Below are 107494 nucleotides of genomic sequence, written 5' to 3'. Positions count from 1 at the left end.
TGCGATTTAAGAGTGCACCTTAACTCCCATATATGCTGAAAGCACCACTACCCTGACACTTTTACTATGGCGAGTAGCATTAATTTCCCACTAAGACATGACATTGCTTTCTAGTGAGGTCTATGACTCTTCTTTCTTCTTATTTTTTTTTGCTTAAATGCACTTCAGTACACTGGCCAAGCACTCAGCTCATATCAGACAACTCAGATTTCTCTTCTTGCTTTTTGCATCAGAACTCAAAAGTGATTTTTACCCACTATTAACCATTACCAGTTAGTGGATCAATTCAAATAGACATTATGACAATGCAGCTTTACAGACAGTAGCCTTATACCTGTATTTAGCAAGTCTGTGGTGGCAAAGAAAATCTCCCTCAGCAGAACCCTTAAGAGGATCCAGAGTCATAATTAAAGTAACACATTATAAATAAGATTACTTTTCTGACAGTGTACACTACAAAGTCAAAACTGCTACATTTGTTTAAAAAGTATTCTGTTTGAGGATATTGTGAACTGGAGTCCTAGAATAGGCTCAGAAGAGTTTCTATGAAAATTTCTTGGATACATATTTATAGTATTTTGGTAAGATTAGTCCCCGAAGCAAGGTGCAGGCGTTTTAGACATAATTTGTTCTGGAAAATGCAAATCATAAAATATCCATATAAAACCATCCCTAGTAGGAATAAGGTTGAGATAAAAGTGCAGAATTCACAAGCACATGTACAGCCTCCAGATCAACACAATGATATCACTGTGTACATTACCTCAGACTGATTTGATGTCTATTTTAAACAATTGAGATTTGCATGCTATAAAATGAACACAGTTTGGGTTCAACTAAATCATTTTAATAATATTTGACAAGAACTACACAATTTCCTAAATGAGTTCCTCCATATCTTGGTCAATCTCTCCAGTTTCTCTCAAATATCAATTATCTGTTTATCTAAAAAGGGCAGAAAAAAGGTTTTGCCATCTAAATTCCCAGTTGGCACAGAAAATATTTCAGCCTATTAATTGGTAGATAAATACATTTAAATACAAGCAATGGCACAGACATCCGTGGCTGGAGGCTAATAGAGAAAAGTTAGCTAGGCTCCCAGGGAAGGAGGAATGGCATACTTGTACTCCCTTGTCAATCACAGAGACTTGTTGGGTATCTGTGAGCTCTTGCATGAGAAAGATGTAGTGTTGGAAAAGATGATTTGACTTTAGCTTTATGTCTTAAAGAAAGATTATATTAGCCTTTACACTTTCAGGTGATACTTTCCTATGACAAAATTAAGCTGGATGATGAGTATGATTTGGCAGATGATCCAATTTGGAAGAAAATGGGGAGAAATGTTGGTCATTCTAGGAAGTGTATGTTGGACCAATTATCAGTTTAAAGTCTGGTATCTTGCTTTTTAAAATTTTTCATTCCACAAAAAATTACTTATACTAGATACTATTTGACACAGATTTGTGACTTGGCACATGTTTTCTTAGACACTAGGTTTCTGAAAAAGGTCCTGCAGTAGAAATGTGCCTTTGCATAAATCACCCTGACTAGATGTCTGCTAACCATTCCACTGGGATTCAGTTCATCCATCCATGGCAGGGAACCCATAAAAAGAGACATGCCACATAAACACTAAAAAAATAGGTGTGTGTGTGTGTGTGTGTGTGTGTGTGTGTGTGTGTGTGTGTGTGAGAGAGAGAGAGAGAGAGAGAGAGAGAGAGAGAGAGAGAGAGAGAGAGAGAGAGAGAGAGAGAGAGAGAGCACATGCAATCTAAATTCCCGATTGGTGCAACAGAAAATATTTCAGCCTATTAATTGGTAGATAAATACATTTAAATCCAAGCAATGGCACAAAGCAATTGGAGGAAAATGGGGAGAAATGTTGGTCATTCTAGGAAGTGAATATTGGTTAAATGCAATATCTCACAGGTAAATACACAGAATTAATACTGGGAGCTTGCATTTTGGAACACTGATTTTGCTCATCATGTGGAGAAATCTGACAATTGCTAGTCAATACATATTACAAGAATATTCAGGTATTCAAGTTATGATTACCAATATGTAATTGTCTACTGCCATCACTGTGCTATTTATAGTGGGGGAGAGCAGTGTGAAATGAAAAGAACCGTTAGCTTGTCTGTCACAGTTGCTGAGTGCCAGACAAAAGCTTTAAACTTGTGCTATTACATTTTACTCTAATTACATGCTTGTAAAGTACAGTGACTTTTTACGAATCGAACATTTTAACATATGACAGCAAGAATGATATGAGAGTAATACTTGCAATAACTGCAATCATGCAAGCTAACATTCAAGAGTTAGAGTTTATTAATGAAGATATAATTTATTAGCTTTAACTAATATTTTCCACACATCACTTGGTGAAAAAGACAATAATATAAACCAGAAGTGAATACAATTATTATATTCTTGTAAATGTATACTTTTCTAAATCGTGAAAAGCACTCAAGGTAATAAAAATGTTTAACTGTAATCTAATTCTCAACATTTCCCTTTGGCTTGGAAGGTGGCTTTGGACCATGAGAATTCAATGGTCTAATCCAGCCATGAGAATTCCATGTTTCTTTATTTCAAACAATTTCCAAATTATTGGATTATTACTTTATAGTTTAAAAATTACATCCTAAAAATACAAATTGCAACAGACAAATTCAAGATAAAATTCTACTGCAGTTTAAGGGTGCTTTACTCTCAGTATTATCAAAAAAGGGTTCTTAATAAGAAGGAAGACGGGTGCAAATGCAGATATTTATTCTTCAGTGCAAATGTAAAAACATGAACACAAGAAGCAAAGCACAAAAATAAAAGTATATAAATTAAAAAAAAATCTGATTGTGAACATGGTTAAGACAAAAGACAAAGACAAAATCATGAAAGATGAACTCGAACCGAAGAGTGACGTGAAAGGAGAGGCTATATACAAGTGATAATTAAGAGTGAATGTGAATCAGGCGCAAGAGTGGCAGCTTGGCAATACCAGGCTTAAACACCTGTCCTTCCAATCAGTAACCCAGCACCTTAACCACTGAGCTGCACTCCCCCAACAATATAGAACAAAGACATAACTACCAACACAAATAAAACAATAAACTATTAATTTAAGCACTGATTTGGTTATTATTTAAATATTTAGGGAGTTATCATTCTTAATTCATCCAGTCAATACAAAATTAGTTTGTGTGTGGTTTAAATTACGTAAAATATAAGGACACCAAACCAAACACCTTGTCTATGTTTCCACATGGAAATGGCAGAGACAGAAACAGCAGAGAGCGCAGCCTGTATGTTTTCTTTATTTGACAAAAGCACAGCGTTTTGTTGTTATTATGAGTGTATGCAAATAAAAGATTTTGCTCTTGTCTGTACAATCAAAAAACACAGAGTAGTTTACATTTTGGTGTTGCCACAAAACGTGCTGGCGCGTTTGCCGACCCCAGGGGGTTAATTGTGGGCATCATGGTGGGTTTTGGTGCTGATTTGAGATTTGTCTTGTAACAGAAAATGACTTGGAACAACAAGCAGTCAGAAATCAATGAGTGGAATAAGGAATAATTCAACTCATTATAATAAATAATATAATAATAATAATAATAATAATAATAATAATAATAATAATAATAATAATAATAATAATAATACAATAATACAGAATAATAGAATGATTTTAACATAGGATGGTCAGTTGGGGCAGAAACAGATAGATAATCGAAAAAGCATCTGTGCAGAGATAAAGATGAAGAACCATGGACTCGGAGGGTCTGCCCTATTTTGTTTTTGGCTTGCTCTAGAACTGCACAAATGCAAGTTGAGAAGGCTTATTTAGATGCTAATGTAGAGCATTACCAGATGTAGAGCTCTGTTGAAAATGTAGAGCTTATACACTTAGACTGGAGAAGATGAAATACAGACAAGTCTGAGAACAAAGAGTGGTGTTTCACCAAAGAACATTGTCCTTCAAAGCACTTTTATATGACACCAGAGAGGACTTCTTTTGATAGATGATCTTTTTTCTTCCCAGAAACCATCCAAGTTTAGGTTGATTCATATATCCATACCTGTACTTGAGAGGAGTTTGTTTGGAGTGGAATGACGGCATATATTTACTCCAGTTCAATTTTCAAATATTTTTTCAGTAGTTCAGTTCGGAGGTCTGTAATCAATGCCTAACATGCTAAATCTAGCACATAAAGAAGAATAAAAATGTTAATACTTCATAACATTGCCAGTGTGGAATGTTAAATGAATATAATAATGCTAATGCACTCAAATTGTTAGTTTATTTTAAATACATTTGAAAGCTTAGTTAGCCTGAACACTAATAAGCTATATTTAATAGCTTTTAGCTAACTTATAAAATTATAAAATACTATATTTAAACATTAACAGTTTAAGCAATATCACTGTCCCATTAACACCACATATGTAGTGATGAATGGTGAATACATACAATAACACAGCACCTACGATTCTTTCCACTCAGTTTTATTTGAAATGTAAAGTGCATTCAACATTTATATGTAAACTGTAAATGTAAAATGAATAATTCTATAATTAATAATCAATGGTCTTAATACACTACAAATAATAATACATAAAACATACTCAACATGCATCAGAGCCATAGCCGGGTTATGGACAAGACTTGAACAACACAATGCTATTTGGAGTGTACATTATATACAAATAAATCATATTACAAAATGCTAAATGCATTATATGCATTAATATAATATGCATATAATATGCATTTTGTTATCATATATATATATATATATATATATATATATATATATATATATATATATATATATATATATATATATATATAAAATTCATAAACGGTTTTTAACACACGGAGCACTAGTTCCATCTAGTGGTCTAAAAAAGAATTGTAGCTAATAACCTGGTCTACTTCTAGTGAGTGCTGCAGCATGGTTGTGAGTTCTAGCAGAGCCTAAAAACAGACTATAACATGAAATAATATGTAATACCAGGTTTTAGTTTGTGGCCACAGTTCTTCAAACTGTGTAACATGAAGTAAGTTATGTGATGATAAAGCCCACCTCCTTGTTTTTCACTGACCATTCATTGAAGTAACAGCTCATCAAATAAGTCACACAATGGGTCAGAAATCAATTACTATTTACTTTGGTTATTTTTGAGATTTTAATGATTGGTGGATCGAATCACTAGGTTAATGTGCATGGGACACAAACAAACATGCTCCATGATTTATAAATAAGTGGGGATTTTTGTCATTGTTATGTAACCAGATGGGTTATTTACCACAACCTAAATTGCAACTAACTCTCTGGGCTACTTAGGAGAGATCAAATAAACGTATTCATATATCCATAGAAAATTTTTTTGCTCGATATGATGCTCTAAGTTAAATTACCTGCTATATTGTGTCAATTATTTTCTTATCTTGTACATACAAATTTGTTAGGCCATAAGATTATCTGACAAAATTAATTAATATTCACCAAAACATAAGATTTAATTATTTTACCACACACATACACACACCTGATGATTTACAATGGTTTTGAATGATCCTTTATACATTATAACACATAAACACTGCAGGAATGAGAACAAGCCACATATGTTTTTTATATAATTGCAATAATATTTCATTTATAAAGACTTTTGTATTCTGAATACATTGCCATGTCTTATCTATATAAACTTTCCCAACATGCTTTGGCCAGTTTTGCATTTGATTAATTGGGACATTAAACTGATGTAAAAATGGCCAAACAGAATAATTGGCCTTAATTGATCTAAACAAACGTGCAACATTTACTAAAGTGTACTTATAATCAGTGAAGTGTGTATTACAGGCACTCATTGGGGATAGATTTCTCAGTGCAGAAAACAGGATTTGACAGTAAGTCTTAAACATGGTAGCGATTTAATAGTTTGAAGTTGCACTGTGAAAAATAATTGACAAATTTTAAGCCAATGATCTCAGACTTCAGTCTATAATGGTTACAACCTTGTAGAGGTGTGATTTAACTCATTAGCTGTTAATTAAACCCTCTGAGCTCACTATACTCTTTCATGCTCTGGCCTAACAAGACTAGACTGTGTTCTTAGACTCCAGTGTATTTGTTGAGCCTTTGGAGTGCATCTCCTACAATGTCCAGTTCGTGCCGGAGCTCCTCGACCACATTATTAATGCTGGGCATGTCCCTCAGCACACACACACTCTGTGTGTAAGGGTTGTAGCGGACAGTAAATGGGCGTCTGGTTGTCTTTGCAAATTCCCTGTGGAGGGAAAAGATGAGATACAAAAGTAAAATAAATAGGTAAATTATCAACAGAAATTCTTTCTTTCTTTTCTCTATTAAATGCATGTAATTTAAGATTCACCAGGTATGGAATATCTAGGATGCTTTCGTAAAACAAGATGCATAATTCATATTTAAATGATGTAATGTTTAATTTCTTAAATAATTCATTAGTTGCCTTGGAATTTCTTGGTTACAAAGGTTTTTATTTTATCATTTTTTTTTCTCAAAATTACCTTAGCTGAGATATTTTACTCAGTTCCATAGCTGTTTTACACAGCCAGGCTTTATGGGGTTTAGATATCTGTGACATACATAAAACTATGCAAATATGCACAAACATGATATTTTTAAAAGCCACCATGTTCGAATCTGATTGATGAGTGTATTAGCAAAAACAATGCTTGGGAAATTGTAATGTATTTATCTAGAAATAAACTATCCTAATGTTATAACCAGTATAATACAGTATTATTATTACAGGTAGTCATCGACTTACGACCACAATTGGGACCGACAAATCGATCGTAACACGATTTGGTCATAACTAGAGTAGGCTATATGTACAGTACTGTAAAATGATGCCGGAAGCTGGTAAAAATAACGTCGCTTGTGACTAGCGATTGTGGTCGTAAAGTCAAATGGTCGTAAGTTGCATAGGTTGTAAGTCGACGACTACCTGTATTATTATTATTATTATTATTATTATTATTATTATTAACAAAATACCTGATCTAAACCACATCATCCAAACCTTATATTTTATTCTCAGTTAAAAGGTAAATCCAGTTCTTTATCTTAGTTTTAAATGTCTAAAATAAGGTTTCATAAAGATCATTCAGAATGATGGCCATTAACACACCTCATTCTATCCTTAGCCTCTTCAAAGCTTTCAGACATGAAGTACACCTCCTGAAAGGTGGTAATGAGACACTCCTGTTTGCATGTCACTTTGGGATCGAATGGCAGGATTTTTGCCCTGCCTGAGAGTGCATGCTGTAAAAGAAAGCTCATTGTATGATTGTATTGTCACTGTATCCTTTTAGATAACTATTCAGAATATTTAAAATATTATTATCACTATCTTCATTGTTAACTATTCCGCTTTTTTATTTAATCAGCACATTTGCATTAGTTACCTGAAGTTCACTGATGGAAGAGAGAAGACCAGCACCATATGCCCGAAGCTGGTCCTCCTGCTTACACAAGCCAAACTCCACCGTGAAGAAGTAACACTGCAATGAAATACAAATTAAAAAATACAATACAAACATTTTATATACTATGTGTATAACTAGATTCTTAATTGACAATATTCAGATGTATTTCACAGAAACAATTTTCAGGCTTGGGCATTACTTTTGGTTATGCTAAATTGCCCCTTAGGGTGAGAGAGTGATTTTTGTGTAATAAATTAAGTTCTATTCAGGATGTAGTACTGCCTTGTGTCTAGTGTTCCAAGGATATCCTCTCAATCCACTGTAAACCGTAACAGGACAAAGGTCTAACTGAAGATGAAGCAATGTTGAAGAAAATTAGGTTTGTGTATTTAACAAAGATTAATATAAGGCTCTACATGTGTATTAAATGCTCTGAAACTTTGTGATAGGAACTTTTTGCATTCATTGATCTTCAGTAACCACTTCATCCTGATCAGGTTTGTGCTCCATACTCAACCAAACATACACCAATGAAAAAAAAAACAGAATGCCCCATCATTGCCTGCTAGACCACCATGCAATGGACTAATTGTTTATGTGCATGTTGATGTGATTATAATTCTGATTATCAGAAGACGTACAGTAGACAGTTTCTGTACAGCATCGTCAGAGGCCCCCAATGAAGCCAGTCCTAACTCCTGAGAAAACTGAGCGAAACTTGGTTCTGCCAGCAAGGGCACATGACCAAGCAACTCATGGCATGTGTCCCTGTAACACATAATACCAAAAACACAAAAATAATCAAAAGATAATAATCAGTGCTGGTTTTAAGGTCAAAACTAGTATAGATGAAGATTACACGAAAAAAATATAATTTGCAATGCAAGTCTTATTAACCATTAAAAAAAAAGCTTTATAAAATAAACAGGCACATATTGGCTGGATAAAAATAACATGCCATTAGCAACAGTGCATTTGCATGCACATACAAGACAAACAAGTCTGGCAGCTGTTTAATGTGCTGATGAGATGACATGATCAGAATGCTCTGGTGAGACACAATAGTAGGTGGAGGTGAGTTTGTTGTTTCAGACTGGAGCCAGACTGCCAGACCAGAGAGTTGACCTATGATGTATGATGCCATACTTACGGCTCAGGTGTGTATAGTGGATGAGAGCTGTGACGAATGTACTGGGTACAATGGAACACGCGAAATGCCAGACCTGCCAGGAAATCACGGGGTGACAAGTATCCAGCTACTGGGCGAATTGTGAAGCCTGTTTGCTCTAAAAACAATCCAACATGACATAGTATTGACATTTCCCTGGTCGGAAAAATTGATGATACATATAAGTTCTAGGTAATATTGTATGCATTTAATTCCTTGTAAAAAAAAAAAACAGTGCTCTTCACAATAGAGTCTATGCATAGCCACACTCCTGTTCCTTCCTTTCATCTGTTCTTCCTTCCTCCCTGCCTTATTTCTTTCCTTCCTTCCAACTCTCTTTTGCAGTCATTACATTTTCCCTTTAGGGTTATGTGTCATGTGTATTGCAAACCGGTGCTTTAAAATATAGCCTGAACTACTGTTTATTACTGTAAACAAGAAGTTTAGAAACACTAATAGAAGTATTATTTTACCTTTAAGAAAGCGGGATACATCCTCCAGCTGAGGGATGTTGTCTTCTCTGTAGCCACAGTGCTGTGTGAGGAGAGGTAGGTTATGCAGGTATTCTCTGCAGGCGTGTGTAGGGTAGAGCTTATTTAGCTCTCTGAACACAACACCCCATGTCATCACCTCTTCCTCTGTAAATTCCACATGTGGGATCGGATCTCCACTTCAGGTTGAGGTAGATGAAGCAAAAAAATGGATGCAAAACAAAGCAAATAAAAAAAAACTGAGTGATGCATAGTTTTTTACTTTGAAGATTATGGATTAAGCAATGTGACCTACTGTTTATAGTTCATCGCAAGGTCAGCAAAGTACTTCCTTCTCTTACGGTAGACACTGTCTTTAAATCCCTAACACAGATAAATAAGGCTCTACATGTGTATTAAATGCTCTGAAACTTTGTGATAGGAACTTTTTGCATTCATTGATCTTCAGTAACCACTTCATCCTGATCAGGTTTGTGCTCCATACTCAACCAAACATACACCAATGAAAAAAAAAACAGAATGCCCCATCATTGCCTGCTAGACCACCATGCAATGGACTAATTGTTTATGTGCATGTTGATGTGATTATAATTCTGATTATCAGAAGACGTACAGTAGACAGTTTCTGTACAGCATCGTCAGAGGCCCCCAATGAAGCCAGTCCTAACTCCTGAGAAAACTGAGCGAAACTTGGTTCTGCCAGCAAGGGCACATGACCAAGCAACTCATGGCATGTGTCCCTGTAACACATAATACCAAAAACACAAAAATAATCAAAAGATAATAATCAGTGCTGGTTTTAAGGTCAAAACTAGTATAGATGAAGATTACACGAAAAAAATATAATTTGCAATGCAAGTCTTATTAACCATTAAAAAAAAAGCTTTATAAAATAAACAGGCACATATTGGCTGGATAAAAATAACATGCCATTAGCAACAGTGCATTTGCATGCACATACAAGACAAACAAGTCTGGCAGCTGTTTAATGTGCTGATGAGATGACATGATCAGAATGCTCTGGTGAGACACAATAGTAGGTGGAGGTGAGTTTGTTGTTTCAGACTGGAGCCAGACTGCCAGACCAGAGAGTTGACCTATGATGTATGATGCCATACTTACGGCTCAGGTGTGTATAGTGGATGAGAGCTGTGACGAATGTACTGGGTACAATGGAACACGCGAAATGCCAGACCTGCCAGGAAATCACGGGGTGACAAGTATCCAGCTACTGGGCGAATTGTGAAGCCTGTTTGCTCTAAAAACAATCCAACATGACATAGTATTGACATTTCCCTGGTCGGAAAAATTGATGATACATATAAGTTCTAGGTAATATTGTATGCATTTAATTCCTTGTAAAAAAAAAAAACAGTGCTCTTCACAATAGAGTCTATGCATAGCCACACTCCTGTTCCTTCCTTTCATCTGTTCTTCCTTCCTCCCTGCCTTATTTCTTTCCTTCCTTCCAACTCTCTTTTGCAGTCATTACATTTTCCCTTTAGGGTTATGTGTCATGTGTATTGCAAACCGGTGCTTTAAAATATAGCCTGAACTACTGTTTATTACTGTAAACAAGAAGTTTAGAAACACTAATAGAAGTATTATTTTACCTTTAAGAAAGCGGGATACATCCTCCAGCTGAGGGATGTTGTCTTCTCTGTAGCCACAGTGCTGTGTGAGGAGAGGTAGGTTATGCAGGTATTCTCTGCAGGCGTGTGTAGGGTAGAGCTTATTTAGCTCTCTGAACACAACACCCCATGTCATCACCTCTTCCTCTGTAAATTCCACATGTGGGATCGGATCTCCACTTCAGGTTGAGGTAGATGAAGCAAAAAAATGGATGCAAAACAAAGCAAATAAAAAAAAACTGAGTGATGCATAGTTTTTTACTTTGAAGATTATGGATTAAGCAATGTGACCTACTGTTTATAGTTCATCGCAAGGTCAGCAAAGTACTTCCTTCTCTTACGGTAGACACTGTCTTTAAATCCCTAACACAGATAAATAAGGCTGTCAGATTGAAAGCTCACAGGTTTCCCTGATATAATTGAATTGATGCATTAAGTCTGGATTTTGCAAGAACATTTGAGGGGCACTCACAGGATGATCAGCATCCAAGTCAGAACCGTACATCAGAACACGATTGGCACATTTATCAAGATCTGAGATCTTCTTGGGAAACCAGCGTTCTTCTGAGATATCTACAAAAACCAGGTAAAACTGCATTAATGGAAGCTTTGATGTAATGTTTGTAAAAATAAAGGAGTTATACCTTCTTCAGGTGTGCTCTGTTTGTCTGGCAGGTCCATAGTGATGATGTTTGTTTGTTTTCTTAGCAGCTGAATGATTTGGTTCAGAGTCTCTCGTTCACTGTCACAGTCGACGAACACCTCCAGCTCAGAGTTACGCCTCCTGGACTTCCGCGACTCGATATGCAACAGGCTGATATGGTGTTCCTGGTTATAAATGTTGGATGAATGAGAAAATAAACAAATGAATGAGAAAAGGAACACATTTAACAATCAGAAGGTGTAGCCATGTAACAGGAAATTCTGTGCACTACAGATGCTCAGAATTTACCATTGCTATTTACTGAATTGATATGATCAAGAATACACTTTTTTTGTATATTTAATATGTATCATTAGCAAACTTGCTAAATGGTACACTATATCAATATTTCCAGGTGAAGGATACATGAGTAGCATCTCACTAACAATGTAAAGTATTAAGAGTAAATTCTGATAATTATTTTCAGAGAAAATGTGACCTCGCTAATAGCAGATCATACCCAAGAGTAAATAAAAAAATATATACCTGAAAAAGTTTTAATGCCTTCACAAGGTTACCAACTTCATTCTTCAGAGAGAAAACAATTGCTGCATGTTCTCTTTTGGAGGACACAGAATCATCTTGGTGCTCATTACTATGATTAAATGTGGATTTGTTCATCTTTAAACATAAGGCACAGCAGCAAAGTTTATTAGCAAAATACAAATACAGGTATCATTGACATTTCAATAATATTCAATATACCCAGCTCTCTCCTCAGTTGCAGTCTTTCATTAAATGCAATTCAATGTGAAACTCCAAACATAATGGTACCAATACATAAATAATTCAGCACATCACTGACCGGTGTTTATACTGGCACTATTCAGCACTGTAACATTTGCTTGTATTTCATCTGTCTAGATAAAATCACAGAGATTTGGTTAAGGCTGACAATAAAATGGGTGTGGCAATAATTAAAGTAGATTGGTGGGGATAATAAACTACAAGTACAACACAATTCTAAACACAACATTTCTCTATCTTAGTTTTGTTTTTCATTAATATGTACATTAAAATATACAAAATGTACTTAAAATAAAATAATATTCTGCTTTTATCAAAAACAATATTACATTGGTTAGATAGCTTCAGCTTAATTCTGAAGATAATTCTCAAATCTGGTAAAATATATTCAATTTAAGTCTGAAAAAGCAAAAATAATGAATGACTAAAATGAATAAATGAATGGACGAATATTTCACTTTATTTTTTGTGTAGATCAGAATTTTACTAGACTCATTATATGCATGCACATTCTTTATTAGTGTGTGACATAATTTCTCATTTATTCCCTAAAATTATTTTTTCAAATAGTAAAATATTATGCTTTTTTTGGTCTCAACCCACACACACAAAAAAAAACAACATAAAGGATGTAGCTTAGTATGGGGTAGCTTTTATTGTAAATAAAAAAGACGATTTCATGTTGTTCCATGCTGATGGCTTTAAATAATTAATAGAGTTTTCTAAAAAAAAAAACAACAACAAAAAAAACAAACAAACAAACAAAAACTACCTTTTTATGAACTCAGAAACGGTTTAATTTGATATCAAAAATTTAAATCATTATCACGATTTGATGTTTGTGTAAAAGAACACAGTATAAGTGAATTTCCTTGAGTTTTACTTTTCAAACAATACTTCACTACAACAAAAGATTATGAGTGAAGGTTGGCACTGAAGATCTCAGGAATGCTTTTGCATTTTCTGACCAAATATTTGATGACGTTTACAAGCTTTTGCCATTTGGCCCCCCTTATTGCCCAAAAGTGTACAGGGACTTCAGCACTGTGTTGTGGACAGCGGTCTCAATCTAATCACATTTGATTCTTTCCATGACCATTAATAACTTGTTTGTTTAATTTCACCAGTATGTAGTATATTAAAGAAAATGTGTGGTGATAATTGTTGCTACTTTTTTAATTTGTTGTATTTGGTCAATATTTCTTTTATAAAATATAATATAGGAAAGAAAACATAAAAAAGCGAAAAATCCACTGACCTCATAGTTGTGCTGATTCTCTATGTGATGTTTGTGAATGGAGTCAAAAGAGCGTCCCCGGCGTGGTCCATTAGTCGGAAACATGCCACCCAACCTTACACCGTGGACTTTTGGAGAACAGGCACGTGAACTCGTGACCGAGAAAGCGCGTGTCTTCCGGAGCAGAGCGCGAGGCGGTATTTATCCAGCGCGCAGGACTGGGGACAGGGGGCAATTGGGCGCAAGCGCGTGCACGCAGGTTTCGAGTGCTGATTAAAGAAGTGGGCATGGGCACGGAAAATAATGATCAAGAAGCGTCATGGCGTGGAGTGGTGCTGAGGCTAATGAATCCGACACAGCACTCATTACGATTATTAGGTAATAAAATGTTTCTTTGGAAAATGCTTTTTACAGAAAGCTTTATAGTTTCACACCTGAAGATGGTGGCTGTTTGATTTATTTTTGTACTATTCTGCAACGCCTGTTTAAATAATGAGTTAGAAGAAGAAAATGCAGCGGTTTCCTCTTTACTGAGCTACTCAGTGTCATTAGGTAGAACACATTTCCATTAGTTGGTAAAATACCTGGGGCAAATAACACAAACAGCACATGCTAATATAATTAATAAAATACTTGGCAAATTATAATTAGCTGATTGGCATTTCCCTTCAAGAAAAGTCCCTATATATTGCATGAAATTTGGCATTCTTTAGGCCCAACACATGATATACAATAAAAGCTGTATCAATTGTGAAAGACAAATGTCTATAACATTTTCTAAAAAAAACAACATAAAGGATGTAGCTTAGTATGGGGTAGCTTTTATTGTAAATAAAAAGACGATTTCATGTTGTTCCATGCTGATGGCTTTAAATAATTAATAGAGTTTTCTAAAAAAAACAACATAAAGGATGTAGCTTAGTATGGGGTAGCTTTTATTGTAAATAAAAAGACGATTTCATGTTGTTCCATGCTGATGGCTTTAAATAATTAATAGAGTTTTCTAAAAAAAACAACATAAAGGATGTAGCTTAGTATGGGGTAGCTTTTATTGTAAATAAAAAGACGATTTCATGTTGTTCCATGCTGATGGCTTTAAATAATTAATAGAGTTTTCTAAAAAAAACAACATAAAGGATGTAGCTTAGTATGGGGTAGCTTTTATTGTAAATAAAAAGACGATTTCATGTTGTTCCATGCTGATGGCTTTAAATAATTAATAGAGTTTTCTAAAAAAAACAACATAAAGGATGTAGCTTAGTATGGGGTAGCTTTTATTGTAAATAAAAAGACGATTTCATGTTGTTCCATGCTGATGGCTTTAAATAATTAATAGAGTTTTCTAAAAAAAACAACATAAAGGATGTAGCTTAGTATGGGGTAGCTTTTATTGTAAATAAAAAGACGATTTCATGTTGTTCCATGCTGATGGCTTTAAATAATTAATAGAGTTTTCTAAAAAAAACAACATAAAGGATGTAGCTTAGTATGGGGTAGCTTTTATTGTAAATAAAAAGACGATTTCATGTTGTTCCATGCTGATGGCTTTAAATAATTAATAGAGTTTTCTAAAAAAAACAACATAAAGGATGTAGCTTAGTATGGGGTAGCTTTTATTGTAAATAAAAAGACGATTTCATGTTGTTCCATGCTGATGGCTTTAAATAATTAATAGAGTTTTCTAAAAAAAACAACATAAAGGATGTAGCTTAGTATGGGGTAGCTTTTATTGTAAATAAAAAGACGATTTCATGTTGTTCCATGCTGATGGCTTTAAATAATTAATAGAGTTTTCTAAAAAAAAAAACAACAACAAAAAAAACAAACAAACAAACAAAAAACTACCTTTTTATGAACTCAGAAACGGTTTAATTTGATATCAAAAATTTAAATCATTATCACGATTTGATGTTTGTGTAAAAGAACACAGTATAAGTGAATTTCCTTGAGTTTTACTTTTCAAACAATACTTCACTACAACAAAAGATTATGAGTGAAGGTTGGCACTGAAGATCTCAGGAATGCTTTTGCATTTTCTGACCAAATATTTGATGACGTTTACAAGCTTTTGCCATTTGGCCCCCCTTATTGCCCAAAAGTGTACAGGGACTTCAGCACTGTGTTGTGGACAGCGGTCTCAATCTAATCACATTTGATTCTTTCCATGACCATTAATAACTTGTTTGTTTAATTTCACCAGTATGTAGTATATTAAAGAAAATGTGTGGTGATAATTGTTGCTACTTTTTTAATTTGTTGTATTTGGTCAATATTTCTTTTATAAAATATAATATAGGAAAGAAAACATAAAAAAGCGAAAAATCCACTGACCTCATAGTTGTGCTGATTCTCTATGTGATGTTTGTGAATGGAGTCAAAAGAGCGTCCCCGGCGTGGTCCATTAGTCGGAAACATGCCACCCAACCTTACACCGTGGACTTTTGGAGAACAGGCACGTGAACTCGTGACCGAGAAAGCGCGTGTCTTCCGGAGCAGAGCGCGAGGCGGTATTTATCCAGCGCGCAGGACTGGGGACAGGGGGCAATTGGGCGCAAGCGCGTGCACGCAGGTTTCGAGTGCTGATTAAAGAAGTGGGCATGGGCACGGAAAATAATGATCAAGAAGCGTCATGGCGTGGAGTGGTGCTGAGGCTAATGAATCCGACACAGCACTCATTACGATTATTAGGTAATAAAATGTTTCTTTGGAAAATGCTTTTTACAGAAAGCTTTATAGTTTCACACCTGAAGATGGTGGCTGTTTGATTTATTTTTGTACTATTCTGCAACGCCTGTTTAAATAATGAGTTAGAAGAAGAAAATGCAGCGGTTTCCTCTTTACTGAGCTACTCAGTGTCATTAGGTAGAACACATTTCCATTAGTTGGTAAAATACCTGGGGCAAATAACACAAACAGCACATGCTAATATAATTAATAAAATACTTGGCAAATTATAATTAGCTGATTGGCATTTCCCTTCAAGAAAAGTCCCTATATATTGCATGAAATTTGGCATTCTTTAGGCCCAACACATGATATACAATAAAAGCTGTATCAATTGTGAAAGACAAATGTCTATAACATTTACAAAAAACTAACACTGATAAAAAACTATTATAATGGCATGAGGTACACAGCTTAGTTAAAGATACACAGAATTAAAACTTTCTTTAGCACACCTAGTCATGGCATTAATAGTTAGATACAACCTTATCGTCATTGCATAGTGCAACCAAATGCAGTTAAGCATCTAAATGCAGTCAATATCATATATATATATATATATATATATATATATATATATATATATATATATATATATATATATATACTGTATATATAATTGTCCAGAGATGATACAGAATGTACAGGGTATAGCAGGATTGCATGATGATTACCATCAGTAATATCAATAATATACCATAAGTGTTCTGGATGGAAGGACTTTAAACGATGTTTAATGCATCAAATTTTAATAACAGAATTTGAAGAAATCCTGGTTATCATCATCATCATCATCATTATATTCATCATCATTTTCTTCAGCTCATTGTAACATTGTTTAAACACACTGGAGTAAATAAAACATTAAACATTCATTCAGTGAAATAACATGGAAAAGAATATGACACTACTTTGACATTGACAGACCTTGGCATTTGTTAGCTTGTATATTTATTCAATTTCAATCATTGTCTGCCCTCTGTTTTTCCATGGCGTGGTATGAATCAGTAAACTTCACCAGTGACCTTGCCAGACAGAATACCTGCTGACAGACTGATAGCAAAAAAGCACATCATCAAACAGGACCAGAAGCTGTAATGAGATTGTGGTGAAGGACAGGAACATGCTTGTCACTCTTTACAGGAAATCCCTGATCAAACCTCGCTAGGTGTAATTTCAGATTGAGTGCTGCTCAGCTAAGTTGTTCCAGTGGGCGATGGAAAGTAATTAAAGTATGTGTTAATGTATTAATAATAATAAACTGGTAGTTGTGAGCAATGGCATTTTATGAGCTCACCCCTGCAAAAGTCAAGCCAAAACTGTGCTATAATGAGTCGCTGTTGTAAACCCAAAGCCAACCTGTGGCTTATATTTTATTCCAACATTCCCACACTACCACTCCTTCCTAATGCTTTAATGTCTCTGCTTCATTGATGTGAAACACCTACAGGGCTGGAAATCAAACATCTTTGTACCTAAATTATTAGGGGAAAAAACAGCCAAATTAGAATGTTTTGCTCAGAATACGACAAAAAATCCCCTGATTTTATAATGTTAATAATTGAATGTATTGCAGAGCAATATGATGTAATATTATAGAGCTATATATGCTACAAAGAATACAATGTACACTTACTACATGTATCATAGTCATTATCAAAACATATACATTCATTCAGATACATCAGCTCTAATGTTTATATTTGGTTCTAAAATAAAAATGTCCTTGAAATCATCCATGATAAAAATCAGGTACACATATCTCACATTTAGCATATAATGTGTCCTGCCCAATTCTCAGTGTGAAAACAAGTCTCCAATAGGCACTATTATAAATAGAGTTATAAAACTGGTGACTCAAGGAAAACATAGTCATACATATATTACTGATATCAATAAGAAATGCAAATAGCAGCTTTAGATTATATTTTTTTTTTTTGCAATACTGTATATTGAAATATAAAGTAAACAAAATTTTACCATTTGTTACTTATGATGATAAATATATATCCCCCTATTTATTTTTTCTAAATCCATTCAGCTGTAAATCTATTCTATTCTAAATATATACACACCTTATTATATATTATTAAATGATAATATACATATACACCATAATTACAGTTATTTATTGTATATTTGTATATTGTAATAAAAATATTTCATATTACTATAACCATTAATACCAAACAAGTATTGAATATATTTAAATATTTTAAGCATGATACACACATACAAATACATACATAATACAACCTTGTTACATGATTTGTAATAATTTGTTTCATGTCAAACATATGTATAATTTGATAATTTCTCTGACTGTGGAGGCTGTCTTTTTCGCTATGTAAAGCTAATAAGATTTCAGTATAATGTACTGCTTCCTAAAGTAATTTTGTTCCGTTGTCAGAACCATTCACTTTAATGTAGTAATGTTAGACAAAATTTAGACTAACAGATGTACACTGCAGTAGAGTGGTCCAGTAAGTCACTTACTTTTATGTCATATCTTAGAAGGGTCATGCCTTAGTGTAACCCCTGGTCATTCCTACACGCATCACTGTCATCTGTCTTCTCAGGTAAGACAAAGAACCTCAGCAATGGAAAACAATGTCAGATTGAATTAAGTCTGTGTGTTTAATAGGCTTTGCTTGAGAGACTTGATTTGTTCCATTGTTTAAAGCATTCAGTCATTTACCAGTACCCACTGTGTCAAACTTACTATGAACAGTTCCCTTAGCAACTTCATAAAATGTCTTGGAAATGTAGAGGAAACACTAATTCAGTGAGTAGGGCTGAATCACATCTGAGTCAGTCTTTGGCATGGTAAGGACTAATAAACGTTTACATTATTTTCTTTTTCTTTTGACCTTTGGAAACCACATTATTATTTATTTTTTGGGGGGAAACATAAATGACACATCAATCATATCTTCTCAAATCTTCATACAATTTCTGCCCTACTAAACAGCCTTCAGGTGTGTGAATTTATGTGCCAGTATGCTGTATGCCTGTGCTTATACACTCATACGTCATCTGTCATTTCTATACTGCTATGCATGAATGCCATGAACCGGCCTGACTGAAACACACCATTATAATTAACCTGCAATCATTCCTTTTCCACAAAAAAAACTACTTTCTTTATATTTTTAGATAATTTATCCATATGAACATCCCTGCGTACTTAACATGATACAGAAGCAAGAATATTTACAGATGAACCTGGCATATCTTAATAGAATTTACATCTGCTCTGTGAAGCTCGGTATGACTGACAGCTGAAAGGATGCTCATGGCTCAAACGCTGTGCACGAACCATCAAATCTGATTAGATTCTGTGATGATCATGAACCTGCTCCTACACCGAGTCAGTCAAGCAGCAGAACTGTGTTCATTTTTGGAAGAAGGTTACTGGGCATTCCTCTGGGTATAGCTAACTTATGAGTTCTGATTGCTACAAATAATGGTTTTAAGAAGTCAACCAATTTAGATTCTATAAATTTTTATTTCACAATGCTGTGAAATTAGATCAGGCAGATCCATGTTGAAATCTGCAAATCACAGGTTTGTATAAATGTGTGTTGATATTACTATCAGAGTGCTCCTGGCCAGTGAACAGACAAAACAATTCATTTATATTCAATAATCCTATATTTTCATTATTATTCTTGAATACATGAATATATTTCTACTTTTACTTGCTCAACAGAATTTCTGCACATTTGCACGGCCCAAAGCCTTTATATTTATTTGTTGTATATGTTTATATGTACATATTTAACTGCACTTCTTAATTTGCACAATGCTACTATCTGGGCTTTCACTGTGTGAAACTCAGCTTTGAAGTCAGCATGAACACCAAACTCTTTACCAGCACGATTCATTCCAGTTACCGAATGACAAAAGTTAGTAAAAGGATTAAACACATACCTCATTTTTGACTTTCTATGCTTTGTAGTGTGAATAACAGTCATGGTCCTGTACAGTATATTTACGAGTTGTGTTACTTGTGATCGTGTACTTGAACTTGACTGCATGGTTGCTTATTCTCTAAGATGAAGTTCACTGTCTGATGTTAGTCAGCTGTGAACTGGATTTAGCAGTAATTTCCCAGATCATATTAAATCAATATAAAAAATATATACATTAATAAAATACATTAATAAAAGAGAAACCCTCCTTATATGCTTTGGTAGTAGGTGGACTCACATGTGTGTGTTTGTGTGTGCTTGTGATTTGTAATTCTGATGCCTCATCCATGCAGATTATAGTTGTGCAAATTAGCAATGGTGCACCTTAGACCACTATATGGGGAGTTCTATCACAGAGTTTTCTTGATATTCCATATCTTGCCTTAACTTTCATTTCTTAATGACATTTTGGGAATTATACATAGTAAGTCAGAAGCTTAGAGATTTGTGATTCTTAAAAGGTGATATAAATGTAAAATGTATAGAAGGAGCGTATTGTGATTGTCTGAAAGTTTTCTGTGAGATTCTTTAGAGAACATGAGCCCTTTGTCCTCCATAGGCACTGTATCATGGCTGATCCTGCTCTGAACCCAGTTTCCTAGCAAGCTGGGACATGCGAAGAAACAAATTCACTTTTCCACATCACATTTAATAATGCATTGTTGCAATTATATAATTTTAGTTACTGAAAAATGAAAAAATTTCAAATCAATGAAAAGCCCTAAACAATTTGATTTCTTGTTGCATTAACATGCTGTAAATCTATTTATAAATCTTATGAATGCTTGAATAGGAAATTAGACTGCATACTTTTATTGCTAAGTTAAAAAGCACAAAAAAAAAAAAACCCCCAAACAAAAAAATCCACAAATAGCAGCACCTAATTTGATACAATTTCCTTAATACTCTATTATAATTTGTCTCTTTAATATGTACTGAATTTATGCCATCTACTGGTCACACATGGATGCGAGTTATTGCTCATCCTCTTCACTGCTCTCTTCAGAAGAGATGCCAGCCCGATGTTTCCGGAAACTTTTCTTGAAGTCTTCGTCGAAATGCTCCAAATCGTCCTCCCTGAAAATTCCCTGAAAACAAAAAACAACAAAATCATTTATCACCGCAGCAGAAACTTAAAAATGTATAATAAAAAGAGATGGCATAGTCTCTTTACTTTGGGTAGGTAGCCCAACAGCTCTGTAGCATGGAGCTTGAGGAGCTTCAGTCTCTCCTCCTCAATGATCTTTCGACGCTGAGCTTCTCTCTCCTGTTCGATTGCTCGCTCCTCCGCCTCCCGCTCCTATACACAGATTAATCACTTGTAAACACATCCCTCCAAAACATTCCACCTTCCTAAATATATCTCAAGTAAACCAATAACCAAGTAGCACATCACACAAGCAATTAAATCTCTAAGTGTAGAAGCAAATCTTGTAGCCTTAAGTTTCACCTTATCAGCCAGGTACTTCTGTCTCCTCTCCTCGATAAGCTTCTGCACAGCACGTTTGTGCTCCTGCTGCTTCAAACGCCGCTTCTGAGCGTTCATCTGCTCGATGCGGTCGTCTTCAGCGAACTTGGCCAGCATCTGGAGCCTGAAAGCTTCCTCGTTCGCCTTCTCAGTCTGAAGTCGCAGCTGTTTGAAGGCCAGCTGTTCCTGACACGACTGCTGCAGCTCCAGTCTCTGGCGGATTCTTCGCTCCATCTCCTCCTATGGTAAAATAAAAAGGTACAATAAAGAGAAGATTAGGAGGAATAGTGGCTTTAGTGAAGGGTTTGCTCTTTAGGAGGTCTACTTAACATTCACCTCAAATACATTAAGCATTAATAATAATACATTAAGAGTTAAAATAAAGATTCTTACGATTTCTTTTTGTCTAGCAGCTTCTGCTTGCTCCTCAAGATAGAGCTCCTCACGGATACGCTCCATCTCTTCCTGCTCCCTCTGTTCTTTTTCAATCTTCTCAGTCAGCTAAAGAGAAAACAAAGATTTCTTCATCAATAATCCTAAAGCACTGTGTGTTTACTGATAAGCATGAAAGTTAAAATGTTGTGGTCTGTAAAATGTTGTGGTCGGTAATTAAGATGTAAGATTGGAACATTAATCTTTTATTAGAAGGGTCACCTACCAACTTGTGAAGCTCCTCCTTCGCTGTGTCTCTCTGTCTAACATTAGCCAGCCTGTCCTGTTCTCTCCTCTCCTTGTATTTGGTGTACTCCAAAATGCGCCTGTTCTCCTCCTCCATTTTCTCTCTTTCCATTCGCCTCCACTCGGCCTGCTGCTGTTTGAACTCCTGGATGTATCGCTTTGTGGCCGTGACCATTTCGAGCTGGAGCTCACGTTTCCTGGAAAACAAAAATGCTCCCTTTTCAAAGCTAAGCCAAATAAGTCCAAAATACACAACAAAAATGGTTGAAATTTCAATTAACCAGCCGGTGAAGAATTTTCCAAAATATTAATCAGTCGATCAAAATATGATAGTATTTAATTAAACCTAAAGCAAAAGAAACAAAAAATCATCATCTCACATGCGATCCTCCTCGTATATCTTCCGCACAATCTCATCCACCATGAGTTTCTCCTTGAGGAACTCTTCATACGACTCTTGTCTCTTCCGCTCCTTCTCCTCCAGCTGCTTCTCCAGTTCCTGCTGATAACGAACCAGTTCCTCGTAACGCCTCAGTTCCTGCTCCTCCTGCTTTATGGCTGCTTGCTCCTGCTCACTCTTTATCTGGTGCATAATATCAGCTTTCTCCTTCTGTTAAAAAAATTAAATAAAAGCCAGAAAATGGTCATGTCTGCTGGTTCACACACTTTTTTTTGTAGAAAGACTGCTGATGTAGTTGATGAAAGCTGATGAAAGTTCACACTTACTAGGGCTTCATATCTCATGGCCTTCTTCTCAGCAATCTGTGCTGCTCTTTCTCTGTTCATATAAGCAGACTTCAGCTTTGCCTCTAACTCCCGAATCTCCATACTACATATCAACAGAAAGTAAGTAAATGATACACAATATACACAAAACGACGTAACATTTATGCTGTGGTTATTGACCACTGTACACCTGTTTTCTTTGATGTACTGCCTCGTTTTTTCATCTCGAAGTTTCTCATAGTTTATGCGAGCCAGTTCTTTCGCCATTTTCTCCTCCTGCTTCAATAGATTTTCTCTGTACACTCTTTCCTGCTCTGCCTATGAAAACAAAGTAGAATAAATCCAAAACTCAGAAGAAAAAAAACAAACAAAAATAAAACAGTATATGCTGATCACTAATACATTGTGAAATGTATAAGCCTCCAAAATAAAGGTGACACCAAACCTTCATGTAAGCTTCCTCCATTTGTCTCTCGTACTCCTCGTCTAGCATCTGGCGCATGTACCTTCTCATCTCAATTTTCTCTTCATTCTTGAGATTGGACAGAATCTGCCTCTCTGTGGCCACATGTTTGTTGAGATCCTCACGTTTCTCCTCCTGTCGCCTGAATTCTGCATGCGCTCGCTCATGCAATCTTGATATCTTCTGTCGGTGGCTCATGGCTGCCTGGAAATCAAAAAGTAAATCAAAGCGAATCAACAAAAACTAAAAAAAAAACTGACAATGCGATGTTCAGATTTTCAGAAAAACAATAAGTGCACACAATGGCTTAAGTAGAAAAGCTGTAGCTTTTTATAGATTTCTTTTTAATGATCAAAGGATAATTAAAATGTATTGTACATTGATTGTGCATTTTCTTATTTATACAGGTTTTCCATCATGAACAGCAATGGTAAAGTTCCCTGAATTTCATAGATTGTACTTTGGTTTAAATGGAAGACATGTATATACAACTTTTGATATTGTACTCTATAAAAATATTTGTAAGTTTTAATAAGCAGGGAATTTCCAGACTGCAAAGTCCACAGATATTTCACCCAGTGTTTCTAGACTGTAGATCCTATAGCATAAGGCTTTAATCTCACTACTTGTCTTCTTTCTTGTGGTCTAGAAGTTAAGGACTTCAAAAATATCCTAAACCAGATTATATGCAATCCATTCCTACTGTAAAACATAAGATAAAGTAATTCTGTTGAGAAATGAGTTCTTTTATACTATACATTCTGTGTTTGGTTAATACATATACTTAATTTATGGAAAAAAAAATATTAATGACTTAATTTTGATGGGAAGACACTGATTAGGAAAACCAAAATAAAAAATGTTGAAATTTAGTCAGAGACAGAGAATAGACACTTTCCTGTATACATCAATGTAACTGAAGTAGAGCAGGTCTCCAGCATTAAGTTCCAGAGAGTCCACATCTCTAAATATCTATCTATCTATCTATCTATCTATCTATCTATCTATCTATCTATCTATCTATCTATCTATCTATCTATCTATCTAAACACACACACAAATACATATGTTTTATGTTATTAAAGTTAATTTGCAGTTGAAGAGTGTGTGTGTGTGTGTGTGTGTGTGTGTGTGTGTGTGTGTGTATATGCTACAAACAAAACTGCCAGAAAATTTAGTTTGTCTGCCCTCAAAAGCAAATGAACTTGAGTAACATGCGATTCTTAATACATAGGGTTTAATATAATTTTGGTCCTTTGTAGCTATTAGAGCTTCAACTCATCTCGGAAGGATTTCCACAAGGTTTAGGAGTGCGTTAATGGGAATTTTTGACCATTTTTCTAGGAGCGCATTTGTGAGGTCAGACACTGATGTTGGACGAGAAGGTCTGGATCCCAGTCTCTGCTCTAATTCATCCCAAAGGTGTTCTATTGAGTTGAGGTCAGGACTCTGTAGAGGCCAGTCAAGTTCTTCCAACCAAACTTACTCATCCATGTCTTTATGGACCTTGCTTTGTCATGTTGGAACAGGACTGAGCCGTCCTAAACTGTTCTCACAAAGTTGGGAGCATGAAACTGTCCAAAATGTCTTGCTACGCTGAAGCATTGAGTTCCTTTCGATGGAACTAAGGTGCTTAGCCCAACTGCTGAAAAACAACCCCACATCATAATCCCCCCTCCAAACTTTACACTTAGCATAAGTCAGACAAGTACCGTTCTCCTGGCATCCGCCAAACCCAGACTCGTCCATCGGATTGCAAGACAGTGAAGACTCTCTGAGAACACGTCTCCAGAGAACACGTCTCCACAGTCCAGTGGCAACGTGCTTTAAACCACTGCATCTGATGCTTTGCATTGCACTTGATAAAGTAAGTTTGACCATGGAAACCCATTCAATGAAACTCTCTACACACTGTTCTTGAGCTAACCCTGAAGGCCACATGAAGTTTGAGGGTCTGTAGTTATTAACTCTGCAGAAAGTTGGCTACCTCGGTGCACTATGATTTGATACACCTGTAACCATGGAAGTTAGTTAGTTATCTATCTATCTATCTATCTATCTATCTATCTATCTATCTATCTATCTATCTATCTATCTATCTATCTATCAAACGTTTTGCACACTTGACCATAGTAATCGTATGGTTAATAGATTAGTCAACATTTCTGAATGAACGCTAAGAAAAAAGCTACTGTTTGCGTTAGCTACCTAGCTGCAAGTAAGCCAACCCGCTACCATATCCGTTCAATGGGACAAGTACAAAATAATACACCAGTTAAAACGAGAAAAAAACTTTATCAGAAACATCCGATATTATTTACCGTGTTAGTTCGAAGATTTCGCAGCTCAGAATTGTACTGTCGCGTGTCCAGCTGAAACGCTTCGCTGGATTTACTAACAGACCCGCCGGAAATCTAGCGCCATTCACGCTACTGTTTGTAAGCCGTTGCCACGGAAACCAAATCCCTACATGCCAGCAAACCCGGCGGTGATTGGCCAGTGGAAAAGATGTGCAGGGTTTTCATTTGTCTGGATTAATGGAGTCATGTTTACAATTCTTTACCTCCAAAGTTTCTTTATAAGATGATTTGTAACCAGGGGCTCAATTTTATCACACAAATAACACACCCAGGACAAAGAAAGACCATGTGGAACACTCCTGGTCAGTGAAGTGATCTGTCTTGCAGGATTGAGTTGTTGAAATAATTGGTCGTTGTTGCTGGGAGATGTCTATTCTAGACCCATGTGGCTGGTTAATGGTACAATGGCTAATGAACATGCACACTTTTTGCTTAGTCACTGCTGCAATGACTAATGAGCATGCATAGCGTTTGGCTGGGAATAATACAGTGGATGTGGCGACCCGATCCATACCGCAAACACTGATTTTACTGTCTGAAGTATGTCGAAACAATTTACGACAATTTCGAGTATTTATAATACTGCAGACACTACCCGATCCGTAGTTTATCGTTCTTTACTAGTGATTTTTCTAGGTATAAATACACTGTTTTTGAATAAATATATAAACAAAAATGATTAAATTGTCAAATTTAATTTAATATTTCCATTAAATTAAAGTTCTACTTATTTCCACATACCTTAACAAACGTCTGCATAAAAAAGTAGTTATTTACTAATATATAAATTAATTCCTCAGAATCCATTTCCATATTAATTCCTTCATTCATTTAGATCAATGTCGCTGGACTGACGTAAAAACGTTGGCGAAAACAGGAAGTTGCAGCAATTTCACACATGCGCAGTAAAAATTGTGCTTACCGTATGGCCATAGTTTATTTTTGTTAGTCAATGGTACGATGGCTAATAAGCATGCAGTACTTGGCTTCTAGAATAGCTAATAAGAGTGCAGTTTTGTCTGGTCAATGGTTCAACAGCAAGTAAGAGTGCCCAGTTTTTGGTGGGGCTCAAACCAGGGTTAACTGCATGAGAGGCAGAAATATAGCATTCTGCCACAGGGTTGTGTGAACCCAATTGCAGAGACAAACCCAAAAACGTAGGAAAGTTCATTGTTTAATGTAAAAGTACAAAAAACTCAAGCCAGCCAAAAATATATAGCCACAGAAGCCAAAATAAAATCAAACCAAAACACACAACTTCAACAATAAAGCCAAAAGACTGCTACAAAAGGGGAACCTAAATAGACACAAGCTAATGAGGTACAGGTGGAAGCAATGAGGAACCAATAAGGGACATAGTAAGACAGCCTTCTAATGGGGAAAATAGGGAACCAGTCAAGAATATGAAAAGTCAGAAATCTAAACAAGAACCCCCAGATCCTGACAGTTTTTGGCTGGTCATTTGTACATTGGTTAATGAGCTTGCACATTTTATCTTTATTTATTTATCTATCGATTTATTGATTTATTTATAGCAGAGATTTTAATTATTGCTCGAAGTTAATGAAGAATTTAAAACAAGATAAACAAGATGTTATATATTTTTTCAATTGAATTTCTTTGTATGTTACTTCCATAATGCCAGCACCACTACTAACCAGAACTTGGAAACATGTAAATATGAAATATTCAAGTTATTTGTAACTGTTCACATTGTTCTTATGAATATATATAAGAACATTCTACAAAATGCTATGTTTTTTTTGTACTACTTATAAGGTGCTTGATAAAGTCAAACTTTTAGTATGAGGGTTGAACAAATTGATCAGGTAATTGATTCCCTCGTAAGAAAAATTATATCTATTCAAAAGTAAACTATCATGCTGAGCTGAAGGATCAGGTTTTATTCTTGCTTCTTCTGCAACATTTTGCTTGCATCAGAATAGAGAGAATGTGGCTGCAAGAGACCCCCACTTTGAACTATGCGTGCTCCCGAACAGGTTCCATCTTACAGGCCTGTTGTTAAAAGCAACTCCAGGATTAACTTTGCAGAACCGATCAATCCCAGGTCATGTCAAGTGCTCATTAATAAAATCCAGCTAAATAAGTCATTCAAATATGAAGTAAGGATCACTGGAATCTGTGATTATCCATGTTTATATTCTGAAGTGTATTTTTGCTTTTCTTCTCTCTACAACTAAGATACATTTATTCCACTTATATACAACCACATATGATGAAACCTACTGTATCAGAACCATTATTATAAAAACATAATGTAGCAAAACCATACTGAAATGAACCATGTGCAAAAGAGTTTCTAAACAAGAACCCCCAGATCCTGACAGTTTTGGCTGGTCATTTGTACATTGGTTAATGAGCTTGCACATTTTATCTTTATTTATTTATCTATCGATTTATTGATTTATTTATAGCAGAGATTTTAATTATTGCTCGAAGTTAATGAAGAATTTAAAACAAGATAAACAAGATGTTATATATTTTTTCAATTGAATTTCTTTGTATGTTACTTCCATAATGCCAGCACCACTGCTAACCAGAACTTGGAAACATGTAAATATGAAATATTCAAGTTATTTGTAACTGTTCACATTGTTCTTATGAATACATATAAGAACATTCTACAAAATGCTATGTTTTTTTTGTACTACTTATAAGGTGCTTGATAAAGTCAAACTTTTAGTATGAGGGTTGAACAAATTGATCAGGTAATTGATTCCCTCGTAAGAAAAATTATATCTATTCAAAAGTAAACTATCATGCTGAGCTGAAGGATCAGGTTTTATTCTTGCTTCTTCTGCAACATTTTGCTTGCATCAGAATAGAGAGAATGTGGCTGCAAGAGACCCCCACTTTGAACTATGCGTGCTCCCGAACAGGTTCCATCTTACAGGCCTGTTGTTAAAAGCAACTCCAGGATTAACTTTGCAGAACCGATCAATCCCAGGTCATGTCAAGTGCTCATTAATAAAATCCAGCTAAATAAGTCATTCAAATATGAAGTAAGGATCACTGGAATCTGTGATTATCCATGTTTATATTCTGAAGTGTATTTTTGCTTTTCTTCTCTCTACAACTAAGATACATTTATTCCACTTATATACAACCACATATGATGAAACCTACTGTATCAGAACCATTATTATAAAAAACATAATGTAGCAAAAACCATACTGAAATGAACCATGTGCAAAAGAGTTTCTTACCTTGAACCTTGATATTTAATTAAATTGAAATGGTGTGTACAACATAACTCTCATAATATGCTAAAAAGCGTACCATTTCATTATATATGCTTTATGGAGGTTAGTTAATTTAACTGTGTACATCTCATTCAGCTCCATAGTAATTAGTGCATTCAACGTTAGGGAGTCAGCCTTTTAAGGGCTGGAAAATTTCAATTGTTAAATTGTAATTGTTTAATAATCAAAAAAGCCCACTAGTTTAACTACAATACTGCTTAAGGTACCACAACAGAAACACAAGTAATTAAGCTAAGAATTTTTTTTAAGTATTTTGTATGTTTAAGTTTTTACAGTGTCTTATAGTGAATATGGGTCCATAGCCATGTTGCGTAAAAAAAACAAAAATTAAATGGAGAAAAAAGTTCCTACTGTTGATTTATCATTGAGCCAGTTTCATTCTGCTCTGAAACTCTCTTGGAACTGAATTGAGCACCCAGGTGATTGCTCTGTCACCTGCCTGAAGAATAGCACAGACACAGAAAACACACTGTCGTAGGGGACCTTGACCTATGATGACTGCAAGGTTAATGAAAGAAATCTGGCTGTAGCTTGTTAAGGCAGTGAAGAATAATTGAAGAATTGCACTGCTAATCTATTCTATGTGTAAAAAGACAATAGATAAAAGACATTTGCGCGGTAAATATTGAACAGATTTGTCTGCGAAATTGTTAAATAATATTGGAGGATGTTCATTGGTTCCCTGGTGGTCCATTAGGGTCACACAAGCCAGTGCACTCTAAGTGCCGGTCCCAAGCCCGGATAAATGAGGAGGGTTGCGTTAGGAAGGGCATCCAGCGTAAAAACGTGCCACATCGAACATGCTGATCATGAATACGGATGATCCGCTGTGGTGACCCCAAATGGGAGAAGCCGAAAGAAAGAAAGTTTATTGGAGGATGTTCATTGTACAGGTAGTCGCTGACTTACGGCCACGATACACAACCGACCGACAGACCGGTGGCAACACGGAAGCTGGTACGCACTGTCGTATACGCGGCATACGACACTCGTAACACGATTTGGTCATAAGTAGAGTAGGCTATATGTACAGTACTGTGAAATTATGCCGGAAGATTGTACGCTCTGTCATACGCCGCGGCTAGCGATTGTGGTCGTAAAGTCAAATGGTCGTAAGTTGCATAGGTCGTAGGTCGACGACTACCTGTATGCCAACAGATATTCCAAAGTCAGGGATGACACAAACACTCTGACAAAATGATATTCGTTTTTATTACTCCTTATTATTTCTTATTTCCTATTTATTTTGTCATATAGATACAAACGATAGTACACATTTAAAATTCTCTGACTTATAATACATGCTTCAGTTTTGACACTACAAACAATGACAATTGTAAGTATACCTAAACACATTTTGCAATGTCCTGGACATTTAAATTACACAATCCATAATACAGATAAAGAAACTGGGCCTGGATGGAAAAACTACTGATCAATAAGCCTACCTTTTCTCAAAGGCTATTTGTTGAGATGCTGGATGTGAAAGCAGAAAACAAAGACTACAGCTCATCCTAAAAGCCAAACTAGAGCTACAAGGTAATGCCACAGTCCTTATGAAAGCAATATTACACCATTTCTGACAGGTTATATATAAAAAAAAGATATTCATAACTTCATAACAAATTCAAGTTTGCATTTTTTTTATATCAATATCAAAAGTGCATCAAAGATTGGTCTAAAAAGGAAATCAGGAAATCAGGAAATCATCCTATCAAAGAGTAGAGAACCATTTTTTGAAGGACAAACATATCCCTGTTAAGGCAAAAAGTATATTGTTTCATAATACCACAATTAATGGAAAAAATCCAAAACACTGTTCATTTTCCTACCAATAAATTATAACCACTGAAAATAAAACAAGGAGCTAGTTTACACCAGTGCCTAATATTACATCTTAAATCTGTCGACATCACTACAAAAAGCAAGCCAGCTCTTGTGCGAACTTCTGCTCTCCAATTCACCACCTTCGTTGTTTTACAAGATTTTTTTTTTTTTAAGAAAAAAAGCACCAGGAAACATTACTGTCTTGGACAGCCACAGCCCTTTGAGGTTTCTCTTGTATATCTTTGCAAAAAAAGAAGTTTATTTTGGCATTATGTCAGATGTGATGAGTCAGTTTGCATGTAAAAGTTCATGTTCCCAGAAGCTGTTCTCTTAAAGTCTGTAAATGCAATTGAACCACTGGAAGTGACTGATGAACAGGCATGGACGCTTGTCTGCGATGCAAGGGCTCAGTAAGCAGTGCAGGCCAGGTGAAAGGTGGTGCAGTGTTTCTTTTTAATGAATGATCAACAATGTCCAGTGCACTGAGCAAATCCCTCATTTTCTTTCTGTCTATCTTTGCTCGTCTCATAATTCTTGTTTTTTTTATTTACGTACTTCCCGCTCTTTATATATCCTCTCTTTACTGCTTTTTCTTTCTCTTTCTCTGCTTCTTTTGCAGAGACATGTTGTGATGTAGTGGGATGCTCCCTGAGAGTTGGGGCTAGGCTAAGCCCTGTGGGCAGCTTGCGTTATCGCTCCTCTGCTACTTTCCCGTTGGCCTCGTTTTCTGCCTCCTCCCTGGGTTTCTGTCGCTGGAAAAAACCCAGCTGGGGAAACAGAAATAGCTGGGATTTACCATGACACATCCCACAGTCCAAACTCTTTCACCATACAAGTCAAAGTGAAAATTTTTTTATTTACTTTTAGTAAGTTGTTTCAGTAGTGTAGTGCATTAAAATTGTATATTATATTATATATAGGGTTACAGTATATCTGGGTTGGGAACAGAAAATAGGTATTTCATCAGGCCACAAAAGTCATACTGTATTTCCACACAAACAGAATATATATATATATATATATATATATATATATATATATATATATATATATATATATATATATATATATAAACCCACATTTGTGGATATAAAAATATTAATTTTTCATAAAACATAAGTTATTACCTTCCACAGAGCTAAAATGAGGAGGGAGAGTAGTAAAAGTCCTCCTAATGTACTCCCGATTATAATCCAGATAGGAACACGATAATCTTCCTCCTTCCTCACTTCCAGAATTATCTTTAGAAAAAATACAATTATAAATTATTCAGTTGTTGCATATTTTTGGACAAGTTGGAGAAATCACTTGATCTGAAAGACATCCAGATCAGGCTCCCAAAAATACATTCACATTCTTTCCTATAGGATTCACAGTAATTACTGAATTATGTGTAGTAGTATAGTAGTAATAAGATTTTTCAGGATTCAAAAATAACAGAGGGCTTTATCATGTAAGAAATGTCAATAATAAACTTTTTTCAGCCTGTTTAAAAAAAAAGTCTAACTTGCTGATTTTTGCATGTGCTGCATTCTGCTGGAGTGTCCATAGGTGGCAGAAGAGTTTAGTGTGAGGAATATGAACTGCAAGGAGGTCTGCTGGTCCTTTCGGTCCTTTGGCTCCAGGTTACTGGCGTTCACTAAAGCTTTTACCATCTGAGCTGTTAAAAGGACATCTGCTCCCCAGACTGATTAGTGTTATTACACTGTGTAAAAAGATCACTCAGGTCTTTGCTTTCATATCCCAAATGAGGTACTTTTTGGATTTATAAATACTTGTGAGTGATAAGTGAAGAACACAACAATCAATGGTTTTGCTGACCAAAAAACATTTAGTCACCACTGTTTAGTGTGTAGATCAGGAGTCATCAACTGGGTGGACTGCAGACCCAGCAAAAAATTTCAATGAATCAAACTAAGCACTTGAGTAATACAGGAGTTGTATTGGGGAAAATGTCTTGTCCAGAAACTGTAGTTTTCTATATATGAATCAAATCTTTTCTGTAGCCGCATTGTTATGGCTTATACAATACATGCATTTTAATATGTGTATCACTTCAGAGACAAGCTACAGCACTATAGACATTATTATCATAAAATGGATGAAACCAGGGAATTTAAACACAGTGAGTAGTATTAGCATGTATTTGTGCATTATGTTGAAAACTGTCATGTTTAATTTATTCAGAATCTGTGACTGGCAAAAGTGCAAATATATACAAATCATTAAAGGATTTCAGACATGATTAGCTGCATAGTTATAACTTTCAAATAAAGACATTTTATTGGACTTTCTAAGAAATGTTTTTGAAAACCTCTGGCCCAGATTTCACATTTACAATGCTATATATGTGCTACATAAAAAATGTGTAATCCATCCTTTTAGAGACAGGACAATACTTTTACAGCTGACCAAAGCCTGGTCTCATACGTATTAGTTTAGTAAAATATGAAACCTGAACAGTATTTCAGTGAGACAGCATTTATTAAACCAAAGCCTAATTTTGCAGAAAAGCTACTAAATCCCAAATACATTCCTTGATTTTTTCCCCCAGCATGTCCTACTTTGGTGTGTTTATGCATTCTCATGGCCCGAGTGTATGTGGGGTATTGTGCAGTTTCCTGTCCACGTGGACGTGAGGATGTGACTCACATGTCTGATGGGCCTCTCTTCTTTAAGGAACATGGGACTGGCCTGGCTCAGCTCCACCGAGGCTGTCGTCACCAGCTCCAGCGTTTTAAACTTCAGCTGGACATGTCAGGAAAAAACACAGTTATTTTTATGGTCCACACAAACACACAGAATGCAAAAGTGTATATTATGATGTACAGAGAAAAAAAGAGCAGGTACAGAGTTTTAATTATAGGCATGTCTATATGATGATGTTTGTTTCTCTTGTTTGTAGAAAAGTTTGGGTGCTGAAAAGTCCTACAGTGTTATTTTTCCCCTCAAAGTGCTTCTAGGTGTACAAACCTGGCTCGTATATAACTGAACTATAGGTTCTACTTACTTCATGGAGAGAGTCAACACGCAGAGATCCGCTGATTCTCACGTTGACTTCTCTATAGGAGCTTAAATTCACATTGCACTGAATTGGCACAGCCAGAGAGTTGGTATAATTCTACACAAACCCAAAAAAGTTGACAAAACACCTTTAGTTGCAAATACCCAAGATTGTGGTTGGTCAAAAAACAATTTCCCTGTCATGAAGAGACACACTTCATTACAAAACCATCCTAGGGCCATTAAGACTTTGTTAACACAATGAATCCTTTTAATAACACTGGTTAAAGGCTATTTGCAGTTGCACTCATGAAAATCCGATGACCACATTTTAAAGCATAAGCCGCTGCAGTGGAGACGTTCTGTCTTACATAAAGCAAGCAATTTGGCATGCTTGATGACCAAACGTTCAGTCTGCTTGCCACAAATGGTGATTAAATAGCTCTGACATCACAAAAAAGGTTTGTAAAATGAAACAAAGCACCAAAGTCAGCAACATAAAAAAAGATGGTGTGGTTTATGATACACTATGTGATATTAGTCACAGAATTGCAGCCAAAAAGATGCAATAAGATGAAATAGCGTTACCAGGCGAGCGACACGGGTCAGGTCCTCTGGTGATGCTCGACTGTGTGCTATGTGTTGAGGGGGAATGCAGTGAGTCCCATCTACCTGAAGGCAAAACACAGATCATCACTCCACAGAATATAGTTGTGATATTTTAGTTAGAATCATTTTAGTGCCAAATTGCAAATCAAATCAGTAGGAGCATAAATATGGTTGGAATATGTGGGGATATACAATATAGGTCAGTGGTGGATAGATCATACATTTATTAGCTCTATCTTTGTTTTGCATTTTATTTTGCTGGGTGTCCTCCTTTTTTTTTTCACCATTTTCACCATTTCAAGTCCTTTCACCATTTTTTCTAATTTGGTCACCACAGTTCCGATCTAACAGCTAGCTCTTCTGCATCACAACTTTTACAAGACTGTTTAAACATGTGGAGCCAATCACTACATCCACTGCTAATGCTCAGATGTCTCAGATCAGTGTGACACACTTGGACGAACATGCTATCTACCCTCTCCCATGTACATGCGTTCATAGTTGTCCACAATTGACTACTGTATTACTGTACTTGACAGGGGAGAGTGAGAATGTCATCTCTCTCACTCAGAAAATGGAAAATTTGGCGCCCTGATGTATGAGGCATAATCTGAAATTTGAAATAATGATTTCCCAACAATAGGGAAAACTAACTTGTTAATTCAGCAACTCTAAAATTAAAATTCTAAAACCCTGAACTTAAAATTCAAAAAGCTCATTCAGAACTTGTGCACTGCTGTTCTATCCACACGTATGGCCCATTACTTTGACCTTTTATGCATTTGGTAGAAAAATAAACACATTCTTAGAAGGGCTCAGTGGTGACTTTACACCTTCTTCAGTTCACATTTAAATTTATTTCTGGATCCTTTTGCATTCCTTAAGATTTATGGTCTGCTCATTTTTCAGAATGCTATATATTTCATACCTGATCCACGTGGAAGTCTTGAATCTGGAGGAAGCGATTCCCATTTTTTGTCACTTCTGGGATCATAATGTTGAGCTGTAGATTTCTCACTGGGAAATAGCCCAGGTTCTGAATCTAAACACCATCAAACACATGCTATTACTTTCAGATGATATTTGTTTTTTAAAGTCATTTGACCTAATTTCAGTTTGACTGTAGTAAACTGAAAAAGGAGGTGAGTTATGCTAACTTGGAAAGTAAAGTTGAATGGTGGACGCAGGCTTTCTGCCTTCTCCAAAGCAAGGTTGGCTTTCATCTCCCAGTGTGATGGATTGGAATCTCTATAGAGACAATCAAGACAAAATGTTATTTTAATTTTATTTGGGATTTAAGCTGTAATTCAGATTAATACATGATCACACTGATATATATTCATATATATACACATACTCTAACTGACCTTGTGAAGAGCAAGTCGGCCTCATATCTCAGCGTGTAGAAGATGTCGTTAATGTTGTCTTGTAAAGCCACTTCTTCTCCATCACTGTACAAAGACAAGGAAGAAGACATGCTTCAGTTACTGTACTCTATTTGTTAACATTAATATTCCTTATTGTCAAATTTCTTCAAAGTATGAATACACATTTATCTTATTGCTGACCAGTTTGGATATATTAGTTCACAGTTAAAGGACTGGGAAAGATGCCAGAAAAAAACAGATTTTGGGAACAGTCATGTGAAACATGTGGAAATTCATGAATGGATGGATGGATGGATAGATGGGTGGATGGATGAATGGATAGACAGACAGACAGACAGATGCATAGATAGATAGATAGATAGATAGATAGATAGATAGATAGATAGATAGATAGATAGATAGATAGATTGTCAGGGAGCACCTTGCGTCTTCGCCCGCACCAGCCCCACCCGCACGGAGCTGCTCGCCTGATTACTAACGCGGTGCACCTGATCTCCATCAACCACGCACATATAAGCAGCCTATCTTCACTTCCACTGCGTCCGTTATTGTTTTCCCACGTCACGCTGTCTGCATCGCCATTCTCCGGCTGCTGCCAGCGCCCCGTGGATTTACTATACACAGACTGCTATTATATTTACAGGACTGCACCGCTTCACTGTATGTGTGTGTTTTTCCCAAGATCTTCATTAAAGACTTGTAGTGCGTCTACTTCGGCTTCCGCCTCATTCTCCGCATCACATAGATAGATAGATAGATAGCTATGTTGCATACAAATACATTCACTCTGTAATGTAGTGGTGCAGAATAGTGCTTTGTGTAACTGTTTACAATGTGTATACAATTAGTATTATTCTTAACAATGTGATGCATTTGAAAATTGTGAACATATTTTTCAAAATCTTAGAAAATGGAGATAAATAGAATAACAAATCTACTATCCAGACATACTATTACAAAGTAAGGCTTTCTAGAGTTCTAATAAAATTATACTTGGAATTCTTCTGACAGCCATTATCAATATAATCTTCATAAAACAAATTTAAAAATATAAAATCATTAGATCACATCTGTCAAATTATGCCAGTAAACCTTTAGAAATAGAAGTCAGAAAACTAATACCTATCCATGTAAAACCCCCTTTATATCTAAGAATGTAGGGTAGAAACCCATGTGCTCAGTAGGTGTACACCAGTAATCTTTGTTAGTGGGCAATGCTTAATGTGCTTCTGTGATCTGTGATGCAAAATAGACACAACTGAATATGTAGGAAGTTGAAGGAGAAAGCTATGACAAATGCACAAAGTATTAGATAACAAAAATACTATAAATAGCCTCATTTTAGTGGAACTGATTGCATGCAAAAATCTTAGACTTGTTTTGGGGGGTCTTGGGCAAGTTTTGAACAGCATGATTCATAATGATGTCACATTTAATAAAACAGAAGGAGGTTTTGGTTTCCTGGCCAGAAAAACGATATGCTTCCGGGGGGTCAAAGAGTCAGAATAACCCAAGACCCATATAGCTAGCATTCTGAAAGAGCCAGTAACATAATTCAAAATCTGGCAGTGCCAAACCACCTATTTCCTTAAGTCTCTGTAATTTTCAGAAATGGATATCCTCATCCTTTCCAAAGTAGATTTTCTTTTAACGAAATAGCAGGAGATAATAGAGAAAGCCATTATCAACTATGGAGAAATATATAAAATGTTTGGAAAGAATAGTATTTTTTAGTCAATCATTTACAGTTTGAGATCTTTGTAGATCAATACAAATGATTAATTCAATGTTAGGCATGAATGGCATAGAATTACATATATTAAATAATACCAAATTATAAATGCTTTTAAATAAACAAAAAAAGTAAAGCACTACACGAGACAAAAAAAACACTAGCAAAAGAACCCAAGGACTTTTTACCTTCCAGCTGACAGAATGACCCGAACATGGTCCAGCAACACTGAGCTAATAAATTCAAACTCCAAACGGAAAGTGACCTGGAGAAAATACAACAGAGAGAAAGGGCTGTCATTTAAGTCATATATGCAGATAAAATATAATTTTAAACTGTCTAGATCTAATCATAAATATGATTTTATCACTGCTGCAGAAAGACTATCCAACACTGACTACACACATGTTTTTATGTCTCAAAAGGGGGGCAAAATGTTCCCTATTGTATGCAACAATGTCCAACAGCAACAGTGCAAGCAACAGTGCAGTTCACACAAGGTTTAGCTGTGAAATTTTCAGTAATCCGCTGTAAATCTTTGGCCTCAAAATAAAACAGCTTTGTAGCCGCTTCACTGATGACCAACAGACACACACTCATATTCAAAAAAATTTGTTTCAGTAAACTCTGGGTAAAATAGTAATCGAATAATAATAATTAAAACAGCCAAAATAAATAGCTAGTATTGTATAAAGTGAACATACTACAAAATTAGCCTAGTGTGTTTTTTGCTACACTGGATAATGGAATGAAACTCTTTTCGATTACATTAAAATGTTAGAAGGTAAATGTTTATACTTGTACAAATGCAATAAGCTTTAGAATGAATGCTACTGCACTTGAATTACTAACTATTTTGAATAGCTAACTAATTTATTTTTTGCAAATGTATACTGAGCAACATTAAGAAAGCAGAAAGGTAAAGTCATATAAAAACACCAAACCTTCACCCTATTCTTACATGTTATAACTTTTACCTGCATATTTGCAGGTAAAAGTCCACCTAATTGCCTTTTTTTAATCAAATAAGTGTTATTTGCTATTAGTTTTTTAACAAATGAAATGTGTGTGTAAGCAAATCTATGGAAGTAAATAACATACTTTCTATCTCTTTCCATGAATACCACACCAACTGAGCACAAAAAGGGAACGTTATACAAATGCTAAATCATTGCCTCATAAGTGTAATAGATCCCCAAAAAATTATCATAGTGCTTTGGTCTGGAATACCACATCAACCCAAGCACCATGCTGTCCATAACAATGTCTATGTGAAAAACTCCTGCTGTAAAACATTCTAGTCTTTATTGCTGCCTGCTCCAGTCTGAACACTGCTGATGCACTCAGCAAACCACCAAATGTTGCCCTAACGTTCAAATCCTCAAGTCACATACCTTACACTGATTGTCCTGACACAAAGCACACACAGACCCACCTGATAATAACAGCACTCATCTTTAACCACCAGACATCTCTTTAAACCCCACAGGCAATCTGTGCCTGCCAAGAACATGGCAGTTTCTTTTCCTTATAACTTTTTGCCTTTAAGAGTTGTAGGGATGGCTAAAATGAGATTCGGAATGATCTTCTTGGCCTGGCGCATTAAAAAAAGAGGATTTTGGGTAACTGTTTTGTCAGCATTTTGTTGGAAAAACATTGTGCCTGGAAAAAGTGGCAGAAGTGGTACATCTAAAAGGTTTCTTTCTGCCTCCCGGTGCTGCCCAAGAACAGCATGGAAACTATTGTTTTTATTGAGGTTGCCAGGTTTTTCTTGAGTAGAGATGTTAGGGTATGAGGGTTTTTTCATCTGAATCTAGATTAAAGGGGGAAAAAACCATTGCCTTTAAAAAAGATTCAGGTGGTGGAAAATAGACTGTCACTTGCAATATAAAATAGCCCAAATGCAAAACAAAATAAAATGAATAAAAATAATGATTTAATTCATTATTAAATGTAGGCAGCTGCATATAATATTTCACAAGTTATTATCTTTAAGATTGAATTTCCTGTAAAGAAATGGTTTGAAAGGGTACAATGTTGGCAACATTTCTACAAATACACCAATGTGACCTAAAAAGTCTACTGGGGACAACAGAGTGAATAATGTGTGACCACACCAGGTTTTTCTCATTAGAAATAAAATATAATGTCTGTCATACTGCCACCTCACTGCTTCTCTGCTTCTATCATGCATCGGGTTACTGTACATGCAGAGTTTCACATGGGTGAATGGGCTGGTTTCCTCTGGGTTCATCTAATAGGTGTACTGATTGGCCCTAGTTGTAAATGTGTGTGTATTTGTGTGTGTGTGTGTGTGTGTGTGTGTGTGTGTGTGTGTGTGTGTGTGTTTAAGTTCATGATTGATTAAGGTACCATCCTGCATTTTTGACTTCTTCGATTTTAAGTCAAAGAGTTAGACGTCTGAAAAATCTGTAGCGTCTCTGTCTGAAATAGTATTTGAGGTCTGAATACTGATGTGTGCAAATTTGGTATTCGTTCCTGATTAACTCCCAGTGTTGCCAAAGAGTTGTGGTGAGTTTTTGGTTGGGTTTCCTGTTCTGTGCAATATTTCAGCTAGGGAATTACTAAACAGAAAGAGAGAGAGAGAGAGAGAGAGAGAGAGAGAGAGAGAGAGAGAGAGAGAGAAAGAAAGAAAGAAAGATAGAATCACAGTAACAGACATTCCTCATTTTGCCAAAGTGATGTCAGGAACAGAGCAGAGATTTTGGCAGACATTTCTGATGGTTTGATGTTCTGGTGTAAAGTGAGTGCATGCAGGCCGGTCTTGTCTGAGGTCAATAAACCAGGGTGAATCTCTTCAGATTCACCTTTAAACATTAAACCCACATAGTAATAAATCATCCGTACATTACTGGTGTATATATTAACTGGCCACAGATTCACATCCAAGCACCTCCATGCTGGACTGGACCATTTCTGGCTTTACATAAAAGAGCCAGTAGTTAGATAAGAGAAAGATGTACCAAGTTTATTTGTGAAACATTCAGTATTCAGTTCACCAATGAAAAGCAAATAATTCTGAATAAATTGACCTACAAAGTTTATTGTTGTGTTTGTTTACTGATATTTCTGAGGGCTTGGAAGGATGGGAACTAACATATTCCCATGTGTGGTTTAGAATTAGGAAAATAATGCTAAAGTACCCCCTCTCTCTCTCTCTCTCTCTCTCTCTCTCTCTCTCTCTCTTTCTTTCTTTTCTCACTGTCATTTAGGAATTAGCAAGTTTGTCATTATGCATTAGTAATAAAGCATCAGTCTGCCACATTGTCCAGGTTTACTGCCAAATATATTCATGCTGTGGGAAACGTATGGAACATTTTGTCTATTTTCTCTCTCTCTCTCTCTCTCTCTCTCTCTCTCTCTCTCTCTCTCTCTCTCTCTCTCTCTCTCTCTCTCTCTCTCTCTCTCTCTCTCATACACACACACACACACACACACACAAACACACACACCCTTGCATCAGTTAACATTCTCATCTTACATTTTGTAACATCCCTTATCTACCCTTTCACCAGGGAGGCTTGTTTGTATGTTTGCATGCTGTTGTATTAAGCAAAGCCAAAGTGAGTATTTTCCTGAAGCATTAGAAGACTATAAAAACATGCAGGAATGTTAGAAGAGACTTACTAATGCGCAAGAAATTGTCACAGTATACAGTAAACAATAGAACCATGCACAAGAGTACCGAGCTTTGTTGTAAAGAATAAAGCTCAGTACTTTATTGTAAAGAATATTGCTGAATCGTTTGTGTAGAAAAACAACAATTAAACATCAACTAGGAAATTTGTGAAAATAATATTAATTATTCTAGTAGCACATCAATTTTCCAATGATTACAGTAATACATTTTTATTAGTTAATGACACTTCGTTATATTTTACAGATTTATAGCTGCATTTAATTCTATGGAATGTCCATTACTGCCATGGTGAAAGACTGACTTACAGACTCACTGACATTTAACAATTCCTCCATATATTCTAAATAAAGAATTATTTCTTTTTAATAATTCTAAATCTAATCTTATTGCAATTTTGAATTTTTTATATATTTAGATATATATTACATTAAATCTATTCATTTGAATTACAAACACATAAAAATATAGTGCCAGAGCTCCTATTATACAAAATAAACTGACACACCATCTGACCAAACAGAGTTAATAAATTAAATGTTTTAAGCTTTGTTAATGAATTCATTTATACCAGTACAGAAAAGATAAGTATGACTTGCTCAGATCTCTGCATTGAGAAATTGTAAGCAGTTTAAAACAAGATGTATTATATATTTTATTGAGGTGAAATGACTAGGATATACATTGACCCCTTACCTGTGATTTAGCTCTCATAAACGGAGCAGCAATATTACAGTATTTCTCATTTCTTTGCTTGTCTCCACTGTGACAGTTGATCTTTATGTCTGAATTATCCTGGAACAAGAAAGGACAAATGTTTTTCCAACAAAATATATTATATTAGTATGTGTAATATAATCAAGTGCATTCTTCATTCTCCTTTTCTCTGTAAATGATACAAATCAGAGAATTAATCCTAGAGTTAATCCTTTACTCTTTTTTATTAACACCCTTTAATGACATAAAGACAACAGTGGAGCCACAGATCTTCTCTCCCCAACCACACAATTTGCTTCATTAATATGACATGCTCTGAAAGAGCAAGGTGCTTTAATCGGGAACAGAATAAATAAATATATAATGGTAAAAATATATTGTTACTTTTACTTGTTAATCTTTGTAATTTATTCCATAACATTGACCCTTTGTTAAAGCTATGATTGTACCTTTATTACAATACAATAATTACAAATATGTTCAATAATTACACCTTCATTACATTCATTACTTCATTCACCTTTATTACAATGCTGGAGAACTGTAGGTTTCTGGACAATGAGATGTTGAGGTGAGCTCCATAAGCATTTTCTCCTCGGTTCTCCAAACGAACATCCAGAACCATTTTTTTCCTGGATGCCTCTATCACACGCTCAGTTTCTTCAGGTTCGGTTTGGCTAAGACACAGAGCACTGCTTACTCGAAATACCTGTCCACAAAACTGCCTAATATAGAAAAAAAGACGGAGTCTGAGTACATTTTTGGAAATGGTATGTTTTGTATTTCTGTGGTTATGTGGGAAGGGAGAATGTGTTCATACTTGCGGCTGACCAGGTCAGTCTGTGATTGTATCACCAAATCTGGAACACAGTGATCATCTTCATCACAACCGTTCCAAAAAGGAAGCTGTTTAGAAAAAAACACAAATGCAGTGGTTCATGGATCGCAATAATCATAGGACCAGGCAATGTGTCCAGACTTCTGCTTAAGGGTCTGAGTGAAGACTCTTATTTACTCATGCCAAAAATACTGTACATTTTCAACACACTCTGTACTTTAATTTTAAGTTTGCCCATTTTTAAATAAACTTTCTTTTGATTTTATATTACATCATGGTGCAGATGTTAGCAAAGAAGCAATGATCTTCAGTCGTTTAGTCTTCTTCAGTCTATACAAGAAATAAAGTAACAAAGGAAAATAAAGTCTTAATGTGAAAAGATCCACTAAGGTAAGGTAACTACTTTAAATACATGGAACCCATGACAAATACTGACATATTATTTAAAATTAGCTCACTAGTTTTGAATATGTAGGACAGACAGACAGACAGATTTGGGACAAACCTGGGTTTTGACAGTAGTTGGCCAGGTATCATCTAGCATGGGACCATTGTCTGGATCCTGTAGACCTGTTTCTACTGTGAATATAATGGGTCTGGCATAGTCTGTTGTTTCCTTTATTAGAAAAAAAAAAAAAATATGACTCAAAAACACAGCAGCTGTTTTTTCTTTTTTACAGACTTTTGGTCTCCACCAGTCTCCATGACACCATACCAAGTCTTGATTGTAAAGTGCACAGTGCATTAATATATGGTTGAACAGGAGAATGTACAGTTAAAGTACCGTAATTTCCGGACTATATAGTGCACCCATATATAAGCCGCACCCACTGAATTTGACAAAGATTTTTATTTTAAACATAAATAAGCCGCAGGTCTACACTGAAACTAATGAACTTTACGCAGGCTTTAACGAAAGACAGTGTCTGTTACATGGTGTAACGGGTGAAAACAGCAGAGCGGTATTTTGGGAACAGCCTGCTGCCATATGTTTCCGGTATTACTGCATGTGTGCAAGACCGAGGAATATGTCCTTATTCTTTTCTGATGCTCATTTCTAAGTTTCTTTGACTAACCTGTAACGCTTTTACCAAGAAAAATAAAAAAGCACGAGTTTTGGAAACCTGTCTGTGCTTATATGATTTCAGTTGCAACTGGAGTTAGTGAGCTCTCGAATCACCCAGACTCAACGTGCTACAACGGCTTGTATCTAAACAGTAGCCTACCAAGAAAGTCATTGTTCACTGTCTTCCTCCTTCCTTTCACAACTATTTCTCTCGAGAGTTTATCTTTCGGCAGCGTTGTACGTTTAGAACAACGCTGCCGATGCCGTGCAGCTCAGAACACAGGTGAGGTTCAAAACGTGGGAAAAAAATAGCGGCTTATAGTCCGAAAAATACAGTAAATACATGTGAAGCAGTTTTTAATTGATGGGCTTGAAGTGTCCAATTTATACAGTGTACAGTTCTTTAATGGTATTTGGAGTGTGTACTATGATGCAGGAGCTTACCATTACATAGAATGAGATATATTCACAGTTCTCTTGTCCAGGGTGCAGAGTAAAATTTTGTGGCTGTTGTCGGTCTGGATCGTCCATCACAGCACGAGGATTAAAACGCTTCTCTTCGATATAAGTACTGTACCAAAGACCTTTAGATAAGAAGAAGGTTTAATGAAATTGATCCTAATAATACATCAATAATCATCTAAAATCTGATTTGAGAACACAAATTATACCTACTGCATCTTACTCTAATCATTTGCTATGCATACTTTGTGTCTATTAGTGGAGTTTGTATTGTAACATCTGGTCTCTTTGTATTTTGTTATTATGCTTGCTAACATTGAAGAAATTAAGTATGTAGCTATTCTTTGTTAGCCTTAGCCTTTTCTCAAGTCGCTAATTAAATGCAGTGTGTCATGTGGTAAATTTGTGTTTGTTTTGTGAAACCTTTACTTTTGTAAGGTTTATACTTTGCTACTTGAACCTGAGAAAAGAATTTCAAGTTGTATTTCAGCCCTTGCCACAGTATTTATTAGTCAATTAAATAGACTGTGTTATTGCTAAATAATATAAATGCACATACCTAATCCACACACACAAACCCATTTTAAGTTTCCCATCATACCACATGCTCCATGACTTTTACAACTGGATCCATACTTAGATCCTTTCTCTGATCTTTGTGAAAACAATCTCCAGGCTACAATATCTGAATTATTTCCACATACTACAGTTTCAGACTCTCCTTCTACAAAGGGAGAAATCAAAACAATATTCTTCACTCAAACAACAATTTGTACCTTCCAGTTTTGCTTCTTCATAAGTAAATGCAATAGGTATATCTGTGGCTTAGTTGATGAACTCCACCAAACTCACAGAGCATGCCAATGTATTTTATGGCTATAATAAATTGTGATTTAAGGGCCACTAGAGATGGCATGAATAATACTCAGGAGACTTGAAACCTCTGAGTCTTAAATTCTCACATGCAGACATAAAAATGAACCTTCCACTGACACACAATGTAAAAACATTTACTGCATATGGAGTAAATACTATTTGTGCATTTGTTAAATTAAGCGTCGTTTTTTTGCCAACTTCAGTGACTAGATGGAAAAACTGTCTTCAGTTTATTGTGATTGGAGTAGAAAAGCGTCTGTGCGTTGTTTTTATTTTATCCATCACTTTGTTCTAGTCTGTTATTCTGTATATCTCTATAGCAGTCTGTCACAAAAATATTCCTAACACAAGGATTGCAATCAGATAAGGGAAGACATGTATTACTAGATAATACACTAAATTTAAAGTGATCAAAGTGATAAATCTTGAATCGTTTATCTCAACACAAAGCAGACTAGAAAGCCATACTCAAAATCACCCTAAACCCTTCTGGAAATTTAAAGAAAATTAGAATCAGACAAAATATCTGTGGAAAACCCAAACAAGATGTGCTGCCATGTTTACTGCCCTAGCTGTCCATTTCAGGCCAAATGCGACATCTCTCAGCGACCATTTCTTTGTCTTGTACTAATGACGAATGTGATGGGGATACTCAGAGGTCATAGTGGTTAACCCAAACCACATGTAGCTTTAGGAACTGAGGTCAAAATATGATTGGCCCTTCACATATTTTGCAAGAAATTTGTGATCAGACTGTCAGGGTCAGACCGCGGGTGGTCACAACAAGCCGCAATACTCTCAGCATTACGCTGAGGGAACAAGTGTGTTTTCACACTTTCCCATTGTGCTTCTCGCTCTTAGGAACTTACTGCGCTTAGACAAGATAATTGACTTCTTGGCTTTGGCACAGACAGGAGCACAGAGCACTGTGTCTGGAAAGCAAGATCTAAAAGACAAACATTTAAAAAATATCGCACAGTATGGGAGTGGGTCATATTCATAACCTTATTTTATAACCAGACAAGATATTTCATTTATAATAAATATGTAAGGCAGATAAAGCACTTAACCTAAATGATATGTTGCTCCAGATTTAATTTTATTGCTATTCCAAAGCAAATGTATTTCACACTTCAGCTATATCATCTACTTTTCCTAGTTTCACTCCAGTGTAACTAGTCTGTTTCCAGGTTTTTTTTATTTAAACACAAAGCCTGAGTCAACAAAGTGATCATTGATGATCAAAAGCCTACACTTTGATCAGCCGTTTATCTTCTGTTGTTATTCTTTGATCCATAAAATGTGGCAAACTCTTTCCAGTATCCCCAAGTGAACTGAGAAGATGTGAAGTTGTTTAGGTTACTGTCTCCACTAACAGATGAAAAAGGATTGCTCATAGATGTCAATAAAAAAGAGCTATTTAAGTAATTGAAGCTTTACAGTATGCAGACTGCATGGAAAAAGCTGCATGAGAAGAGCTTTTGTAAGAACACATCTGGGTGACTGTAATATAAGTCATACAATAAAATGTGACATTAAAAGAAAGACATTAAAAGGGAACAAAATGCATCAATAATTTTCAATAAGTGTATCTATTTTAGACCCTGAAAATCTAAAATAAACAATTTTGTTTTTCCTTCTCTCAGAAAGTGTTATATATTGCTCATATTTATGCAAATTTCAAGTCACTAAAATAACATTTTCCATTATTCCATTTGTTGTGAAGATCACCGACTGCCGCATGGATATATATTGTGCTCCTTTCACATGATTGGCTGATTGGATGATTGCATGAACAGGTTTATTAAATTTGCCAGAGTGTTGATATATAAAGTCAAATTAATTTTAAGTAAAATCTTGTTAGCCATTAAAATTCTATATGATTAATACATTATTTAAAATCTACTATAAATACATTTGTAATCCTTCTACAGTAATTAGTTTAGTGTCAGTCCGGATTTCCCAATGGGATTTATACTGTATATGTAATCGATAATATAATAATAAATAAAAGAATAAATAACTTTGAGGACTGACCTACTTCCTGTGTGGGTTTGATGACTGTCCTGGCAGTGACATTCAGACAAACAATAGCCGACATACAGGTAACTTCCTTTCCAGCGCGCCGACAGTCTTTGTTGAAGATGTTGACTTTGCTGGGTTCGAATCGGACAGCAGCATGGATGCGGATCACACTGCGAGACCTAGAAAATAAAGAGAGTAAAAAATAGGAAAATAGACTTGTCCTAGATCTAGGTCTCAGTTTATTCTGCCTAGGCTACTGTAACAAAATATGAAGGAATTTACTATACAGTAGCACCATATACCACTGTAAACAAAACATTCTGCAATGAACAAAATTGGAAAACATAAAACACAACACAAAAGTAATGTGAATTTTTTTTAAATCACAGCATTATCAGAAAAAGCAGATGCAAATCAAAGACTTTAGACATTTAGCCACTGTGTTTTACTTCACAGCAGCAGTAAGACCAAGACCTTCTATACTCATGAGAAAACAGAAAGTCTGTGATTTAATGAATGTTGTGGTGGTTTGTGAAATTCTCTTGCGATGTGGTCATTTTTGCAATGTTATGCATCAACTGTATCAGCCACAGTTACAATACAATGTGATGAATGAAAAATGTCCATGCATTGATTCACTGACCAGAGGAGAACAGCTGCACCAAGAGAACCAACAGCCAGATCCACCAGTCCATCACCATTCATGTCCATCTTCCCATGAATACTCCTGCCAAAATATTGCAAACCAGAGGCAAGCTCTGCTGCACTTATTCTCTGCAAGAGAGAACAAGAAATAAATATATACGGTTTAGAAATATACAGAGATTTCCTGACATTGCAGAGCAAAAATATTTAAACAATAAAGCTTAAGAAACATTATGGTAATGATCTGATATAAACCTATGCAAATGTTTCTATACCCTACCTGTTTATACTTTCTGATTATCCTGTTGCGTTGGCTGTTATAGATGTAAATGGCTCCTCTGTGCTCGTCCTCTAATGGAGCTCCTACGACAAGGTCATTAAAGGAGTCCCCATTTAGGTCAAAGACTGGCGCTAGGGCAGATCCAAACCTTGCGTTCTCACTCAGATCACTGAGCTCCAGCACCCCCTCCAGGATGAACCGGGGCTGGAAGCATACAGAAATTACTGAAAAGTCAAAACAGGTAAGTGCCAAAATATTTAAACTATTTTATTTCTACTTCTTCATAAAAAAAAAAAAATGCACATGTAAAATGTCATTTAGAGTAAAAACGATCTTGAAACCTTACCCTCTTGTATTTATCAATACTGCATGCAGAGATCTCTGAGTAAAAAAACTATTAATATACCAAGACTGACAAGGTCGAATTTATTAAATGCATCTGTATTATTACTTAAGTGTCTCTGTTTTAAGTGTGTGTCTACTGTATAGTGATGCCAGTGAGATGATATTCACAGTGCTTTTAAAAATCAATTAGTCATCTAAAAACTGGAAAAAGATTGAAAGAATGGTGCAATTCCTCAGAGCAAAAACACAATATGTCAGCCAAGTATTTGGGAGTGCAATTAGCCATATGCATCCCTTCTTTAGTGCTCTCATTTTATATACTACTCTACGACTATAAGCACATGAGGTAACTTGTTTTTTGAGGTAGAAGTTGAAAAGGATGGGGCGGTCGGGGGAAGGGAGTGTAAGCAAGATGAATAGTGTAGATGGGGAAAGAAACATAAGCCTCTGGGGGTTTAATTGATATATATTTAGGATGTAAAGCCTATGGAGAGTGCTATTTTTTGGTATGAAAACAGCAATAGATCTCAAACTAGTTACCTAAGGGCAAGTTCACTGATAAAGTACATATGCTTAAAATCTGTTGAAAGCAAATTTACCTGTAGTCTTCAACTGTGCATCTGTTCTGAAGCTTTAAAAGATATCCCACAGACAAGTGCATTAAATATGAACCATATCTTTTCCTAATCTTTCTTAGCTTCGTGCTCACTTCTCTGTCTTCGGAAATATACTTGAACTGAAGAGTAGCATGCGACTGTTACTTCCCAGCCTTTTCAAGCTATTAGTAAAGTTCTTTTGCTTGACAAGCTGCAGGTAATTATGCTTGAAAGAGCAAATGTTTTCCTACTGAGTTCAATGTGCACTTGTAGCCTAATGAAGACACGGTATGCTCCTGGCATGAGCCACAAGATGGCAGGTGCCAAAGGCCTGTCTCTGTGCTGGCTCATATATGAGAGGATATTAACGAGGGATTCTAATAAAGACACACTTTCAAGTTTTGACTCAGTTTGTTTTTGTTTTTCATCAATAAACAAATTCTATACTGAGTAATGACATGTTTACCATAATGACCCTACGTTTTCCATCCAGTTTTCCATCTCAGGCGCTCCTCACATGTACTCAGTGTGGAATCAATGTTCAGTGTTTACCTGTTCAGTAACGCGGTAGATGTACACCTTGCCCCTTTCCCAGCCTCCGCTGAAGAACATTGGTGCAGCAACAAGCAAGTTATCTGTGATTCCGTCTCCATCGAGGTCCAGAGCAGCAATCTCACTGCCATAATATGAGCCAATCTACAGACAGTCAAAGGATTAGAGCTAAAATGTGGGAAACCGCAGGAATGTTCATACACCAACTACAAACTTTATATTTATACATTTTGCTAATATTTGGAAAAGACAGACCTTGGAATGATTTGTACACATAAACATATTTGAAGTTTAAACACATTAAGAAAATGAATATGCCACATGATTTTTACACAATCTCAGAGTGGATTGCACAACAACATCTGATTCCTAAAGTGTTTGTGTGTGTGAATGGGCATGTATTTAGCATTTTATGGGGTTTCAGCGTATCCATAATGAGGTTTTCGATGGAAATAGCCCCTAAAAAAATTAAAAACAAGTGTGCATGTGCATGCGTGTGCGTATGTAGATGCATTATTTTTATATCTTTGTGTACCAAGACAAACGTCCCCATCATGAAAAGAATACCTGACAGTTTTAGCATTTGATGATTTTATTTATTTATTTATTTTTTAATATAAAAGAGCAAATGTTACTGAGGTTAATGTTAGGGTTAGATAGGTTAAGTCCTAGGATCACATTAATTAGCTTAATTAATTAATATAGAAGTGGAAAGTAATCACAAGAATAGTAAGACAAATGTGTGTATGTATTTTTGCTGCATGCACATTTGTATGTGTAACCTTGTCTATGTTTTATATTAGGCCCTGTGATTGAAAACATGTGGGATGTGTTCCGTAAATGTGTGGAGTCTAGACTGCATGAGATGAAGGGCGATTACAATATGACAGTGTGAGAGATTTTGGATTTGTACGCTAAACACAGCACATTATTCTTTGCTACTGCATCATCAATGTGTTTATCTATTATTTGATTCCATTAATCAGAATTAGAATTCTGCCAATTTTTATTGATTTATTAATTTGACAGTTTTTTTTTTTTTTTTCGGTTTAAAAGAATTGTTAATGCATCCACTCTTAAACTAAGGTTTAATTTTAATTGGGATACATCACTCCAATAGATGGTCTTTGCATAAAACTCACTGAAGCAAATAAATGCAAGAGAATGTGACAGTTCCATTGTGAGTATAGTTTTGGTAAAGTGAGTTTCATAATTCTTAATTTTTTTTTTTTTATTAATGCCAATGAACGATTTTCTGTATCTGGTATGAATAATAAAATGACCTGATATAAACATAAATTTTGTTTGATAGACAGTGTAGAAAAGTTAAATAGAAGTCAGTCAAATTTGATATAAAAATGTATATCAATTTAGCAATTGCTGCAAACTGCCACAGAACAGACACAAGAAACAGCATATAATAATAATAATAATAATACATAAAAAATTAGAATAATGAAGTATACTCTCCAAATATTTCAAATCTTCAGATAAATTTGTGCTTATTCATGTCCATGAGGTAAACTCCTACCTGATGTCCCTTGAGTGAATGCAGGATAGTGAGCTCTCCCGTGTTCTTTAGGCTGAAGACAATCACTTTGCCTGTGTGGTTAAAACGCGGGGCTCCAGCAACATACAGCTGTCCACTGCGTGCTGACACCACTGAGGTCACTGTGTAACCTAAAACAATCATGAATATAACTATCAATATAATCCAATAGGACAGATCCATAAAAAGAAAATGGTTCAGTGAGTACAGAAATGTTGGTTAATTTTTACTTTAATTAAATTTTTGGGGGAAATAATGTATGAAGCAAATATTTAAACTCAAATATATAAACTTTTGAGCTGAAAAGTGCTGCAGGAGAACATAGATCCAAGTCCCTGCAAACCCAATTAGAACTCTGTAATCATTTTCTCATCTGTGTCAGTCTGGCACACACATATCTGGGAAAGATTGGGCTTTTACACTTGCGATAATGACTGGGTACACTGGCCTGCATTGCAAAAAAAGATGAAGAGAGCTAGAGAGTGAGAGAGAGGTGATGATAGATGTTGTTCAAGTAAGATGGCAGAATTTGTATGCAGAGCTGGGGCTGTGATGAAATTCTATAACTTCTGCACATTTTAATGAGATTCTGTGACAAACAACGAGTAGTGTTCAAATGTATTGAAAGTAAAAACAATAGATAGATAGATAGATAGATAGATAGATAGATAGATAGATAGATAGATAGATAGATAGATAGATAGATAGACAGACAGACAGACAGACAGACAGACAGACAGACAGACAGACAGACAGATATACAAGTTATATAATACAAGGTTCCTTATAAAAAAACTAAATTTTAAAGCAGCTTAAAATTGAGGGGGAATATGATTTACGTACAGAGCTGAGTGGTTGAAACTTTGCCTCGGGGCCCAACAATGGTTCTTACTGACAGTCATGGAATATGAACTTTCCAATCACTAGCACTTTAACCACAAAGCACTTATAGCCCGCAATAGTAATTTATTCAGTCCATTGTATAGCTGAGTCAGTGATCTTATTAGGAAAAGGAAGAGAGAAGACCTTACCCAAGTAAGCTCCATGGTTTTTCAGCTCTTCAGGAAACTCCTGTGCATAGGAGGACTTTGATGGAACCACTTTACCATGCCGGGTCTCCTTTAACACAGCTCCATTCCAATCGTATGCTCCAACTGCCCCAACAAGAATCCCATCCTGCAAACACACCGTGACATCGACTTCAGAAAACCACCTACATGCATTCTATTTTCTCAACACTCAATAGAGCATTATTTCTAAAAGAAAAATAAGTAGAAGCATCCATCTGCATTTGTTTCTGAGGTTCTAAAGTCCTAAAGCAAATTTTAATGACTCATGAGTGCATATCTAATTGCTGTAATTAATTACTATAAAAGACCAATCATTAACCTTTGTCCAATTCTTATTTACAGTAATTCGAATCCAATAGCTATATGACTGCTTGCCACTATAAAGTCTTGTGAAGGTCATAAAACAATTTTTTCCTGACATATTTCACAGTGTTTGTGCTGCTCTATGCCATGCATGAATTCTCTGAAGCAGTAAAGCTGAACTGGCTGCACAGCCACTGCACTTTTTCCAGTGGTTTGTGAATAGCAAAGCACCACAAATACCCCGAAACCCACTGGAACAGTTTCTAAATCAATATTACAGTAATCCACTAACTTCGCTTCTTATTCCAGGACATAATTCCTGGAAAGGTCAGGCATGTGTGAGGAAAACTATTGCCATGGAAACTGTGCAAATTCAAAATAATTCAAATTTGTAGTGAAAAGTTTAGCCATTTTTATTTGATGGCTGAGAAGAATGCAAAGTCTAAATGCAAACCATACGCAACAGTGAACAGTAACATTGCTAGAGCTTCTACAATAACTATATAAGACTATAAAACCTGAACTGTTGAGTTCAGAGAAATAGAGCTGCTTATATTCAGTATATATATATATATATATATATATATATATATATATATATATATATATATATATATATATATATATATATATATATTCAGTATTCAGACTATATATATATATATATATATATAAAACTCACACTGACTAGCATTAGACGTTACTAAAATACGAAAATAAACACATTTCACTACAAATATTTGCTCTCACAAATTTATGAGAGCAGGTGGTATTTTTTATATAGATAAAGCTTGTGGGGGAAAAAGCAAAACCAGGTTAACTAGCGAGTCGCTAATTAATGTATTTAACATTCATTAATTCATCCTTAGTAACTCTCTGGTCAGTATTATAGAGGTTCTAAATATACTACCATTCAGTTTGTTAGTATTTTAAGAAATTTGATAAATAAATTTGTTTGGAAATGTAATGAATAGGTACAACTAAAAACTAACTGCATGAGCAGGAATAAAATTGTACTGTGCAAATCTTTTGAGTGATGTAAACGAGACTGAGGAACTGTCAGAGCCAGAATTTACATACTGCGTTGACAGTGCTGACATTTTTACCTCTCTGGTTTTTCCAATGTTTCCAGGTGCAAAAGGTTGTTAAAATTAGAAATAAACATGACCATGGCCACTTCAGATTTAAATCTAAAACCAGATGTAGATACAGAAAAACAAACAAACAAACAAACAAAACAGGCTAGTCAGATAAAAATGTTCTTACAAGTAATCACTTGAGAATGTAAACCATATGCAAGGTTCCATCCATTGGTAGGATATTGGCATGCAAAATTATTACCAAGTAAGATAAACAGAATTATGCTATGAATCAGCACTATTTGATTGATGTTTTTTATTTAATTGCTATGGAGTTAACAAACACCTGGCTGACTTTCTTACTCCATTATTTAGATGTTCATGCGTCATTAGTTATCGTATCTAACTAAATGTTTGGTGTGATTAGATTGTGATTAGAATAGTTAAATCCAGCTTTTTTATGAAGTTGGACTGTTTACAGCTCAAAGTGTGAGAACAGTTCAACTATTTCTAGTAATGGCATTTGGTACAAAGAATTTTCATAATTAATATAACTCTAACTGCCTGTTTGGTCCTGTATTGAGTTAAACCTTGCACATGTCACTGATGACTGAAGAACATAAATAAGCAATTAAGACCACATGGAACATTGGACTATGTGTGCCCAGAGCCATATTTTTATAAGCCAGATCCCAGTTCCAGTGAAACCATCTGAGCATTAGTGGGACAGTCCTACAGCTCGGAGATTCTTTCCAATATGTTATCCTTCTTGTCAACATTCAGGTGGCTTTTTATTAAGCAAGTGCTATTCCAGGCATTTGGTTTACTGATGGATGAGATTTTAGCCTTCTCAGCCTTACCAGATGCAGTTTTCCTATGAATTTTGTTCCCACAAAAATCAAACGATTATATATACAAATTATTCTGACAGCAGGTCGGGCCTCATTTGTGGTGATGAATTGGAAAAAGGGAGCAGTTGCATCAGCAGTGTGACTTAGATGCTAAAATGAAGATATGTAGTGTTCCAGCTAGCAATGAGACTTTGGAAAGAAAACAACAGGTACAGTCTGGAATGTGCTTTTGGTTTTTGGATGAATGGCTGCTGATGGTTACAGTAGGGAGTGTGGAATTCTCGAGGACAAGCCAGCCAGCTGTGTCAACTTGTGAGCCAAAGATTCTCACTGTAGTATCAGCTGCAGGCCGAAAAGAAAAATGCAGTGGGGAAAAAAATGACCGACTATGTCTCTCTTGTAAAACACTTCCTCTTCTACTCTCTACTATTCCTCCCCAGGGAACAAGAAGCAGGGTCATTTTATTCACGTCTTCTGGAACGGAAAATTGGAAAAAATCGTCTGTGCATCATAAGGGATAGACAGAGGGACTCATAGATCATGAGGATCTCAAATTCCTCAGAAAGGATGGTGAGTGAATTTAGAAAAGGATGGTAAATTACGAAAATTTGGAAAACCAGCTTATGTACTAAAGGAATGGAAAAGGTCATACAAACAATGGACAAACAAATAGAGATGCTTACCTCAACAACATGTGTGGAGAAACCAGCCTGAGACATCTGGAGACCAAATGCTGTCCCGTTCTTACTGGTACCTAGAATTTGAGCCAATAGAATGCTTAGAAGGAGGTGACGATCGCCTTTCCCGGCTTACAACTCCCTACACAGTATTTCAGCTTGTCCTAGAGCATCTTATGATGAGTTATTAGACAGAACATATTTCACAGTGAAAACAGAGTGCTTAAAAGTTGCTCCAAAGAGATTTACACTGTAGCCCACTGCAGAGTGCAAAAGTTCTACAGACTGCGGTGTTTCAATATAGTGTTGATATAAAGCATTGCACTGTGCTGTGCCCTTATCACTACCTTCCAAACTGAATATCCTCTCCCCCAAAGCATCCACGATATCTTTCAAGGCAGCTTCATCAGTCACATTGAAAAAATGCTTATCATCTGGATCAGTGGCAATGTCTTTGATTTCTTTGAGAAAAGCCTTGGCATCAATTCCTCTACGATTGTAGTAGCCAAGGACCTGGAAGGAGTGTAGAGATTTAGAGAGAACTGATAAAGAGAAAACAATGACCACAACAAGCAAACAGCTAAGCAAACATTGTCCAAACTCATTTTTGTTATCTATATAAATCATTTGAAGACATGCTAACTCAACATACTTTATTCCTTATTCTATTGTTATCTACCTTGGATTGAGACAGTGCCCTAAATTATAGCAAATAATTAGTTTATTGAGTTATTGAGAAGTTTATTAAGAAATTATCTAGTTTAATGAGTTAACTAGATAGATTTATATACTATATATAAAATGTGAGAGAAACATGAAGAAGACTCACAGCAATGGCATATCGAACAATGCCATCTTTCTCACAATCCTCTATGACCTGCTTCAGGTTGGGGCTGTCGTGTGATTCTCCGTCTGTTATGACAATCATGACCTTCTTGGCTCCTTTTCTTCCACCTTGTTTAAAAGCCTGAGATCTAGAAATAAGTGTGAATTTAGCAATCAGATCCCTGAAAGATTAGAAATCTAGCAGTTAAATTGCATGTACTGCAGTTTCACATGCTCACTATATATATATAAATGTAGGAGGTAATACCTCACAAATCCTGCAATGTACATTGAATACATTGAATACAACTTGCATAATACCTTACAATCTTTGGAACCAAGCCTGTATAAAGAATTTCATAATAAACATTTTATAAATACATTAACAATAACTGTTTACATAATGTATTATATTACCCTTAATGTAATCCTATTAAGTAAAACACTACTTGCTGATGAAATCCTAAATAAAAAGCACTTGTTGTACAGGTAACCTTAACCAGCCTGTCTTTTTACATATCAAAACATGAGAGTGGGCGCACACCTGGATGCATGGATCACGGACTACCTGACAGGCAGATGTGTGTTTGGGGGACTTTTAATATAACTCAGAGACCTGTCACATGCAAAAGATCCCGGCCTACACTGCTAGGAGGGGACAGGAGGACGCCTCACATCTGGACAACCTGATAAGTAAGGCGAGCTAAGTTGTGGGCTCAGAGGTGGATAGCCTGACATCAGTGGCAAAGAGATGGGCACTGAGCAATCATGACAATCCACTGCATCCACTGCACAACATAATCTCCAGGCACTAGATCAGCTCCAGTGACAGGTTGCTGTCACTGCCCTGCTCCACTGAAAGACTGAGGAGGTTGTTTTTCCTCGATGCCATGCAGAGCTCTTAATTCTACTCGGAGGGGAAAAAATGTCAGTGCTTACATTCCTCACTCTTCTGAACAAAGGACCTCCTAAAATATACTGACTTGCACAGGACCTGTTAAAAACACTTAGATTTGCACAGGACTTTGTAATTTTTTTAATTTAACTATTACTCTTTTTTCCTCTATTCTTTAGTATTTATTGCATGCCTTATTGCCAAAGTTTGCTGTAATTTGTAAATTTTCCATTTGGATGATTAAAGTATTTATATATCTATCTACTGTATCTAAAACACTATGTATTAGGGTATGCTGTAGTACCGTGCTACATTGATGCCTAATGCCGTGTTGGTCTCCTCGCCGCCCCTCTGATCTATTTTTCGAGCAGCCTTCACCACATCCTCTACTGAACGGTAATCATTTAGCTGGAACTCAGTCACCACCTTTTCTCCATACTGAACAACACCAACCTACCATGGGCACACACACACACACACACACACACACACACACACACACACACACACAGCAAATATTTCATGTATAATTGTTTGATATAGATATACAGTACACTGGTGCACTTGTGCTAATATTGTGGTTTTAGAGTTCACAGAGAGCTTAGAGTAAAGTTTTTTCAGTTGGATGACATAATTATTATTCATTTGTTTTTACAAAATATACCTGGATCTGCCCTGGTCCAATGTAAAATTTCTGCAGGATATTGATGAGAAAGTCTTGCACTTCATACCACGGATAAATAGAATTAGATCCATCCAGAACTATAACGATATCCATGTAAGTCTCACATCCTAACAAAGAAAACAAAAAAACATTTGCAATCAAGGGACAATTTGCTAATTAGAATGTTGTGACTCAAATTCGAGTTTTGTTTGGAAACCCAACAACTGCAAGCAGAGACTATTTCTAGGCTGTCAGTTTCCACAAACTCAAGTGTGTGATGACTTTCAAGCTTTTTAGCTTTTAAATGTTTCAGGAACGGAATCTTTTTGATTACTCTCATCTCGAAAATTGGCTTGCTCGAATGCTGGCCATGATCAAAAGTGGAATCTAGGAATACCAAACAAAAGAAGGTTGCCTAGTTAAATCAAGGTGCAGGGGGTGTGCAGGTGTGCTGAGCTTACTTTGGAAAGCTGGAGCGATGGTACGTGAAAATTTAAAGCTGGCATTGACTCTGGAGCAGATTCCTGTGCTATAGTAGGAGCTACCACATTCGTAGGACCAGAGAGGACCACACGCCTGCAAGTCAAAGAGTTCTTTCAGTTTTCCTGCACATTTCTATACTCAGATATACACTTTGCTATCTAACAAAAGACATGCCAACACATACCATGGCTGCATATACACATATATAAATAGAACCTCATCTCTATATAGAACATTAGTAATGAATGTAAAAATACAAAATATATATTTATATTTCCATTCTAATGAAGCACTTAACTCATAATCCAAACCAAAAGGGCAGTTGCTGTAATAAATCTCTTTATTAAAATACTGTGTGTACTGTGTCATGTGAACATATAGTATTTCTTATACTCATGTATTTAATTTTACAAAATGAGCAATATATATTATGCATTGTTGAAAGTTTAGTCATATCAATGCATAATCAAATGAAAAGTCTATGCACACTCTTGTTTACTTACAGTATGTGCGCTATATTGAATATTTTGGGCATTCTTAACCTCAAATTATTTTATCTGAGTAAGCAATTTGTTTCAGAATGGTGAAATTATACACATCATATTATACACATATAAAAATATAATCTGCACAAGCAGCTGCCCTTTTTCATTTATCAGGACAAAGAACGATGTCCAGGGAAATTACCTACAGTACATTTATTATTGATATATGACAAATGTGAACATTTTTACTCTTTAACTCACCACAAAGCTGTTGTCTTTGGGATTAGAAGTGAGCGTCATCCCTAGTCTCATTTTATCCTTACGTTCGGAGACATTTGTTAAAGATATCTTTCCTTAAACAAAAAACATAAATGCAGGATTAGACAAATTTCTAAAATACAAGGCAAAAAAAATATGAGAGCCTATGCACCCTAAATGCATGACCACATCAGATATGTACCATATATAATTTTCACAGTGTGTCTCGCCAGTGGCAGTTAAATCCACAGCATGCAGACTCTGTAAACTATATAACACCCACACAAACACACACAGTGTCATCCATATATACAAACCTATACAGCTGTGTGTCACACGCAGAAACAGATGTGCAAATGTATATATACAAAGGAAAATATAAATCATAGTGATGGTCCCCCCTATTGCTTTTTACACCAAAAGCTGGCTGCTAACTTTTTACCCAGGACCACAATCGTAAGATTCACCCAGTTATTAAAGGGTGTTTTGTGAAATATTAACTCTGGTACAGTAAAGACTTTTGATTCCTTAAAAGAGTATTTCCATAATTAACTAACAAGTTCAAACCAATATAATGTGTAGTGTGTAGTTGAGTACCTAAATTGAGCCTTGTGCAGCTGGGGCCTGGGTTTCTTCTGTTTAAGGAACATTTATACACATCACCTGTCTGATGCTGGCCATTCATTTCCAACGGAGCTCCAACCAACAACCTTAAGAAAGAATACAGAATTGGAATGTTTTACTGTTAGTTATAAAGATTTATATGTCTGTCATACTTGTTCAAGTTTGAATATGTTTGTATAACCCCAAAATTCCACTTAATGCTAATCAGGTTCATTGTTGTTTAAATGAGGCTATACAAGTTTGTGTATATTTGTAAAAGAACCAACTACATTTGCTTTCCGAGTTCTTGGGGACAAAACCACTTCAGTATTGGTACAGGTATAGGTAACACCTATTTCAGGTTTAACTCTGATTATGGACATTTGTCACACATAACATATTTTTGAATAGATAAGTGATTTTTACATTAAACTGCTTGGCCCTGATCAGGGTAATGGTGGATCCAGAATCTATAATTTCCACTTGGAAAATATGATCTCAGCCGATCCACCTACAAGCATGCTTACTGGGATGCGAGAAGAAACCAGAGAATTCTGAGGAAACTCATGCCAACTCAGGGAGAACTTGCCAAACTCTGCATAATTCCAGTAGCCTAAATTTAGGATCAAACCAGGGAACCTGAAGTGAGGCATTATAGCATTTTAGTCTTTCTATGCCATCATTCTGCTCACAATATACCCTGTCGCATATTGTTCCATACCTTCCTAGTTTTGTCCTAAAAACCTTTTGCACTTTAGACTATAATCTAAGAAAATAGGGTATTAGACATTAAGACAATGTCTGTTGTGAAAAGCGCTATAGAAATAAACTTGACTTGACTTGACTATTAGATTATGCTATTTTCCTGCCTGTTAAACTCACTATTTGGAAATCAACAAAAAGATCCAGGTCAGATATTATGTGGTTATCAGTAGACTGCTTGCTCTTTGCTCGGTAAATGTTACCAGGTATTTTTTTTTGCTAGAGTTAAAAAGAAGAAAGAAAACTATCTAATACCATCACTAAAAGATCTTAATTTCTCCCAACAAAAAATGGCTTAGTAGACTAATGTGTATGCAGATTGAGGTCCAATTTTATGTACTTTATCTGTATAAATGTGTGTGAAAGATTGTGTGATATGTAAGGCTTTGTATCTGTGTGTTATTATCCCCATTATTCCAGCTTGCAAAAATGTTAAAAGGAAAAGAAAAGACACACAAATAAGCCGCCATGGATCAGTGCCTAGACACACAATATTGGTAAAAAAAACTCTTTTGTGACAGGCACATATCAGGTCTCATGTTAAATTAAAAATCAAAAACAGGAATCATTTCACCTTTTATTGAGTGTGTCTCTATGCATTTCTATGTAGCAGATGCCAAATCTTTTAGGGTTCTTAAAGAATGAAGAAAATCCTTTTCCAGCTTAACATTACATGATTTGTTTAGGTCACTGTGCACCTATAAATGTCAGCAAATATCTTTATAAAGTACTAAGTTCAGAGGGAGTACCAAATGTTAGGCCTGAGAGTGCTGTCCCTTTCAGTAATGTATTTTCTCCACTGAGAAGAGAGACCTTGCACCTTTGGAGGATCTCAGAACCCAAAAGAAAAACAACTGAGACAGCAGCAAAGCAATGTTAGCTGAAAGTGTTTTGTAGAGCAGAAAGAGAACAAAAAGTTTCTTTCTTCTGGAAAAGCCTGAGGATCTTATAACTTTTGCCTGCATTTTATTTAGAAGGAAAAGCCCTGCCAGTAAATGTTTTTTTTTTTTATTTAAGGAAAAGCTTTTGTCCATTTCACACACCAATGACTATTTTCTCCCTGTTCAAAGTTGTCTAATCTTTCAAAGCTTTCTTACTCACTTAAATAAATTGTTGAAGTATATTTGGGCCAGACACCTAATAAAACCCGAGGTCTGGTGCTTAGCAAACCATGTGCCACTTAAATCTAGATCATTCATAATGATGACAAATGGTTTGGCATTTTAGCAGGCTCCAAACATGTTTAAACATGTCACGCACATGAACTGTTTGATGATGTTGAGGGGCCTCATATGAAAGACAGAAGGAATTAATGCTATACAATTGTCTCTTTAGTAGTGCAGATGCCAGTAGCTAAGTGGACTGATACTCGATACTTGTTCAGATACAGATTGTTAATACAGATACAGAAGTTGGCACACAAGCCAGGGGTCACATATCAGGCCCCTTAACCCAATAAAACAGTTCAGTACAATGTACTATAATCCTTTTCTGAAAAACTAGACAGACATTACTTAAACAATGTCCCCAGGTCTGTTAACAATCTTAACAAAATGGATTTAACTGGTGCTAAAATTTTGATGGCCATGAATATTGTGATTATTACTGACATTTTTGCTGTCTCTGGCACTTTTATTTTACCCAGGAAAGTTCAAGTCAGGATATCAATTCCTGAAACCTGAATTACTGAGAGAGAGAAGGCTGCTATTTTTTTGCATTGATGTATGGCTCCTTTGCAACATCCAGGCCAAAGAAATGGCAAGCTGTTAAACCATTTAGAGTGTAACTCATTAGGGTCAAGTGTTCTTCATGTACCGCTGCTACCGAGAGGCCAAAAGCACACCTTTGCTGTATGAGTAACAAAATCCATCCATGTTCTCAGAGAAAATCTTGGCTTAGAGAAGAATGCAATGAGGCAGAAAGAATTAATGCACTCTGAGTGTTATTCCCATTAGCACATAGAAGGATATGAAGCCTCACTTCTCAGGTATCAAAAATGCAAGTGTTGAGAGTGACAAGCTCTTAAACACACACACACACACACACACACACACACACACACACACACACACACACACTTACTCACTCACTTACACATACAGTACATCACAATAAAAAGACCCCACAATCTCCAAATTGTGGTCTGAAACTCTGCATGAGTTAAAGAAAAGAACTATTATAAGACATTATAGACATTTTCCACGGCTCAGAAACAAAAACTGGCCCCAAGAAAACTTTGGAAACCAGCTCCTTTTTATTTTCTGTTAGCTAACAAAACTAAAAGTTACTGCATAATTATATTAGTGTACAAAGATATTACTTCTACATTCTTTACTATCAATGCTGTAGTACCAAGTACTTGATTTAACATGATGTTTTTACTGAGATAACCAGTTCAAATGGATGCCAATTAATATACAGATAATAAAAGATAACTGTGGAACTTGATTATTTTAAACTAGATTTATTGGTGTGGATGATTTGGGCAGTGGATGCATCACAGCTATTGTATAATCCAGTTTATTTACCAAATAACTCTATGGTCTTCCTGCTGCTTCAGAATGTCAGTAAAGCCAAAATAAAGGTCAACATTCACATGGAGTTTTTTAGTGAAACTCAACCTCATTGTCAGAAAAGAAACTGGTGAAAGAGGTGGCAGAATAGACATCAATTACCTGAGGGATTTTCATATTTCTTGTACCATCTCCTTTCCAATGCTTCTGAAGGCACTAAATACTAAAAATAAAGTTATATTTAATCATGCTAAGCACATAGATTAAAGGTTATGCCTAGTACAAACCTAATTTGGTTTGACAATGTAGGCTTAGCATTTACTCATATCTAGATGCAGACAAAAGTAAATTGTCTGTGCAAAAAGCATTCGAACTTTGTTTAACAAGAGACAGATTAGAGTACTAAAGGCAATGGATTTCAATGGTCCATGCAGAAGAATGGAAAATGGCATATATTCATATCAGAAATACAGATAAAAAAAAATAAAATAAAATAATAAAAAAAAAAAAATATATATATATATATATATATATATATATATATATATATATATATATATATATATATATATATATTTCTGAAGTTCCTATATACTAAGCTCTAACCAAAGTCAGCTGTGTTTCCACTCCTGATCTGCTACTCACTCAAGAGTCCTTTACTGAGTAATTCCCTCCATTTTCCTTGGGATTCTGTTCCTATCTAAACAGACTGGGTAAATGGCAACAGTAGAAATACTGAAGGAGCCTTTTGGTTCTGTATAACCTGAACATTTTTTACATGATTTGCACTAGGGGATTAGAAACGCCAGTAAAGATCGTAATATTGAAACAACCAGTACAAAAACTGGAAAGTGCATGTACATGAACATGCACACAGCTGTAAATTATGGTTCTGGTAACTAATGCTATTTGCTGAATTAATTAACATTTAGATATCATGAACATCAGCATCAACAAAACAGCACCCACATTAAATTAATGGAATAAAATAAATAAAACGATTTACTAGACTATTTGGTGATCCTGAAAGAAAAATCACGGTCAAATTATTACAAGGAGATCTATGGGAGAAAAGCCTTTTTTTTTTAATCACTCAGATTATCTCTTATCTACACTTAAGGATTGTTTACATGGTTTTCTTTCTATATAAACGACATCTTTAATCATACACTAGCTTGCAGTGTCTTGATTATGTAGTCCTCTTACTTTCAGTGAAGCTGCTGTATTTTAAACCCAGAAAAGACTTACGACAGCTGTTGCACATAGTCAATACAACAACTGGAATGTCCTAAAAAAGAACAAAAACACTTGTGTACTAACAACCAAACATCAAACAAATCAGCCAAGGCACTTATGGCCTTAAATACAAATATAAAAAACCTTAATAAATCAAGAGTGAGTGACATCACCAACAACATCCACAGGGCAGGGGTGAAGTAAACTTTAAAAGCAGCAATTTACGTGATGCAAACCAATCATAAGCAGTAAGAATTAGAAAGCCAGATTGAAATTCACAAAGAAAAGTGATGGCCTGCAAAAGTTCTGAAATAAAGATTTACCTCTGCTATGGTGATGGAAACACCAAAAAAAAGGATCAGCTCATGAAATGTATGAGCTCACTGGTCAAGCACAGTGCAGATAGTATCATGGCTTGTGCTTATTTTGCTGCTTCTGGAACTTATCTTTATTGATGATATAACATCATGTTAGAAGCAGAATGAAATCAGCACCATCTTGAAGATGAATTTCACCATCTGAAGAGTAGACTGAAGGAAGACACCTGCAAAAATAACTACTAATAATATAATATAATTTAATAAAATGCCTAGAAAAACATCATTTCAAATGTTATTTTTATCAATTTACTTTTAGATGCCAATTCTTATTATATATTTTATTACAAATTTCATTTAAATTTAATGTATTTCTTCGCTTGCATTTAAATACAAGCCTTTATATAGTCTCTTCACTTGATTGATTGTCATTTAAACATTTACATTTTTGCCTACTGTTACTGATGCAAATTATTGTGCTTCTCTCTGTTTTGATGATTATAGAGAATGACGTGCAACTTTCCAAATAGTTAAACAAACCACATAGGTCAAAAGGTTTTAAATGTTTTGGTCAGATCGACTGCATATTCTTAAACTATATACTTACAAGAAATGGGCCAAAATGATGAGAAAAGTAAAATAAATAAATAAATAAAAAATAAGCCTAAAAATATCTTAACTGTTGTAGATGTTTTCAAGTAAAGATATCAAAATATTGTTTGCATCATTTGAAGGAGAATCTAAATTTTGAAGACATATTCTGCCAAACACCACCTGCTCAGTTGTTGGTCATCTACTTTATGATATATTAATACTCAAGTTCATTATTTGTTCAAGTGAGAAAACACATAAAATAATGCCAGTAAACTATTACCCAACACTTACTGCATGTCAGCAGGAACAAAGGTGCATGGCTTAAATGTACAGACATGTGGTGCTCCCCTACAGCGCACTTCCCACTTCAAAGATCCCAAACAACCTAGTGATTCCCCAGACTACTGAATTCCTGGAATAAGCAACACATTCATCATCCCAGAAAAAATATTCTGTGAACTAAAGCATCTGCACTAGAACCTGAGAACTGCATAAAGCAAGCTGTGTGGAGCAGTGCATGCTTTAAACATCAGAGAAACGAGAGGAGTTAGTCAGGTTTCACTGGAAGTGGAGTTGAATAGCTGGAGATGGATTAGGGGAAAGAGTACAGGATAAACTAAAGGTTTTAAACTAACAAAATTAACACTAGAATTTTTTTACAGTCAGTGAACTGCCACTTCTGTCCATTCAGACTTCACATAACTCTTAATTCGGTTGATTTGAGGTTCTCATTAGCATTTTCAAGCTACTTACTAGCTAGCTTGCTGAGTGCTCATTGGCAAAACAGTACTTTTTATAATGACACAAAGTGCTGACTTGAAAAAACAAATTCAGATCAGTAAACATTTATTTGTACCTACATTACATGTTAGTTAATAAGCACCAATTATAGGTTTGCAAAGTAGCTAACTTATTATCTAAAATGCAAGGCAGAAACGATTAGAAATAGTTTGGATAACACAGTAAATGAATGGTCAGCGCTATATTAACAATTAATATATCTTTATTTAAAATATTTTGAAAGTGGTGTTACCATAAATAATGGTAAATTATAAAATAATGCAATATATCAATTTATGTATTAAAATTTCCATCACATGACCTGCAGTTTCCCAAGCAAAGGTTTCCAGACTGCCCAGTTGTGCATTTTCACCCAGTATGACAACCATTTGCATTTTATTCATTAATAGAACTTAACATATGTTTTCTAATATATCACATGAATAATGCAAGGATCCATCTTTTTTTTTTAAGAAAATTACAGACTACATCTTGTAAATCATTGGTGATATCTTATAGATATAATGGCAAGTTCATGAAAGAAGTTCTGCTGTGTGATAGATCTCACTGAATAAAGTTAGCATGATGTTTTTGTGTAGCTAATTCCCCCTGAAAAGGAAAAAAATGTAATAAAATAAAATAGTAAACTCGGACATTGTTCATACACTGATAGGATTTTATATGGTCATAAAAGTTGAAACCACTTTGGCACCATAAGTTCCTTTTGGTCAAAAACAATGCTAGAGCCCTGTATTTAAAGTGCAATAACGTTTATCGGCAATGCAGCATATTACATCTGATTTGTAGCCATAGGGCAGAATTTGTTTGTTGGACTTTTTACAATTTCATACCTGTTAATTGGATTCACATGCTAATTTAGCTTTTTAATAACTTTTTGTAGATCTTAATAAGTCTATTAGAATGTACCTGCTTATAATTTATAATTAAAGATATTAGCCAGTTATTTGTGAAACAAATTTCATGCTTGTAAGATGATTGTATAGCTGTTAAACTGTAAATGCATGCTGAAGGTGCACAAATCTAGCTTGTGTGGTCGACAGTACATCTCTAAATTTTTTAGATTTATATTTTGTCAGGATTTTGAGAAGACCAGAACTGAACCTAAATGTACTGTCTGTTTCCATGTTTGCCAGAACATATGCGCAGAAGGACAAAAAACCGAGGTCCATGTAATTTTATTACTGACCACAGTCGACTGATATGTGTTGACCTTTCTCCAAACAGCAGTGCAGGGGGCCAAGAGAAAGAAAGGAATATCAAATCTCTGTATAAATCGACTGCTGACAGTAGGGAGGACTAGAAAGGAGGAGCCAGTTCCACTTACTCTGACTTTGGCATTACCTAATATTGGCATTATGAGTCATATTCAAGCTGCTAAATATGTTCTACAGCTGCGTTTCAGGGATCCAGTTTATTATAACAGCGTAGGAGGAAGGAAGAGGAAAAAAAAACCCTGGATTTTTTTTTCTTATGGACCTGACATGTTGCTTGAAAAAGCACTTATCAAGAGATCTCCTGAATGGACTGCATGTATGCACTGTTTTGCATTCACACGAAGCCAGCAGTGTCTCCTAGTGCCTGAAGCACTTCCTCTGTTCAAAGTAGCCTTACACCATGTTGACAATTAGCTAGTGTTTCTCCTATTCCCAATCACCTAGAGAGGCGCCAGTGCAAGCACTCAGGCTTCCTGATGCTTCAACACACACACACACACACACACACACACACACACACACACACACACACACACACACACACACACACACACACACACACACACACACACACACACACACACACACACACACACACATGAAGTAACCGCACAAACTTCCATTAATTCTATGGAGTCTGCATGCATTGTTGCAGACCTTTAACAATCCTTTATGGTGGTTTAAAAAAATACAACTTATTTCCATCAGTAAATGCATTTGACAATGTGGTTTCTCTGCAATGCATCACAGATTACTTAGGGGATGTGAATGGATGAAGTCTTTGGGTCAAAAAAGATTGGCTTTTGACAGCTTATATCAACAATGTAGGACTTGCTAAATAAAAAAAAAAAAAAAGAAAAGGAAAAGAAAAGAAAAGAATAAAGAAACAGCCAAATATCCACACAAAGTCAAACAGTAAGCTTTTGGGTCTTACCAAGATATAAAGACACATACAGAAGCCAGGCATACCAGGTATATATACACACACACACACACACACACACACACACACAAACTAAAAGTTCTTTAAGCCAGTAAATGATTTCCATATGTATTTTGACTGATGGGAAAAGGGGGTAGACTATTTGGCTGCAGCTCAAATGAGGAGATCTTTGTTGATATCTCTGAATATCAGCGCAGCTAAATTTATAACAAACTTTCTAGTTTCAGCTACAGGCTTGGCATTTACACTAAACTATTTGGAGAATGTAAACTAGAGAGAAGCATTTTCATCATGGTCTGGAGAGAAATAGGAATGCCACTGTGATTATTCAAGGTGGCAAATAAGTTTAACCCTAACCTTAACCCTTACCCTAACCCAAATTAGAAATGACCTTTAAAACAGATCTGTTCAAGCTACATTTTACATGTGGTATGTTTCTTCATAATGGAAAAAAGTACTGACTATGTATTTAATTGTATAATTGTAACAAAACTGATTTTGCACTGGAGCAAAAACATTCAGCAGCTCTCTTTAGCCATGTTCAAGTGATTTAATAAGTATTTAGAAGTTTCATGATTATAACCCAGTACAAATCAGCAAAGTCTGGAGATTGATGTTTCCAGAGCCAATTCAAGCAAATCGCCAATGTGAAACACATAAAATATGTTTATATTTAAATAATTACAACATGCTTAGGGATTCTGGTGCTAATTTGTTGGTTTTATTTTGTTATGTCTGCGAGAGTTTTGTGGTGGTCTGCTGCTCTAAAGTCACAGGGAAACATTGCAAGCGCATTTTCAGTGGCATTTAATAATAGTCTCAATTCTAAGGTCTAAGTCAGGTTTGATGTCAGCACCTATAAAATGAACAGAGGCTTCTTTTTTCACTCAACATTGTCCAGTGACATTTAAATATAAAATGAATCAATATTGAAAAGCCAACATGAAAGTGTTGAAAAGAACATTGCTGAATTCAAAGTTTTAAAAGTTGGGCTGTGTTATTAGAGAAACTCATAACGAGCTATTTGACGAAGACGGAAATGATTCTGAAGGCGGAATTAGCCTGAAAATTAAAAAGCTGATCTGTGTAAGTAGTGTGGACAGACAAGATGAGAAATGGATCAGCTAAAGCACCAAAGAAGTGCTAAATCATTGATTACTGTGGAGGTCATGCTTACATGTAAAGACAGAGACATGCAAATCCAGTCAAAAATACTTTAATCCCCTCTGAATAAACTGGAATAGTAATTTTAAATGACATTAATGAGCTCTGTTTAATAAAATCTTGTTTGAATTAAACCAATCATATTTGAAACAACATACGCCCAGTTTTATAGACATGCAGTGATAAAAAGATACAAAAGCAAACTAGGGGTAGCAACACTAACTTTATGCAAGATATAGCTAAATGTGCAGAATAGCTGTTCCAAGATGTAAAATGATTGGCCACATAATGAGCTTCCACATTCCTAATACTCGGAGGAATGTAATTATTTGATTTCGAGTGTGTTTTGATTTAATCACCATGAATTGACATACGGTTAATTAAGGCTACAGGAGATATAGACCTTAACAGACCTCTCATAGATGTGATCTGAGGTCAGAGATGGGGTCTAGTTGGAATGACAAGACTTATTCCAGAAGGAAAAATCTTCCCACAACACCCACGACCTTCTACCGCCAAAGTGAATACACAGAACTCCAAATGGGGGAGAAAGTCAGAAACCTGATGAAAGATGTTTTGGTTACAGGATACCATAGTTTGCAAACTGAACCTACAACTGATTTTGGGGATTTTAGTCAGCATGGAAGCTGATTGAGGCTGTGCAAGTCAATCCAGCAACCTATAATAATCAGATGAGTGTGTGATTCAGTGATTCAGAAGTAGCCGTGATGTAATGTATATACCTCAATATAACTCAATAATCAGCACACAGACAAACAGTTTCTGTGGTCAGAACATACAATACAGTTGCCAGTATCCTTACAGATGATGTCATATGGATAGATGACAAATGCCCTGCTCATTACATTCACAGAAAATCTATTAGTGGTTAACCAAAAAGCCATGATATTAGGAGTTTTTCTGTGGATTTTGGAAAAGTAACAATTGTGTGCAGCATGAATAATGTTTTCTTCTTTACATAATACATTTTTAAAAATGTGTTTCATTGACCTTACATGAACTCGTAAAAAAATCCACTTGAGAACATTTTTTTTTTGCCTGCTAGAAAAAAATATATATATTTCTCCATTTTCTGTTTTGTCAACATTGTCCATTTTGCAGCAGAGCAGCTTTCATTGTAGCTGTTACAATTTATACACTACCCACACTACAAGGTATCTGAAAACACAAGGGAAGTAAATGACAATGAGAATGAATATAAAAAGACAATCTTACCATTTCTGCCCACCAGCTACATGTTGCTGTACGGTGTAACCAAACTGCGCCTGCTTTGGTCCCTTAATGACTCTGTGGCTCTTGGTGTCTACATTGAAACAGTCATGGAGCCCTAAAAGAAAGCAGAAATGGGTCAAACACAAGTCATCCAAGACATTTTTATTTTTTGTATTAATTGGCAATGGGGATAATATCTGAAACATTTTACAGAAATTGAAACAGAAATCTGCTGCCAAGATATATAGTTTGTAAGTGTGAGAATGTGAAATGGTAATTTAAACTAAATCTCACAATGCCATACAAAACCTCAATAGATCACACAATTGAAATATTGCTAGAATCCTACTTGTAGCATAGTATTTTTTGTACTACATGAATACATTTTGTGCATTATATACTTTTTGTCCATTATATACATATTGTACATTATAGGAATATTCTATACTTAAACATATCAATTACACCACAAGCAATTATTATTGTGTAACCATGTTATAATCAGCTTTTAACACGATAAGCTTGGAAATATACTCAAATGTTTTTGGGCTGAATGCATGCCTCGTTAAGGAATCTGTTATCACTCAGTAGGAGTTCCTGCTGAAGCACAGCTACCCCATAGTGTGAGGAGCAACTGACCTCTTTGACACACTAAAACAACAAATACTCTCATGGAGGTCCATTGGAACATCTTGGTGAAGATCAGCCTTTTTCACTCACTTACAAAGAACAAATCTGTGTTTTCTTTCAGCTTTAACTGTTTTTCTGTCAGCCATTCAACAGGTCATTGTACAACTGGTTTGCCTCATCAGGGTAAAGTAATCAATCAGTCAATCAATAAGCCAGTCAATTACAGAAACTGAAAGGTGAACGTTAGTAAAGTGAAATAACAGACTGAGCACAACTAATGAACTTTTAGACTGTGTGTTCTTTTAATTGGAACTGTATGCAGAGCTGAATAACTTTTAATGTTTTTCAAGTTTTAAGGGTCATTAATTTAATCATAGACTACAACATAGACCTAAAAGAGTTCTCCCAGAGAGTCATATAAATGTAAATGTAAATATATATATATATATATATATATATATATATATATATATATATATATATATATATATATATATATATATATATATATATATATGTACATTCACACATACATAAATACATCAAATAAACAGAAAGGGTGGAAGATGTCATCAAACTTTTTCTAATGTCCAGTTTTGATGAACTTGCATCTAATATAGTCCCATTTTCTGATTCCTGAATGACAGGAGAGAAACCTTGTTTGTTGATTAGGTTTTGTGTAGAGGCTATCATGCATGAAATGCCCAGGAGATCTGCAATTACTGGAATACTTCAACCAGCCCATCTGTCCCCAACAAATATGTCAGGTCAAAATGACTGATATTATTTCCCCTAGTTCTAATGTTTGATGTGGAAACAGAATCTCTTGACCAGTATGTACATGATTTCATGACATCATCCAGCTCATTGCTTGAGGTTTTCCCAAGTAAATGATCCTAGTCAAGTAAATAACTGTCTGTTAAAAAGGATTAAGAAAACTCTTCGGTGCTGTTTAGTCTCCTCATCTACATCTCTGGATGATCTCAAACAAAGCAGTTCTGATTTCAAATTAAACCTTGTTAAGAAATACATTTTCTATTGGAAGATTAATTTTCTGTAATTTCCAAATGATTTATAGTACTTGCTGAATACATAATATGCTTTAGAATAAAAAACTGATTATTTATGCTCAGACTTTAAGTGGTTAAAACAATTTACTGGTGACAACGTTGTGAAACATGAGGCCTAAATCTTGCAAAGGATTTACTTTTCCACTTGCATAAGTCAGTAATTGAAGAAAATATGGAAAAAAGGAGTGATGGTCTTTTGGCAGACAGGAGAAGTTAAGTTAAGCCTTCTTAGCCTTGACCTGACATTATAAACCCGTCCTGTATTATGTCTTGTTCCTTCGTTTTACTGTCAGTTATTTAGAACTGCTTTCTCCTCTGGCATTGACGATATGCTACTGTGGTGATAAGGCTGATGTCATTGCACCTTGTTTTCCAACACGAACTAATGCTGACTTTTCTTTAATTGCCTTTTGGTTGTATTCCAAGGCATAAAAGCATCATGTCTGTAAGGAGAGAAGGTGAGAAATGTTAAATGTTATCCTTTTATATACTTTTAAAACTAACAACAAAAATGATATTAGTGAAAGGATATGGAAAAAGAAGAGAATGTTTTTTGTACAAAAAACTATCACAGATCGTAGTTTATTTTTCTGTGTAAGAGTTTATTCGTTTTTCGTTTTTCTTTACAGTAATATGTCTCATGGAATGTACACTCACAGCCAATAGAAGAAAACATGAATTTGACCTTGCAGGATATCCCCTCTGACATGTATGAATGATAGGTATATATTATATATTAATATAATATTATATCCAAGTTATATAAATATATAACTTGGATATGTTTTAGAGTAGTCAATGTGCATCTTGTATAGCAGTACATATTTATGTAATCTGAAAATAACTCAATATACAGCCTAAATAGCTAAATAGCCGGCAACAACAATTGAGTACACCACTCAATATTTTGTAAGCACCATTGTTATCCAACACTGCCTTAATGCTCCTGGGGATGGAATTCACAAGAGCTGCACAGGTTGTTGCTGAGATCCTTTTCCATTTCTCCATAATGATATCACAGAGCTGCTGGATGTTAGACACATGGTGCTTCTTCACTTGAGGATGCCCCGCAGGTGCTCAATAGGGTTCAGGTCTGAAGACATACTTAGCCACTCCATCACCTTTAGCAAGGCAGTTGTCATCTTGACGGTGTGTTTGGGGTCGTTATTATGTTGAAAAAGCTGCCGTTCGGTTTCTGAAGGGAGGGCATCATATTCTGCTTCAGAATGTCACAGTACATCTTGGAATCCATGTTTCCATCAATGAATTGCAGCTCCCAGTTCCAGCAGCACTCATGGAGCCTCAGACCATAACGCTACAAACCATCATGTTGACTGTAGGCAAGACACAATTTTCTTTGTACTCCTGACCAGGACTTTGCCACACATGCTGGACATCTGAGCCAAACAAGTTTATCTTTGTCTCTTTAGACCACAGGACACGGTTGAAGCAATTTATAATCAAACTGTTTGCGGACTTTCTTGTGAGCCAGCTTTATTAAAGGTTTACTTCTGGAACAATGGCTATGCAAAACGACTTTTTGCAGTGTGCGGTGTATGGTCTGAGCACTGATGAGCGGACCTTCCGCTTCTTTAACCTCTGAAGCAATGCTGGCAACACTCATGCATCTGTTTTTTGAGCCAGGGCTGCACCTGATGAGGTTTTGCATGGTTACATACAGCTGTTGGCAGTTATTTAGACAATTATAGCTGAATGTTGAGGTATTTTTTATTGGACAGCAATGCTGCACATTGACTACAATATATCCAAGTTTCATTTTTATAATATTGTCCCTTGAGAAGATATACTAATATGGTTGCAGAAATGTGAGGGGTGTACCCACTTTTTAAGTGAAAATATCATGTTAATGTGAAAATATTATGTTAATGTGAACCTTATTGAGTTCATTGAATGTTGGACTCATAGTAGTACTATATGCGATTAGAGACTAGCATGATGGTGTTAGCACCAGCATCAGCATTTAAACAGAGGGTACAGATGAGGGGGTAAGAGAGCTGGGCAGCTAAAGTTCTGCTGCATCAGTCTCATTAGGTGAAGCACAGACTAATTTTACTGGTTCCATTATGATCAGCAAGTCAGATGGCTTTGTGGATAGCATTTAACCTGTTGTCAGGCTTCCCTTTTGGGGACTCATAGCTGAAAATTACCTACCTAAATTAAACTATTCAATTATTTAGTGAGAAACCTCTTTTCAGATTTCAGACTCATGGAGGACACTACATTTATACAATCATTTTTTTACAACTTTAATATACAACTTATATTAAACAATGACTGGACTTAATATGGATCATTGGTGTAGCATAAAAAATATTGAAATCGTTTTCAAAATATTTAATGGCAATAACATGCACAAGAATGGTGACATAAACCAGTCAGACATGTCAAATATAAATGGTACATATGAACATGTAAGCAACAGAAGAAATGGCCTTTTCTGACTGGCTCATCCGTATCTCTATAAGAAGCCTAAGCAACTGTTATGACAGTCACACAAGGTATACAGGTAAACCCCGACTTACGACATAGATAGGGACCAAAAAAACGGTTGTTAATCCATCAGGTCGTAAGTCGAGAAGAGTGACTACTCTATGAAGCATTCCGATGCAGACATAAAGAGGCACTATAAACACATTTACATTTTTTTACATAGTACAAATAAAGCAAATACAAAATAAGATCAGGAGGCTTGCTTTTCTTATCAAAAAAACCTAACATTTTATAACCCACATGTGTGTGAATAATCAGTGAGTGGATTAAGTTAGAAAAGATGCAAAAGGAAAGCTAATAAGCATGTCATGATCCTGAATGCAGTGAGGTATTATGTTCCCTGATTTATTAAAATTCCCATTCCAAGCTTCAGTATATTTGCATGATTTCTTGAGCAATTAAAAAAAAAATAAATACGGGACTCAAAGGCAAGATTTTAGGAAAATGATCACGAAAACTATTCAAACTATCAAAAGTGTTTTGTATTTTCAATTTCATTCTTGCATCAAAAGCAATCAAAGAGGGGAATGAATGCAAGAGCACAGGGAAGCTGCAGTTTTTATTTCAAACCTTAATGTGGCCCGACAATTTAATACTCCCGCTAATATCGGCATCTCGCAAAGCAGTCTTTGCCTTGCTTTTTTTGTGTACAGATGCTCATGCCCAGATAAATAAACCTCAGTACCGTGGCTGCTGGCTCTGCATGTCCAGACTGAGATTGCATTGCCTTTGGCCAAGAAGCAAGCTGCAGGAGCTTTACCACAGCCATGCTGACACACAAGTACCCCCAGATCAACAGCACTGAGGATCCAAATTCAAGACAGATTCAAAGATTCAAGAACTTAAAGCACTGACTAATTACTGACACAGTCTAATTACCAAGAATCCCAATTAACAATGAAGATACTGATCACAAATTAGTGTCCCAGCATGGGCTGTTTGGTAGAATCCCCCATCTATAATAGACCCAACTACACTGGGTCAACAGAGAACCCTAAATTCATTAAAAAATCTATAATTGGAACAATTGAATCAAGCCTACTGACAATGCATTCTCTTGAGACATGAGACACGACTTTAAAACTCAATCAACTTAAGACATGGTGGTTCTCAAATCTGAAACAGATGACCCCAAGTCTTGGATAATCTCAAAAATAAAACCTGATGTGACCTAGTCCGAAACTTTTGATGCAAACTCAGAACAGCTCTCCATTATAAACACAGCTAAGGTAAAAAACAAAGCTGCCAGCTGTAAATGATTGCTGTCTGTGATAGACAGAACACCTCCACACATCTGCTTGTCTCTCACTCATCCCTTTTTTCCTTCACAAATATTTGCACATATTTACATGTGGAGCTGTTCTGATGCCCATCGGCTAGGATTATGAGCAAGTAGATTTGCTTCTAATACATTTTACATGCCTGAAATTCATCGTTCCGACCACTTATACGGTCTTGCACTTCACTGTACGTAGAGTCTATTCATATGTATGTGATTTTGCTTGGAACACAAAGGGAATGGTGAAACCAAACATCTTTCCATCCATGCCAACTTTCCTACTGTGTGTTCTTTAGTCTGGAAAACTAATCACAATTCTGATGGAGAGATGCTTTACAGGGGAGGGTCAGTGGCACGAGACAGAGTGTGAGCCCTTGCAAAGAAAATTAGCTGGAAGCAATAGCTGGGTGCTGTCCAAAATGCTCTTAACCACACTATATAATCACAATTACTCATGAGTGAAAGTACTCAAACTGCTCCACTGATATTCATAAAAATATAATGCTTACAATCTGAACATGTACTGTATATAAAAGAGGCAGGAAAACTGGAGAACTTGACAATTCATTTACCAAAGGGAAAGTGACACTAATACACCAAGGTGATAAATATTCCAAAAATGTTAAAGGTCTTTACTCAAATGAAAAACAAATATAAAAAGGTCTAATAATTTTCAAAGTAAATCTCCAACAAAACTTCACAAAAGAATCAATGTCTGGTACAGACCTCATTCTGGTTTCACTGATGATTAATTAATGCGCTTTTCACCAACAAACCGAAGTATCTGACTAAACATTAGATATAACTAACAAGGGTTTTACTCATTTACATTTTTTTTTACTCTTTATAAAAACTGCTCTGATAAACATTGTGTTTGTAGTCCCTTTTTATTTGTCACATCTGTAAATGTTTAGAGTTAGATTAACTCTTCCTGAAGCTAAAAGGTCAGTTTATGATTTGTAAAGAAATGTACAGATGTAGAAATTGGGAAAAGAAAGAGGAGTTTGGTTTGGAACGTAGTAAGCAAGCAGTCATATGTATTCACTGAATGAAAAACCCATGCCAAATACTTAAATGCATGAGTTAGATTCAGTAATGTAGTCTTTAATATGGACAGTATTGTTTGGTTGGATTTTTTTTTTTAATAAAAGTCACGAACAAACACACACACAAAATAAAAAATAAAAAAAGAAAAGAAAATACATATACATATTAAAAAATATATATATATATATATATATATATATATATATATATATATATATATATATATATATATATATATATATATATATAAAACCTAATCTCTAACCATATTCTCACATGGATAGTTAAACATTATTGGGTTCACCTAAAGAGGCTTTATTTGGCACCATCCCTTTTCCCAAAGGAACAATAAAAATAACCATTTTATGTTCAGGACTGAATTATTTACTTTTAACAGCTTTCATATGCATTAATTCATACAAATTGTTACACATCTTTAAGTATGACAAAGTGTTTTCCATGCATTTTTTTTTTTATCTGACCATAAAATAGTGGATTCTCTACCTACTCTACCCACAGTATACAATGCAGTTGTTAAGATTACCATGAGTAGCTGCTCAGCTGATAGATGTATTAAGGAAAAGGCAGGATTTAATGAGATTCTGCAACAGTACTGCAAAAACATTGCTTGACCAGTAGCAGTCTAGACCTCTTTCTGGATGACAAGCAGCTGAGGGGAAACCAAACACAGAGCAGGCTTTCCTTCACACACATCTCTCTATCTCTCTCTCTCTTTCTCCCTCCCTCCCTCTCTCTCTCTCTTTCTATCTTTTATTGATCTCATTTACACATGCATGTTAAATGTCCCCAGACCTGCACTAGTTCAATCACATTGTACATCATCCAATTTCAGACGGTGTCTAACATCATATATGACTTTTGGTCTGTGTCTTCCCAGCTCTTCTGTCTGTTTTACCAGTAGATAAATCAATTCCTACTGGACAGGAAGCCAGGATTTCCAGCCAGCGGCCCAATTTCTCCAGCAACACAAATATTTATACACTAGCTAAACTAATGTTTGAGCACAAATTTTGATTTAGAACAGCACTATGAAGGAGTCATAGTGTAACTCTTTCCCAGCATTGTCAAAAGATAAGGATGTAAAAAATTACTTCAGTTAATCATATTTCATTAAATAAATAAAATCTTGTCAAAACGCACTGTGTGAGTAAAATAAACAAAGAATCTCATTCATTAACCCGATGAGGTAACATCCAAATGAAACACTTTATATTTTGTAATGATATAACCTGTGCTCCTAATTACGCCTAGTTCGATGTCTTATCTTTTATAAGCACCAGCAGGACTCCACTCCACATGACAGAAGTGTCCATTTAAATAAGCCTGGGTGCACTAACTGCCTCAGGACAGCTCTCAGCTGCCAGGCTCTTGAACTCGATTTGTGAGCTGCTGTAAGTGTAATTTCACTGATAATTGAACAAGGCTGTAGCAGGAAATCAGCCTTTTTTTGTACAAATACATTTGTGCTAAAGGTCTGGTTATAGAACTTTCATTTCGAAGCACTCCTCAAGTATGGTAGGCAAAAGAATGGGTGCCTGAGTATTTAAGTTGTTCCAGTGCAAGCTCAGCATCTGTCAAAGCAGGAGGTTTCTGGACAGAGAATGTTTATTTTGGTCACACCATGACTTTTGTATTAACTCTTCTCTGAGAAAAGTCCTAAAGAAATCATAGCCGGAGTTGCCAAGCAATAAAAAGCAAACAGCTGTTTCTTTCTAAAGAATCTATCAAGGGCCATCTCTTTAAAGCCACAGGAAATACATCATGTGCACACACACACACACACACACACACACACACACACACACACACACACACACACACACACACTCACCTGGCCATAGGCAAAGGGTCCAAAGCAGCAAAGTGCAGTAGTACTCCATGTGTGTGTGTGTGTGTGGGTGCGTTTGTGTGTAAATGGGGGCAGAATGTCTGTCTGTGTGTTCTCCTTAAAGCTCCAGGCCTGACTGACTCCACTGCTGCTAAAAACCTTCACTATATCTAGGGGAAAGAGGAGGAGACTATGTCCAAAATGAAAAGGAGGTGCACATTCAGCTAGCAGGCAGATCATCCTGTACTCTTACTTATTTTTTTCCTCTTTCACTCATGCTCGCTCTCTCTCTCTCTCTTTCTCACTGACTTTCCATCATTCTATTAGTATCCATTCTGTTTTCTCAAAAGTGCCATTAATTATGCAGCCACTAAAATCTTTTGTATGTTTGTATCACATGTATGTGCAAGCTAGAAATTAGTATACAAATTGAATGTACTGGATAATCTACTGATGTACTGTAACTACAATTGTTTTTTATATATGAATCAATTCTGCTCCAACAATTTTCCAGTATTTAGTTAGACGTTTTAGCCTACTTAGTTAGAGTTAGATTTACCAATTTTAAATTCATTGAATTAGCATGATGGACGCTCTAATCTGTGGTTTGCATATCTCTGAGATAGCTAAAAAAAAAAAAACATGATGTGGAATTCCCAACTCATCTTTATCCAACATCCAACCCAGCCAAATAATTACATACTGCATAACATCTCTACTATTCAGACTACAAACCTCTTCTACAGTCTCTGCTATGTTGCATAAAATGTTAAGTAATCGATCAGCATCCACATAAGCCGATTCATGTCCCCTCTTTCAATTCATGTCTCACTCTGTTTCTAACACACACAAACACATTCACTTGGATGTCAAAGTGCACTATACTGGTATATCCCAGTGGGTTCTTGCTCACTGTGGCAAATACACACAATAAATCAACCCTTATAGGTCAGTATTTACTGCCCTGTAATCAGTCCTGTAACATTCACTCACTGCAACCAAACCTATACATTTACTTTCTCTGAACTATATATTTTAACTCAAATGTTGACAACTTTAGATTGTACAGTAATGAGAGTTTTGAAGCTTTTAAAATATTTTGACTTTCCATATTTCATATTTTTATTATTCAAAAAATTAGTAGATATTAAAAAGTGTGCACTTTGCCTTCTAACCCCATCACTACATGCTTTCAGACACCCAGAACATGAACTATGTACAAATAAAAAAATAAAAATAAATAAATACTATGTAATCCTTAAATGCCTAATATACATACTGTATGTATATATATATATATATATATATATATATATATATATATATATATATATATATATATATATATATATATATATATATAAAAAGCTTTGAGGAAGAACTGGACATGAAATTACAGGACCCTTGATGCTGATTGCATCTTGAACATTCGGGACAACTAAAGCTAAGACAACAGCTTTCATTTAGTGCACTTAAACAGTAATCTTCCCTTTACTTTCATCAAGCTTTTCTATCACACCCAAGTGACTCTACATTTACATTTACATTTGCAGCATTTAGCAGACGCCCTTATCCAGAGCGACATACAAAAGTGCTTTGAGTCTCTAGCAATGAATAAATCTACACTGGTACGCAGAATTACAAACTTAATATAAATATAACTCTTGAATTCTACAAAGCAAACCTGGAAAGTGCTAATTTAAGTATTTCAGGAAGAGGTAGGTCTTCAATCGTCGCTTGAAGATAGCCAGGGACTCCGCTGTACAGACATCTAGGGGAAGTTCATTCCACCACCTCGGTGCCAGAACAGAGAAGAGCCTTGAAGTATACTTACCTCTCATTTTGAGAGAAGGTGGTACCAGTCGAGCAGTGCTGGAGGATCCCAGACAGCATGGTGCAGTGTGAGATGTGATGAGGTCTCTGAGGTAAGATGGTGCTGGCATTTAAAATGGCTAAAATGGCAGATGTTTGTTTCTATTTCATTAAAGTGAAATGGTGGATTATAGCACCATAGAAATCACTTTTTATAAAAAAATGTTCTATTAATATTTAAAACATGATATACAAATTAAGCAATTAATAAAACTAACTTTAAATGTGGATATCTATTACACCACTGTGAAGTTTTTTATTCTGTATGTGCTTTTCAACCCCACAGTTTTTAATAACAGAAATTAAGGTGATTTTAGCAGACGCTCTGACCCAGAGTGGTGTACAAATGTGCTTTAATCCTCTATCAATAGTTTAAGTCTTTCACAAAGAGGTAAGTCTTCACCCATCATTCACAGATAGCCAGTAACTTAACTGTTTGGACATCTAGGGGAAGTTCCACATAATAGAAAAGAGTCTTGATGTTCCAAGCAAAAGTGTTATTATTGCATTTAATTAAAACCAAGCAAAACTTAACCATCTAGGGTCATCCACTATGATTCTTGTGGTAGGCCATATAAAAATAATTCACAATTTAGTTTTCATATACACAATTTACAAAGACAACAACTGAAACAGAATATAATAGAACTACAAACAGTTTTTATACATTAATCAATTCTGCTTTAACATTTTTCCAGTGATTGGTTTGACACTCTGTCCTAGTTGGATCTACCAAGTTCAAATGCATTTCCCTTAGCATGATGGATGCTCTAATCTGTGGTTTGCATAACTCTGAGAAAAACCCTGATGTTGAACTCCCAACTCATCTTTATACAGCATCCAACCCTACCAAATAATTACACACTGCATAACATCTTTACCATTCAAACCCACAAGCCTGGTCTATGTACATGTTGCATAGCAATGTTAAGTAATTGCATGAATTTCTCATTAAACCAGGATCAAGAAGGACCCACCAGGACCCAGTGATACTTGTGGTAGGTCATATGAATAGAGTTTAGTTTTTAAATACACAACTTAGATTACACTTTCAGAATATTAATTAAATATTGCTAAATATCGTATCTGTATTCAACCTTGTATGTTAATCTGGCTATGAAAACTTCTCAACCTCAGATAGATCACACAACTCTAAATTAAATTTTAAGTTGAAAATGAATTGCCTATTTTTTTTTTCTATCCCACTTGTATTATTTATAAAAACTGTAATCATTTTTATTGTTATTATTTTTCTATATTTTTTGTGATTAATTCAGTTGATTTTATTTTCCAAAATATGGTATAAACATGGAGCCAAGTAGCAGCTTTAAACCACCATGAGATGAACCAGACAGTTACTATGGAGCACCACATATTTAGGTTTTGGCTGAAATGTGAAAATAGTGGGATATTTGTGCTTCACATCTGCTTTCAGACAAGCTTTCTTAAAAAAGTGTCTCCCTCAATTTACGATATTGATTTGTATTTCATTACATCCCTTTAAATAAGCTGATCTTTGTACTGTAGTTGTTTTAGAGTTAAAATACAAAAGTTCAGTGTTTATATGTAAAGTAAACAATTACACCATACAATTACATTTTTACTTCTCAGAAAACTCTGAGCCTATGACTTAATCATAAATTAAAATATATTTATATAATGAATTTATCATTTACAAAATTACAATAATCCAAATGCAAAGTCCTGCAGAGGCAGATTAGGTAGTAGACTTTGTGAGCTATATAAACTAAACTAATTGGGTTTAGGGGAGACAGATGATCCGCTGTAGTGATCCCTAACGGGAACAGCCGAAAGAAGAAGAAGAAGAAGAAGAAGAAGAAGAAGAAGACGAAGACGAAGACGAAGAAAAAGAAGAAGAAGAAGAAGAAGAAGAAGAAGAAGAAGAAGAAGAAGAACAAAACTAATTGAAATCCTAAATCGTATTTAGTGAATAATTTTAACTGTGAATTAGTTTGTTCAGGGTATGTTATACTAAGGACTTGAATAAATATGATTCTCCAATAAAACTTTGAATGGGCAGTTTACATGAATTAAACTGTCCTAGATAAACACACAAAAACACTGGAATTACTGTAAATCAAGCACAAGTATTTTGAAATTTCAAACGTGGCCTTATGTAATGCATTATAAACAATCATAGAGTAAGAACACTTCCATTTCCGAGCTGAGTGGAAGGAATGTCTTAATCTGATTTGTTCCATCTGTGCCCAATACTGTTTTACAAGGCAATCTGGTCACAATGCACAATATCTTGGTTGATCTGTTCAGAAACATGGTTTTATTATTATGCTGATGGTAAAAATCAGCACTGCTGGAATGCTTTTGTTTGCAGTTTTATGTCGAAAAAATGGGCTTGTCTTTCTTTCCATATAGTTCAGTTTGAGTGACCAATTTCCCTTTCTAAAATGCTTTAATGGTACTGAAATTAGTTTTTCCTCCATTTGTCCTGCTGAATGGCTGTTCTATTTAGTTATATTGTGATTTAGTTCCATTTAGCATATAATGATTTTTCCATGGCATTTCCACAAGGAATAACTATTTTGTTCTTGTTTGTTTCTCTGGTAATATGGCATCTAGTGCTTAATTCATTAACAGGATTTTATACAACATTTATCTTCACTAAATGTGCTATCCTGTTTACCGGATGCACACATTTGGAACAGGGGAAATTTAGATTAGCTTTCCACCTACTGGACTGCTTTAGTGAGGTGGGAGGTTTTCATTTCTGGGCATTCTAGGAATGAAATAATCCCCTGCTCCTCCATTAAATACTGGACTAAAAAGGAGAGATATGGAGGAGTTGAGCTTAGATGGAGTGGAAGAAAGGGCTAATGTGGTGGTGGTGGTTTTCTGGTAACTGTCACAACAAGACATCAGGCAAGTTACACAACATCATTTGCAGACATAGCTCATGGTTCAAAAATCTCCCACTGTCTTCCTGCATAGTATCACAAAATCAGAAACAAACGATAAATTAGAGTCGAACCTACAATTAAAATTAGCCTCTTTTTTTTTTTTTTTTTTTTTTTTTTTTTTAAGGTTAAAGTGGAATACAATGTTTCCACAGAGTAGTCGATTTATGTTTTTAAGGACAGGAATCACGAAACATTGTGGTCACGTGTTGTGTCAACTTTTTAAATACCGGTAATGACTTTTATTTGGTTACCTTGTGTTACCAGCATTCAAAAGTCCAGCCAGGAACCCATTTAAAGAGGAGTAGCTAGAAATCAATCTCCATCTGCTGAAGGAGCAGAAATTACCCCTTGTGTCCACAGAGGTTCAAAATTCTGAACAGCAACTGCAAACAATTAAGCACATTGCCTCAGACTTACCTCCAGTGAGATGCTAATGAGAAGGACAGAATCTGAAGTCCTCTGCCAGACCCAGACCCTCAGAGATTAGACTAATACAAAAAAATATGAGTGGACCATGCAGAGAGAAATTCATTTGTCAACTTCATTAGGGAGTTTGAGACTGTAATCTTTCAATGCAAAGCCTATAATATATCACACACCAGGGCAAGGATCCAACTGGGGTGGAAACTTTTGTTGCTTGAAGTCTAGAATATATACCAGCAAGGGAGATGAAATCCCAGTGGACTTGAGTCACATGACACATGGTTCACATGGCTCATGATTTTCAACAAATACTTTTTAATGTTCAATCTTTAATGTTCATTGTGTGGTAGACCAGTTTTATAAAGTTATTTGTCTTAACTTTGGACTTGAATTGACTTGAATGCCGAAACTTCAGACTTACATATGACTTGCACAGCAGTGATTTATTCACACCTCTATAAATTCTTTTAAAACACGCTTTACCATCACTGTGGTCTTTCACACTATCCCTTGAGATACCATCTTAATCTCTGTAAAATGTGTGGAAAAAATACAGAACATTAATTATAATGTGATTTCACATATTTTCACAATAATTAATGTCGCTTCTAAAATGTATGTGAAATCGATGGGTGATAATGGGTAGAGATTAAACATTTTTGAAAGGTTCCAAGTGTCAGACAATAATGTCTCTTTAAGTGTCACAGAATTTAATGCAGTTGCTAAACCCCCTATAAAACTTATTCCTTGGCTGCAAGCCTCACCCAAGTCTTAGCCAGTCCACTCAAGCTACTAGTCACACTCACCTGCACCGCATTAACTAAATTACTGCTTCAACTGAAATACCTCTCAGTTTGATAAAATCAAATCATGTTTGTGTCTATGAGTCCATACTAGCAGCAAAATATTAGTAGCTTCTAGTTAAGAAAAATTTATTTTAAATGTCTTAGTCTAATCATTTATGCATGTTGCATATTCAGTTACATACTTTCCAAAGTCCTGCCTAGAAATTCTGCTTGTTGATTCAAGCCCTGTAAACTCCACACACAATGACTTATATTCAAACCGTTTATAATAATTTTGTAATTTTCACCATAACATATTATTACTATCATTCATTATGTGGTTTATTTATGATTCATTAGTGCATGTAACAAGAATCCAGGACACCTCCTTTCCCCACCTGTAGAGATCACAATCATTAGAGAATCAATGTCACCTTTTGTTACTTCCATTTTTTTAACACATAAGCACATCATAAACATTATCTTGAGAATTATTCAGTATTGCAATAATTAAGCATTCGTATCCACTGACTGTGTTTTTGAAAATTGCAGTGTCTGTCCTAGACTTTTTTTAGATAACCTTGCTAGACTTGCCTTCTTTATTGTGGACTGTCATGTTTATAAACTTTAACAGTGATAAGTATCTGATTACAATTTCAGTTTGTCTGTTAAAACTGTATAAAGACCTCATGGTTCCCTTTCAGAAACTCGAGCTGCGTCAAAATGCTTTGGGAATGTCCCTCAGGGAAATAGGGTTACATTCGTAACCTGGAGACGATCCTCATTCTACCTTTGAGTTAAATATCTTACAGTAGGCCAAAGAACTTAAAAAAAACGACCTAATTTTCCTACATGAATGTATCAAGATGATCTGTAAAATCTGGAGTAACTATAAACATGCGAATACAGGCTGACCTAGTGGTTGCTGTGCTCCTGAAAAGAATATTGTGTTCATTGTCTGGTTCTACTCAAGCCTGACAGCAAACTGAATATTTCAGATCAATGCTAGATCATAAAAACACACATTGTTGGCAACATTATCTTCAGTTCCCCTCTGCAGCTCTCCTGTGGTCAAAGTTTGGAAATCGCCATTGCACAGGGGCCGATCAGAAACCACACAGTCAAGTATCTCCAAACACCCCACTGAGTGCTTACTCAGATCAAGACCATTTCCTATTACATAGTCCAGAAAAATGGTAACTGAAATCAATCATCGGATTATATGTCATAGACTTTTTATAGTTATATGTACAGGCCAAGCTGGGTTGATTTTCTCAAATTTTCCTTACAGATCTGCAAAGTTTTTCCAAGTTGTTACATTGAAAATGATTTATATTGTGAGATATAAGTACCGGGGTCCATGTTATCAAAAGATACTGTTACCCTGCACGCTCCACAGTTGACGTTTGGTCCATAAACTTGAATAATTGGAAAAAAATGTCCATGTTTCAAGTAATTCACAAAGCAGAGTGTTATTTAAACCATGCTAGGGTTACATTTTAATTTGCTTTTACCCTTTAATGAAGCTTAATACCTAACAAACACCATTTTATATGACAGTAAGATAACTCAGCTGCTACATCGCTGTCAGAGAGAGCTTACTCTGTTTAACGGTGGAGGATCTCCTGAAAATGTGGATATATTTCTCAACAACTTTGATAAAGTCTCTTCAGGTTTTTGTGTGGACTGGCTGCCCTATTAAATGAGGGACGAAACTGAAATAAGGTCAGTTTATGGGATGATTTGTGGCTGAATAAACACACTCCTAGTGTTATCCCTCAAAGCATCATGCTCCAGCTTCACCCTAAGAAAAGACGTGCCAGAAAACCACAACAGAATGCAAAGTATGGAGGATGTTTATTTGGTGATGTGTTCATCCCATCCGAATTGCTGTGCACATCCAGTTGAAAAACCAAAAATCTTTGGGGGAAAAAAAACTAAAGTAGAAATGCGAAGTGGGTGTATACGTAAGTAACTTTTAGTAAGTTATTTTTTCTCCATCATAATTCTCTGAATGCTCCTCATAAGTCCATCATCAGTTAGCTTTTTTTGGTTGAGGTCCTCGCTTTACCACATTCATTTCATGCACGATCAGGACACAAAATCTTGCATCAGCTGATGAGACCTGTCAAGGTAGACTTGCTTGAGTGCTTTGGACCGCAAATTTGACTGGTCTTTTAAGAGGGAAGGAATTTAAGTGGTTTTCACTAAACTCCCAAGCTGTGATGAAGACTTTCAAGCTCTTTCAAGCTCTTCATATCCTTCATATTAAATTTCAGACTCAGTGTCTGGGAGTCTGGGAATGCTAATATAGAATCAACACCCTAAAAGTGAAAAACCTTACTGTTATTGGTATTGTTATTAGTATTAAACTGCTGAGCAGGGAAATAAATGATTTGTCAGTTATGTGGAGATTTGAATAAAATAGTATATGAATGAAATTTTTATGAAATTAATATAGCATAGAATAATGCCACAGCAGTGTTAAATTCTTAAATCTGATTGGTCAAAAAAAATTTGTATCTGAGTAGACTGTCAGGTGATATAGAGGGGATTTGCTTCACTGGCTCTCCACTGATGTCCCACATTGCTTATAGATGAGTCTTCTTTTGTTCTTTTTCAATACTTATACATTCCCACAGTTTTCATAATACTGTCCTGATGAAACTCAACTCATTATCTCCTTTCCCTGTTTTAGTTTCTGGTAGGCATCTCATCATAAATGGCATCTTAGTAGCTAAAACACTAAACTGCTGCTAATCCCTGGAGATGCATTTTCACAAAAAGATCTTGTAATATCCCTGAACAACTCTCAGATCTTACCATCTGTTGCTGCATACAGCCATGAATCACTATGGACAGCTTTACAATCGATAACTTACTATTGATAAATATTGACAGCTTTACCTGAAGTTTGCTAATCCAACATGTGCAAGCTGGTTTTCTTCTTTACATCATCAGGTGAATTTGTACTTTTCAATCCACACAAACACTCAGATGCTTGTTCGGTCCCTTGTAACTGGACTAACGCAAGTGGCTTCTGGCAAGTCTGCCTCTGCAAGCCATTTGACCTTTGCAAAAATAAGCCAGAATGCAGCTGCATGACTTGTTTTTAACTTGCCCAAGTTCTCCACTTAAACCCATTGCATTGCTCACTGCAACGGCTGGCCACATCAAATTTCCAAAACTGATGTTTGCTTACAAAACCAAAAACAAGAAGAACTCACCTGCCTCAGAAAACCCTGCTTTGCACTATCCATCCACCTGCCCAGGTTTCCAATCAATATAAACAATCCTGTTCTTTTTTTTAATAGAGGAAGCCTCCGCAAATTTATCAGTGCTTTGTAACAGGTAAAATTCGTAAAATGTTCTACTGTCTCCATGACAAGCTGATTTATTCTGTTGTCTTTATAGCTTCTATTAAGTAAATGATAACAGGACCTTCTTTTACAGATGTTTGCTAACAGTAAATATAACTACAACTATAAATATATACAGTAACTAAATGTTCCTTAATAAATTATCTGACATTTTTCTTTAAAATTTTCTTAATGTCAGTCCGCATCACACTACATTGTTGTTGACTATTTTTAATTAAAGCAAACTCTCAAATATTTTATCCCTTACTTGTTAAATTAGAATCTCTTGACACATCCAACATGTCAAGATTCTTTCACCTATTACTAGAAAATGCTCTGGTAAGTCCACTCCTTCTTGTTCCCACATAAATAAACTCCCACATGTTGCTGAATGCTCTAAATGAAAGAAAGTTTCCATAATAGGAAATGTGTATCTGCAATTTAACCTGATCTTGTCTGGAATTACTTTATATTTACATATCAGAAAAAGTACAAACACAAAGCTTGAGCCGAATTCCTAACCTTTGGATTTTTTTTTATACAAATGTATATGTGTCATTTAAATATTTACATTACTAATTAAAAAGAAAGTTGGGACACTGTGTAAAATGTTAATAAAAACAGAATTCAAAATCTGAAATTATAAAAACAAATTTTATTTACAATAAAACATAGAAAACATGAATTGATATTAAAAAAACCAAAGAAACAATAAGACAACAAAAGGCTGAAAAAGTAGGTGGCACTAAAAAGCTGGAGAAACACTTTGCATCAAATTAGGCTAATTACAACAGGTCAATAACATAATTGGGTAAAACAAAAAGAGCACCTTAAAAAGCCAGAGTCTCTCAAAGGTTCACCAATCTGTGGAAAACTGCAACTACAAATTGTCAGACAATTTCAGAATAATATTGCCCAATATAAATTGCAAAGACTTTAAATGTCTCATCTTCTACAGTTCTTAATATCATTAAAATATCTAAAAATCTAGGCAAATCTCTGTGCACAAGGGACAAGGCTGAAACTCATTATTGGATGTCTGGGATCTTTGGACCCTCAGATGGCACTGCATTAAAAACAGGCATGATTATATGATAGGCATCACTTCAAAAATGCAAGTTAAAGCTTAATCATGCAAATAAGAAGAAATGTATGAATATTATCTATAAATGCCACCATCTTTTCTGGGCCACAAAGGTTCATGTAAAATGGTGTGTGGTAAAATGGTGTGTTCCTGCTGTGCAGTAATTTATATGTACATGTTACACAATGTCACAACTTTGTTGGAATTGGAGTTGTAAATGTAAAATTCTGATCACATCTGAATCTGATCACAATTTCAGACTATCAAGCTAAAGTTGCACTGTGATCTACAGAACATTAAAACAAACACTGCATGGGTAAATACAGACACAGAGGGACCAACATTTTTCAACACACACCCAAACAAACACACACATACACACAGACTGCATTTTTCTATGGTCTAGGGTTTTCTTTTAGGACTCATATATCAGTTTTTATGGATTGTTTATATCAAGTTGATTGATTAATTAATTTCAGTTAAATTACTTAAGAATCTTCCATTTTCTGGAAACTCACACTTAACATCCTGTGACAAGTTCTAAACTCAGTAACACCTAATGCTTTTTGATAAATGAGATGGACAAATGGAAATATTGAGAAATTCTGTTTTGGCCTCCACAAGACTTTGCTATACAATATAATGTTCACAAGTATAACAATGATGAAAGTGTAGATATTTAAAGTTTGTCTTTTTTTACCCATTTTATTTGCTCACCACTGCAGAAACTGTATTGAGGAGGTTTACTTTATCCTGAAACATACTACAGTATGTCCAAATAAATATTATGATGACTTCCATGATTTTGTATCCAATGCACTTGGAAGCAACCTTAAATACTAAATTTTATTTGAGATAAACCTTTAAGTGTTGGGTTTTGACAGATTGTTTATCATGGAATTTCATGTGTTTACCTGATTGGATAGTAAACAAACAAAGGAAATGTACAGGATGTAGTCAGGCACAGACTGGGATGGATGTCAGTGCTGGAATTTATTGGAATTTTCAAGAAGTAGAAAATAAGCAGATGTTCATTTGTAATGTTTTTTTTTTTTGTAAGTCAAATGGGAAGTCAAATGGGAAGTCATAGGTCAAAATTATGCAGTGTCAAGACTAAGATTCCAGACTTAATATCAGGGACATGAAGTTATTGAGCAAGTCAGGAACTATGATAATTAATTTGGACTGTAATTAATATAAACAGTCTTCTACAATGGCTTAGAACTGAAATTTAAATAAACAGTTCTGCATTTAATAGCCCATCACTGAACAGTACACCTTAACAATTATGAAACTCTAATGAATAGACATTCGGTTCCACCCAGATGAGGATTTCTTTCTCATATAAGTACGTTTTTTATTTCCACATTTGCTCACTCAACAGGGGACAACTTACACTCACCGGCCACTTTATTAGGTACACCTTAATAGTACGGGGTTGGACCCCCTTTTGCCTTCATAACTGCCTTAATCCTTCATGGCATAGATTCAATAAGGTACTGGAAACATTCCTCCGAGATTTCGGTCCATATTGACATGATAGCAGCACACAGTTGCTGCAGATTTGTTAGCTGCACATCCCAAAGGTGCTCTATTGGATTGAGATCTGGTGACTGTGGAGGCAATTTGAGTACAGTGAACTCATTGTCATGTTCAAGAAACCAGTCTGAAATGATTCGCGCATTATGACATTTTGACAGCGTTATCCTGCTGGAAGTAGCCATCAGAAGATGGGTCCACTGTGGTCATAAAGGGATGGACATGGTCAGCAACAATACTCAGGTAGGCTGTGGCGTTGACACGATGCTCAATTGGTACTAATGGGCCCAAAGTGTGGCAAGAAAAATATCCCCCACACCATTACACCACAACCACCAGCCTGAACCGTTGATACAAGGCAGGATGGATCCATGCTTTCATGTTGTTGACGTCAAATTCTGACCCTACCATCCGAATGTCGCAGCAGAAATCGAGACTCATCAGACCAGGCAACGTTTTTCCAATCTTCTATTGTCCAATTTTGGTGAGCCTGTGCGAATTGTAGCCTCAGTTTCCTGTTCTTAGCTGTCAGGAGTGGAACCCGGTGTGGTCTTCTGCTGCTGTAGCCCATCCGCCTCAAAGTTCGACGTGTTGTGCGTTCAGAGATGCTCTTCTGAATACCTCGGGTGTAAAGAATGGTTATTTGAGTTACTGTTGCCTTCCTATCAGCTCGAACCAGTCTGGCCATTCTCCTCTGACCTCCGGCATCAACAAGGCATTTGCGCCCACAGAACTGCCACTCACTGGATATTTTCTCTTTTTCGGACCATTCTCTGTAAACCCTAGAGATGGTTGTGCGTGAAAATCCCAGTGGATCAGCAGTTTCTGAAATACTCAGACCAGCCCATCTGGCACCAACAACCATGCCACATTCAAAGCCACTTATATCACCTTTCTTCCCCATTCTGACGCTCGGTTTGAACTGCAGCAGATCATCTTGACCATGTCTACATGCCTAAATCCATTGAGTTGCTGCCATGTGATTGGCTGATTAGAAATTTGCGTTAACGAGCAGCTGGACAGGTGTACCTAATAAAGTGGCCGGTAAATGTATAGGAATTTACTTTATTGTCACTAACATATAAATTAAAATTTTATAACCTCTTTATCTCTGTAAAGTTGCTGTGAGACAATGCCCACTTAAAAAAAAAAGTGCAATACAAATAAAATTTGTATTGATTAAAATTAACTGTAATTAAATATCAGTCATATCAGTCATATAGCAAAATTGTGACTATTATATGGATCATGTGACATTTTACTTTCACTAAAGATCTTGTGTTTTTGGTAGATATAAATGGGAACATGACAAGAATAATAAACAATATTTTTATTCTTATTCTTTTTATTAAGACTTGTACTTTTCATAACTTTATTATGGTTTACTTTTATTATTTACAAATAAATGCTATTTCAGGAATTTTAAATAAATCCAATAAAGGAAATCCATAATATTTTTTTTAATTATGATTATTCCAGCAACAAGACAACAACAAAAAGTGAAAAATGACTTTTTCTATAAATCGTACATTTTCTCTGCATTTATTCTTATTAATACGGGAGGGTTGCGTTAGGAAGGGCATCCAGCGTAAAAACATGTGCCAAATCAAAACATGCGGAGGATCCGCTGTGGCGACCCCTAACGGGAGAAGCCGAAAGAAATACATACATACAATACTCTTTATCTATGCAATTTTAACAACCTAACCTTTTTTAACCCAAAAAATGATCTGTACTAATGTGACACTTTCTGCTTTTATGCTTTTTTCCCGAGAGAATAGGCATGTCATAGTTCTGAGGATGCTAAAAGTAATTGTAATGATGATGAACTTGTATTACCACAAACTGTATGTTTCATACTCCTTCCACATTAAACACAAGCATGTGGTGCTGTCTCATTGATATGCATTGAAAAACTTCAAAAAATAGCCACTTTCTGGGAAGGAACTGCAGCTGTGGTTGCATTTCTAAATTTGGCAAATTTGTTGGGGTGCTGAAACTTTTTTTTGGTTCATTGAAAGAGTTTAGCAAAGTGGTGATGTCGTGTTTGTTTATGCAATGAGGTCGGTCGTAATCTTTGTTGTTCATTTTAATAGCTGCTTATGAGAGCAACTTGGTTTTGTGCAAAAAATAGTGAAACGTACTTCTGCAATGATGACACATCTGTTCCTCACATATAAACATATAAAAGAAGAATACTTCTGAGATCCAAATAAAATTGCATACATGTTTTTGAGTTGTATACAAAAAAAAAAAAAAGCCTAGTAACAATACAAACAAAATAATATGCATAATATCTTTTAATAATGGTGGGTTGGATTTCCTGTAAAAAAACAGGAAAAAAAATATTAATCACTGATCACCTGGCTACATACACATAGTCGTTTTATGGCTCCACTATGAGAACATATGAAATTACCTCACTGCATCTTGCCTACTCTATATGGACTATGGGACACTTGATTTTTCCAGCCATATTTGTTTTTTCCCCAAACTTTTACCACTAAGTTGGAGGCACACAATTATAAAGGATGTCTTTGGATGCTGTAGTATAAAATTCTCCCTTCACTTGAATGCCAAAACCTGTTCCATCAAGACAACATTTGGCCTGTTATAATTGTGGAATGGGATGTTCATGTTCCAAAAATCTAAAATCACATGCGGATCTTATGGTCAGGTGTCCTCGAAAATGTGTGCTTTGTTCAGTGTAAGTTGAGCAGGGCAGCGCATTGAAGAGCACAATTACACATGCACACACTATGGACAATTTGGAAATACCAAATAGCCTGCAATGCATGTCTTTGGACTGTGGGAGAAACCCAGAGTACCCAGAAGAAACCCCTAAAGCACAGGGAGGACATGCAATCTCCACGCACACAGGGCAGAAATAGGATTCAAACCACCAACCGTGGAGATATGAGGTAAATGTGTGTAATATTGTAATTATGCAAAAGTTGGAAATGACTTTTCTTTGTCTCCCCGAAAGTAGGCATGCTAAACATTTTACACAGTTTAGGTACCATGAGGTTTGATGTTACAGACTGCTCTCCGATTGTGCTGCAAGACCTGGTTATCAGAGGAGCAATAAAGTCCAAGCTTAGGCAGCAAACATAAATAGTGCTGATGGAACGAGAGAATGAGACCAAGGCTGGTGTTTGCATATCTGTTGTACACATGTAGCCACTTTCTTTTGACTGAGAGTAAAGCACAAGTGTGCCATTAGAAAAGCTTATTATAATGGCAAAGCTGCCTAAAATAAATATTTCAAAAAAGGGGGAAAAAAAATTGTGAAGCCTGAAAAGTGAGTCATTGCTACTTTTCCAGATATCTGGCAGTGGAAGGGGCTGGCAGAGAGAACCAGTAGCAACACTGAGAGATTGGGTAATGTGGAAACTGAAACCACATAGACCGCAGAGAGACTACAGCACACATTTCACACTATGCAATACACACATAACGCACATGAACACAAACACAGAGGCATGCAATGCAAACACATGCATGAACCTGGGACTACATGGTTCCCTCAACACCCACTTCTCACGTCACTTCACCAATTTATTTCCAAAGGTAAACATGCTGGACGCATAAAGTCACCGGATACACGCTGAGAAAAAAACGATTTCGGAGAACACAGACCCCTGTTAGCATTGAAGGAAAAACAATGTGCTTGTGGTCGGAAACTGCTCTTCCTAACGTGCATAAAATCAATCAGAGCAGAGCTGCATGCTCAGCTTGTCCTTCCTGACCTCTTTACCAGCCAGATCTCATTGTCCTGTGAACTCCTAATACTGTCCAGAGTAAACGTCCAGAGAAGTGGGAACGCAAGGTCTTGTTTCACACAGCTTCCGGTTAAGATCATATGAAATGGAATGGAAAAATGTAAGAAAGAAGAGAAAAAAAACTTTTTTCAGTTTTGCAAGTTTGTCCTTTTTTTTTGCGTGGTGACCATGGAAAACCAGAATTCCGTCATTTCCAGCATGTAATTATTAGGTTTGGGGAGACGTGCATACAATTATTTATTTCGTGGTTGACCGCATAAACGCCAAGCTGAGCCCTTGTGTGCAGTGTCTGTACATGTTCTCCACATGACGGCTATCTGCGAGTTAAAGCTGCACTTCTTGAGGTTGAGAAAAAAAAAATATGCTGAGTGTTTTCAGGTGTTTCGTTTCTCGCCAGGGCCTTAAATGATCTAGTTATGGTTTTTGTTGGAGGTCTGAATCCTCATTTGTCTTCCCATAATTAGTCTAATCTTTGTAATAAATCATGGCTCTGACTGATTGACACATTAAGCAATGTTTAAACAATTAATCTAAAATGATTGGAGTCAAAAATCCAAATCACAATTTTAAGCATTGTAACAGAATGCTTTAGAATGTGGGTGTTATTTATTTTCTTGTTGCCTGTATTTTGCACAAATTCCCTATTTTGTGTTGGGCAATGTTTTCCTGGCATTACAACATCCAGAATGCAATGCACAAATACACAGACAATCAGCGGACAATGCTAATACAATAAACAATTCTCATGTATGGCAAATTAAATACGTGGTTTTTGTTTGGGAGTTTTTTGCATTATTTGTCCAGCGCTCAGGCTTTTACAACAAATACCTAAAAGTCTACAACGACTTGTTTCATGAACAGAACCTATAAATGGTGTTACTATAAATGCAGTTTGTTACTAAATGTAAAAACTGTAACCTGGCAAATTGCTGTTATATAGGAGGAATACAACACTTCAGGAAATGATGCTATTGGAAAAATAACCCCTGCCCCCATTAATATCACAATATTGAAATATTTTATACACAATCATTCCAAATATTTTAATATTTTATTTTTTGAGTTATTAAACTCTACACTGGCTTGTGGCTCAGAGCACTTCTAGTATGTCAGTATATTAATAATGCTGCGGTTGCTAATGATGATGATGCAAACTTCACGCTAATTTTGTATCATAAAAAGCTTCAATATGTGATCAAAATTATGTAGACAATCACACCCATACAAAAGTGCAGAATTGTATAGGATGTTTTAATATCCTGTAGCATTTAAGATTTTCCCAGCAATGTTTAGAGAGATCTCCCCACCAAACAGCAGTGCCTGACCTCATTAATAAAAAATCACTAATCCTAATAGCTACACTTCAAGAACTAATAGAAATCCTTCCAAGATGAATAGGGGTTATAACAATAAAGAAGACCAAATCTGGGGAATGGGATGTTCAGGTCATGGGTCCATATGCTTTTGGCTATGCAGTTGATATCACATTACTACCTTTAAGTGACAAAGCAAAGTTAGAAATCTAAGAAAGCATCACAACAGTGCAGTATGTTTGCCCCATTTGTTATTAAAAGCTTATAAAGCCATCATGTACAGTATCTCTATTAAAACTACATGACATTTTTTATCTGATTGACTTGGCACACTTTGAGTACACAATTTAATTCCTTCTCCAGTGCACATAAACTCGCATTTTGTTCAGAAATTTACAATGATTTTTGACATATACAAGACAATATTCAGGTCTTGGAAAACCCAAGGCATTATGTATCAGGGTATGATGCTTTACATGATACTGAATGTATAAGTATATAATATTCTAGGCAAAAAAATTATGTAATTAGAAGCTTTGAAAATAGCAGAAAGAAGAAGAAGATTTTTCTTCTTTCTGCTGCTCCCATTAGGGGTCACCACAGCGGACCATCTCCATACCCCCCTGTCTTCTACATCTGCCTCTTTCAAACCAACTACCTGTATGTCTTCCTTCACTACATCAATAAACCTTCTTGGCCTTCCTCTTTTCTTCCTTCCTGGTGGCTCCATCTTCAGCATTCTCCTACCGATACACCCCATGTCCCTCCTCTGCACATGTCCAAACCATCTCAATCTTGCCTCTCTCACTTTGTCCCCAAAATGTCCTACATGTCCCTCTAATAAATTAGTTTCTAATCTTGTCCATCCCCGTCACTCCCAATAAAAATCTCAGCTCTGCTAACTCCAGCTCCACATCCTGTCTTTTAGTCGATACCACTGTCTCAGCGCATGTAGGACGTTTTGGAGACAAGGTGAGGTAGGTGCGATTGGGATGGTTGGGACATGTGCAGAGCAAGGACATAGGGTATATCGGTAGGAGAATGCAGATGACATTCATCATCACCCCTTAAACTTCCAGATTCATGACCATCTCTCTCTCAGAAACTCTCTTCACCTCCACTACTCTCTTACTGTACTCTTCCTTCACCCCTGCACCATTTCTCTTTCCATCCACACCATGATAGAACAGTTTAAACCCCCCTTCAATGGTCCTGGCCTTTTTCCCTTTCCACTTGGTCTCCTTCACACACAACATATCCACCTTTCTCCTCTCCATCATATCAGCTAACTCTTTCCCTTTACCAGTCATAGTACCAACATCTAAAGTATCAACCCTAACCTCCACTCTCCTTTACTTCTCCTTTCCCTGCTGTCTCTGTAGACGTCTTTCTTCTCTTCTTCTCCTCCCTCCACCAACAGTATTCCAATTTCCACTGGTACCCTGTTGGCTAACAATACCTGTAGCGGTCATTGGTAACCCAGGGCTCAACCGATCCAGTATGAAATTATGGTTCATAATTCGCATATTTGATTTGGCACATGTTTTTACGCTGGATGCCCTTTATAACACAACCCTCCCCATTTATCCGGGCTTGGGACCGGCACTAAGAGTGCACTGGCTTGTGCAACCCTAATGGCTGGGTTTTTGCCCAATGAAAAATATCCAATCAATTATATTATAAATTCCAGACAGCCTGGCAAAATATTGTATTATTGTTTAACTAGTGTTAATTAAAGGGAAGGGATTTAGGTCATGAGCAATGATACTTGAAATCTTTGTCTTGTATAGGTTTTTATTTATGTCTGTACTTTTGAGAGTAACAAACAGCTGGAACCAAATTCCTTGTGTGTGTCAACACACTTGGTCAATAAACCTGATTCTGATTCTGATTCTGATTCTGATTCTGATCAATTTTTTGTTTCACTAACAGCACATATGAACTGTCTTCAGAGATAAGGCACTGCTAGGAAAATGAGGTTAAATGGGATTCAGAAATATATTAGACAGTAATGCTAATAAAACATGCATTAAAATTAAATATTGAAATTAACTACAGTAAGATGGATATCTTCAGACACTGTAACAAAGTAATGTATTTGTCCTACCTGCGTTATGATTAAGTTAATACAACCAGCACATATTTTTTTAAGTTATAAATCATAAAAAAATTTTAATATGAGAGTGAATGTTTCAAAATAGCTTCTAATTCACCCCCAGTTTGAATTTGATGAATTTCATTCATGATCCAAAATTATACTTCCCTATACCTATTAATATATAGCAGTTTTGAAATGGCATCAAAGCAATCCCAAATATCTGTTTTCCCACAAGATGAAAAAGTATGAGCTGTTTACCACGGGAGGATATGGGGTTTATAAACGAGACAGATTTCCATGTTTATGATATCATATCTCTGATATTGTGCCAGGTTGAAGGTTAGTTGGACTGACTTAAGACAGAGCTGGCCTTTTAATGTTGTGCTGTCATGCTATGTGTTGTTTTATCAGTTATAAAGAAATCATATTCCTGAGAAAGTTTATGCTTTTCAAATTTAGTTTCTACTCATGGCAGCATTAGATTGCATCATCTTTTTCCTAACCTGACACTTTCCCAAAAATAGATTTTCCCTACTGTCTGCTTCCATGGCTTTGCATAATGACCAGGGCAGCAGATCCCGGCAGCGAATCACGTGTTGCACATTGTTTGCCCAGAACGAAGGAGACACTCCACCAGGCAGATCAAGTGCGCTTCCTGGATTTGAGAAATGGACATCGCAGGCGTGGCAAAAATGCCCGGGACTGGAGCAAAAATAAACTTATAACATCACACGAGCCAAGGAAAAAAAAGAAATGACCTGTTTCCTGAGTGTGGAAAAAAATAATACATTCAGGCACCTTTACAAAGGCTGGCGGGCTGGGGATCACGTCTAGCCAAACAGCTGGAGTCCTAGAATGACAGGGTTCAGCTGGAAAGACTGAGTCAGTTTAATTTCTCCAATAGTTAGACAAATTTGATTTTTTGTATACCAGAAACACGGTCATTGGGGCCAAGGCCACACTGCATGCTAAGAAAATAGAAATGCTGAATCAGTATAAAAAAGACAGATAATAAAAAGCATATGCAGAATTGATGTGGATGGAAAAATGCAATACAAAAAAAATACTATTACAGAGAAGAAAGTGAGGATGTACTGCTATTAATTGAACTCTATCAAGTTTCATCTAGTTTGAGAGAGAGAAAGAGAGAGAGAAAGAGAGAGAGATTGTTAGATGTGTGGCAGACTGAGAAATCTTTCACACGGAGAATAGTTTCATATTTACATATATAGTTCTGAAAATGACAGGTTTTCCTGAAATAAGCAATGGTTTCAGTTGCAGAAACCCAAAACAAGTCGTATCAGGGTAAATATATTTTTCTTAAACTAGAATGATTAAAGTTTTTTATTTTTTTACAGACAGAAAAGCCTCATTTGGAAGAACCCTGTATACTGAGGATTCTTCCCAAGCCTATCCTGGGATTACACCCTGTGTGGGACATCGGCCCATTTCAGGACACAACATCCATATTCAGCGTAGCAAATTCACCCAGCAGCATGTTTTTGTAGCATGAAAGGAAAACTGAGAACTCAAAGGAATCCCATGTGGAGACAGGGGGAAAATGCAAAATTGCACAAAGACAGTAATCTGAGCTCAGGACTGAATCAGGGACTGGTTAATTAAATATAAGAATATAAGAACGATTTCCTTGATGCGTCTCAAAGGCTGAAAAAGACTGATTGAAAACAATTGGCAGAAAAATTTGAGAGAATTTGCACTAATAAAAAAAATGAATTCTGATTTTTTTTTTATCCTAAATAAACTCAATCTCAATATACCATGAGACTTTTTTTCAATTTACCAAGATTCTGCTTATTCATGGAAATGAATAACTTCACAGGTATTTTCATAAGTTAGGTTTTGTTTCATATGTAAGGCTCTGAGAATATTCACATTGTAATGGACAGCTGAATGATTTCCCCTGTCTCCTTTATTTGAAACACATTTTGAGGTTGCTGCCAGGTTTTATGTGTTTTGGCCTGCTTATTGTTAAATGAACACACACATGCATGCACACGCGTGTGTGTACTGACCTTTTGATCTGTGTCGACGGATTTCATGCTTAAATCGATGTATATTTATATATTCTGCTGACAAACCTGACCTCGTTGGCTCGTCTCCATCAGTGCTGTGACAGCTGGATTTGATACAATGCAGAAAAAGTCGATTTTAGTAGGAAGATCTACTCTGGGAAAAAGAGACTTTTGTAATTTTTTTTTTCCCCACAATGTATTCTAGCTCACTTTTAGATGGAATTTTGGCATACACTACAATAAAAATATTAGGGTGTATCTCTGTATCTGTGTCTGATTATAAAACTATATGAAACAATATTTTCAGAAATGCTTGATAATAATAAGATAGAAATGCTTGTACTGTCAGCATGATCATCTGTTTCAGCTTCATCACTCAAATGTTATCATTTCTAAGATGTGTACAGGACAATTAAATAAACATTTACGTGTGCAGTCATATATTTATTTTTTTTCTTTACCCGTACATGTTTTAAGGCCATTTCCAGGAATATACTAGTAATGAATTTAGATCACCATAATCCTGACCAGGATGTAACTATGGCTAAATGCTGAATGCTAAGTGACTTTAATGCAAGTTCCCAAATGATAAAACTATAGAATCCCTTTGCTTTTCTTTGGCATGGCATTTAGTCCACTTATAATGCATCAAGTGGATTTCAACAAGCATTTTATTTAAAAATAAGGCACAATTTACATTCATGTAATTTGGCCAACACCCTTACCCATAGCAGCTTACATTTACCTCATTCATACACCTGAGCAGATATGAGATTAAGGGCCTTGCTTAGGGGCCCAGGGGTAGCAGCTTGGTGTGGCTGGGATATGAATTCATGATCTTCAGATCCAGTCCAATGATTTAACCACTAAGCTATGTTAAGTAAAAAACAAACATGCATTATAGCTCTAAAGGGCTGTTTTTTATTCTGCCCCTATTGAGTCTACTGACTTTGACCACTTTGTCTTTGTTCAACCCAATTTTTTTATTTTTTATCACTGAGTCATGTGTATATGCTGATGTTTTTCCCTTGTCCTAGAACTGTGTTTTTATAATCGCAGCTGGCTGTAATCATGAAGTCTCACCCAACTCTGCATCCAATTATCATTTCAATCAAGCCTAATTAACATTGTAACCGCATTAAAGATCCGCTTGTGCAGATGGATCCCGAGTAGAGGAAACTATAAAACGCTGCACGACTGCGAATGCCAGAGATGCAGGTGGGTAGATGTAAAAACACAAACACATTTTGACATGTACACTTTTAGACTCACCTTCTTCTGTTTTCATGGATTACAAGCAAAATCCACCATGTTCATTGTGATCTATGACTGGCTAATCAAACGTTTTGGGTAAACCTGGTTCAAGGCTTTCAAAATAACTGCAGCAGCAGTGGACTTGCAGTCTGAAACCTGGCGAGCATCTGACAGGCCACACACACTCCTACAAAGAATACACTAAAGTAGTTATTATTTTTCTTGATGCAGGATAAACACAGATGAAAGGCCTGGTCAAAGGGAAAACTCTTACAGCCTGGAGGTGGACTCATGGGTCAGATCCAGTCAAGCATGTACATTTGAAAGAAAAATCTTCACTGAATAGCTTGATCTTTATAATTAACATATAACCTCTGATGTGAATTTGATGTGAAGTTTGTGTATTTAATGGTAAAGGTTTTCCCAGATTACCTCAATACTGTTTGTCTGTGTGTAGTAGTGATAGTGACACCAATGGAATAAATGCTGTACTCTAACAGTAGTCACAACTAATCATGTCTGACTTTCAACCAAAGGAAACCCAAGAAACTTGAAATGCTTGTCTCCACTAAACTGATTTCTTCAGAGATTAGCAAGTAATATGAAATCAACATGGCTGCACCCAGCATAAGCAGTAAACAAAATTGCATCTTACCTTTATTGTTGTATATACAACTAAGTAGACTGTTTTTCATGCCACAGTAATACCACCAGTACTGCATTTTCAGGATGACAAGAATGATGGTGTTGGTGGTATTAGCTTGAAAAATCTAGTTTTGAGTTGTGTTGTTTGAGCACAGTAAAAGTGGGAGACTGTTTAAGAACTTTGAGTTCAACACTTTTTTTTTTCACTACTTCTACTTAGTATCTTACTGACATAATGAATGCTGAAAATTGCTGGTAAAATATGACCATTCTCGCTTATGTTTGAGATTGCTGACTTTTTCCACCTATTAAACTCTCTTATGAAGGCATTAGTGATTTCCCCTTGTGAAGTTAGCGCAATAGACAGCCGATAACATCTCACACATCAACTAACAAACTGCTAAGCACATAATATATGCTTTACTTTAAACGTATTTCCATATGTTCAGGGCATAGTTTAACCCTTTAAGCATGTAAAACTTAACCTTAAGGGGTTTAAGTACTGTACATGGCCAACTCGCTCATCTTATATCTCAATATCTGCAGTCCTGCATTAAAAAAACAAAAAAAACAAAAAAAAATTTGGCCGAATGTTTTGTTTTGCAGACACTTTGATTGTAATAATGCGTCATCCAGCTGTTACAATCTGTTATGTCATTTCCCCAATTTTCCTCATGGGATATTACATGAGCTGAGTAAAAGGGATGATTTAACCCCCTTCAGCCAAATATTTCAGTATTTTTACTCAACAAATAATAGCAGCTTCCTCTCTGTGGACTTAAACCACAACCAGACAGACCACATTCATGACGTACTGTACAGACCATGAACAGTGGCATTTCTCCTTAAAGGTATTCCAGTGCAACATTGCAGCTAGTGCACTTATTCCACAATCATTTGCTTTACATCAGAGTATTGGGATTTAATAGTACACAATTTTATCAATGCCTAAAGGGTACTTGGCATGTATAATTTAGCTTGATGTAGCAGCCTAATGTAGTTTAAGTAATAATTCAGCTAATAAGAGAGACTTTTAAACCTTTCAAAATGTATGGCCTTATGCCATCATTACTAATACATTAGTATTATATTATAAGGTTCACAAATGTTTCCACATGTGTGTTTAAATATTTTTTTTTAATCTGTGAATTCCATCACTGGACAAGCAATATGCACACTCAAAGTTTTTATAAATTGTTTTCCTTTTACTTCTATTTTGCCCTCCTTTAAAAGTAAAACTTTGTTGATTCCCCTCCATCATCCGGCTGTAGTAACTCAATGGGACGGCCCTGAAAGTTGTGCTGGAGAATAATTTTTATTTTTTTTTCCCAGTAACAGTTTTATATGAGGAATGGTACTCTGCATGTCTTGCTCTGTGGAGAGCGAGTAGAGAAAATGAGCAAAAAAAGGCATGATATGTATATGGCTACATTCCTATTGGCATAAATCAGTCCAGTGTAGCAGGTGTAATAATAAAAAAGAAACAGAGACTGACACGAAAATGAGGAAAACCTGGAAAAATGAGCTACTTGTGAGAATCACGTGCGTAAAATTGACCTTCATAGCTTTTTTGTAAGGAATAAAGAATTTTCTTGTAGCATGGCATCAATCCAACATAATTTATAAAAAAATATATGTAATGACCTATCATTTGCTTATAGCAAATATGTCTGTAAGATGGTTTTCCAAACTTCAGCTGTCCAGGTTCAGCCCAGATACTTGGCTGACAGGTGAGGAACCAGATGTGGTCGTTCTGCGAGTGCTTTTGTATCTCTTTTACCTCAGAGATAATAGATACTGGTTGTTTTTTGTTTTTGTTTTTTCGTCACACCATGCACACCTTTCTCCGAAAGACAGATACAGTGTCCTCAATTGTCTCTTTAAGGTAAAAGTTTTTGAAAAAATAAAATAAAATAGCTGGAAACTTCAGGTGTTTCAATACTTTGTGCAAATGGTGTATCTAGCTATGCCTGTCTCTGTCTATCAGTTTGTCTGTCTGTCTCTTTGTCTGTCATTCTTTCTATCCATTTACAATCAACTAAATTAAAAAATAAACACAATTCCAAAAATTAAGACAAAATTTATCAACCTTCTTTCTCATACCCTTTTATACCAAGAGTACCAATATTTGTAAATTATGTAATAACAATGACCTTGTTATAAACAGGAGAGTAACAATAATAAGAAGAAACTATGAAAGATTAAAGATGAAGATCCAGCATCTATGCTGAATGAATCTGTCATTTTCTACTCAACCTCAATATCAATCTCTCTTTCTCTCCACCATGCACCTCACCTCATCTATTCATCTCTTCTGTAAAAGCTCTCAAAATCCACATCTTTTCCCCTAGCTGCTGAAGGAAGCGGTTTGTGTGCAGTCAGTGTTTGGCTGGAACAGTCTCTTGCACAGAAGAAACCAGAGACCAGTACATTAAAAGTTCCACCAGAGTAATGCTTTCCGTGAGGAGGGATTTAGTGGTCAGATGGAGCTTGAATAGGAGGATTGGAGTGCGTATTGATGAAAGATGCTGACGGAAAGTGGTCCAAGGCTTCACAGGATCTGTTTCATTTCTAATCGTGCTCTGACAGCCAGAGTTTACAACACTGATCCCTATTGGTGGAGGCCTATTAGTACAAGTCTTACCAGGACTGACCTTTAAAGTTCCTTGCTGCTTGTATCTGAATCTGGCCTCAAGCCATTTTGATAATCTTTGTTCATTTGTTTCAGACCTTTACCCAGACACAGCTGTTTAAATAAAAACTGTATAATTGGATTGACAAAATGCCGAATGCAGAACGGATTTGCTATCTATAATGATTTCTAAAAAAGTGCTTCTTCAGTAATGAGAACTTTTCAACTTTAAAAGATTTAATTTCACATTCCACTCACAAAATTGAGTTAAACACTTTGGCTTAAACTTTGAAAGGTCTAGTCACTAAAATATAAAATAAGTTTAGGTATCTCCTCAAATTCTGCACAAGAATTGTTATCAATAATTCAATGATTCTTAATATCATTAATTATATTTGCTTTTATTTTAAACTGTCAAGTCGCACAGCATTTTTAAGACTTGGGTAAATAATTGATTTATCAATAATATTTAATAAAGTGATGCCAGATTTCCAAATATATATGATTGTGGTTCATATGTTTACCCATTCCCATGCAATTATGTAATTATGTACCAAAATTTACAATAATTTACGGCTTTTAGTAGACGCCCTTATCCAGAGTGACTTACAAAAGTGCTTTAAAGTCTCTATCAATGAATAAATGGAAACTGGTTCACTAGGTTGCAGACAGAGCTTTTTGTTTAATTACATTAATACAGAAAACAAACAGGAAAATTATGTGATAGTTTAAGTGTTTCAGGAGGTGATAGGTCTACACCTGTAATTGGAAGATAGACAGTGACTCAGCTGTTTGGACATTTAGTGGAAGTTTATTCCACCACCTCGGTCTCAGAACAGAAAAGAGTCTTGATGTATATATTACCTCTTACCCTGAGAAAAAATGGGAGCAGTCAAGCAGAATTATTATTATTTATTATTATTTATTATTATTATTATTATTATTATTACTATTATTATTATTATTTATTATTATTATTATTATTATTATTATTATTATTATTATAATATTATTATTATTATAAAATACAGATACATAATATAAATGATATACACTTTATGGACAAAAGTAATGGGACACCTGACTTTTCCATACATATGTGGTTCTTCCTCAAAATGTTACCACAAAGTTGAAGGCACACAATTGTATAGGCTGTCTTAGGAAAAAATCATATTAAATTTCCCTTCACATCAGCTTGAAGACCCAAACCTGTTCCAGCATGACAATGCCTCTGTGCACAAAGCCAGCTCCATGAACATAGTTCACATTGGTTGAAGTGGAACATCTTGAGTGGCCTGTCCTCGAGTTCTGACCTCAACCCTATTAAACATCTTTGCGATGAACTGGAATGCTGACTTCAGCCCAGGCCTCCTCACCAAACATCAGTACCATCAGTACTTCACTGATTCCCTTGTGGCTGAATGAACCCAAATCTTTACAATCACATTCCAAAATCTAGTGAAACATCTTCCCAGAAGAGTGTAGGTTGTTATAACAGTAAATGGCAACAAAATGTGCAATGGGATGTTCAGAAGTAGGGCATAACTCATTGGGTGAATGCATCATGTTCTGTAAGTGTAAGTGTAGTATTGAATTCAGTTGAAAGTATTGGGCATATAGAGTTTCATTGTTTTTGTTCTATAATACACAGATACTTGTATGGTGGACATTTCATAAATATAATTAAATTATAATTATAAATTATATATATATATAAATAATTGTTAATCCAATTGAGATTTCTGTTAGGAGACATTTGGTTGGTTTTGAAAAGAGTCTTCATGATCAGGACTTTGTAACAGTCATGGACAAAGATATATGTTTTCAGGTACATGGAATTTTTTCTTGTGATTTATCCCTAACAAAATAAGACACATATACTGTAGCAAGTGTAAGATGTTGAGAAAAGGGGTGGGCTGTGTGGAGGTTTGGGGGAGATCCAGTTTGGAAAAAGTAATTATTAGGGACTTTGTGACGTGGGCAAAAGTGTTATGTTTTCAATTAAACTGTTTCTAATAAAACAAAATAAAAACACAGATTTTGCCTTTAGGGTTGCTGTAACATTAGTACTGCAGTACTAAAGAAAACCACTAGAGGGAAATATTTACTTGTGAATATCATTCGGCTCCACCATCAGTTATCTGGAAAACCTTATATGAAGTAATATATAAAATTGTCTACAACACACCAAAACACAACACAACACAACACAACAAAACACAACACAACAAAACACAACACAACACAACACAACACAACACAACGCAGCGCAACGCAACACAACACAACACAACACAACACAACACAACACAGAGAAATACAGATATGAATGAATTATATCAGTTATGTGCTTCTTTATTTTCGCATTTTAAATAAAAATGCAGGGAGTCATTTTGCAATCATACTGCATAAGAATACATGTACAGTAATACATCATATTCCCAGTGGCTCGCATTTTAAATGTATTTGCGTTAAATGTCCACCATGTGAAGAAAGTCCACAATGTTATTTAAATAAAAGCAATGTATAAGCATAAGAGAAAATATTTAACCTGTGATTTGCAGCTGCTCTATTTCCAGAGAAAGAAGATTGTATAGTTTATAGAAAATTGCAGAAAAAAATCTCCACCTTCTGATCAATCCAATTTAAAAAAAAGGCTGATCTGTCTTCATTTACTATTCTTATCTAGCTCATGTATCTCTGTGGAATTCTGGTGAAAAGCTCACTTGAATCCAGCTGCCTGAGCACCGCTCAATTTTGATTATAAACCGCAGCTCAGGCATAAAATGAGCCGAAGAGTACATCTTATTCAATTATAAAGCATTAGATTGCCTTGACTGCATTGGTGGAATCTTTGGCACGGATTTCAAATACCTGGAATGTATTAAAGAATAGCTTTGTAATTTGTAGCTCATTTGGCTGCCTGATAAGTGATTTTTTTTTCAATCAAAATAGAAAATGTTTGCACTCTCATCAGGACTGAGTCAATACGAATAAAATGTACTGCTGGGTTAATTAAACAGGTAATCCTTTTAATAATCCAAGAAGAACAGCCATGTATATGTTTGTGCCCGATTACTT

General features: G+C 35.7%; 3 protein-coding genes across 8 annotated transcripts; all 3 read right to left on the bottom strand.

The window, feature by feature from the left end:
- Positions 1 to 4883: 4883 nt before the first annotated feature.
- Positions 4884 to 16013, bottom strand: tph1b (tryptophan hydroxylase 1b). Of its 4 annotated transcripts, none has more exons than XM_046839973.1 (11): positions 15789 to 16013; positions 11960 to 12094; positions 11415 to 11598; positions 11243 to 11343; positions 11066 to 11133; positions 10753 to 10949; positions 10262 to 10397; positions 9753 to 9879; positions 7460 to 7555; positions 7183 to 7316; positions 4884 to 6297 (listed from the first exon to the last, which is right to left on the bottom strand). In XM_046839973.1, the coding sequence occupies exons 1-11, from the start codon at positions 15870 to 15872 to the stop codon at positions 6123 to 6125; spliced, it is 1437 nt and encodes a 478-aa protein (XP_046695929.1). In that variant the 5' UTR covers positions 15873 to 16013; the 3' UTR covers positions 4884 to 6122. The 4 variants fall into 4 exon arrangements, with proteins under 4 accessions (XP_046695929.1, XP_046695928.1, XP_046695931.1 ...); XM_046839972.1 differs by lacking the exon at positions 15789 to 16013 and adding an exon at positions 13479 to 13703; XM_046839975.1 differs by lacking the exon at positions 15789 to 16013 and adding an exon at positions 13479 to 13703 and having other exon boundaries at positions 11960 to 12032.
- Positions 16014 to 20783: 4770 nt separating this feature from the next.
- Positions 20784 to 25960, bottom strand: mns1 (meiosis-specific nuclear structural 1). Its single transcript, XM_046840542.1, has 10 exons — positions 25812 to 25960; positions 23473 to 23694; positions 23218 to 23345; positions 23028 to 23130; positions 22682 to 22911; positions 22282 to 22498; positions 22017 to 22124; positions 21606 to 21863; positions 21330 to 21455; positions 20784 to 21243 (listed from the first exon to the last, which is right to left on the bottom strand). The coding sequence occupies exons 2-10, from the start codon at positions 23686 to 23688 to the stop codon at positions 21130 to 21132; spliced, it is 1500 nt and encodes a 499-aa protein (XP_046696498.1). The 5' UTR covers positions 23689 to 23694; positions 25812 to 25960; the 3' UTR covers positions 20784 to 21129.
- Positions 25961 to 30330: 4370 nt separating this feature from the next.
- Positions 30331 to 78787, bottom strand: itga11a (integrin, alpha 11a). Of its 3 annotated transcripts, XM_046840755.1 has the most exons (30): positions 78662 to 78787; positions 70276 to 70387; positions 59490 to 59602; positions 58896 to 58987; positions 58128 to 58242; positions 57667 to 57794; positions 57307 to 57455; positions 56112 to 56256; positions 55630 to 55795; positions 55289 to 55359; positions 52334 to 52478; positions 51285 to 51433; positions 49754 to 49897; positions 48261 to 48464; positions 47979 to 48109; positions 47348 to 47514; positions 44417 to 44556; positions 43412 to 43522; positions 42889 to 42974; positions 42589 to 42793; positions 42048 to 42146; positions 37882 to 37958; positions 35941 to 36024; positions 35731 to 35821; positions 35502 to 35615; positions 34553 to 34636; positions 33972 to 34082; positions 33614 to 33709; positions 32089 to 32202; positions 30331 to 31728 (listed from the first exon to the last, which is right to left on the bottom strand). In XM_046840755.1, the coding sequence occupies exons 1-30, from the start codon at positions 78708 to 78710 to the stop codon at positions 31651 to 31653; spliced, it is 3570 nt and encodes a 1189-aa protein (XP_046696711.1). In that variant the 5' UTR covers positions 78711 to 78787; the 3' UTR covers positions 30331 to 31650. The 3 variants fall into 3 exon arrangements, 2 of the variants coding, with proteins under 2 accessions (XP_046696711.1, XP_046696712.1); XR_006924589.1 differs by lacking the exons at positions 30331 to 31728; positions 32089 to 32202; positions 33614 to 33709; ... (1 more) ...; positions 34553 to 34636; positions 35502 to 35615 and adding an exon at positions 36383 to 36575 and having other exon boundaries at positions 35764 to 35821; XM_046840756.1 differs by lacking the exons at positions 30331 to 31728; positions 32089 to 32202; positions 33614 to 33709; ... (2 more) ...; positions 35502 to 35615; positions 35731 to 35821 and having other exon boundaries at positions 36007 to 36575.
- Positions 78788 to 107494: the final 28707 nt, after the last annotated feature.

This window comes from Silurus meridionalis, chromosome 26, assembly GCF_014805685.1.
Source record: "Silurus meridionalis isolate SWU-2019-XX chromosome 26, ASM1480568v1, whole genome shotgun sequence".
In the NCBI taxonomy this organism is placed as follows: domain Eukaryota; kingdom Metazoa; phylum Chordata; class Actinopteri; order Siluriformes; family Siluridae; genus Silurus; species Silurus meridionalis.
Note: the sequence above shows the minus strand (reverse complement) of the source record. Positions and strands in the feature narration are given on the sequence as shown.

Excerpts from the sequence above, each read along its gene's own strand:
- tph1b (XM_046839973.1), bottom strand. The coding sequence starts at position 15,872 with ATGTTTCCGACTAATGGACCACGCCGGGGACGCTCTTTTGACTCCATT. Across the intron at positions 11,344-11,414 it reads ACAGAGCACACCTGAAGAAG|ATATCTCAGAAGAACGCTGG; the intron begins GTATAACTCCTT and ends TGGTTTTTGTAG. Across the intron at positions 6,298-7,182 it reads GAGGCTAAGGATAGAATGAG|GGAATTTGCAAAGACAACCA; the intron begins GTGTGTTAATGG and ends TTCCCTCCACAG.
- mns1 (XM_046840542.1), bottom strand. The coding sequence starts at position 23,688 with ATGAGCCACCGACAGAAGATATCAAGATTGCATGAGCGAGCGCATGCA. Across the intron at positions 22,125-22,281 it reads AGGAGGAGCTTCACAAGTTG|CTGACTGAGAAGATTGAAAA; the intron begins GTAGGTGACCCT and ends TTTTCTCTTTAG. Across the intron at positions 21,456-21,605 it reads AGAAGTACCTGGCTGATAAG|GAGCGGGAGGCGGAGGAGCG; the intron begins GTGAAACTTAAG and ends ATCTGTGTATAG.
- itga11a (XM_046840755.1), bottom strand. The coding sequence starts at position 78,710 with ATGGAGTACTACTGCACTTTGCTGCTTTGGACCCTTTGCCTATGGCCA. Across the intron at positions 56,257-57,306 it reads TTAGGCATCAATGTAGCACG|ATCTCAGGCTTTTAAACAAG; the intron begins GTACTACAGCAT and ends ACTTATTTCTAG. Across the intron at positions 55,360-55,629 it reads GAGGATATTCAGTTTGGAAG|GTACCAGTAAGAACGGGACA; the intron begins GTAGTGATAAGG and ends CTCAAATTCTAG.